This window comes from Acomys minous (assembly GCF_964271855.1).
Source record: "Acomys minous genome assembly, chromosome: 10".
Taxonomy (NCBI): Eukaryota; Metazoa; Chordata; class Mammalia; order Rodentia; family Muridae; genus Acomys; species Acomys minous.
Window position 1 is genome coordinate 692,064 of NC_140491.1, and position 144,179 is coordinate 836,242.

The 144,179-nt window shown below is 41.1% G+C and overlaps 2 protein-coding genes and 1 pseudogene across 3 annotated transcripts; 2 read left to right on the forward strand and 1 right to left on the reverse strand.

The window, feature by feature from the left end:
- Positions 1–11,818: 11,818 nt before the first annotated feature.
- On the reverse strand, positions 11,819–103,078 carry ATP10D (ATPase phospholipid transporting 10D (putative)). The gene is made up of 23 exons (XM_084800085.1): positions 102,820–103,078; positions 75,825–76,150; positions 73,915–74,109; positions 68,115–68,319; positions 65,949–66,034; positions 61,953–62,059; positions 61,542–61,673; positions 61,014–61,141; positions 60,649–60,901; positions 52,852–53,087; positions 47,095–47,283; positions 44,074–44,683; positions 43,403–43,509; positions 41,882–42,008; positions 39,376–39,560; positions 33,849–34,155; positions 32,643–32,719; positions 31,913–32,038; positions 27,953–28,153; positions 19,920–20,000; positions 18,704–18,808; positions 14,461–14,648; positions 11,819–13,463 (listed from the first exon to the last, which is right to left on the reverse strand). The coding sequence occupies exons 2-23, from the start codon at positions 76,112–76,114 to the stop codon at positions 13,136–13,138; spliced, it is 4,263 nt and encodes a 1,420-aa protein (XP_084656211.1). The 5' UTR covers positions 76,115–76,150; positions 102,820–103,078; the 3' UTR covers positions 11,819–13,135.
- Positions 103,079–122,615: 19,537 nt separating this feature from the next.
- Positions 122,616–125,704, forward strand: LOC311606495 (myosin light polypeptide 6-like; annotated as a pseudogene). The gene is made up of 2 exons: positions 122,616–122,771; positions 125,285–125,704. The product of its transcript is annotated as a myosin light polypeptide 6-like (transcript).
- Positions 125,705–128,409: 2,705 nt separating this feature from the next.
- On the forward strand, positions 128,410–139,006 carry COMMD8 (COMM domain containing 8). Its single transcript, XM_084797282.1, has 5 exons — positions 128,410–128,542; positions 131,006–131,161; positions 133,735–133,887; positions 135,777–135,932; positions 138,143–139,006. Exons 1-5 carry the CDS (start codon positions 128,477–128,479, stop codon positions 138,161–138,163), a joined length of 552 nt encoding a protein of 183 aa, XP_084653408.1. The 5' UTR covers positions 128,410–128,476; the 3' UTR covers positions 138,164–139,006.
- Positions 139,007–144,179: the final 5,173 nt, after the last annotated feature.

A 144,179-nucleotide genomic window follows, 5' to 3' on the forward strand; every position in this document is an offset into this window, starting at 1 on the left:
CCCACAGTGAGTAATGATCAAAGCTTCTAATTCCTTTCCAGGAAGCATGCATGGAAAGCTGTCATCCTGCACACATCCTTTAACTGTCATGTCACTAGTGTCTTGATTTCTACTTCAGCAGGCAGTCCAGAAGTTTGGCTGTATGTCTGCATTTCTGCCCATATAACCTAGCTTCCTTTCTCTCCCTACCCCCAACTTTTATAGTCCTGTATAGGTGCCTCACATCTGTTCTTTGATAAGACCTTCCAATGTTCTTATCCCTAGATCTTTCTGTCAGATATAGCAGGAAAACCTCCAAAGTGAAAAGTACATTTTAAATCATTTTCTTCATGTCTTAAGAACAGACAGGACATTACTCAAAAATAGACAGACATAGTAGGCTCCTGGAGGGATATGGGGTGATTCTAACTGAGACTCCTAGCAGGAAGGGACATGGGGACTGAAGTGTCCATCTCCTGACCAGGCAGGATTTCCAGTAGAGGGAGGAGGGGACATCAACCCACCCATAAAACCTTCCACCCAAAATTCACCCTGTCTTCAAGGTATGTAGGGATAAAGATGGAGCAGAGATTGATGGAATGGCCAATCAATGATTGGCCCAATCTGAGACCCACCCCATAGGAGAGAGCCAACCTCTGACACTATTAATGATGCTCTGCTTTGCTTCCAAACAGAAGCCTAGCATAACTGTCTTCTGAGAGGCTCCACCCAGCAGCAGATCAAAATAGATGCTCAGAACCACAAACAAACATTAGGCAGAGCTCAAGGGGTCTTGTGGAAGAGTTGGGGGAAGGATAGAAGGAACCAGAGGGGACAAGAACTCCACAAGAAGACACACAGAGTCAACTAACCTTGGCCCATGGGGGCTTACAGAGACTGAAGCACAACCAAAGAGCACGAATGGATTGGCCCTATGTTGACTACGTTTTTCTTAACAAATATATTTTATTACGAACTTATTATCCAACTGTACATCACTTATAACCTGACTAACCTAAATGATAGGAGCAGAGGATTAAAGAATAACAAAACTGTAAGGATAACAGTTCCAAGGAATGATTCTCCTGGCGTAATCAGCAGGATTTCTTCTGCTGGAACCTGTGAGTAACCAGAACCCGGAACCTCAGCAGGAGCCCAGAGCCCCGAAGCCTTCCCTTGAGTGGTTCTCTCTAGGAGCGTCTCCAAGTGAAGCGACGAACAGTCAAAACTATCCCAAGTCTCCAAAAGCGCACTCTCCAGTTTTGGGCTCATTTATATATCTCCTCCCAGAGTCTGTTCACAGGATCTTTTCAGCTGTCAACAATCAAGCTCCCGCACAAGGTGGTTTGTCTTCTAGTGGATTAACCTCACCTGATCTCACAAGACCTTCCAGTCCCACACATGGGATCATAACAAAAACAGATGTATCTCTCCTTCAGACCTAGGCCCCCTACACATATGTAACTGATGGGCAGCTTGGTTTTTCATGTGGGTTCCCTAGCAAGTGGAATGGGGGCTGTTTCTGACATGGACTCTGCTGCTCCTTTTAGATCACTTTTCTCTAGCAGGGCTGCCTTTTCTGGCTTCAGTGGAAGAGGACAACGTGCAACTGGACTTGTCAGGGTGGGTTGGTATGGGGTGGAGCTCCCCTTTTTTGAGAAGAAAGGAAGGGAGGAAAGGGAGAAAGAGTGGAAGGATAAGACCTGGAGGAGAGGAAGGAGGGGGCTGCATTTAGAATGTAAAGTGAACAAATAAATACATTTAATAAAAAAGAAAAATGATAGATAGATTGATAAGTTGATTGATAGATGGAAAGAAAGAAAGAAAGAAGCAAAGATTAATGCCATGTCTGACTTTCAAGATCAACCAAATCTTTAATAATCACTGAGAATCTTTCCATCTAAGTTGGGAAAGCTCCTTTTCTTATTTGTCCCAAAACAAATCACACCCTTAATGTCAACTTCCCTGATCTGACAGTTTTATAATTCACCCAGAAAGGGAGTTACTGAGGGCTCTGTGATATCCTTAAGGACTACTCCTTCATCTTGGTGCTTACAAACTAGGTCAATCATTCACACTTTATTTATCCATTTCATCTTCTGGCAGAACTTGATACATTCCCATCATTAGAAATGCTTACAAAAACAGACATTGTCAGCCTTGGACCCACACCTCCTCTGTGATACTATCCTCATCATTATCGAAGAGTAAGCAAATGTGATTTCAAAAACTCCCAGGTGACTGCCTCCATGCTCCCCACTGCTCTGCCTCTTCTGGAGATATTCTAATGTTCCCCTCACCCCACTACCAAAATGTTTATTATACAGATAATAGATGGCCCAACTTACCAACCAATCCTCATAGTTTCTAGAATTTCCAACACTAAATGCTCCCCTTCTGCTTTTAACTTTTGATTCAAAGAAAACTTTAGGCAAATTCAGTTTGGCAAAGCTAATCAGGAAAAGAATGGCTGTGAGTGGAAAGCCTTCAGAACCAGAAGAGACGGACTTACTACTTCTGGTGTCATTGCTTCCTATTCTGGTACGCCACACTGGAGGCAGAAAGGTTGAGCATTGTTGGAGAATATCATGTATCCAATTGCTAACTGCGCTCATGTCAAATGTATGATCATGAGCCTCAAATGAGCATCTAGCTAATGCAATGGACACCTGCATAGTAAAGTCAGCTTTTACCTGAAGAGACAGTTATTATTTGACAGCTTTTGCCTCAATAAATCTCCACTACCCTCTACAGATCTCGCCTCATATGTCATGAATGGTGGAGATGCTGTCATAGCAGTCATCTCATCTTAACCTCTCACTCCCAAAAGTTCCTTGTACCTCTGGTCACATTTTCTATTTTGCCTTTTGCTGTGGTGAAGGATGTGCCCCTTCTAACTGAGAACAGTCATGTCCCTTCATAGCTTCCAACAGACTTTACTTCTGACAACATCATTTCTTCTCTACATCAGTTTCTTCCTGGTTCATTCCTCTCACATCTGTGCTTTAACAACACTGACTTAAAACCCCCCTCTTTCCTTCACTTCCATCCTCAAGTATTGCTCCTTTTTGATCAATGCCCACTGGAAGACACCTAAAATGTCTGTTGTAGTGATCATCTCCATTTTTCCTACCTCAGTGCCTGTGATAGTTGTGTTATCAAGGCCAGCAAAAAACGATGCTTAATGGAGTAATGACTTCCATCTAGCCAAACCCAGCAGTGAGTTTTCAGTTTCAGCTAACTGGAATGTCCTTTGCCATTGTATCACTGTCTCTATTGAAGTAACGTTATCTATTTTTATTCAGGAACACTGAAAGATCTTACATTTTGTTTTCACTACCTACCATTTTCTTTTCTTTTTCTATCTTCACCTGTTTTGGGACCATTGAATGTTCCAGGGCCCACTGCCTGGCTTTCTTATGTGTCTTTAGTTACTGATCCAATTATATGCCTTATTTGAGAAAATAGGAGTGCTAAGTGTTACCATATTTAAATATCAAATATTGTTAGTAGATTTTAAGTTTGTATTTCCTGCCAATTTTACCTTTTCTCCCAATTACTATTACCATTGACTACGACGATGACGACAGTGACGACTACTACTCCTCACACACACACCCTTGACTGCTTAGAAAAGATGTCCATTGAAATGTGTAATAGACACCCCCACTTTACATGGCTATTGATTCTTCCTGTCCCTCAGTGATCAGATAGAGGGTCAGTAGTCTCTCATCAACTCTCCCCATGTTTGGAACTGTACATCAGTTCAGTACTGCAGTGTGTTAAGCACACACATATTAATCACCTAGAAGATGAGTTTTATGGATATTGGCTGCATGTCATTCTTGAATGGAGAAGTGGAAGCAGGGAGATGAAGTGCTTTGCTGGCCTCCAGTTATCATCTGTTAAGAAGACATGGGCTGTAACAGACAGCACACTCCCTCCTCCTTGTATGCAATTTCACTGAAGAGCCATTTCCTATATTTTTTCATTTGAAACGAACTCCTATTCTTTTTATAGCTAAGACTTTTGATAATTGCTGTAGCTTCCTGCCACTCTGTGACAGACTCCAATTTCACAGTATTTGGATCCATATGTAGTCACATTAACTGTTTAGATGATTCTTCCTTTCCCCTTCGCACTGTGTTCACTTGTGGTGGCAGAATACAGACACAGAATGCTACTATTTCTACTTAGCTGCAGAGCTTTGGGACTTTGTGGTGACTACATTATGATGTTGTCTTTTCCCTCCCTTCCCCTCCCTCCATCCCTCCCTCCTGTTATATCTTCTTTCTTCTTTTCTTCCCTTTTCACAACCCTCTCAAGTCTAACTGTGAAAGATCTAAGGGGTGTGTGTGTGTGTGTGTGTGTGTAGTTTGCTTAAGTCATTCTGTTAGTTTTTTGGAGTCTTAGCCTTACAGAGCTCTTCACTCTCTATAATCTGATCACTGGTGGCTCACCTCCATCAAACCTGGAAGATACACTCAACAAGACAGTATCGTCCTTTGTCATCTGCCATCGTACCATAATGATTTTCCAGTCACCTGACAAACTTTTCTTTCCTAGCACCTCAGTTGATATCTATGGATGCTATTCATTGCTTCAAAGTTGAATAGACAATGTGTGGTGTAGGTGTTCAAGGGACCAGCTTTCTGACCCCATTAGTTCCTATTACCATCTCTGTGACTTAAGTGACTTATCACTAAATAATCCTATACATCTCTCATAGCAGCTATGATGAGGACCACTTGCAATAATATGTAGAAACACTTCGAAAATTATAAAGCTCATACACAATTGGATAATTTAGACTAGGAATCTAATTTTCTTTTTAAACCCTCTATTTAACCTTTGGATCTGGATGTTTTGCATAAAACCTACTTCTTTGGTTTTTCTCATACAGCCAGGAGGTTAGATACCTTCAATATTCCATTTTAATAGGGCAGTGATTAGCTGGTGCCAAGAGGTGGAAGGCACTGAGCTAGACTTCATGGCTGCTACACTTTTTCCATAACTTAATTCTTGTTTTCACTGATATAAAACTCTGTGTGGGTGGGAGAGGGCACTATAGAGAGCAGACAAATAGATCTACTAACATCCAGTGCCACTGATATCAATAAAAACCATGAAAAGGACATTAAAGCAAAGAACAATAGAGAATGTAGAATAGCAAGATTGAGGAGTCACTTCTTAAGTGACTGTATTAGGAGATAGGAATGGGAGTAGCCATTGTCTATATACAAGAATACTTTTAAAAGCATGTGCAATGGAAGCAGATGGAGCTGAAGGTACTCTTGGACTGTTTTAGGAGAGAGGATGCTAACGTGTAGAAAGTGGTATTTGGCATAAACAACCTGGACCACCCGCTGGTCTTTGTGCAGACCTGCTTTGTGAAGACCATTGTGCTACATCCCCAGTACAGTCCAGTGGTTGTGGACTATGACATCAGCATAGTGGAGCTGAGCGATGATAATAATGAGACAAGCTATGTCAGACCTGTTTGCTTACCCAGCCCAGAGGAGTTTCTAGAACCAGACAAGTACTGCTACATCACAGGCTGGGGCCACATGGGCAACAAAAGTAAGCCAGGGTCATCTGTGATTGCTTATTGAGCTCATAGATGAAAAGCACTAGGGTTCCTTCTGGCCTTTGGCTATGGTTTCCTATTTCACTTGTAAAAACACAGCCACACAGGGTAAATACTTAGACTGTGCTATGCTCTCCCCTCTGAGCTGATTGCAAAACTGAGCAATCCATCATAGCACATAGACCTGTCCACCTGAGAGGCAAACACTAACACTCTTCCCACAGCTCTGACTCTTTCTCCAGGGAGTTATTACCAATCTTTTGGACCTTCCATGAAAGGTGAGACCTGCCAGGCATGCTGCTCTAGAGAGCAATGGCTTGGGCTCTCTCTTGGCAATATCTCAGAGACTGTATGGAATAATCAGGCAAGTCCATTTCTGCAGTCAAGATACATGATCATTTTCAATTCTGTAATTGTTTTGTTCTTATCTACATATGCAGCACATCCTTCTATTAAGAGGCACGATACACATCACATCTAATATTTAAATTAGGATTTGTAAAAAGTGACTTAAACACAAACCACATAGAAAAAAATGTTACCACTTACGATCGACCTCTCTAAAGGGCATTCGCTTGTAGTTTAACTTATTTAAGGTTTAGAATAAGAACTGAGTCAATAACTTGTTACAACAGCTGTAGGAGTAGGCCATGCTTCTCTGAATGGTGGTGAATATTAGCCTCCTAGCATCTTGGTAGCAGCTATAAGAACACAAATTTAAAGGAACTTGTTCCTTCTTGAAATTTAGTCTGATTTTTAAAGCTAAGTTTTTTTCTATATGCTTAAAAAAGTGATGGGTAGGAAATGTTTATATAGACATCAATGACTCGAAGATCTTCCTGTAATAATTTTGAAGGCAATGTTGCCTTATAATGCCACCATTCCTATACAAGTTGCTTTTAAAAACATGGTTAGTATTGTAACAAAATGAGTGGAATATACTTCATAATTTCTATTTGTGTTCTTTACAAAATATGTATATAAACTCATAGTAATAGGGTACCATGGAGCATATGTGGCAGTCAGTGGATACCATGAAGAGCAGACAAATGAATTCATTCTGGAAGCTCAGATTGACCTTAGCCATTTCAGTCTCCTGCCTTTCACAGAAAGAATGAGACGATCCCAGAACACACAAGATTGTCACACAGAGGAAACGCCCTGTGGCCCAGAAGATGCTGCTGGCATGAGCCTTGTCTACCCTCGTGTGCAGTACAGTGTTGACTGCTGTGCTCGCTTTCCGCCTTCTGGTTAAGCTTGCCCTGCATCACATTTATTTTTCCCAAACAATGATTATTATTAGCACTCCTTCCCCATCATTGCTTCAAAGAACAACCTGTATGATTTTTTTAGGATGTGCAAGTAAAACTTGTGAGGTTTTGCTTGAAGACAGCCACTATTATTCTTGAGAAACTTTAAGCAAGACAGGAACCACATCTTCCATCTATTGTAAGTAAGAAATAATATTGTCCTTTTCAAATCTTTCTGTCACAGCCTCTAGGATTAAATGTTCCACATCAGAACAAGGGTAGCAGAAGCGTGTGTGAGCTGGGCCCCTCCCTGTGAGGGTCAGCAAGTTTTCTGTAATTCTAGAGAGGGCAGATATGCTGAGCTAGAAGCCCTGCTTTGATGTCCCCCTTATAATTGTCATAGCTGATGTTTTTCCATTGCACATGACAAGGGGAAAATGCAAGCCAGTGGTTCTCAACCTTCCTAATGCTGTGACCCTTTAATACAGGTCTTCATCTTGTGGTGACTCCCCTAATAATACAATTATTTTTGTTGCTATTTCATAACTATAAATTTGCTGTTATGAATAACAATGTAAAAATCTAATATGCAGGATATCTGATATTCAATTTTATAAAGAGGTAAGGGGTCAGGACCCATGGTTGGAGAACTTATTTAAACAGTCTGCCTCACTAGAAATATAATTTCACTAGATTATTGCTATCAAAGTTCTAAGTAAAATATTTGGGTTCCAAACAAATCTTCCCCTTGAGATGATATGTAAGAGGAAAGATATGGTTTTCTAGGAGTTATGAAAATATTCTTGTAATAGTGTTCATTTTGTATTTTGCTGGCCACACCTTCAAGTCACTTTTAGGCTCTTGTACATCTTTCTTTCTTCATCTTTTTTAATGTAGTACTCTTTAAGCGGTAAGAGGGGGAAATCCATATTATTCCTCTGGAGCAATGCCAGTCCTATTTTGGTCATCACCAGTCGGATGGTATGTGCTCGCTATGAGTCTGGCATCATGGACTCACACATGGTAAGCTGCCTTCCAACTATGCAAGTGACCAGGATCCCCTTATGACTTTGGTGAGCTTCCATAGCTGACCACAAGTCATGCATAATCCTTGAGGAACACTGTGAAAATGGTTCACTGCCCAGAGGACAGTTGAGTCAGTCCATCTCCTTTGATCATTTTGGTGGCTAGGACAAGCCTAATTACCAGAGGCAAATGGAAACCACAGCTTTAAATCCACTGTCTTAAGCAGTAGAGGACACCAGAGGACATTGCTAGGTATAACTATGATGGCATTAGGACATACACTGGCACTTCAGCTTCCACAGTGTGTGAAAGAACTTCTGTCTTCAATGTGACCACCCTCACATTGCTTTATACTTACTCTCATTTGGTTACTAACCTGTCCAATGTCACTGGTTCCAGCCTCAGACAGAGTTTATGGCCATAGCAATATGCAAAACATGCCTCTTAAGCAGTGTAGAGATGGGCTTTTAGTTCTACTTAAACAATCCTCAGCTGTTGTGCTAAAGTATCTCTGGGGTTCAAATGGGCAAGTGCACAAAGCCGGCAAGAGAGGAGCAGGCAGTGGGTCTGCTACACTGCTTTTCTGCTGCTTTGGAGTGGTCAGACTCCTCAGATTTTGGTATGAAGCAGAGATAAACCATGTCTGTTATTAGCCTAACATAATTAAGTGGTATTTGTGATGGTCCATTTAGGAATATTTTGTACAAGTGATTACTGGAGGGATGTTTTAATTTTTCATTTTGGGTACTTCCTACTTTTATAAGATCAACCCAACTTAAAAAATAAAATTGTTGAGGTGATTAATTTTGATGCATAAAGGGCTTTAAAATAATTTGTGACATTCTGTTATATGCAGGAAGTCACTAAGACTCTTCTGATCTCATAACAAGACAGAACAAAAATCCCGTTACAAACTGTATCAGTCCCTTTAAAGCTCAGAATCCATCATGTTTATTGGAAAGTTCTCTTTGTACAGTGGAAACAGAAGCCCTCTCAGGCTTACCATGGAAAACTTTGCTGAAAATTTCCAACTCAGTTAAGCTGATTTGGGCTTTATTGCACCCTTATGATGGCAGCCTCACACTAGACCTCTGAAAGCCCATGACTAACAACAGTTGCTATTCCTTGCAGGGAGACAGTGGTGGGCCTCTGGTTTGCGAGTGACCCAGAGGACAGTGGACATTATTTGGTTTAACTTCGTGGGGTTCTATCTGCTTTTCCAAGGTTTTGGGGCCTGGAGTATACAGCAATGTGTCTTACTTTGTGGAATGGATTGAAAGACAGGTATGTCCAGACCTTTCTCCAAAAGGAATTCCAAGTGTAATCAGAGACTTTGCCAGAAACCTACACCAACAATGGCCCTCCTGACCATGGAGTCTGTCCTGTCAAGGGCTGTATGAACAAGTTTCTCATGGATAGAATGCTCAACGCACACTACACAATCTGTTTGTGTGAGAGAAGTTCCACTCAGCATTTAATTTTTTCAACTTTATCATTCATTAGTTTCATAAATTCTTTTAAAAACACAGAGCAAAGTGGGTTTTGTTCTTTTGCTAGGCTAACCTTGAGCACAGCTGGAGTTGTCAGCTCCATAGAGACAGCATTTGGAACTCTATGGTGACACGGTATAGGAAGTTCCTTTTTATTCTCTCTCTCTCTCTCTCTCTCTCTCTCTCTCTCTCTCTCTCTCTCTCTCTCTCTCTCAAACACACACACACACACACACACACACACACACACACCACAGAGATACACGCTGACAGATCACTTCCAATGTCTGCTCAAGCACAGTAGCACAGCAGGGAACATTTCAGAACTTACCCTGGAGACTGGCTTTTAATTTATAAAAAACCAAGATAGTGTACATGCTTATATATTATTTACCATACTCTTATAAATAATTTGAAGAAATTATGAAAAACAGAGAAAAGACTCACAGTATTGATCTAGATAGTTGAAGTTACAAGACATACAGAATGTAAAGTTCTCTGGCTAACAAAAGTGACATGCAGAAGTATAATTCTATCATTTCTGTATTCATATTAAGATTGTAATTTCACAGAAGATCTTCATAGGATCTTCCCTATTACTGAGGATTTTCAGTATATATCTAATGACTGAGATTTTAGCAACAAGGTCGATCCTTGTAGAAATAATTTGTTTGCCTATGTGAAAATGAGTAAAAACCTTTTCCATTTTGCAAAACAAGCAAGCTAAAATGAGAAAAAAATTAAATGGTATCCACCCTCAATTAAATCTGAAAATTAGTCTGCCTTTGTTTGCCCAAACAAGAAAAGTTAGAAGTATATTCCAAAGTGTAACAAAATGTTGCATGGAGAATAACATTTTGCAATTTTCTCCTCATGATGTCTAACATCGGGTGTTGCCATTTTGCCTCAATGATAATTAAAACTAAGTTTAAAGATGCTTTTAAGCACTGGGCCACTTTACGCAAATTGATTTCCAAATCAATTAGTGGTTAAAATATTTTTCCACTAAAAGGCTTCAAAAGACTCACCTTCATATATACCTAATTTAATTAACCAGAAACCAGCTATGTCACATTCAAATGTCTTTTTGAACAAGTAGGATGCACTACTTAACTTTATCAGCAACCAGACTGCCTCAGCATTCCAAACAGGGACTACCTGCAATTTTATGTGTGTATTTTGTACTCTTTTTTTATGTGTCAATATAGTTAAAGGGCAAAAAGTTGTTTGAACCCTTACTTTCCATGTTATTCACCTCTTGCCCTGGAACTTGTTACAAAGAGTGTGTAGCAAGTCATTGTACTGTAGTCATGGCTGTATGAAGGTTTAAGACCATTGGTCACTTTTGTTATAATTGTTGACACATGATTAATAAAACATTTTTTAGCCTTGGTGAACTTATATTCAGTAAAATGTCTATATTAGACTTAGTTTAAATAATTCTGAATTCAAATAAAATTGTATAATATTTTTTGGTTTTTCTTGAGGACTATGGATAGAATATGGAGACTGAATTCCAGGAAAATGGATATCCCTCTAGTAGCATTGTGGTACCTGGTTTCCTGTCAACTAGCATTTACACGTTGTATAACTCCCTCTCACAGGAATCTGCTCTTTTAGACTAGTAAGAACTTAATCATTAGTCTGATGAGCTGCTAAGAGTATCGTTCACAGAATACCCAGAGAACATCAACCCTGCCAAGAGAACAAGGGTAGTGCATTCTGCAAGTGTGTCTACTCTTTAAAAACCCTGTATAATAAAATCATATCCCAAACTCTTTATTATTTGTTTTCTTGGGTTCCTCAAAATTTGGTGAAATATCCTAATATGAAAATACAACACACCACATTTGCTAATCTTGCATAAAATTGTTATTCTCTTGTAAATTTGACCTTTTAAAAGCTTTACAGAAATCTGAAACCTCCTTAGCCTAATGGCCTGGTTTGTTTCAAATTTTTTTTAATTAAAGAAAAATAGTTAATCACCAAGTAACTAAATGTAGCAATACTTTTGAGCAAGATACCCAAATAATTGCATAAAGTATATAAATACTTTATATAGTTTCAGATTTATACATCACATTGAGTTTGGACTTAATGTATGAACAAAGTTGTGAGGATTTTGGATTTGTAGATATTAGACTGTAGGCCCATGACAGAAACATTCAGTGCTTCTATATTCTAATGTACAGATAATTCACATCTTGGAAATGGCCTTCTTCTTACTCCTTGTCATGCTCCTTTAATCTTTAGGTTAAAACCTTTTACGCACATGAGTATCTCTTTAATTGGGATGAATTACAGTTGTTATCGATATGATAGATGATCTGATATCAAGTGATTTCCCCCCTTAGACAAAGACGCCCAAACAGCATTCTGACAAAGGCATGCCTTGGCATTTCTCAGTACTGGCATCAATTACAGGAGGATTCAGAGAGTGATGACAGTTTTCAGTGAACATTATTTATTAAATAATTTATTTAAAAAAAAAAATCTCAGGGAAGTGGAAGGCAGCTTCTTTTAGCCATGTGATATTGTGATAGTTCCAGAAGTCTGTCTATATGAAAAGACCATTTAACAACGATACCAGGAAGGTACAGAAAGCGACTTGGGTAGTACACAGCAGGTAACAGTTGGACCCTGAGAATAAGTTTAGAAAACGTTGATGTAGATAGACATCAGCCTTTAGCACAAAGGATCATGAAGGGAGTTGTAGACGCCTGGTAAGTGACAGCTGTCAGATGAATGTGGACGTATTGAAAGACTTCAACAACAGCACATGACTTCACAATGGCAAATTGACTGACATGGAGTAAACTAGCTTCTAGGCACTAAGTGGGGCCAGCATCCATGATTTCTCACAGCAGAAAACCCTCAACAGACATTCCACACTTAATGTGTTACTTATTCAAAGAGTCTTGGGGATTCCCAGTCACCCCATATCTTGTTCTGTAGAGGACACAACATCCACAAGTTGTTGGGCATTGTTACACTCTGAATTCTCAAGGGGTTGTTGGAAGACTGTTTTGAGGATGATTGTCTCACACTGATGTGGGTGTGGTCAGTTTTAGCACTCAGAAGTTGCTCACGCTGTGTAGGCACAGCTGATTGTGTTTCATAATCGATTTCTTTGTTCCCTGGTTGATGACATCTGCACACAGGGAGCTCATGCATCTACTCCTAACAGTTAACAGAGCAGAAGGCAGCCTGGTGCTGTTGAGAATGTCAGCCCTCTTCTCTCCCTTCCCCTTCATCACAATGCTGAAATGACAAAGAGGGAAGCTAAACACTTTTAGTTGGAGACCAAAGAACTCTTCTCATGAGAAACAAAAGGCTCTTGGGAATTTGTCTTCAAATTAATGAGTTTTCCTAATGAATAAGTTTTAGAAGTACTTTTTTTTCTTAAAGAGAATTCAGGCTGGATCTCGCTTAAAGCGTTTTCCAAATATATGAGACTTACCTATAAAACAAATATATTTCAAATAAATCTCTTTGATAATGTTTGAATTTATAAGACAATTAGAATTCCCTTACAAAAAATCTAAAAAGTTTCATAAAAACAACCTATGACACCGAATCAAACATTCCACTTCCCTAACCACTGCTCACGTCAAACGTTATCCCTTGTTTACAAATGTGCACACAGGTATACAACTGTAGACATGGTGTAGGTTTTCCACACCAAGCAAAATGCTGATTATCCCTTGTATAACAACCCAACCCTCACTTTTGAGAGGCGCTTCTTCTATATCCTTCCAAACATGAAAGATTACCTGCAATTCTAAGCAGGGTGTCTTGCATTTTTAATGTGCTGAGGGTCCAGTCATCTTTGAGGCCCCAGGCTCAGAGTAGCCATGGTCTAGCACAGTCTCACATATAGGTAAACTTTCTTGTTCAACAGTACATGCTGTTGCTGACTTCATTGCCAAGACAGCAGAAGAGCCAGGCGTGGGTCTTCCTGACTTAGCAGCTGATTGGCTGGCACACTCTGATGTCACTTGATTGACCTTTGCAGTCCCTTTCCACTTCTTGAGAGCTTCTGCTCTCTCCTCTGGAGCAAGTCTGTCAATGTACTTGGCTCTCAGAATTGGAGATGGAAACACGGATCCTTGGAGAACTCGGTATACAAACCTAGGTTACAAAGAACATCACAGAATTATGTTCACTTCCATTGCATCATGGGATCCATGGAACATAGTGACCAGTTAAAATAAAAAGCAAAAGACACTTGGTTTCTGAGATACAGGAAAGTGAGTCAGCTATAAAATGGAGATTAAAATAATATAAAACTAGATATGGTGGTGAGCCTCTATAATTCGAACATATGAAAGGTTAAGTTAGAGAGATATCATGACTTCAAGGCCAGCATAAGTTTGACATTGAGTTCCAGGCCAGATTGGGCTATTGTGCAAGACCCTGACTTAAAAACTCAAAATACGATAATTAAAAAATTAAACAAATTAGAATTCTTGAAATAGTAAGAAATAGTAATTTGCTTTTAATTGACTGCCAAGTAAGCATAAAGGACCCCCTCTTCTCCTGTTACAGTGACAATAGATGTCAACATGAATTTTGTGGGGAAAATACCCAAAGCATAGAAGATTCTTCTGCATAAGTAAAGATGGCTCCCACAGCAGAGCCATACCCCTGGCCCACAGGAAACTTCCTTTCTTTTGTCATGAGACAGACATTGTACACTATGATATAATAGGAGAGCCTTTATGAATGACAAGGCTATGAGGGGTGTGCTCTCCTGCCTTTGCCTTGTGTGAATGCAGCATTAAGTTTCACCTTGAGATGAGCACCATCGAACCTGATAGTACCTTGATGTGTGACTTCCCAACCCTCAGAACTCTGAGCTAGTACATTTCTGTTCTTAAGTTACCTAGTTTGGGTATTCTGTTATAGCTGTAAGACACAGACTAAGGCAAAGGCTCAGGGAATGGCCGAGCAAACGTTAGGGCATGGTAGGCCCTCAGATAATCCCGTGAAGCAAAGTTTTTTTTTTCCCCTGTGAACTATCAATTAACTTGGATTTTTCCATGAGAGAGAAACAGATGTCTTCACATGCTCAATCTAGTCCTGATTCCATGTATTTACTCTCTTGAGGGGCAAACAAATTACGTACCTAGGAAGAAGAGCTATGCAGGTTGTAAGAAGACAAACCAAGTAGAACACTGGGTCCAGCATGTGCTCCTGCATAATCCAGTATGGGTTGGATGGTGGGTTGCAAGTTACACACAAGGCTCCAAAAGCCAAGGCAAAGAAAAAGTACGAAAAGATGCTCGAAACAATGACCAGCATGTGGATCCAAGTCTACAAGACAGGAAAAGAATGCTTACTGGTGGCGTATTGCAACCTGGCAAAACCTGCTCCACTAAAGAAACAGTACATCCGAGAACTTACCACACAAGACACAAGGGCATAAGCCAGATCATTCAATAGTGGCCCATGAGAGTGTTTAAATTCTTCACAGTTAAATCAGAAGTCAATGGCCGATTCTGTTGGCCACTCTACACTGTCCATGTGCCAGGAGGTGTTCAGATGTCCTTTGTCATTTTGTATGTAGTCACCCATTTTTTTTTTTACAGCAACTCATTTAATTGAGTAAGGTATCGTCTTACTTCAGTAATCTTCAAACTCCAGCCATTCACAAATATAGTAGATACTACATTTGCTCACCTGTACTCTAGTCTCTTCCCTTATCCAGCATTCAAGTGGCTTGCAGCTCTCCACTCCCTTTCAATGAAGCAAGGTTCAATGAACAGGAAGGGAGGTTTAGAATATTCAGGGCAGAAGCTTGTAAGAGCTGTTGTGCCTTCTCCTGTTACTCAGTGCAGTGCACATCACACCCAACAGTGGACATACTATTGGTGACATGGGTTCAGGCTTTCTTCCTGTATGAAACACTGTCTTTATAAATCTCTTTTCTTTTCTTTTTTTCTCTCTCAAATTTAGATTTTAATGGAATGGTAGAAATACACTGTGATCATTTAAAAACTTATCTAAGAGTTTCCTACAATATGTTTTAATGATATTCAGCCCCACAACTCTTCCAAGCCCTATCCCCAATCCCTACCTACCCAACTTTGTGTCTTGTTTTTGCTTGTTAAATCCTTCAAGACCAATTTATGTTGCCCAGTATTCTTGGATATGTGGTTTTCCACTGAAGAATGATCCACTTAGCAGGAGCTAACACTTGAGAGAAAACTGTCTCTCTTTATGGCAGAAGCTAATAGTTGCCAAACACTCCCTGGCTTGGCATGGGACTATGCGCCCAACTGCCCTCCCCTTGTCAGGATGTAGTCTGGCCTGGGATTTCACAGGTTTTGTACATGCTTGACCCAATGACCATGAGTTCAGAGGTAGGGCTTCTTCCAGGTTATTTCCATAAGACAGTATCTCCTTGGAGTCACCCACCCACGTCCTCTGGCTCTTACATTCTTTCCTCCCGACCTCTACGATGGTCCCTGAACCTTGGGAGGAGGTATAAATCTCTTTTCTAGCACTGTAATTTTCTTTTTTTTTTTTTTAATGTTGTGGAGGAGTTTATTAAATGAGCATGGGGGGGGGAGAAGGAAAAGGGGGAGGGGTAGCCCAGAGAAAGAGAGTAAGGGGGTGGGGAGAGAGTAAGGGAGTGGTAGAGGAGGTAGAGAGAGAGTGGGGGGTTAGAGGAGGTAGAGAGAGAAGAGGAAATAGAGAGAGAGAGAGAGAGACCTCATGGAGGGTCTGTCCTTTTATATGGCCCTGGGCAGGGCCATGCCCCTGTGGCAGGTAAGCAAGTAATTTTCAGTCAAGGTCTAATTAATTCTTATTTTGCTTCCAATTATGCAAAGCATTTCCCCAAAGTAGATATCATTGCAGAGGTCAGAAATATTGTTCATATCTTATAAAATGTAGAAGCCACTCAGAAAATGTTCGCTAACTCCTTGATTAGCAATGTCATGCCTCCAGGTTTTATTATTTATTTATTTATGCTTGTTTTCTTTATTCTTTCTTTCTTCATTTCCTCCCCCATTCCTCCTTTCTTTCCTTCTTTCTGTTCTTTTTGCTCAAATTCCCTCCATTATATTTGAGCACTATTCTAGAGTTTTGTTTTTCTCTTATTATATGCTTTTGCAAGTGAGATGATGACATCACAGCACACAATTGTAAATGAGTTGACATAAGAAAGTGAATGTGGAAAACACTGGGAAAAACGGCTCAGGAAGAGGGAGGTAGCCACAACACAGTGAGCAAGAGTGTGAATGACATATGACTTAAGAGCTCAAAGTGGCTGAGTCTCCTGCAAAAGGTACTGCAGAATCCATGAGGGCAGGAGGGACACTTCTCCAAGATGTAATGTGTATGGAGACATTACTGCATTTTTAGCTTTCTTTCTCCTTGGAAAGAACCCTCAGCACTGAGCTTAATGTCGGCAACCCACTCCTCTCAGGCTAAAGCCTGTAACTAAAGCCAGTGAAGCAGGATTGCGTCACCTGAACTAGGACCAGGGCACAGTAAGGCAAGAGCAGAAGAAAGCACATGCAGGCGGTTCAGACCCGCGTGTATCCTGACAAACATATCTATTAATTTCTGCTCTCTGGCCCTCTGCTGGCTCCTGGGGTTTTCATGTTTGTTGAACCATGGTCCCTCTGTAATTTTCAGAACATTTTTATTTGCTTAGATTATCCAGAATGTATTGTTGTTTCACTCAATCAGTGAACCCCAACGGGTATACAGGGTGGTTCCTTTGGAATACACAAACGTCACAGCTTGTGGCAGAACCAAAAGTATCTCTAACAATTGTTTAAAAGTTGAACAGATGTTCAAAGGAGACCAAATATTACAGCTTTCGATTTCCTTCCATCAACCTAGTAGTTGCCTATATGAATATTTTATCATATTCAGGGTTTATGTGATTTAGTTGTAGATCATTATGCATAAACAAAGCAAATGATGGCAAAAGTAGATAATTGTTCCTGCTTTATAACCTGTTAGAAACAATTTGATAATGTAGTATTATATGTTTTAAATCATAACCTCACTCAGTGGGTTCCTGTTTGAAATCCATTTATTTACCCGATGGTAAATATACTCCTCAAATGGTCAGGTATCTGCCTCCTCACTCACCAGCATTTTTCAAACACTCACACTGAGTAAGCCTTATCTCTGACACTGGTTTACATAGTGAACAAAACAGGCATGAGCCCTGACATCACAGCTATTATAATTTTATGAGGAAGAAAAACATGAATCAGATAATATCATAATTAAATAAATAACTATACATTATTTTAAGCTTATGACTAAAAGCAAGAAAAAATGAGATAGTGGATGATTAAGGAAAAATTCTAGGGGAAAAGGATACATAATGATCTAAAGTAATATTTTGAAGTTGGTAAAAGTCACAAATACAAGGTGTGGTGGTTTGAATAGGAACGGCCCCCACAGACCCATGTGTTTGAATGCTTGGCCACAGGGAGTGGCACTATTAGGAGGTATGGCCTTGTTGTTGGATGAAGTGTGTCATTATGGGGGTGGGTTTTGAGGTCTCATATATGCTCAAGTTATGCCCAGTGTGACACACAGTCCTCTCCCTTGAGCCTGCAGATCAAGGTGTAGAACTTTCAGCTTCTTCTGCAGCACATGTCTACCTGCAGGCTACATGCTCCTGCCATGATGGTAATAGGCTGAAACCCTGAAACTGTAAGGTGGCCCCAGTTAAGAGTTGCCGTGGTCATGGTGTCTCTTCACAGCAATAAAACCCTAACTGAGACACAAAGGGAAATCTGAAAGTATCTCTACTAATAGATATAGTAAGCAGCTAGGTTTTGATGTGACAGTGACCTCAATGCTCCTGAGAAGCTGGAAGAGGGTATGTGTGGTGCCAGCCCTTGAACAAGGAAATGAGTGTGGGAACAGCCTAAGAGTCACTACACAAGGTCTGATGAGCTGTATTAGGGGTTTCAAGTTCATTCCAAGTATAATAAGAAAATATAAAGAAGACATAAAAAATACTTTGTAATATCACAAGGGCATAAAGTCCTCATTTACTAAAGTCAACACAGTGGGGTTATAGCACAGAATGCTGCTGATCTTTAGGAAAAAGCCATCAGCTTGGTCTTAAAGCCTACTAAGCACAGGTGGTGATTTTTAGGTCCACTGACTCACACCTCTAAGAAATACCTTACTCGTGACAGAAACAAAGACACAAAGTTGTACTTTTCACTTTCCCTGTACTCAGCATCATGGCACCAAGTGACCATCAGTTTTTCCCTGAATGACCCTTTTCCTACAGGGCCTTGTCAGCACTGAGCTTCCAGTCATGGAGGGCTTGGCAGGACCACTGCTGAAGAAGATATGTCCCCAAGCAGGAGGAACAGGCTCACCAAACTCTTGCTTTCGATCACCAGATGGAGGAGAATGATGAACAAGGCTGCTGTGTTCAGAGGATTCCCGAATGCAAAGATGTCAATGTCAGAGCCGTGGTAGGTCTACAGGGAGAGAACAATGGGGTGAGCATGAGGAGGTGCACACATTTGGTGGCATATTGCCATTTTGTTTATAGCTCAAGTGTGGCTTGAGTATTCTCTAAAATAGTTCTATTAACTAACTGGTCACTTAGGAAGCATGAATGCTTCCAGAAACAAGACTGACTCGCCAAGATAGGCTATCAATCAATTTGAACTGCTAGGTGGACTTCCTCTTCATTCTAAACAATAATTGATCTGTTTGGAAGCTTTTGTTCCCAGACAGAGGCACACAAAGACATAAACTGTGGCCCACCTGATAAAACATTGACACACCAGTTACACCTACCCTAAGCTTATACTTCTGGGGACACATCCCCTCCCACCTCTGCATCTTGAAGTCCTCTGCCAGTCCTCAGATGATTCCAGTCTCTGTTCTCACAGTGTGCATTTCTGAATGCACTTCCAGCTGCTTTGTATAAATTCCTCTTGAAGAGTAACATGGCCAGAATATTTGAGCTAATTTGGGTAATTTAACTTGAACAAGGCACAGAAACTGTCAGCCTAGTGAACGTCATTGTCTTTACTACCACCGCTGTACTCTGTCAACACACTTCATGATCACATACATTTCTTTCTGGAACAAGGCTCAGACAGACAGCTTCACCATGTCCACTGTGCTCAGTGCTGGTCTAAACTTTTAAAATGAATTTTTACACAATCTTTGCTTAGCTCTGTTTCTTCCAAATTTATCTGTATAACATGTGATTTTTATTAAGTTTTGAAGATATTCCTTATGGGTACTTAAATTTAATACTCTGGGTATAAGCCTGATGGGATTAGCCCAGAACCCACCAATAGAAGCTCTTACATTTCTGACATTGGGCATGATTTTTGGTTAATTTGTTTATATGACTAAAATTTAAATCTTATTTAAGCCACTGACAAAAATCAAACAGTTTGGTGTTTACAAGAGACCCAAGGGAACTCAATTAGGTACTTAATTGAATCCAATACCTAGATATTATGAGGGTTAGAAGTCAGTCAACTATCAGTCAGCCAGAGACTGGAAGCAAAGTACTCGGAAGCATCATTGATTATTAATGACAAATATACTGAGCAAACAACGACTTACAAAGTAAGGCACGAAGAAGCAGACCAAGCTTTGGTAAAAGGCGTCCAACAAGGTGATCCAGAAGGTGAGGGGCAAGTATGCCTGGAAACAAAATACATACCAAAGAGGGAGTAAAATTAACAAGAGTCTGCACAAAATAATAATCTATTCCTTTATTCTGTACTTTATAATGCATGGTGGAAGAATGAAGGCAGCAAGCGAAGACATGCTCACTGTTGAATGTGGCAGGAAAAGTAACAAACGGTAAAGGAACTCTTATTCGACTTACTTGAGATATTTAAAATCTAACTTTATTTTTACCTTTTTTTTTTTTAAGGAGTTTTCCACACCCATTCCCAGGGTGGCTGGACCAGTTTACAATTCCGTAAACAGTGACTGAAGGTTCCTTTTTCCTTGAGTCCTCTCCAGCATTTGCTGTCAGCTGTTGTGTTGCTCTTAGCCATTCTGACTTAGATAAGATGTATAAACACACATACACACACACACTCATACACACACACACACACACACACACACACACACGTATATGTAATAACACCTGTATATGTAATAACAACTAAAGAACAAAAGGTCATGATTTTGAGAGGAGATGGGATGGAAAGAAAAAGAAGGAGAAATTAATAATATATATTTTAATTAAAAGTATTCTTTATCATGGACCAACATGTGTGTATTCATGCATGTGTGCATGTGTGTGTTTATGTGTATGTATGCACATATATGTGTATATGTGTATATATGTGCACATGTATATTGTATTTTTGTGTGTGCATATGTGATGTGTGTTTGTGTGCATGCATGTATATGCATGATGTGTGTGTGTGTGCGTGTGTGTGTGTGTGTGCGTGTGTGTGTGTGTGTGTGTGTGTGTTTTGCTTCTGCTTGGGACTTGTTCAACTATGGTCCACACATGTTAAGCATGTACTCTGTCACTGTGCTACATCCCTAAGGCCTTCTGGACCTATTAAATACCTGAAGCAGGGAAAGCTAGCTGTTGATCGGAAAGCACTAGTCACAAACTTACCCAAATCAATCACTTTTCTATGCTTACACTTTCCCCTCCATTACCATCAATTCTGCCTATGAACAACTGGATAGCCATCTTAATCACCCATATACTCCCCCTTTGTACCCTCAACACAATCTCTCATATGTTATAACATGAATATAAAATGCCCCCCAATTATCTTATGTCTTCCAAACTTGGGCCCAGCTGCTGGGACTATTTTGAGAGGTTTTGGAATGTAAGAGTGAGGTCTGGCTGGCAGAAGTAGGTCAGCCACATCTAGTTTTGTCTACTCAAGCACTGAGCCTGTGACTCACTCTGTACGGTACCCCTAATCCTCTCTCCTTCCTGTCCCTTCTAACATGACCAGCCACAAACAAAACAAAACAAAAAGGAAAGGGGAAAAACCTGTAAGGTAGAATAAATCCTTCCTCAGTTAATAAGTGATGTCAGGTGTTTGGCTACAACAATGAGAAAACTAAACAAACAAACAAACAAAAAACAATAACAAAACCAGAAATGAAATAACAAGAGCTACAGAACTAAGCAGGTTTTCAGAACAAGAAATAAAATGTCTAGTAAACATTTTGAGAACATTCAACATCCTTGGCTGTCAGGGTAGTGTAGATGAAAGCCATTTATAATTGTATTTCACATTAGTCAGGATGGCCATCATCAGGAACAGAAATGACAACAAATGGGGGTGTAGATGTGGGGAGAGGGACACCATTATACACTGTGGGCCGCATTAGTGCAGCCACTTTGAAACTCAATCTGAAGCTTTCTGAAAAAGTCCCCAAATAGAACAAGGTTATGATCCAGCTCTAGCACTCCTGGGCAAACCCCAAAGGACTTTACATCCTGCTTCAGGAACACCTGAAAGCCCATGTGCATCACCGCTGTACTCACAATAACTACAACATTGAACCAACCTAGATGTCCATCAACTGATGAGTGGATAATGAAAATGTGGTGCATGTCCACAGTGAGAGATTGCTCAGCTGCAAAGAAAAAGCAAATCATAGCAATTGCTGGTAAATGGAAGAACTTCAAAAAACTTATACTCAGTGAGGTTACCCAGGCTCAGAAAGACAAATGTCACACATTCTCACTCATGTGGATTCTAGAGTTGACTCTGATACTGTTTGTTTAATTTGGAATGCATGTGGAAGCTGGATAATGGCAGAAGGGACACTGGGTAGTGGACACATTAAAGAAAGGAAGATGGCAAAATAAAAATTCCTGACAGTGGAAAGATACAACATGGATGGGGGTAGGGAATGGGGAAATAAAAGGGTGAGAGGAGGCTCAAGCAAAATGAAGGGAGTATGAAAAAGCTATAGGGAAATCTAATCTCTTGTAACCCAAGTAAAAACAAGAATCAGGAGAGTGTAGTGCACAGTAGACAGGAAAGAACAGGGGTATGCTCAGTGCCAAAGAGTATATGTGGGGACGTGCACAGTGGTTAGGGGGCGATCTAGCTAAGGCTGAGGATGTATGGAGATGCCTTAAGGAAATCCTGTATTTTATAAGCAAATTTTAAAATATAATACATATTTTTTAAAATGTATTTGAACAAAAGTACCCTTCAGGTGCAGGCAGTGTGATCTCAGAAAGCATAGTTTACTAACTGAAAATGTCAGTGCAAGGCGTGGGATACTGTCCTGTGAGTTCTTAGTCATAAAGGTCCCAAAGGCACCAGAACAACAAAGGCTATCACCATTGGTCTTGGTTGTCACCATCGTTAGATGGTAAGACCCTATTGCTGAAGAGACCACTCACTTTGGAAACAGGACATAGGTAAACTGACCTCAACTGACCAGGAGACTACCTCTCTACTATATTCACCAGTGCAATAGTGTCATGGCAGTTTTGGGGGTAACCAGATTAGATATCTAGTCTGCTCCAGAGGAGATATGTCCTGCCTGGCACTGTAAACCTGGGGAGATGTTAGATAGTCATGCTAACAAACTGCATTGTAAACACTTATTTTCCACCTACAAAAGCATGCTACTCTCAGCTTGGTCAGAGATAGTGTTAAGAGCTAATGCCAAATAGGGGAGGGGAGTTAGGGGAAAGTGGGACAGAGGAGGGAATGGATGAATTATCTATACCAACCTCCCCTCACCCAAGGCTTAGGGAACATGTTTGACTGGGTAAAACGAAGGTAAGAACTGGTGAATGAGGAGGAGGAGGAGGGCTTATCGAGGCTGACTTCTGGATGACAGGCTGTGGCATGCATCACCTCACAGCAGCTGTAATTATATCCACAACATCAAGCCAATCAAAAATGCAAAACAGACAGGAGAGGGATCCCCAAGGCCCCACCCCTGGCAGAGGAGTCACCGACAGAAAATGCTTGCTCACAGGACTCTACTTTGGGGACAACAACAAAAAAAATGGAAAACATGAAGTTATATGGGAAACCAGGTGAGGACACTAGGGAAAGGTGAAGTGAAGAAACGATTGAAGGATATGATAAAAATACATTGTACACACAATTTTCAAACAATAAATATATATGAATATATGTATGTATGTATGCATGTATATGTATGTATATATTATACAATACCATTTACTATATTTTCTAAACATATGTCAGCTCATGGTTTCTTCCTAATTGCTCAAATCGCCTTCTTTTAGTCACTCCAATGATTCCTACTGCACTTTCAATATGAAGTTTCTTCCCATGACTCATCAAGTTCAAAATGTTCTTCCTGCTGGTTGTGCTTCCATTATCATTTCAGCACGGAAACAGCCAAATCTATTCATTTCTGCCAGGCTATCCTCCTTGTTGGGAGTTCTTTCTTAGGCTTCCCACATGACTAGACCGAGTTTTCTAACTCCTAAATCTTCTCATGGAGGCACATGAGCTAGCCTAATAGATCCCCACTTTGTCACTCACTAGCACTGCATCATGGAAAGTCTTTCCTATCAAAAAAACTGCTGAGGTGTTCTGGTCCTCAGAGCTGGTTGCAAGGCTCAGAGTGGAACCCTGGCTCTTTTATTCAAGCATTTAAAATAATGTTTCAGACAAAGCAGGTACTCAAGATGGATTTCTTATCTTAATTAGCTATTCTTTATTAATGTCCTTTTTTCTATCCAAAGCTTGTAGAAAGAGAAAGACCAGGAGAGACAGTAGCCAAACATTGAAAAGTGGGTTCTCACTCCAGCATCAACCCTGCCTGGATGGTGACATGGTGCTGATGGGTTCTGAGGATGCGCTCAGACCCTGTAGGAAGGAACACTATGGCTTATTTGACAAGTGTGCATGGACAAGAAAGCACCTTATTCCTGATATTGTCTTTTCTTAACATGTCCTTCTTAGGCTTCTTTTCCCAAATATAAACAAAGACAGAAATAGTCTTAGAACATCTTACTGTCCCCTAAAGAACAAAGCTTTATAAATATGAATCCCACATGAATTCTCTTATTTTTCAAAGGACCATACTTTGAAGCTTTATATAATATCACTGCCTTTTCATGTCTTTGTCTTCTAAAAAAAAAAAAAAGTGGTGAAGACTCATTGTTTCTAGTTTATAATTCTCTGAATCTTATTTTACTATTTCTTTATGGAAATGATGAGGCTGTTCTGTGTCTTTCTTCACCCAAGTACTCCTAGAAGCTCAGCAGTGGCATGGTACCACAGCAGGAAACAATGTTTCAGACACAAAGAGGCACCCAAAGGGTCACTGGACCAGAATTATTTGAAGTTAAGTTAAAACACAACTTCACACTTCTAGGATTGTCCATGAAATCCACACTGAGGCTACACGAAGAAGGGTAGGAAGGTTGAGGAGGAGATAAGTGAGAGGCTGAGGGCTAACACTCAGAACCTTGTGGGAAAATTCAGAAATAAGGACAAAGGCAGTAATGAAGGAAGACCATGTGGGTGAAGACTGGAGGGGAAGAGTGACTGTTTAGGGCACAGGAGTCCTCTGACTGTGGCCTTCCACATTCATATCCTTTGGGGAGTATGTTATCTTCCTTAATCCCACACCATTTCCAGAGTCAACAAACTGAAGCACAGGCAAGGTAAAAAACATAACAAGGCCACACAGCAGAGAATCAGAATGTAAACTCTTGCAAAATACTCTGGTACTCCTAACCCACGCTGATCTGTGCAGTGCCTTCAAGGCAGCCCGTGGGGATCAGCACACAGATTTCCGAGGCCTGACCGTACTCTGCTCTGCCCAGTGCCTCTGTAGGGAACCTTCCCGACCCCACCCTTGTGCTTCAGCTCTGTCCCTGGGAATGACACATGCCTCAGAACTGAGCAACAAGAAGACCATTCTAGCTTTGGTAGTAAGCACCAGAGAAGGCGTGTGACAAGCTCCGGACTAGAGCATCAAAGCTACACATATGTAATTGCTTGGCGGAAAATATGCTCACTGTCCCAGCTTTAGTAGCTGTGTGAGTTCATAGGTTTCTGTTTTTCATTCAGTTAGCCTGAGTTGTTATTTTCTTCTGTTTCATTTTGCTTTCTCTTCCTTCTTTATTCCTCCCATTCTTCCTTCTTTCCTTTTTATTACCTTGTCCATTAAAAATGTGAGAACTCTGACCATTATCATTTCCAATGCTGGATCACGTGACCATCGGGGGTTGCTGAGTTTTGCCCATACATAGGCAAAGTTTCCTTGCTTATCTCTCTTGGGAACCTCACAAGGCTCTTATAATAACATTTTCCATTCTGGCCTAAACATCAGTGGGAAACCCAAGAATGAAAGGGACCGTCAGAGCTCTTTCTGCAGCACAGCACGGAGGCCCAACGCCTGGACCTGGATATCAGGTTCCAACTGTGACACACTAGCTCAGCACCAAGAGCAGGTTACTAAAGCCAACTCCTTGTGCTTGTCTTGCGCTACCTAGGAAGTAGAGAGAATGGTAGCCCCTCACTTGCGGGATATTTGGGGGATTAGATTATGTCCCTTACAATAGTGTCTTCAATCATGTAAATTTCCTGTTACAACCATGGTGGCCATTATTAATCCTGTGAAAGATGAGTCAGAAACAAGAGTACTTAGACAGCCACCTTAGGTAATAGGCTAGTCTGCAGATTACCCACATCCTACAGGGTAGAGTTGACAGGCAGCAGGAAAAGAGCTGATGCAGAGTGGCTAGCAGCTAAGAATCAGTGGTGTGGAGATGAGAGCCACCGAGGGAACTCCTGTCCTGTATGGCACCAGAACATGCGGGACTTAACTTGGGTTTGAGCTGCTTTCCCATCCTGGCTTTATCAGTTAATAACTTGGCGAGTTTGTGGGAAAGTACTGAATATATTTGAAGTTCAGATCCTCATTTTGGAATGGGAAAAATGCTAGATTCTGTCTCTAAAAGTGTCATGTGAAGACAAATGAGGCAGGAATATTAGCAAAGCAGGCTGAGCAGCAGGACTTATCAAAGGCCAGCTGTCTGTCATTAGCCAGGTCGCAAACTCAGAATTCTTCTGATAAGTACATAAGAAATTTTTTCTTTCTTTTTTTTATTAATTTATTCATACTACATATTGATTTTTAGCCCTTCCCTTGTTTCCTCCTATTCCTCCCTCCCTCCCACTTCCCCCCTTCTCCCCTCCCCTATGTCTGTGATTGAGGGAGACCTCCTCCCCCTATATATGCTCTTAGAATATCGAGTCTCTTCTTGGTAATTTGCTATCCTTCCTCTGAGTGCCGCCAGGCCTCCCCATCCAGGGGACATGGTCAGAAAAGGGGCACCAGAGTTCGTGTGAGAGTCAGATCTCACTCTCCTCTCACCGGTGGAGAATATCCTGTTCGTCAGCTAGGTCTTGGTAGGGGTTTGAAGTTTACTGCCTATATTCTCCTTGGCTGTTGCCTTTGTTTGAGGAGGACCCCAGGACCCAGAACCGCCTGTCATAGAGTTCTTTTCGTAGGTTTCCAGGACCCTGTGGATCCTACTATTTCCCCATTCTTCCATGCTACTCTCACCTAAAGTCTCAATAGATGTCCTCTCCTCTGACCCATTTTTCTGGTAAGTAAAGTTTTTCATGGTACGTTTCCCTTGGACTAGTGTTTTGATATCAGTGAGTATATACCTTTTGTCTCTTTTTGCTTCTGGGTGAACTCACTCATTATGATAATTTCTAGATCAATCCATTTGTGCACAAATTTCGGGAATTCCTTGTTTTTAATAGCTGTGTATTATTCCATAGTGTAAATGTACCACAGTTTCTTAGTCCATTCTTCTACTGAGGGACACTTAGGCTGTTTCCATGTTCTGGCTATTATGTATAAAGCAGCTATGAATATGGTTGAGCATATGTCCCTGTTGTGTGGTAGGGCATTTTCTGGGTATATTCCAAGGAGTGGGATAGCTGGGTCTTGAGGAAGCCCTATTCCCATTTTTCTGAGGAAGTGCCAGATAGCTTTTCAAAGTGGTTGTACTAGTTTGCATTCCCACCAGCAATGAAGGAGTGTTCCTCTCTCTCTACATCCTCGCCAGAGAATTCTTAACAGAGGAATATCAAATGGCTGAGAAACACTTAAAGAAATGCTCGTCCTCGTTAGTTGTCAGAGAAATGCAAATCAAAATGACACTGAGATTCCACCTTACACCCATCAGAATAGCTAAGATCAAAAACTCAAATGACACCACATGTTGGTGAGGATGTAGAGAGAGAGGTACATAAGAAATTTTAAAGACTTACATTGATACCAGAGACTATTGACTTAACATCTGCAGCATGAGTGTTACAGCAGTGATTCTCAACCTATGGGTTGCATCTGATATCCTGTATATCAGATATTTACATTACAATTCATAATAGTAGCAAAATTACAGTTATAAAGTAGCCACAAAATAATTTTATGGATGGGGTCACTACAACATGAAGAACTGTATTAAAAGGTTAAGAAGCAATAGAAAGGTTGAGAACCACCAATGTAGAGCATTGAAAGCAACCTTCATGTTAAGTACTCCTGACTGTCCTATACCATCCAGGCCTGGTGGCCTGGAAACACTTCCATCATGATATAGTTCGCTACCATGTTTCTGCTTGAACACTCACCTCCGATTGCTGACCACTCTTGTAAAGTTCAGGCAGCTGCAGGAGGGTCTCTGCTGATAGATCTTTCTCCAAAACACCATAAACGATGGGGGGAACAGATGTGAAGAGGAGGTTGAAGAAGATCAGAACCCAATAGTCAGTCATAGATGTTCCTGAAAACCCACAGAAGAACTGGTACCAGAAAAGGAGATTCACATAGGCCTGGGGACACAAAGAAAGACGTTCAGATCTTTGAGACACCAGACACATTTGCACAGGCATGTGCCCTTCTGGGCCCTGTGCCTTGAGCCTCTCCACAGCTTTGCCAACCACAGATGAATGAACACAGCTTGTTGTGCAGTTCTTTAATTTTGTTTTGTTATTAATAAGTATCTTATTAAATTATATGCATACACACATCAGTACTACACGGTGCTGGCACTATTCTAAATCAGTTACAAAGAATTCATTTAGTCTTCATAACAATGTGGGAATTACTGTTGCTCCCATTTTACACATAATGAACTAAATATTTCTGAGCCCTCAAATTACATATGTGCAAATCTTAGTCTTCAGTGTGGTGGTGATAGGAGGGAGGGTCAGATGGTAAAGTTATGGTCATCATGGAAGAGCCCGTGTGAAAAGGATTAGCATTCCTATAAAATGAATCTCTACAGAGGAGGGATTTAGCCAGAAAGGCTCTTACCAAAGCTCACCCACATCCACTCCCAGATTCGAGACTTCTGGCTCCATTGTTATTATTGTGGTACTTCATTATTGCATGCTGAATAATATACGCCACTGAGACACAAAGAGAATAAGAAATCTGCACAAAGTTACCCAGCTACTTATCTGCCACACAGTGGCAGTGTTGTAGCTCTTTTCACTCTAGATAAATAGAACAAAGGAGACTGCCATGCTAGGAGAAGGCACACCACACATTTATTTTTCCATCATTTGCCCAGGTATTTCTTAGTACTTAAGTGGAATGGTGACAAAAGAATGGGCAATATCCAGTTATTCTGAGACTGAGAGGTTCTCAAAGCATGGGATTCTTGTGCTAAAATCGAATGGTACAGGGAAGGTGGCAGCTCTTTTTAAGAGGTCAGTCCTTCCCTCAGTACTATATTTTAAACTCAGCCAGTACAGCAAAAATTCTGTGCTTTCAAGAAGGGTAAAGGGGTGAATATGGGACTGAGATCCTGGAGGCTGCTTCTTATTTCAAGGGATATCTGTTGTTTGACTGTCATTTTCTGAAGCTCTGCAAACTTTGCTTTCATCCTGTGTACAATAAAAATTAACTAGCCTCAGAGCTAGCTTCCAGAAATAAGTTGGGAAGTATTCATAACCTCAAAAAAGTCTAACATGTATTAAGATATTGGGGGGCTGTTAATTAGTTTAACAGTCTGATGATGATGGTTATGATTATTACTATTACTATTATTGTTGTTATTATAAATTATTATTATTATTACAAGGTCTACAGCTCAGGCTGGCCTCAAATTCCCTATATAGCCAAAAGTGACCTTAAACTTATTTTACTTCTGTGCATACACACGAGTAGCCTCTTAGTCTCTTTCAAATTCATGGCCTCCTTTTCTTAATTAATAGGGGTGGTGTGTGTGTGCGTGCTGATATGTAGGTATAGTGTATGTACACACATTGTGTGTAAATGGAGAGCAGAGGAGGGCATGAGGATTCTGTTCTATCATATTTTACCTTACTCCTTGAGACAGGGTCTCTACTGGACCTGGAGCCAGGCTGGCAGTCAGTCAGCCTCAGTGATTGTATCTCAACAGTGCAGTAGTTATGGGAGCACATGAGTACTGGGGTTTAACTTGAGTTATCTCATCCATCTGGTGCTTACTGACTGACCCCTGTCCCTGCCCCCCAAGTCTGACCTCACTCCTTCCTGTCCCTCCATTCAGGGTGTGAAGACTGCAGGCAGTTTATGCAGTGATGAACTTTGTGCATACTATACAAGCATTCCTCCAACTGAGCTGTAACCTCAGACCACCAAATAGCAAGATATTGTTGTCACTAGCCCCATAGATTCACCACAAAACCTTAGCACTGGGCCATAAACTTAGAACAAACTTTCCTACTTAGTGTTCACAGACAGACATGGTCATTTCCTACAAATCTATCTAGTTAGAAGACATGCAGTTTGGGCATTACTCTGAGTCTGAAGCCATAGTATTCACTAGTATCTCATAAGTTGTCCAACATCACAGAAACATAGTCTTAGAAATTAAGCCACTTTAAAGACTTCTGGTTCTTGCCCAGTGCTCTGTGACTTGGGAGAGGGGTTCCTCTCTAAAAGCCACAGAGCACAATGTCTTGAAATTTTCCATGACAAGCAACAGATTTCTCTGAGTAGAGACATTTGATATTTCAATTTTTTTAAAGGTATCAGGGTATCCTGAAGCTTTGAATATGCTTGCTGCTTTGATTTAGAAAAGAACAGAGCTTCCTAGGAATTCACTGATGAACCCATCCCCACCCACGAACACATCTAGATTACACATTGGGGGCATATCCTAAAGAGGATAAATGCATTTGTCATAAAGATGGTATTTTAATAGCCGTGATCCAATATATTTCCACTAAGAACATGCTGTGCTTTTAAAGCCCAAGAATGAATGCAGTCTTAAGAGCAAAATGTGATTGCATAGTACACCTAGAAGAATCATGAGTATGTAAGAAATAAAACTGAACCGCAGCATGGTGCTCTGTGCTGTAATCCGAGCACTTAGGATACTGAAGCAGGAGGATTTCTACAAGTTGGAGGTGAGTCCGGTCTACATAGTGAATACCAGGCCATCCAGGGCTAAGCAGCAAGACATTGCATGAAGAAGTAAGTAAGGAATGAAAGAAAAGAAGAAAGAAAGGAAAGAGGGAGGGAGGGAGGGAAGGAAAGAAGAGACAGAGGGAGGGAGAGAGGGAGGGAGGGGAGGAGGGAAGGGAAAAGATAGGCATGTGTAATTTAAATGAAACACTTTAGATTAGACATCAGGATTTCCAAGAAGTTTCTGATTATTCCAATCAATTATCACACTAAAGCTCCACAATCACAAAATACCTACTAAGCATAAATAGACTTTTATGGGCTGGGTAGAAAATCCTTGCAGTTGGGTTTTCATCTCTATCCCTTCTTGATATACTATAGGGTCCATTATTTAGGCACAATAGATTTATTTATTTACTTATGAGCAGTAGCTTTATTTATATATTTCTTTCTTTCTTTGTTTACTTACTTGCCACCCCAGTACCACAGAAGCAAACTTTTTCATTTTCTCCTGACAACTTGAAACATTTCATAATCCCGCTTGTCACTGTCTTTTTAGAGATGGTCAAAAATTGAATTTTAAATGAACCAGTCAGGACATACACAAGGAGCAGAGCACGCCAGCAGACGATGGACAGAGAGCAGAGCGCGCCAGCAGACGACGGACAGAGAGCAGAGTGCGCCAGCAGACGACGGACAGAGAGCAGAGCGCGCCAGCAGACGATGGACAGAGAGCAGAGCGCGCCAGCAGACGACAGACAGAGAGCAGAGCGCACCAACAGACACACAGAGAGCAGAGCGCGCCAGCAGACAGACAGAGAGCAGAGCGCGCCAGCAGACGACGGACAGAGAGCAGAGCGCACCAACAGACAGACAGAGAGCAGAGCGCGCCAGCAGACGATGGACAGAGAGCAGAGCACGCCAGCAGACGACGGACAGAGAGCAGAGCGCGCCAGCAGACCGACAGAGAGCCGTGCATGCTGGCAGATGGGCAGGCCTAGCAGTTTGTTGCCAACAGTTCAAACACATGCATCTCCAGATTATCTCTGGAAAGACCTTAGCACAGCTTCCGGCTGTTCTCCAGATACTACAAACAGCCAGGTGGCATCATAGTCGTCCTCTCCATCTTTGAGGCAACCAGGAGTAGAAGGTTGGATTGCAGAGGGCATGGCAAGTTCTCAGCAGTTACGTACCACATTCTTGTAGAAAAAGTAGAGAATCATGTTGGAGAGCCGTGTGTAGCACCAGTGCCCATGCACGAGGAGGAGCTTGCTGAGATGTCTGAACTGAGAAATGGCAAAGTCACTGGCCATTACAGCCTGCAGAGGCAACAGGGAGAGAACAGCATCCTGAGCAATGGAACATTGGAACACACACAACCTAGCACATATAGCCTGACCATCAGTAAACCCAAATCAGCTAACTTACCTCCCAAGCAGATCCAGCAACAAAGACTATGCATGTACACATGCATACATGCAAACACACACACACACGCACACGCACACGCACACACACGAGACAGACAGACAGACAGACAGACAGACAGACAGAGTCACATCTTCCTCATTCTCATTCTATCATGTCTCCTTTCCTTTCCCTTCCCTAGAGTCCTCTATATTTTTTCATGCCATGTATTCAAATGGTAGAAGATTTTTTTCAGTGAGAATTTAACAACACTATAACATGCCTACAAAGTGAAATTTTATGATGTACAAAAGCTTTTAAAGAAGAGAAAACATGAACACAACAGAAACTAGCCAGAGCCACATAACTTTCACAAGTGACCAATAGTGGAATGGCTGAAGGTTCAGCGTCTTTCATTCCTCACTCATAGGCTCATTGTCCCACTGCAATGTTAGCTCGCAGGTTTCCCTCAGCAAGCAGATCATGGTCACAGCACTTGGGTGTGGATGTACTCACCTGCATGCCTTCTTGACCTGAGACACCGATCCCAATGTCAGCCACTTGAATCATGCTAACATCATTGGCACCATCACCTTCACGAAGGAGAAGGAAACATGAGACACATGCGAGGAGTAAATATGTAAACTGCAAACCAAGTGGCTATTCGGGGGAGCAAAGCAGTCCTTTGAGGTTGATCGCTATTTTTCAGAGTTTCTTGGAAACCAGTCCAGTAGAATTAAATGTCACTGCCTTCACAGACTGATCTTCCCCCTTCATGTTATCATATTACATTCAACTTTGCAGACACATCCTGTTCCTCCTGGCTACCACACAGCTCCTGTCTCTGCTTTTGTAACATCGCCCCCATCACTCCCACCTCACCGTGCTGAGTACCACTTACCCAGGCTTTTTTACACGCCATTCTCTCCTTAGAAAATCCTTCTCGGCTTCCCTTTAAGCCAGCCACTCATTTCTGAGGCTCTAGAGCTACCCTGTGTGTCCCCGGTCTTTACCACATGGTTTTACAGTGCTGTGCTCAGACACTGGTCGACTTCAGCACTAGAGCTCCTTCCAAATATTACACAAGAGAGGGATGGCTTCTCTGCCGTTTCTTTAATGTCTTTACTAACAGACAAGCCCAAGCCACCAGTACTGCTTGGGGAACTGAATTCAAAATGGCAAATCTTTTCCTGATTCTTTTTTCAGTAGTATTTGTTAAGTGATATTTTCCACATTTACATTTAGTTGTTCACTTATTTGTGCTAGATGTAAGCCCAATAAGAAAGTATCAGTTATAGATATTGCTTTATAGCTATTGTCTGGGGATAGGGAAAGCCTGGTACAAAAATACTCATAGAATGAATAAAATTTTTGTATTCTTAAATTCAACTTTTCCAAAGGTAAAACTCCAGAGGTTTTCACTTCCACAATCCAATATTTAACTCTGGGCAACTAAGTTGATTTGAGGGTCTAAGATATAACCCCCCAAATATTATCATATTATTTGTGCCTCTATCCCTAACACCAGGTTCAGAGAGGCAGGAAGTATAGTACAGACAGAAAATGAAGGGAGGAAAGAAGTACAGAATTGTAAGGTTAATTTATATATAAGTATATATAATATAGTATTATATGCAGAAGGAAGGACAGGCAAAGGATCAGACCCTGAGGTCATACAAAGAAAACAAAGGACAGGGTCCCCACCCTCCCATCTCCACTCACCAATGGCCAGGGTCATCACATGGAGATGGTTTCGAACCAATTTCACCACCTCACTCTTTTGAAGGGGGGTGGCTCGACAGCAGACCACAGCTTGGCACCATGCAGTCAGCTCCAGGAATTGCTTTTGCAGACTCTCCTGCAGGGCGAACTCCAGGGTCTTCCCAGTGATAACAAGCCCCGCACGTCTGCAGCACTGGGGGTTAGGAGGCCGAAGAAATGCCTTTCCTAGTGATGCCTGCTTGGGAGAGGCTTGAGTTCTCTTCTGAAGATCTTTCAAAATTGTACCCATCAGCATTTCACAGGCACCCTGAAACCAGGAGACAGAGACAGTTAACCTCGGGTCTCCACTGGAGAGCTGGCTCAATTTTTCATTCTCTTGCTCTAGCAATTGCTGGATCAAGGCTGCCTCGGGTGGTGAACCACAGGTTACTGTCAAAGAGCACACTTCATAACTTTTCAACTTTGCAGCTCTTCGTGGGCTTCTGTGTATGTGAGGCCAGGTAAGGAGGCAGAAGCACCTCAGACACAATTTTACAGCTAAAATGTCTACACTGGATGAAAAATTCCATTGTGTTAGCTGTGTCTCATCTCCAGAAGTGGATCTCAAGAGTCCTTAGGTCTCATGCCACCAACTAGTAGTTTTTTGGCATCAAGCTAACACATCATCTGCCTGAGCATCAACTGTCTCATCTGCAAGAGGCACATGTTACCTCCATCCTAACAGTGCTTCGAGGACCAACTGAGACATGCAGCCATTTAAGGCAAGTGAGCAACATTCTCATCTTCCTTTGATTTAACACAGTAATCCACTCATAAGCATTTGCTGAGAAAGTGTATGAGAAAACATACTGGGCTTGGGACACAGGTCCTCACGGAGCTCGTACTCTGGTGAGGATGATCTTAGTGGTGTATATCACATCGGGTTTTGCATGCTTCTGCACTCTACCTGAGAGAGGAAATGCATTAATGGTAGTTATCCCCTTCTAACCGATTTGGGTTTTGGTGTTACTGTTCCTGGATACTGAACCTTGGGCCTTTCACATGCAACGCATATGCTCCGTGCATGAGCCACACCCTCAATTAATTCCCTAACTCACTTTTGAATCTTTTGTAGTGAGAGGAAAAAAGGCACATCCAGGCTAGAGAGATGGCTCAGCAGTGCACAGCATCTCCTGCATGTACACTCATGCACACAAACACATGTACACACACATAGTCTTTACTGTGAATGGTCTCCAAGTTTGTGAGTTCAGATTCTTTCTATCATTTACTTTTAATCTAAACTCTCAGGCTTTTCAAATCATATACAGCCAAGAAAAGAGTCCTTTCAGAAGAAATTGAACAAATTAATACATTATTTATTTAATTGTTATGATTATTGTTGTTGTTGTTTTTCAAGACAGAATTTCTCTATCAGTTCTGGGTGTCCTGAAACTCACTTTGTAGACCAGGCTGGCCTTGAACTCACAGAGATCTGCCTGCCTCTGCCTCCCAAGTACTGGGATTCTGATTGGTGGTACTTTTTTTTTCCATCTTCCTCTTTTTTATTGGTGATTTCATTATTTGAAATGGCTCCTAATTACAGCATTGCTAGTATCCCTAAACACTCAACAGCTATGATATATGGTACAGAGAAGTTACTGTGTTCAGTACACTCTTTTCAGGCATGAATTAGTGTGAAGCTACCCACACAGTTAACTTGAATGAATTCAAAATAAATATTAAATTATCATGAGAGAGAAACACACATGAAGCAATGGCATGTGTTGACCAATTGACAACATATTGTGACCACAGGCCTACAGGAAGTGAACTGAATCTCCATTAGGTGGTGGAGTGAACAACTCCACCAATCGTTGGGAGGGGTTGTTTATGTATAATGTGTAAATCACAATATAATATAAAGTATCTTGAGTAAGAGAAACAAAGTTCAACACTTGTTGTTATTTCACACTTAATAAGAAATAACAATATTTTGGTGTCTCTGCCTATGAAATGAGTTGAGATGTACTTGTTACAGTTGTCAGATGAGATCAAGCCTGGAAAGCCTTTTAGAGCTTCTAATAAAGACTATAAATATTAAGTGATTATTCTTAGGAGAAGATACAACTTAAGTCCTGTATATCTGAGTGCAGTAAACAACATTGGGACTTGATAATGTGAACACAAAAGAAAAAAACCTTCCTATGGATGGAAATGATGAAGGCTTCTAAGTGGATGCAGTTTGGTTTTAGTTTTGCCAGAAGTAAAGTTCACAGAGATGCATAAAGCTACCACACAGACACGACTTCAGATATACAAGGACTCAATGGCTGCCAAGCAGCTCCAAGAATGTTACAAAAGCAATCCATCGCAGGACAGTTTGGCTTTGTGATCTCTGAGTCCTTTTTAGCTTTTAAGGACTCCTGAGGAATGAAGATTGGAGAAGGGACACATTTACAGACTAGTGACTGGACCTATACTCTCAAAGCGAAATTAAATTATGTCCATTGTTTTCTTTTGAGCTGTGTAGAAAATTCATAAATAGGCAGCTATTAGGAACTACTGTCAATTAGATGTGCACTAAATATGTCTTAGACTGGTAGCTTTAAATACCTTCCAACATAAATTGTGTATTTATAAACAAATTTTATAATCATGCTGATTTTTTCCAATTAATAAAGTACCTAAATCACTAGATTAAAAATACATAGTGTTTCTAAAATAACTAGAAGAAAGGATTTTACATGCTTTTATCATAAAGAAATGAGAAATTACTAAGGCAAATATGTTAAATTTAATTTAGACATTACAGAATCCATTCATAGATTGAAACATCACATAATACCCTGTAAGTAGGCATAATTTTTATTTTCAGGTATCAGCTAAGAATAAGTTTAGTTGAGCCGGGCGTGGTAGCGCATGCCTTTAATCCCAGCACTCGGGAGGCAGAGGCAGGCGGATCGCTGTGAGTTCGAGGCCAGCCTGGTCTACAAAGTGAGTCCAGGACAGCCAAGGCTACACAGAGAAACCCTGTCTCGAAAAACCAAAAAAAAAAAAAAAAAAAAAAGAATAAGTTTAGTTGGGTTGGAGAGACTGCTTAGTCAGCAAAGTGTTTGTAAGCCTAAGGACCTGAGTTCAAGGCCCAGAAGCCAGGTGAAAAGGCTGAGCATGGAAGTTCTGCTTATAAACTCAGCAATGGGGACAGATGAAAATGGGCAGATCCCTGGAGCTTGCTGGCAGACCAGTGCAGTCCAATTAGCAAGCCCCAAAGCAAGTGAGAGACCTCGTTCAAAACAAAAAATAATAAGAAAAAACCAAAAAGACAAACAAAGTATATAGGCCCTGAAGACCAACACTAGAAATTGACTTCTGGCCTTTACATGCACATGCACATTCTCTTTCACACACACACACACACACACACACACACACACACACACACACACACACGCATGCCATTAGAACACTGGTTGACTGACCCACTTTGAGTTATAGTCATTATTTCTTAGAAATAAGAAACAGTTTGCAGCAACTTTTTCACTCCTGGAAGAATTGATATTTGATATATTTAACTGATATATTTAAAAAAAATCTATGGTTGTGTGTGTGGCTGTTCTATGAGGTACAAGATGTTTGGCAGCATTGCTGGCCTCTGAGAACAACAAACCAGTAGCATCCATCCTACTCTAAAGAGTGCCAACCAAAATGTCTCCAGGTCTTGCCAAGTGTCCTCTGAGAAGCAAAGTCCCCTTTGGCTGCAAAGAGTGACTGACACACCTGACCTGAGTGATGCCATGCCCACTTCTCATGATGACACAGATCAGTGTCTGTTCTCACAACACTTTCCCTGACAAATGCAGGGAGCCCCAGGCCCAGGGGGCATGCAACGCTATGCTTGGTTTCCCATGTATGCAGACTTGGAGCTATCTGGAAGGATGCCTGAACTGTCAATAGGCTTTCTCTGGGGGATGATTTTACTATTTTATCTTTTCTAAAAGGCTTCCACACTGTTTGAATATTTAAAATGACCATGCATTGCAATCTTAAGATAAAAGTTTTTCATGTCTAAAAAGCTTTAAGTCAAATTAAGAACACCAGTAATTAATTACTCTTTTCCATTTGTTTATGCATTTGATGTGTGTCTATGTTTGTGTGTATGTGTGTATGTTGGCATACACATGCCATGGTGTACATTTGGTGGTCAGATAAAAACCTTCAAGAGTCAAATCACTATCTCCTGCTACCAAGTTGGTTCTAGAAATTAAACTCAGGTCCAGGTTTGTCAGCAGCATTTCATCAGCATTATTTACATTTTAAAAAATTTTATGCCTACCAAATCCCTTGATAGGCATTGACACAGTTGCTATGTTTTTAGGTACTGCTGGCATTGGCGGCCATTACAGGAGCAAGTCTTGAACTCTGCAGAAGCCCTACACAAAACTGATGCTCACAGGAGGATGCTCACGGGAGGCTCTTCCTCATTTCTGCTCATAACCACCTCATGACATGGGTGTTACTGTTCATGACAGCCACACTGGGCAAGAAACTCCCTAAGGGCATACACTTGGTCAGTAGTTGGTAAATATTTCACCAGCCACTCAAGGCACATCCATTTTGAGTCACTGAAATGATTCTGACCCTGGATGGTAGTGGGCACTGGCTGCTGCTTATGAGCATGGTCCTTGGGGCTGCTATAAAAGAGAATCCAGTCTATGTTGGATAATGACAACTCTCTTTCCTTAAAACATACCACAGAGCTGAGTCTCAATGGATGCTTAGCCATAAAACAAGACAGCCAGCCTGTGACATCGGCTCAGGACCTGACCCCACAAGCTGTCTACAGAAGGCGTCACAAAGTAAGGATACTGTGACAGAATGAAGGGAGGAGGCAAGCAGGAAGCACTTTCAAGCAAAGAAAACAGTATGCACACACCTGGGAGCACGTCACTCTCCTAGGAGCCTTCTATGAAATACCCATTTGACTAATTCAAATGTCCATCCTAGTGCTTAATGGTGGTGGTGGGGGCGGAATGGGCGGTTCAAAAGCTTTTCAAGTCGTTCTGCTCTAACAACTCTGTCCCCTTTATTTCTACAATTGTTGGTTGCTCTTAGGAGCACTACCTAAATTTACCACTAGAGGGTAGGATTACGCTGAGAGCCTAATTGTAGAATTTATCATAAAAATAATTTACTAACAGAAATTACTACTTCTCAGCAACTTAAAAAGGAAGTAGGGTCCAGTCTCAAGATCTCGCACATATTCTCATTTTTTTCTGTTTGGACCAGTCTTTGCATACAGTAGGGGAAGGGGAAGTTGCAAAATAAAAGCGGAAGTGTCTTCCAATGCTTCTATTCATCCATGATGCCTCTGAGGCAGGCCTTTTAGAACTGTCACATCTTCCCATATATGAGCAAGGTCATTCAGCAGCATAGCATCAAGAAGCTACAGACAACTGGGTTTTCTTTTTTCTTGAATACGTCAATCTCCAAACACCCTGTGGGCTTCCGCTTAAAAGCATATTTGGCTCAGCCCCCACATGCATACTTTACTCTGTGTATTGAGGATGAAGAGCTTGTCCTCCGGCTCCAGGAGCTTGCATGCATAAGCTATGTTGACAGCTGTCTCCTGCTTGTCCCCAGTCAGCATCCAGACCTTGATGCCAGCTTTGTGAAGAGCTTCTATAGACTCGGGGACTCCCTCCTGCAGACGATCTTCAATGCCAGTAGCACCTGAAAAGTAATTAAAACACAAAATGTTGCTTAGAAACCAGAGGCAGCTGGAACTCACTTGGCCATTAGCTGAATCCTATATCCATGGGCCATTCAGTCCCGAACTATAGAAAGTGCAGAACAGACATAAGATATAAAGATTCATGGCGTTCTCACACATTCTCCTTGTGGAGTTTACCAAACATGCGTTCTCCTGTCAGCTAGTATTCTTATCAACAAATTCAAAAGTCAGAATCACTTGTTCACATACGTAACATTGCCCTGAATTTTACAGTTCTATGAAACACCCAATGTTAAGGGCAGGCTCTAAAGAGCACACCTGGCCGTAAGATAGGTCTGCGAGGGTGACTCTTTCATAGTGTCAGCCTACAGTGTCCTTTTCTAGAATAACTGGATGGGGCCAGATTGCTTTGGAATTCATGTTTTCTCACCTGTAATGTGGTAATACATTGTCTATTTTGTAATACCTGTTAGTCACAGATGTTTATTCATACTTCAATAGAAAAACTTGTAGATTTTCATGCTGATGTGAGTTAATTTATATACTAATACTAAAAATAGTGTTACATCAAATTGGATTTGATGTTGCTGTCAAATGAGTTTTGGCACTAAGCCCACAGAGCTTAATTCATCTGGAACGCAGGTGAGGAAGCATCTAAGCAGGTGAAGAAGTGATTACTATTTGAGAGGGAGCACAACCATTCTACTTGACATATTAAATGAGACCCTTTTTCCTCTAAACAGAGGAATGGAGCTCAGAGGCAGCTCTTGTGGCGCGTTCATGCGTCAATCAGAACCCACATCTGCATGCTTCAAGGCAGCGCTTCTCAACTTGATGGCTCCCCCAAATCTCTCAGGAGGATTTTGGCATTCCAGTGTCATGATCAGCCACAGACCTACAGCCCTGGCATTCCTGGGGACTTGGTTCTGACGTAAGAACGGTTTTTAGTTCTTTGGGTGATTCCAAGTATGGGCCGACCTGATATAAGAGGCATTGTGTTTCTGAAATTTGGGTTGAAAGCAGCAAAGAGGAGAAGAAAAATAGACATCATTGGATCACTCAAAGGTGCAGAATAATGACATGGGCCCTATAGGTGGGTACACTGAAGTTTTTTGCTTTTCAGAAATGTCTAAGCCTCTTAGTGCGAACAAGCAACTGTACTGGTCTGTGCCCTATTTCTTCTAAATAAGATACATGTTTGTTATAAAGATTTAAGAAGACATCACGTATTTAAGATGTTATCCAATCCCTTGCAAAATCCTTGTCTGGGATCAGGATGTTTGCTTTGGTTTGGACTCTATGTTGGGTGTTCCAGTTTTACCTCTTACTAAGAATGCCCACCCTGTTCCCACCACAAATAAGCGTTCTAGTTCACTGAAGTGGGACCTGGGTCTGAATGCACTGGAGCATGGGAAGAGACCAGAATAGACAAGAGAGGGAGAACCACATATGCTTAATAAGTCAAAGTGGCTAGCTGGGTGGTGGTGTCACACAGGTTTAATCCCAGCACTTGGGAGGCAGCGGTAGGCAGATTTCCGTGAGTTCAAGGCCAACTAGTTCCAGGGACAGTCAAGACTACACAAAGAAACCCTGTCTGAAAAACCAAAATGTGGGAAGCCGCGCTCACATTCGCCATTACAAGATGGCGCTGACACCCTGTGTCCCATGCTGACAAACAACTAATCTGCGCATGTGCGAAGGGATTTTCCACTCGTTGTGCTCTGCCTCTCCCGTGGCATCATCTCGCCCGATGACCAACAGCCAATCAGGGACTGACACGTCCTAAGCGGAGGACAGTTTCCTATATAAGGGAGGGGTTTCTGCTGTTTGCTCTCTCTGTCTCCGTTTTTCGTGTTGTAAGCTTATGCTCTTCCTCTCAAGAGGCATTAAAGCTTTACTGCAGAAGGATCCTGTTTGTGTATGCAGCGTCGTTCTTGCTGACGAGACGGTAACGCTAGCCACATATGGTGCCGAAACCCGGGAAGACCACACCATCGTCAGCACCTTCGGAGAGCCCCTGACTACAAGGAGGATTCAGAACTGCAGGGTTGGTAAGTTCGGAGAGGTATGCATATTTCTGAAATTCTTGGGCTGATTCTAGCTGTAATGTTTACTGCTGTAATTGTCAAGAGGGCAATAGATGAAGGACAGGTCGTTCTTGCTGACGAGACGGTAACGCTAGCCACACCAAAATAAATAAATAAATAGAGTAAAATATAAAAATTGAAAATAAAAATAAAATAAATGAGTCAAAGTGGCTAAAAGAAGAATGGATTTAGAGACAAAACTCTCTGCTCAGGCAACACAGCACCATACCTACCAAGTAATGTGAGTTTGTTCTCCAGCCTCATGGCAGATTCAACTAGCAATTCTTCCCTGTTGTCAATGCTGGCTTCAGCTAGAAAGTGGCCTTTCAGCCACTCTGCATATTCAGTGTCACTCATGACCTAAAGAGGAAGAAAACAGGTGAGGAGGCAGAGCATTTAACCTTGAAACATCCTACCAGGACCTGACTCTGGGCAAAATCCATGCCAACAACTTTGTTCCTAAATCTCACCCTCTGCACACAGTTGTACCTGATCCATGCTCCTTGACCACATGGACACAGGCTCCCAAACTCCGATATATTACAGCTTAGCATCTCTGGAGAATTTTAAGCATTACGTTGGGTGAACGTGGGTTAACCTATTAAACCAGAACTTAAGAAGGTGGAATGGGACTCCTATTAGTGGTTAAACGTGGGAGAATTCTAATGATGCAGCTAAGAAAATGTCCTCAAGGTTGTCCATTGAGAGTTGCCACAGCCAACTGCACTTCAGATATCTCCTGAGAATTAACTCTTAAGCTTCAGGAGAGGTAATGAGAGGCACCCTATAGAAAAGGCAGAAGGCCTTGGTTCTAACACAACTTAGATGCATCCTGGAGCAGGAGCCAGTGTCTTCCTACCTTTAGTGGTCATTAAGGGATGAATCTGTATTTTACGTCTTAAAGCAGGGTTGAGTGGAGGGGGTTAAGCAAGTTTTCTCTTAGACAGTCATTTTCGGCTGCAAAATAATTCGATTTGAGAAAATACAACATCTACTGGAATACACTCAAGTGAGCAGGTAGAGTTGGTTTGATTTTCAACCTACCCACAGAACCAGTCTCACCTTGCCCAGGCCCTCACCCCCCTCTACTCACACCCCCTCCCCCATAACTAAGACCTAGAGTGAGAGGTTTTGGCAATAATGGCCCTCAAAGCACTTCTGGGGCTCTGCTTCTCTCTTGCTATTGAACTTTCCACTTAGAAAGGGCATGCCATGTCTAAAGACTGTTTTCCATAAGAGTAAGCAAAACTGGGATTTAAAAAACCTGGCAAGTTTACTTTGATTGAGAGATCAGTTTATAGGCACATAAGAAAACAAGCAAACCAAAACTACCAAGACTACAAGAGAAACATGAAGGTTGCTCTCTGGTCATTGTTTTTTTTTTTTGTTTTGTTTTGTTTGTTTTGTTTTCAAACCTCATTTGATGCGAACAAACAGGGAGGATGTTATAAACAAGGTTTTAGGGGGAAGATAATAAGCTGTTGGGATTTTTACTTCTAGAGAAACAGCTGTTTACATGCAGGGCCACTTGTACTGAGATGCATGAGAATATAACCCTGAGGCACCTGCAAGAATCCCTTGGGGACAGAATCCTAATCCAGTCATAGGCAGCATGGAGAGGCTATAAAAAAGGGACTCTAGTCTGGGGAACCTCCCTGGTACCTGGGTTGGGGTTAAGGTCTGCCACACACTCATTTTCAGTAATAGGTAAACCAGGAGAAGCAGCAAGACTGGGGTGCGTTTGGCAGCCTCACCTTCTTTGCTATACATAAAGTACGCAGCCCTCGTTTGGCATACTCATCCAGGTGGCTCTGAGTTTTCTCCCTTATTATCATCTGTTGTTTTTCCAGATTTGTTCCATCTGAAATCATGAACAGAAAATCATTATTCCTGCCAGCCTGCCCAGTTAGACTTTTTTTCCTTTGAAAAATGACAGTTTAATCCATAATAAACAAAACGTATTTTAGCTTTGAATCTTAAATTTGTGTCTAGGAAAGGAACACAGCTGCATAATTTTTCACTTTGATTCTTTCCCCTTGGGCTGAGGAGGCACTAGAGCTTTGCAGACGCTGCCATGATGGCCAGTCCTCCCTATCCGCTCATGCACTCCTCCCTCACTAGGCAACAGGCTCTTCCTGCATTTCACACAGGTGGGCATTAAGTCTCTCTGGAACCTATAAAAAGATATTATAATTCCCATTTTTCCAAAGACCAGATAGAGAACACCACAAGGACATAGCTGATGGCAGATTTCATATGTAAACAAACTGAGAGCCGTGTAGGTCCTGGGCCCCTCTGCCTTCCCACTCAACAACAGGCAGCATTTTTCCTTTTCAAGTATAACTTCAAAAGCGTTTACCAAAACACTGGGCATGGCCCGAGTCCTCAGCCCGGCTGATCACCACCATAACAACTGTAAACTTACCTGGGGAAGCCGCGGACAGCAGCTCCATGATTACAGAATCAGCGCCTTTGGTGTACACAACGACTTGTTTGTTAATAGGATGCCGGACCACGACCGACATCCTTTTCCTTACTGAGTCAAAGGGCAGGATGTGTAAGAGTTGGAATGTTAATGAGCCTAGAGCAGCAAAGTCCACCACGACCTGCTCTGGGGTCCGCGACTGTAAAGTGCAATGGTATGCCCTGGCGGCGTAAACCAAGGCGGCTTCATCTGGACTCTCCGCCTCATAGCACAGGTTGGACGCCAAGGGCAGTGGTCCATTTAAGGCTTCAGCTGAGCCAGTGGTGAGTCCTACTTCACTGTTTTGTGCCTCAGTTTCTGTACAGCAAGCTGAGTTACTGGCCAGGGGGCTTCCACCCATCTGGGAAGACTCATCCTCAATAGGAGGTGACAGTTTTGTTCGACTAAAGAAGGAGATTCTGCTCACAAAGGCGCAGGGAGTCCCAGAAGTTGGGTCCTTCCCACTGGCAAGGGACGGTGAACTTGATCTCCGGACAGATAATTTCTGGAAGATGTTTTTAATCTCTTCCAAGGACTTGATGGGCATTCCACTCAACGAGGAGAGCCCAATCTAGGAAAGACAATGGAAGAAAGTCTTAACAACAGGCTCAAAATTAGGTCCTCACAATTCTGAAGTCCAACTGGGGGAAAAGATGGAGTTACTACAATCTTAACTGTCAGTCTACTTTCTCCCTAGAAATCCCATAGCAAATAAGAAGATAAGTAAAAGGTACCAGGGGAGAGGATGTAACATGTGATGACATTATACATTTCTTTAACTATTTAGGAAGAAAGTAAGAAAGAATTCTATATGTATAAAATATATTACCTTTATTGGTACAGATTAACAATAACAATTATAAGCGAATTGCTCTTTGTTCTTGAAAGGCAGAGGCAAGAGGACTCCAAATTCAAAGCCAGGCTGGGTTACATATTGAAACCCTGTCTCAAAGAACCAATTATGAAACAATTATTCACCATTAAAATAAAGATTCACATTAATTAAAGATTCAATATCAAAGCAGAAATGTCTTCTTGATATAGATTTTAAAATGGAGTTTATAGAGCATGGATATATTATTAGAAAAGTTCAGAATGTGTGGAGCATTACAGAAAAAGTTCAGAAAACAGTAAGAGAAAACTAGAAGAACAAATAATTAAGCTCACACATCACCAAGACCACTGGAGGAAATTAAGCAAAAGGCTAACAGAATACAGTTTTCTTTTCTCTTTTCAGAATCTATAAAAGGTTGTTATCTTGACAGTTATAACAAAAGAGGCCAGTACATGACAGTCAGTTAAGAGGAACTTATCCCCATCATCACATGATTTTAACTCTTTATTAGTGTGCCATTTGTTCTTATTTGTTCCTTGTCTTCTTTTATACTTTTAATATCAGTGATTAAGCTTACAATTTCATGCCTATCATGAAATATCACCCAATAGATTCTAACATTCATGTAGAAGTACATGGAGAATTTAAACATTCTCTTCATAAACTGACTTTTTGACCATCGAAGGGCTCTTGCTGGTCAATCTTTGGCATTACCAGCAACTCAGACATAAAGCAAAGCGTGCACCTTATCATGGTGAAGTCTCTGCATCTTGCAGCATTCCCCCTTTCTCCCATTTCCCTAAGAATCTGGGAGATGCAGGGGCTCTTTATGCCTGTTGTTAAAATAGGAATTAATATGCCATGCAACATATCTGGTATAAAGTAGGTTTATTGTGAGAAGCAGGGGGAGAGGAGGGTGCCTATGACAGAAAGAGACAGAGAGAGAGAGAGAGAGGGAGTAAAACCAAGAGATCTTAAGACGCGGGGGGCGGTCCTTTTTATACAGCACATGCCTGGAGGGTGATGCTGTCAGAGGTTGCTAGGCCCCTGAAAGACAGACTTGTATGTTAACACCTACAAAGATTTTATTCTAAGCACTAAAGCATTACATCCTCTAGGAATAAATCAGGAATACTTTGTACAGAGAAAACACCAAAAATTACCAGCTTTTAGAACAAGTATAAACTATTGTGTAGTACAATTTTGTTTTTAAATCCTGGCATTTATTCTCTAATTGCATAATCACTTTTTCTAGAGTATCTTCTTAGGCAATACCTTGTAAAACATGGTATCTGATCAGGTGTGGCTTAATGGGAAATGAATTACTTTTATGTTAAAGTTCCCACCTCTGACGTTGCCAAGAGAAAATGATCTGTTGGAAAATGAAATTTTAATTGGGTTTTGCTGTAAATTGAATTTTAAGTGGGTGTGCGGGAAAGGAAAGATATGCCAGGAGCCTAGCATAGCACGATAGATCACCAGGCTCTACAGCGCTTTCTTTCTTAACTGGAAATGAATTTTCCATGAGCTCTAAGGTACAACTAGACTAAAGAACCGCTGAATTCTGGCACACCATACTCATTGTATTACAGACAGACTGTGTTAGAAGATATCCTGCTGGTACATGGAAAAAGTTTGTCAGAGCCACGATCTTTAATGCTTCCAACTTTTTTTAGTGTGGTGCATATGATGTCATGGTCTCAGAAGCCTCACAGACGACTTCAATTTGGTAAGGGAATGACAGCAAAGTGGGTGTTCTCATCTGCAGTACTCCCCTAGGCAAGTCACAGAGCAAGCTTGGATCCTACTTCCTAAGCTCAACTTCCACCCTCACCCCCACTGGACACACAGGTTTTGCAACCCTGGTGAAATCCTTCCAAGGCATCTTTACAATGGAAGAGCAGAGCAAGGGTGCCTATAGCTCTCTCTGTCTATCTCCAAGGGCTCTGAAAGGACTAAACCCAGCCCTGGTAAATCTCCTGGAGCATGGTACATGCAGAGCCAAGAACATGGCCTGTGTAAATGGTATGAGACGCGATTTTTGCTGCCATTCCTATTTAATATGATCACATAACAAAGCCAATACAGATGGTATAAACTCCATAGTGTCCCCTCCTGAGAATATCTTTGTTCGAATTGCATTTTACCTTTTGCCGAGGTTGGTTTGGAGCAGAAACCACCACTGTGTTGCAAATTGCCAGTGCGATAAAGAAGTCCATGATGTACAAAGTCTCCAGTGGTGGGTTCTGTGCGGTACCGTCCAGTGGGTTGAAGAGCTGAGGGGTAATCTGGCTAAATTTTTCCAGAAGTCTGGTATCTGGTACCACATCTGTTTCCTGAAGAGACAATATGACAATGTGTTGCCACTAACATAAGTAACTTCTGCAATAGGCATGTAAGTGAAGCATGAGATGGTAAGCTAAATTCTAATTTTTCTACATTTATTTATTTATCTGCATGTGTGTGAATGTGTAAGCATACTCATGAATGTATTATGGCACATATAAAGATCAGAAACCAAGTTAAGGAAGTTGGTTTTCTCCTTCTACCGTGTGGGTTTCAGAGGTAGAATTTAGGCTGTCAGGCCTGGCAGCAAGTGCCTTAACCCACTAGCCATCCCACCAGCCCAGTAAATTTAACTTTAAAAAGTTAAATGCATATTATATCTTGGGAAATAATAAAATGAAATACATATAAATAAATTTAAATGCATATTATATGTTATTAATGGAGAATATTTTGACTATTCAATTAAATAGAAGATAGAAACACCACCTGTGAAAAATCTAATTGAAAGATTATTTCTCATTTTGAAATACATAATACTAGGCATGTATTTCATTGAGTTTAGAATTCTACTATGGCTTGTATTTTACTCAACAACTGATGAACACCAATTATTTCAAAAGTGAGATTTAGTTTATATCAGAGTATTGAACAAAACATTTTTTTTGCTCAGTCCATTAATATAAAAATAACTTACTTTAAGAAAAATATTATAAACAGACTAGGAAACTGACATTTCACAGCCAGGGTAAGTACAATAGTTTTCTAATCACAAAATATATTTGGCATCTGTGCCCTCCTCCAAAGGATTCCTGGTAAGGATTTCCTCTAAGATGTTCTGTCACTAGAGTGGGGTGTGGGAGCCCCATTTCCTCTGGCACAGTGCATCTCAGATGCATCTTAGAGTACTAGTGTTAACAAATGTGTCGTTGTAGAAATCTGATTTTCACATTGGACTATTCACCCTACTCTAGAGAGTGCTGCTTAGGATCTTGGTCCTATGGAAGCACCACTGTGCTACAAGGAGTCTTGGATGCTGACAAGCAAAGGCCACTGACTGACAGCAGGGAAGCCAGGAGAGGTGACTGCCCAGACAAAGTGCCATAGGGACATGTGGCCTTGTATTCACACAACCATGTCATGGCTAAATTTCATTTCACCCTGACTGGATTTGGAATTACCTAAGGAAAACAAATCTGTGGGTGTGTCTCTGAGGGTGTTTCTGGAGAAGTTTAATTAAAGAGGGAAGATCAGCTACAGATGTGGGTGGCACCATCCCCAGAGACCCGTTCCTAGACAGAATAAAGAAGGACCATCAATCAGTGCTGCATCCTGACTGGGTGCAATGTGATCCACTGCCTCACGCTTCCTATGCTGTACCCTCCTTGTCATGGTGGCCTGAATCCTCTCAGACTCTAAGTTGCTCTTGTCAGGAATTCTACTTAAAAAGCAAGGGAAGAACTGAGGCAAATGTGGCTGGTGTTCCTGCTCTGGCCTTTTTAAGAGTGATCACAGGTTTAATGAGAGTCGCGCAATGCTGGTAATTACACACCCAAGGCTCATGTCTGAGCTCCACTCTGCAGACAGCCTAGGAACAGCTCCTTTGCCTGCCTGCCTTGCTTCTTTCCTTACTATCAAGTGACACACTCACCTTTCAGATTACCAGGGACACAGCGGGTTTAAAAGCTGTCACAACATATTCTTAAAACTCTATCTAGATTAAGCAAGTGGATGACTACAAGGCTGAAATACTGTTCTATGATCACAACAACAAAAGCAATACTACTAAAGCTAGTAAAAGTCTTGCACATGCATTCGCGGCCATGAAAGAGAAACTCCCGGTCAGCAAAACTCTGCAGATAAGAACTGTCGAACTGAAGCTGGGTCTATCACATACTTGGCACCGCAGAAGACACTGAAATCACCATAAAAGAATATAAAGAAAAGGAGAGCTTACAGGAAGGCGTAAGGAGGCATCCATATCAAAATGAAGCTCCAGAAGCAGAGTAATCTGCTGATTTTTGACAAAATAACTATATCCCTCAGGACTAAGATAGTTCTTGAGTTGAGGAGATGGTGCAAAATTGTCATGTGCAGCCTTTTATCTGAATGACTATATCTAGAATGATTTTCTGAGACCAGAACCATCTTCACCTTGTTATATAAGGTCAACATTCATCCCTTTGATGTGCCAGACAATTGCTGCCATCTTCCATGAAACCCTCCTCAGAATCTACAGGTCCCTTTAAGACAAGGACCTCATTCTCCTGATCTTTAAATCCCTAACCCTTGTTGGCCTTATTGTCTGTACAGGAAGGGTAGAGAACCAACAAGCTAGTCAGTACTCTTGGAAGATAAACACATGCTCTGACTGGGTCTCAACCAGGCATTTGGTCAAGATTCAGAGAACATTTCCACTCACAATTAGATCACAGAATACACAGCACAGCATGAGAAGGTTTTCAACTTTCCTAATGCTATGGCCCTTTGAGACAGTTTCTTGTGTTGTGGTGATCCCGAAATTTGTGGACAAATGGATTGAACTAGAAATGATCATAATGAGTGAGTTCACCCAGAAGCAGAAAGAGTCAAATGGTATATACTCCCTTATATCTAGACACTAGCCCAAGGGGCATGTCCCATGAAAGTCTTCACTTACCAGGAAAGTGGGTCAGAGGGGAGGACATCCTATTGGGACGTTAGGTGAGAGAAGCATGGGAGAATGGGGAAATAGAAGGATCCAGAGAGTTCTAGAAACCTACAAGAAGAACATTATGATGGGCAGATCTGGGCCCAGGGGTCCTGCTCAAACTATGGCACCAGCCAAGGACAATATGGGCAGTAAACTTCAAACCCCTACATAGATCTAGCTTATAGGACGTTCTCCACAGTTGAGTGGAGAGTGGGGACTGACTTTCACACGAACTCTGGTGCCCCATTTTTGACCATGTGCCCATTATGGTGAGGCCTGGTGGTATTGAGAGGAAGGATAGCAAGCTACCAAGAAGAGACTTGATACCCTATGAGCATATACAGGGGGAGGAGGTCCTCCTCAGTCACAGTCATAGAGGAGGGGAGTAAGGGTAAAATGGGAGGGGGGAAGAATGGAAGGAAACAAGGAATGGGCTAACAATTGAGATGTAAAATGAATAAATTAGTAAAATATTTTAAAAAATAATGGAAAAAGATACTCTCCCGAGGCGACAGAGCCGAGCAGTTGTAGGAGTGTTCCTCACTCCTCCAGCCCTCCTCTACTAAGCTTTTATTTCATTCCCTGCTACCACTGCAGTTCCAGGGGCTTGTCACTCTACTCACTTTACTTTGGTTTTTGTGGGACAAAAAGCCTTCTTTTGGTCTCCTCTGATTCCTAAATACCATACACCCGAAGGAAAAATACAAAGGCCACACAGTGATGACTTTTCCTGTATATGAACTCCTTGATCCAGCAGTTCTGCGGTTTTGTGTGCCCTGTGAGGATTTGTCTGCCTACTCCCTCCTATGGGTACTATTTTTCTAGTACCAAAAATCTAGGTACTTGGCACTCTTAACCAAGGCTTCATGAGTGGGCTTTTAGAACAAATGCAGAATAAATTTTACAGTGACTTTTCAGGTTATAGATTATACACATTTCTCAAAATATTAAGCTCAGCTTGTAAGACTTAAGACTCAAGAGTTAGTGTCATATTTCATGGGAGAACACAACCACATTATCCTATATATAGAGTGTGGGTGTGCAAGACTCCAAACAAAAACAACACCAGAACTTCCAAATAATGAACAGGACAGGTGACAGTGGAGTACAGGGCAAGTGGGAACAACCAACTGAATGGGGAAGACTGGGTCTGGTGATCAGATTCATTCTAAAACCTCCCAAAATACTGTTTTGAGAACGAATGTGGCAGGCACTGTGCTATGTGTTAGGATTCAAAGGTTTAACAAGTCAATGCTCTCAAGGTGCTAATGGCACAATGTCAGGTACAGACATAAGGCTAAAGTTCTGCAGACAAATGGACAATGGGAGAGTACACAGAAAACCTGGAGGTTGATGACAAAGAATTGGTATAGGTAATAGTGGCTACCCTTAATGTTTCATCAGATAGGATAGAGAGGAGAGACCAGATCTCAGAAAGGGGAGACGGCACAGGCAAAGACACAAAGGCTTCCAGAAGTACCTATTTTTTTCCCTTAAGCAGAGTGAAGTCTGTTCAGGAAGCTGATGGGGATGGGGGTTTGCAAGGCTGCCCCCACCTTGATGCCAGCTACCAACAACTAGATGTGAGTTAGCACATGTTTCCTTTCAAATGTGCAGAAAACGTACAAGTTGAGTGGGTGACTACATAAAGACAGTATCATAGGAAAAAGAGTATATACATACATATGTATTTCTTTTCTGGCATAAGCTTAAAATGACTATAGAAAAAAAGAACTATGCATACTATTTGCTAACTGCCTTTCAAAATTTGCAGAGTTAAAAATTAGGCCTAGGTGTTGCAGAGCAGTCTGCCATATAAAGAAGTAGTACTAGGGGTGTTACATCCTTAGTACTACAGAACCAAATTGGCATTGGCCACACCATTGCTGCAGGTGCACACTTCATGGCAAGTTTGCAAAGAGCCTAGAGATGCCCTGATGGCCTTCTCAAGTCAAGTGAGATGCCTGGGGTCTACTTATTTAATGTATCATGAAAATCTGGCAATGACCACAATGTAGCAACCCAAGAGGTCCCCACAGCTGCTCTCTTCCTGTCTGCCTGAGTTGTTACTGACATCTTGATGGAAATCTCCATCTTAGCTAAATATAGATGTTAATGTGCCAGGCGTGGTGGTGCACACTTTTAATCCCAGCACTCAGGAGGCAGACAGGTGGATCTCTGTGAGTTTGAGGCCAGCCTGGTCAACAACGAGGGTCCAGGACAGCTAGGGCTCTATTACACAAAGAAACCCTACCTTGAAGAAAGGAGGAAAAATGAATGAAATATGAAAGGCTAATAAGGCAGAGAACATTTTAAAGAGGTAATTTTAAATTCAGTAAAAGTGTTGATTTCTAATTCTTTTGCACAATCATCTTTTCTGTACCCCATTCTACATGATCTTCTATTTCTTCTGCAGTAAAATGGGTTTGTTAATGAGAATAACTAGTACTAGTCAGTCCCTAAGAGCTGCCACTGGGACACAAACCCCTTGTTGAGCTCTGGAACGAAAATGCTGGAAAGTGGCTTTTGTGGAGTTCAAGATGAGGAAGGAGGGCCAGTGTGGGTGGAGTGCAGGAAGATTACAGAGTGATAAAAAGATAGCAAAAGACTATTAATTAGACAACATTCCCGTCTCCAGGTTAGTTCTAGCTAAGTCTTGGTGGCTCTTAGAGTCAGCTTTATGTCAAGATAGCCTTCTTTAGCTTTGAACAGAAAATATTATATTTTTCAGAAATGGTATTCTACTTCTCAACACTGATTTATGCAACAAATATCAAATTTGTATTATTTTTAAAAATGTATGTGTCACCATCATGCTGAACTGTAACAATGTCATCTGTTTTGTGGACAGAGAAAATCAGGATGGTTTGGGCTATTGTAACAGGGGCTTGCTCTGTCCAGGGTGTGGGGATGTCTTCACACTTACGATGGGGCTACTGAATGCAGCCTGTCTGGAATGAGGCACTTCCCCGGGTCCTTCTTCATGTCCTATGGCAGGGGTGCTCCCAGAGAGACGAGTTGAGAGCTTTCCTAAAGGCCCACTGTGAACTGTCTTGCAGCCGTGGGCTCTGGGTTTCGCCATGTTGCTGAGGGAGCCACTGAGGGTGTCTGTGCATTCTTCCTCTTCAGAAATAGCTTCCTGATAGGATTCAAGCCTCTTGGCTGAAGGATAAAAGTCACACTGGGTCACCATCTGAGAAGAACTTGCAGGTTTAATATGGAAAATAGTTCTGGAGCTACTTACACCACCTCCTTCCTGTCCTGGCTTCAAAATTCTCCCCCATGAGAATCCACAATCAATAAATTTACCCCATGCTTATTGAAGAAAGAGGGGACACAATGGAGTAGGACATCCCTTCTTTTTCCATCTCTGTGTCTAACCTTGTCTTTACCCCTATCCATACTCCATCTGCTACCCTACTGTGATGATGCAGAACTCAGCCCTCCTTGAGATCTGGATCCTGCCCTCTGGGTCCTCACACACTTCTTCTTCACATTCAATTTCAGTACATCAGTCTCACCTCAACAAATTTTAGGACTTTCTGTCTTAACTCTCCACTTATCTCTTCTCAAGGTAACCTATAAGCTCCATCTTGCCAATAGATAATCTTGCCATAGATTATCTATCTATCTATCTATCTCTATCAATATATATATTCCTGTGTGTTTGTGTATGTGTGTGTAGAGAGAGATCTATATCTCTAATGTATATCTATAGATATATATGGAGAGATAGATGATAGATAGATAGATGATAAGTAGATAGATATAGATTTTTGATAGATATAGATTTGTCCTTATCTCATTTGAACCTTTAATAATAATCAACTCCTCCTGGAAATAACCCTTGAGAGCTTACCTGTTTTCTACATTGATGGCACTCACTGTTTAGTTTTCCTAATAGTCTTGCACACATGTTTAATGTGTGTTTGTGTTTGTATGTCCTCACACATATGAAGGTGCATAGAGATACATATGTATGTACATGCATGTGAAGCCCAGAGAACCTTGTATGTTGTTGCCTGGCCAGCAAGCTCCAGGATCTGCCTGTCTCCACCGCCTCTGTGGTGGGATTACAAGTGGACACCACCATGGCTAGTTTTTGTAATGTGCTTCTGGGGATTAAACTCAGGTCCTCATGTTTGCAAGGAAAAGGTTTTATAGACCAAGCTATCTTCCCAGCCTCCAGGTACAGTTCATTGTCTCTTTGTTGTGTTGGGTATTGAACTTAGAGCCTTGAGCATCTAACCAAGTGCACTACCACTATGTTATATCCAGTCTCCACTACATCTCTTCTTGTCCCTTGGTTATTGACAAGCTGCAAGGCTACCTGATCTTCTCCATCTCCACAGCTCTCCTTCGTGTTCTCATATGGTCTGATCTTTGATACAGAATGTTTTATTCACAACCCATATACCTATGTACTGGCTAGTTTTATGTCAACTTGACACAGGCTGGAGTCTTCAGAGAGAAGGAAACTTTAATTGAGAAAACACATCCTCCATATGAGAGGGCTGTAGGCAAGCCTGGAAGGCATTTTCTTGATTAGTGATTGTTAAGAGAGGGCCCAGCTAATTGTGCGTGGTGCCATCCCTGGGCTGGTGGTCCTGGGTTCTATACAAAAGCAGACTGAGCAAGTCAGTAAGCAGCATTCCTCCACGGCCTCTGCATTAGCTCCTGCCTTCAGGTGTCTGCTCTGACTGAGTTTTGTCCTGAGTTACTTTGATGATGAACCATAATGTGGAAGTGTAAGCTAAATAAACTCTTTCTTCCCAAGTTTCTTTAGTCATGATGTTTCATCACAGCAATAGTAACCCTAATTAACACAACCTGAATCTTCAACTCTGATCTTTCAATGGAATCAAGCAAGCCTCATCCATTGAACTCTCCACAAGACACCTGCAGCTGGCTAGCCAGAGGCTGCTCCAGAAGATGAGCAGTGGTATGGCTCACACCTTGTCCTCCATCAGGTCTGAGCTCCTTATCAAAGAATATTTCTCAACGAAAGCCCCATTTTTTCCATTGATCTTATCCTTGCCATTGCTACACACTATATACCTTTTAGTTTTTATTTTTATATTATCCCATAAAATATACACCTCAAAATGGTCAGAGATGGTCATTAATATGTTCTGAGTATTATGTAGAGTCCAATGTAATACGTACTTAAGGAATACTTGAGGAATAAGTAAATCACAGTAACCTTAAAGTTACTTAAAGTCCACATGGTTACAGCTGAGCTATTTTCTCTTACTTATCAGCCCTTTCTCTGGGTTCCTGGCCTTTGTACAACAACGCTGTACTGTGTGCATGGCTACAGAACACCTAAGCTCTTGTCCCTCACACCCAGAGGCACATGTGCCTTATACATCAGATATATCCTGTGCCCAGGCTTCCCCCTATTTCCCTTACATTAGTCAAGCTGCCACCTTTCACATGAACTAATGAAATGCCTCAACACTAGTCTCTTTGGCCCTCTGAGATCCATTCCTCAAATGGCAGCTAGAGTGAGCTTCCTAAAAGCTAAAGCAAATGAGATCACTTCCTGAAAAAAATTTCTGATGCCCTCAGGATCTGCTCAGAATAAACTCAGACTCTTTATCCTAGCTTACCCAACTCAATATGACTTATACCTCCCTCTTTATTCTACACCCTTAGCATAATTCAGACTCACTGGCCTTATTTATTCAGTTTGAAAATGTAAATGCTGTCTACAGCATGAGGGCCTGCAGAGTCATTGCTCCCTTGAACTGGAAACCCTTTGCTCCTGAACATCAAGATTTTGTCATTCAGATCTAGACTCAAATGTGCCATTTTAAAAGGCCATGGTTAGCCATATAGTCCAATGGAGCCATCCAATCCTCATAGGCTACATCACTTTTTCCTAATTCTGTGCCAAGTCTTGGTCACTATTTATGTATGTATTTGTGACGACTTTCTCCCATAGATGCCCTGTGAGAATAGCTGCCTTGATGTTTTTACTTATTAAAACCTGCATTTTAATAAGGAGGAACAATGTGAACATGCTTGTTGTGTTGGTGGCTATGTCTATTTAACCTAAGAGCCAATGAATAAGATATAGATTGTGGAAATTTGTTTTATAAAGGGTTTTCACATTTTATTTATTGAAATAACTTTATTTAAAGGAATGGAACAACTAAGAAGAAATATGGTAGTTTGTTCTTTCTTTCCTTGTTGTTTGTTTGTTCAGACAGAATCTCATAAAGCCCAAGATATTCAGCATGCAGGCAAGGATGGCCTTGAACTTCTCACTCTCCTATCTCCACTTCTTCATAGGCATAGTTTAAGTGGCTTACAACAAACATTCACTCTTTCTGAAGACCTCTAATGTAGATGAAACATCAGCTCTCATCCAGACTGCTCATTAGACACTTACACTTTGCTTCACTGAATCATTATGGCATTCCTCTGAGTGGGAAGTATTAATACCCACACTTTAAAAGTAAAGAAATCAATGTTTATTTATTTGTCATGTCACAAACAAACCAGATTAGTCTTAAGACCAGATTTGTTGGATAGCAGAGCCAGGATTCTGTGACCTAATGCTATAGTGTTCCTAAACATAGCCATATGCATGAGGGCGACCAATTTTAATACATGTAAATCTCTCCTATCAAATATCTATGAGCCCTTTTAAAAAAATTTTAAATAAGTATTTAGTAAGTGAGTAATGGATGACTAGGGACTTAAATTAAATATCTCTGGTATTAAAGGCAACGTTGTGGGCAACTAAGGTTTTTATTTTCATCAAGAGTTATACATTTGTTTACACATACACACACACACACACACACACACACACACAATTTCATCTTCATCTTCAAAATACTTTCACCTGGCAGGAACTATTGTTCTTCTTTGCAGCTGAGGAAACTAAACAGAGAGGCTAAAAGTTCTAATGACAGTTGAACAGCTGACTAGAGATGGAGCTGGGACTTAACTTTAATCTTCCTGCTTCTAAAGTCAATACTCTAAAGGCACTATCCCTACATCACAGCTCCTTAACTCTAAACAATTATAAGAGGTTTGATAATTAGGTTTTGTTTGTTTTTCTTTTTCTTTTTTCATACGAGAGAATAGGTTCCCTGTGGAATTTTTGGTAACAGCTACTGGCATTCAGTAGGCAGACATCAGGGATACTTGTCAACATATTCCTGTGTACTTGACTGTTCATCGCAATGAAGAGTAACCCAACCAATGAGAGAATAGCACTGAGACTGAGAAAACTTTGAAATTTACTGGTAATGAGATGTCATTTTTAAAACAACAAAAATGCCTCAAAACCCACATTGGTGGGTTCATGTAACTCCTCTGAGCCATCATTGGGGCGTTAGGATCACACAGTTGTGTAATTAGCATGACATCAAGTAGCTCAGCTATTTCTATAGGATGAACTTGCTCAATAAGTAGAACTTCCACAATGGAATATAACAGACAGAATGACTCAACCTTTACTCACATTGTAGAAAGTTCTATGAATATATAGGTCAAGAAAATTACAGTGTGATTCAGAAAACAGAGCCACTGTAGCTAACTTTGAGACCCAGAGAAAATCCTATCAAAGATGGGTGTGAAAAACCAAGGTTTATATCACATCAATACACAAAACAAACTGAAATGATGATAAAGAGTTTTGTTTTATTTTTGTTTTGTTTTGTTTTTTTGAGACAGGGTTTCTCTGTACAGCCTTGGCTGTCCCAGAATCACTTTGTAGACCAGGCTGGCCTTGAACTCACAGAGATCCACCTGCCTCTGCCTCCTGAGTGCTGGGATTAAAGGCGTGCACCACCACCGCCCTGCGATAAAGAGCTTTAATTCTTCTTATAGAGTAGCTTCGGCTTTAGCTCTATCATAGTCTCGGAATGGGCTGGGAACTCTGGTTTTCTGACTCATAGGAAACAGAGTCTGCTATTGTTCTCTGTGCCTAAAGGCAAATCCTGAGTTAAACAAATTATCTTTTTTATTTTTTCCTCATTTAGTCTCTAATGTCTTCTTTTGCCATTTCCTTCTCAAGTATTCCAAAACTTGCTTAGAGCCTACTACTTGCATTGATTTGATATCTGAAAGAAGTGGGTCTGGGACTATGGAAAAATTACCTATCATAATTTATAATGTGCTTTCCCCAGTGCTGACATAAGGCCAAACATAAGCCATTCAAAGAGCTTCCTTCCACACATCATCTGTACATCTTCCTTCAAACCACTCACAACAGACTAATCTCTCAAGCATCCCATCTTTCCCCTCCATGTAAACAGCACATTCAGCCTTCCTCCAATGACATCATCCACACATCAGGGTACCCAATCTCTGCTCTGGATTAGACGTCCAAACATTTCATGCATTCCAAGAATGTCTGATGTCCTTCCTTTAATATACCAAACTACATCAGTGCAAAATTCATCTCCAAAATTATCTGGCTCCCTGATAATCAAAACAAATTTAGAACAAGTATTTCCAAGTGTGTGTATGTATTTGTATGCACATATTCATGTAGGTGTGTGCATATGAATACAATGTATGTACACACACATGTGTATTCATTAGTGGAAGCTGCTATAGTTTTTGAGTATGTCACTGAACCTGATTGATTTGGATAGATTGGTTGGCCAATGGGCTCCAAGGGTCCATGGAAGTCCATCTTTGTCCCTCCAGGAGTGACTTTACAGATGAATGCCACCACAAGTTTTTTTTTCATGTGGGTTCTAGGGATTTGGACTCAGGTCCTTGTGTGTGCATTGCAGACACTTTACCAAACAGACCATTCCCCAGCCCTAGGAATATCAACAGTAATGTTACAATTAACATGCTACTTTATAACTACACATTTGTCTTGCACACTAGGTCATGAGAGACTTAAATGGCAGAACTGGTTCTTCTTTTTAGAGCAATAATTAAAAATAACAGCCACAGCAACTTATATAGAAGGGCTTCATCTGTGCCATGCTCTGTGGATCTTTGCAGATTATCCCAATGAAGCAAATACTATAATTTATCTGCTATACATTGTCTCTCCTTGAGGCTCAGAGAAATTATGCACCTTGCGGAAGCACACATCTTCAGCAGGTGGCAGGAATGGGATTCAGGCTTGAGAAGCTTGACTGCATGTTCCTTATTCTTGGACAGTGCTCCCAATGCCTCCATGGATGAACAAATTTACAAACTACGAGTCATAAAGGCACTTGCCAGACAACCCCAAATTAAGGGACAGTCCAAAATCGCAGAACTGTTAAAACTGGTAAATTCATCCAAAGAAGGAAAGTCTTGAGAAACTAGAAAGTACACAGAAACCTCCATGATGGTGGGTCCTGGCATTCCAAGTGTCAGCAAGAGACATAAAAGAAAACCCAGGATCCTCTCAGGACATGAATTTCAGGTGATGATGATGTACTGATACCAGTTCATCAATTACCAAAGGCATGCCATAATTCAGGTTAGCAGAAGAAGCAACATGAGGACACACTGAAGCCTCTGTAATGTCTTTGTAACTCTTCTGCAATCTTTAACTATCCTAATGTGGAAAGTTTATTTCCTACATGACATTTTTAATAGTCTCTTTGTTAGAGTAAGAATGACTTTTTTTTTTTTTAAAGAAGTGTTTTGTTTTTTTTTTGGCCAGGTGTCGTAGCACATGCTTTTAATCCCAGCACTGGAGAGGTAGAGGGAGGTGAACCTGTGAGTTCAAGGCCAGCCTGGTCTACAAAGTGAGCTCCAGGACAGCTAGGGGTATTACCCAGAAAAATCTTGTCTCAAAAACCAAAAACAAATAAACAAACAAACAACAACAAAAAACAAAACAGACAAGCAAAAAGTGGCTTTTAAATTTTGATATGCATGCTAATCCTCATGTGAGGATTCTGTTAAAATGACATTTTAATTGCAGCTCCAAAATTTCTAATAAATCCAGGTGTTGCCGGTGCGACTGATGATGCCAGGATAGGAATCACACTTCCAAGTTGGCAAGTTTTAAGGCACATAATAGTATTGTCAAATTTGTTTAAGGTATTTGTATGTGTGGAGAGATTATTTCCACACAGCAGTATTCTTTATAGAATTCTCTTTTAGGCAATTCTTTTGCTAGAAAATCCTGAAACACTAGCCATAGAAACCCAGATATTGTTAATAGCTTTCATTTCATTGAACATATTATGTCTCCAACTACATTCTAGGAAGTATCTGTACCAAATCCACTTTATCCCCCACACCTCTGTGTCTGTGTACACACCTGCACTGAGGAAGATAGTGTTAGCCAAAACAGATGCTGACCATCCATACACTGCACCACTTAGTATCCCTTCAGCATCTTGTGTTTGTATCACAGTGTCACTCAGCATTTACTAATTTCTAAAGCAGTGGTCCTCAGCCTTCCTAATGCTGCGACCATTTAACACAGTTCCTCATGTTATAGGTACCTCCAACCATTACATCATTTTCATTGCTACTTCATAACTGTAATTTTGCTACTGTTGTGAGTCATAATGTAAATACCAATGTTTTCTGATGGTCTTAGGTGACACTTGCGAAAAGGCCACTTGGCCCACAGCTTGAGAACCACTGTTCTAAAGGAATAAGAATACAGCATAAAGTCCATTGGGTTAAAGTTAATTATTCAATGCTTAGACCTGGAATTTTCTTGAAAGAATTATTAGGGATTTAAGTTCCTGGGGGGTTTTTTACAGATAGTTTTTGTAGAAATCCCACTCACCATTTTCTTCATGGCAGTAGTCAAATCCTGATACACTACACCTTCGAAAAACCATCTTATTCTCTGTGAGGGTTCCTGTCTTATCAGAAAAGAGGTACTGAATCTGCCCAAGATCCTCAGTGATGTTCAGAGCTCGGCACTGAATGGTAGAATCCATTTTCTCATTGTAGAAATCTACATCACTTTGAATAAAATAGATCTGTCCAAGCTTCACGATTTCAATGGACACATAGAGCGAGATGGGAATCAAGACCTAATAAAGTGCAAACAAATGTAAAATGTTCAAGTCACTGAAATAAGGAGACTACAGCTAGATACTGAGCAAAGAGAAAACTTCTCTGCAAAGCCTGGCAGAAATTAATTACCTGCAGCAAGATGACCATGGTCCAGAACACATAGAACCCTGTCAACACAGGTGAAATGACACGTCCATCTGGCTCAGGGATGTTAAAAAAGAGCATGTTTTCATACTTGCTCAGCCAAATCCCATGACCTTAAAAAAAAAAAAAAGGTACACACACGCCAAAAGGATGCTACAGTGAGAATATGCGAATAGAGAACTACACTCCTCAAGAGAAACAGATGAGAGTGTTTGCTTTGAATGTTCATGGTTTCTCCTTTAAAACAAGCTCAAATCCAAAGGGCTACTCAGCCCCTAGTCTTTGAGTCTCTCTCCCTCTAACCCTCTTCCCAGGTCCCTTCAGTACTGTGACAAAGTGTGAATGGATACACCCAACATCAGTGTTTGTCAAGCTAAAGGGTAAGAGAGGAAAGCATGTGGGGAAAACTACCAAATAAAAATCTCTTACCAAAACCAAACAGATATTATTTTGGGAAAAAACAGTGTAAGATGGTACTGACAATGTATTAATGGACAGTTAAATTGTACCCACCCAGTGCACCAGTTAAACACATTACAACCAGAAGCAGGACACACCAGAGCACATCTGTATTTGCTCTTCTTTCTAGTTTACTGCGCTTATACCGTGGTCCACTGTTGTTCAGCATTGCTTTGGTTTCATGACCTGCATAGAAAGCACAACATGTCTGAAAACGAACAAAGTAAAAGCAGGTGGCAAGCATCCCTATTAAAAATCTTCCTGGCTGACCATTTAACCAAACATGGCTGCATAGCATTTTGTCGGTACAATCTGTTCACGTTGTTTATTTAAGAAAACCAAGATCTGTGGTTAAGTTCACGAAGACATAATTTACCTCCTGTAGACTCCATGTGGAGTAAGTAAAAAACGTTAGCACTGAGGAAGCACACAGGAGACCATGGTAAAGGTAGGAACAGAACGAACCTGCATAGACCACAATGCCCACAACAGCCTCTGTGTTTCTAATGGTGCACCCTCGGAGCAATAAATTCTCTTTGCTGAGGCCCACTCGTTCTTTGTTGGAATGTTCCCTGTAAGAAAGGCAGCACAGAGATTTATTTTCAAATGGCAAAAATAAGAGTCTTGATCCATATTTAAAATAAGGGTCTGTGCTCTGTGTGGTAAGTTTGACAGCTCCTGGGAAAGGTTTCAAGTCTCTGGCCCCTTGGCTTTTGCTGTTGTAGTCACCTGCAGTGAGTAGGGGAAAGATGAGACAAATTGAAAATTCCCATTTCCTTCAGAAGTTATTGTTTGCCACATCCCACCACTACAAGAACTCAAAAACACTCTAACTAAAGATCCTGTGTTGTTAGACCACGCTGTACTTAGGGAACATAATAGTTGATGAGGGAGGTGGTGTTGATGTAGAAAAGTAGTATTTTTGATTTGGCTGAAATTAAGAATCTTGCTGGGCACGGACATTAAGCCATTATATGGAAGACTGACAGGAAACTGCATAACCAAAGGCCGTACCACCAATCTGATAATGGGACAGGGGCAGGCCTCCTAACTTAAGGGAAAAGAGGTGAGGGCCCCAGATTCCTTATCAAGGAATTGTAACCTGAAGTCTGTGATGCCTATAGAATCATAAGCAACTTTTTGTTTGTTTACATCTTGCTATTTTTAGAGGCAGAATCTGATTCATTCAACAGATTCTGAAAGTGCCTAGGGATAGCTGACAATTAAGAGAGCCAGAGAAACAAGATAAACCTCACTAGAAGGAGACACTTGACCAAAGTCAAATGTGGTGAGTGGGTCAAGCAAAGATGTCCTGGTTCACCCTAAGAAGAGTGTAGAGGAGCGAACAGAGAGGTTAAGGCTTCACACAGGGAAAAAGCAGTCCGCTCAAACTGGAATAGGGTAATTAACTCCATTTCTTGAGATAGAAAACTTAGAAGTTGATTTGCTACATGTAATGTGTAGAACTTACTTTGGTCCTGTTTTTAATGATACAATTGTCAGAAAACATTTTCTTTCTGCAGCTGGAGAGAGTTTTGGGTGACTGTTGAGGCAGCAAACTGTCTCTGTCATTTTTTCATTTTGGAAGCTGCTAACCTGCAATTCCAGTTCACTCAGGCAATTAAGTTTTATTCCTTCTCAAGTCTCTGACGTAGTTGAAGACCACATAGTTTAGTTTTACAATTAAGTTTACATGTTTTGGGGTTAAGATGTTTTGTGGTCTAGATAGATGTTTTAAGTTAATAATGATGAGATATGATAGATATCTCTTTTCATTCAGAATTTTAGACTCACCAAGATAGGAAAGATATTTTCTTCAAGGTTGCCAAATACAAATAGCCAAAATACTACGGATGTAACATTTCTATAATTCCTGATTGTTTCATGGTTCTTCTTGATGTATGTAGATTATTTTATTTATGTGTAATAATATAAATGTATATGTAAAAAAGAAACATAATTTTTTAAAAAAGAGAATAATAAAAAAAATCCTTTCTAAAGTTCTTTAGCTTTGGTCAGTTCTCCTCCCTAAAAGCCACACTTTCATCATTAGTTTGTGAGAAATGTTAATTTTTTCTTGTGTATTTTGGTATGTTTTAAATGACCAGGTAATGGGATAAGGATAATTTTGGTCTCTAAAAATGAAAGTTGGTGGGAAATTTTCTCTCCTTGTCTAATAATTATATCTAACTTTTTTTCTTTCTTGTAAAAATAAAGTTCATGAGTATCATTTGGCTCAGGGTCCTAAAATATCTAAATATCAGAGCCAAGTTTGAGATTGAGAAAGACCCCAAATTATAGGTATCTTTGCAAAAAGTTAAAGATGGTGCTCTTACGTGCTGAACACTGCTCTGGCTCCCCACACTTTAACACAAGCTTTCAAATCAGCGACTTTTCCAACCAGAATGCACCCTGACACTCTAATTGCCAGGACGGGAGCAGACCATCCTTGCATATCATTTATACCTGTACAAACACTTCCTTCCAAACTTCTACATCTACTGAGCTTAATGCGCAGCTCATGAGGGTGGGTGTGGCAAGGCATATCTGTCATCTCAAGAAACTGAGAAAGGAGAAAACAAATTCAAGGCAAGCCTGGACTGCACGGTAAATTCAAGGCCAGTCTAAGCTTTACAGTCCTGAAAGATATTCTTTCACCACAGGAAGTGATTCTAAGAATACTTTTAGATGGCTTTACTATTTAGATTATTTTGTTATACATGGAGATGAACATGTATTAAATTACTTAGGTATTTCAAATTACAGATGGCCTGTAGATGTGACCTTGATTCACATTGTATTAAGATGCCTCTTAATTGCATAGAGAGACCTCTATATTTGACTGTTAATTGTTAAACCAGAACTGAGCTAAACGCTAACAGATTCTGATGTTGTCGTTACTGTGACCTATTACCTGCCTCCTGTTTTATAAATCCTAAAGAGAAGGTCACACTGTCTCTGTTCCTAGACTGTTTAAGAATTGTATCTGATGTACCTCACTGCTGATTGGTTGTTATAAAAGACCTGGCAGACAATAGCTAGGGCAGGACGTGGAAGGCAGGACATCCAGGCGGAGAAAGGGACTCTTGGACGAAGCAGGAGGAGGACCTTTTCACTAGAGACATGAAAGGAGACAGAAAAGATGATGGACCTGGAAGGCCTGAGAGGTATAGCTAGCTGTGTGAAGGCATGGAGCTAGACGGTCGGGTTAATTCAGATGAGCTAGCTGAGAATCTGCTGAGCTAAGGCCTAAGCTTTAAATTATTAAAAGGTCTCAGTGTCTTTAAAAAAAAATTTTACATATACATTTATATTATTATACATATATGAAATAAACTACATAGAAGAAGAAAAACCACAAAACAATCAGGAACTATATTAATGTTACATTCATAGTGTTTTGGCTATTTGTATTTGGAAACCAGGAATAAAAACATTTTCCTATCTTGGTGAGTAAATAGGAAGTCCAGGTTAGCAGCTTCCTAATTGAAAAAAAATGACAGACGGTTTTCTGTCTGAACTCAAAACTCTTTTTGATGTTGGAGTATCATCTTCAGCCTTCTGGCCTAGTATATCTGACGGACATATTTGTGAGGCAGGAACTTTCTCTGTCTTGGCAGAGTTTGGCCGTCGACTTGAATCCAGAACGTATTCACTCTTGTAGTCTAGCCTGTGAGCTTGCTCCAGGATCTCCTGTCACTCCATCTCATGTTATGGGATTACACATGGGCCACTACGCCTGCCTGAATCTTTTTATTCACATAATATTTTTATTTATTTATTTGGATTTTTCTTTTTTTATTTAATTTAATTTTAAAAAATTAATTTATTCATATTAGATCTCAATTGTTATTAAGAACATTATGACGGATGGATCTGGGTCCAGGGGTTCTACTCAAACTACAGCACTAACCAAGGACAATACTTGCAGTAAACATTGAACCCCTACCCAGATCTAGCCAATGGACAGGACATTCTCCACAGTAGAGTGGAGAGTGGGGACTGACTTTCACACGAACTCTGGTGCCCCATATTTGACCACGTCCCCTTGATGGGAAGGTCCGGTGGTACTCAGAGGAAGGATAGCAGGTTACCAAGAAGAGACTTGATACCCTATGAGCATATACAGGGGGAGGAGGTCCTCCTCAGTCACAGTCATAGAGGAGGGGAGTAAGGGGAAAATGGGAGGGAGGGAGGAATGGGAGGATACAAAGGATGGGATAACAACTGAGATGTGATATGAATAAATTAATAAAATATATTAAAAAACAATTGAGGTGTACTATAAATAAATTAATTTTTTAATTTTTTTGATGGCTGTTGGGTCACCAGGATCTTACAACAGCCAAACTTGCAGCCACTAATGATTTACACTGGATATGAATACACAAAAACCAAAAACATTACTGAGCTAGCTACCATTTCTTTTATGTCCACAAAGGTAAGTTACATCTCACTCACAGGAAGCCTCGGAATCTGCTGAGGTCATTGTTTGGACTTTCACATTCTATCCTACTGGAAAACTTCTCAGGATCAACTTCAGAGTCCTAAAAAGAAAAAGAATTTAAGATTAAATCTTGGTATTTAAACATTGTATCATTTTGCTCAATTCTTAATACATACAGTAGCTAAGGCATATATTTTATTTGTTTGTTTGTTTGGTTGGTTGGTTCGTTGGTTGGTTTTGCCTCAGAGTGCATGTTGTGACTCTCCTAGGATGAAGAGCAGATCCATAACAGGGATCAGATTGCCCTTAGAGTGCTAATACGCCATCCACAGAAATAGAAAAGTGGTATTTTTGTTTTTGTTTTGTTTTTAGATTAATCACATGATGCAAGTTATGTGTTGAAATGCACTCAGGGCTCTGCACCAGTGCTGCCACTCAGGGAGCAAACATTAGTGTCAACAAGGCTCAGAAAATATTTTGTCATTGATGCCTATAACCTGATGGCTTGCTAGATCTCAAGCATGTGGAAATACTTTGGAGTACACAGCATTTGATCTCAAGCAAAGTTCATTAATAAAATCCCCAAAGATGTAGGGCCTCTGCACATCACAATGTTCTCTAGTGGAGCAAGCAGATGCCCCATATTTTACCACGTCCCCTTGATGGGAAGGCCCGGTGGCACTCTGTTCTGAAACCAATGGAGGTGAAGGCCAAACACCTTTCAAAACACTGTAAGAACAAGTTATCAGCTCAGGCACGGTGGCTCATGCCTGTAACTCCAGCACTTAGGAAGCTGAGGCAGGAGGATTGCTATAAGTTTAGCATCAGCTGGGGTTATGTAGTAAAAGTTCAGGTTAGCCTGGGCTACAGAATACCTTCTCAGAGAGGCATAAGGAGAAAGAGAGAGTTTGGGTATAGCTGTTTGAATAATATTTTTATATCACTGTAGCAAATATGGAAAACATGAATTCTATGATTTGATTTGTTACTAATTCCTACTAAATTCTTTTTAATGTACTACAACCTACATTATGTACTTGAACTATTTTACATAATTTCTTTTTCACAATCCGAAGAGTCTGGAGCTACAGTCCAGCCAAGGAATAGCTGGGGACACACAGAGGACCAAATAGTTTGTCCAAGTTCTCAAACCAAGATGCAAACTACAAAGAGAGTGATTGTGCTCATGTGACACTGAGCCCAAAGTGTGCCTGTTAGTCAGCTGACAGCAGCCTAACGTGCATTTAGTGCTGAAGTAGAATTCAATGTTGTGCAACACTTTGTCAAAATCACAGGAGTAAAGCTGCTTATAAAAGTGACAAAGTTATCGAGCTCAGAGGCAGCCTGCTGAGCCACGGGGCAATCTGCATGAAAATCCATAGATGGCAAAGGGTCTATGAAATGAAATGTGAGGAGGCGAATACAGTCTTATTCATGTCTATAAGATGTAGAAATCTCAACTTATTAGTACTTTGAGTTTTCAGATTTAAAAACATGACCATTACATTTAAAAAAATCTTTTATCTTAAGTGTTTCCAGACATAGAAAAAGGAGTGTGATATTTAGCCATGAGCATGGCTTTTCACATGAGTCAAACAACGATGCTAATAAAGAGATCATTTCCGTTTTAATATAAGGAAACTCAGGCATAATATATTTGAATAACTTCATAAGATCATTCTTTGTGAATAAGAGACACAAAGCAATTAGTGGCAGAGTAAAGATTTATTTACTCAAATTTCTGTCAGTCTAATTTCACTTATCACAGCAAGATGAACAGCCTAGAAGTTTGTGGCATCAGGAGCCCTAAAAATTTTTAAGAGCTTAAGAATATAGGTAATTAGACATTTTAGGAATGAAGGTGAAAACACAAAATATAAGACCCTAAGAGTAAGAAAATGAAATTAGCCAGTGATTATTTCTAACTCCTCCAGGTTCCTCTAACGCAGGGCCATACAATCTGATTGCAGGCCAGAGTGTGAGCTCCAAAGCAACATTTATCCTATTACCTATAAAACATAAAACACTAATATCTGAAAATGGATTAAGCCTTCTGCAATTCTATTTTGTCAGTGGTAAAAATGAAATTAAAACTCTCTTTATCCTGTGAAGAACAGCCTAGACATTTCCTGAGGGACAAGGACTTTCCATAACCCTCCAGCTAAGAAGACACTGTGTACCTGCTCTGCATAGCCACGCACCACCTGTCTCTGCTTTAAATTGCTCTCTCCATCAAGGCCAGACGTCTCAATGTGGCAGATTCCATCAGGGTCTGTGGAAAAGAGCAAGACCATGTCTGCAGGGATGATCTCATTGCAGGAGAGGCGGATGAAGTCTCCCACGGTGACATTTTTCCAGCAACAGTCAATGTACTTTTTTTCTTTCCTAAAATTGAATGGGGGTGTGGGGAGCAACACAAGAGGTAGAAAAAAAAGTGGTAAGAGGAAATATAGCTATATCTTAAAATCTCAGTGTGTAATTTGTGTATTAAATGCTAAAAGAGACACTACAGGATTGGTAAAACCAAAGTTTCTCAAAGGCTTCATTTGGAAAATTTAGTTATTAGGTCACTTAAACATATTCTTTCAGCTTTCTCCGGCACTATGAGACTTTGAGCCCTCACGCTGTTTGAGTGAAACTCTAGGACAGAATTACAATCAACGTTACATGAATATGTTCATGTGTAGAACAGTTCTTGTCCGTGATTCTGTGATTAGGTATCAAGGACATGAAGGTGTCGCGGGACATGTGGCCTGATGTCTGAGAGCCCTGTGACACACCTCTACTGGATAATTATGGAAAACCCAATAAAGTGCAATACCCACACACTACACTAAACCAAATTTTTTTTTCTACCACATTATTACCTCTAAGCCTCACTCAAAAGAAATACAAGCAGCCTTCTATATCCACAGGCTCTGTAACTGAAGATTCCAGCAACTGCAATTAGAAAATATTTGGGGAAAAAAGCATGCACGAAACATGTACAGACTTTTCTTCTGCTATCATTTCCTAAAGAAACACATTTAGTGACTTTTGCATTGCATTCCATGTTGTAAGTACTCTAAAGATTAGTTAAAGTGCACAGGAGAACACACATAAGATAAAGGAGCTGCTGGTGCTCCAACATGTCATATGAGGGACTTGGGCATCTCTGCGAGTCCCCTGTGCACCTCCACCCTCTTCCCAGCACTGGTAGGTGAGTTTACTGCTAACTCTTAAGTAGCTGGCCCTTGCATAAAGAACTGTAAATTTTATCTTGCTTAAAAATATCATTTCCCATTCTATACTTTTTCCAATATTGTATTATATTTTACATTTTTAGTTAGTGTTTGTATGCATGCACACTGAACACGGTAACAAACACTTGCAACCCCAACATTCAAGAGGCTATAGTCTCAAAAGTAAGTAAATAAATATGTTGCAAAGCTATTTATTTTCTATTGAATTTATGTATTTATGAAGACAGAATTTGTATCCTCTCTTACGAATCCTGGGAGTTACTTAAATTGCATGATCTATTGAAAGTCATTAATTTTTCAGAGTAAATAGAAATGCTGCCTGAGATTACTTGGATAACTTCTACCATACAAACTACAACAGCTACATAAAGAAAAGCTGAGTTTAAAGGGCTAAATAAGTGTAAATAAGTGTATACCTTTACAAGTGCCTAGTGGTAGCAGTTATACTTTGAAAGCTCAGTCCTATATGCCACACAAATCTAGGAAAGGGGAATTTATTCTATAGAAAAGGGAGTCACTAAAGCTTACAAAAAAAAGGTGTGTCCCTGCTCAATCCTGGAGCAGAGTAACTATTGAGTGGCAGCCTAGTTAGTGATTAGGACAGACAAGAGAACAATAGAAAGTTACTGAAATAATCAAAGGAGAGATGGGAAGGCTCAGAATTAAGACAGTAGCAGGAAAATTGAACGTAAGATTAGATGAAGACATATTTAAGTGCCAGAGAAAGCCACTTCCTGACTTGTTACATGTAAGCAGCCTCAAGGATGACAGAATGGTTCCTAATAATGGGGTGATATGTGATACCTTTCACCACGGCCCAGATTTTGGAAGAAATTAGTTACATCTGAGGCAAGAGAGGAAATTCATTTTAGGTTTTTATGTCACATGAATTGTGTAGTTGAGGTGTAAAGCAAGCTTAGATTCTTATTCAGATGTTGTGAATGAAGACAAGGGTGTGGAAGCCCTTGGTACATAAAGGGCAACTGGCAGCAGCAAAGAAGGATGCAGGAGTCCTTAGGGGAAACAGGTTTTAAGAAGACAGGGAAGTGAATGGAAATCTAAAAAGAAATTATGTCGTAAAACCAAAGGAGAAGAAAATTTCAAGGAGGGAGTAATACCAGTCCAAATCCACAAAGGAACCCTGTTTAATAAGGACCAAGATACCTATGGAATTTGCTCATCAGGAAATCTGATGGCATTCGAGAAGGGTGATAACACTAAATCTGCACATGACCTCTGTGGACATGCACTGTATGCACTATTAGTTTAAACCTTCCTGTTGTGTGAGTAAATGGTCCTCCCAAAGCCCAGGGGTTGAAGGACTGCTCCCCAGATCATGGTTCTATTAGGAGCTGACTTAATACTTAAAAGCTGGGTCCTTATAGAAAGAAGGTAGGTCATTTGGGGTGTGCACTTGAAAGGGTTAATGGGACTCTGACCCATTGTCTCTCTCTCTCTTTTTTTAAACTCCTAACTGATGTAAGATGAGCAATTTTCTCTGCCACGTGAACCTGGCATGACAAACTGCATCACCAAAAGCAATGAGGAGAGCAGAACATGAACAGACACTTCCCAAATTGTAAGTCAAAAGCACTCTCCATCTTTTAAAGAAGATTCTATTAGGCATTTTATTATAGTAACACAAACCTCACCAATGTCTAAGTAGATCATGTCAATCACATAGAAAATACCTGTTTGCTTAATAGTTGGGTGTTACCCATGCATGGACTACACCTAAGCCCCCTACACAAACATAGCCAATGAGCAGCTCAGGCTTCATGTAGGTCCCCTAGTAAGGGGAAGAGGAGCTGTCTCTGACATGGACTGTGTTGCTTGCTTTTTGATCACTTTCCCCTGGCAGGGCTGCCTGGCCAGGCCACAGAGGATGATCTGGGTGGGTTGGTGGGGGGAAGGGGCTCCCTTTGTCTGAGTAATAGGGGAGAGGGGATGGAGTAAGAGGGAGGGAGAGTGGGACTGGAAGAAAGGAGGGAGGGGCCTATAATCAAGATGTAAAGTGAATAAGTAAATTAATTAAAAATATTGGTGTCTCTAGTGTCATACAAACTTTATGCACAGCTCCTGTCTTTTTTTTTTTTTTTTTTTTGGTTTTTTGAGACAAGGTTTCTCTGTGTAGTCTTGGCTGTCCTGGACTCATTCTGTAGACCAGGCTGGCCTCGAACTCACAGTGATCCACCTGCCTCTGCCTCCTGAGTGCTGGGATTAAAGGCATGCACCACCACACCCGGCTCCACAGCTCCTGTCTTAAAGACAATTGAAAAAAGTCATGTCTTCTGTATTAGTTCATTCTAACTTAATTGGGGTATTATGGAGTTTAAATGTCCAATTTCTACAGTGCCCTTTGTTATTTTTATATGATATTTGCCCATAGAAACTAACTACTTTGTGAAAAGCCAAATATTATAAATATGAAACAAATTTTCTGCATGGAAATGCGAACACTCGCCTTCTATACATTTGCTCCATTTAATAGCCCTATGTTTTCATCCTAAATTTTCTGAGAAATATTTTTCTTCCATAATCTTTTTATTATTCCATGGGCATTTAAATTAGCATATGTAAATCAACACTGTATGGCTTCATAGCCTATTTTTATTTCTTTTTATCTTTATTGTTCCAAATATAATAAACATTATTTCTTCCATAGTTCTGAGCAAAAATAAATTGCCTGGAATATAGATAAAAAGATATCAAGTTACCCAGTCTCTTACGAAATGCAGTCATGAGGTGATAAAATATGTATTACATTTCATCACTAAATGCATATACAGGACACGTAAAAGGACCCCAGAGAAAAGGCTCTACCAGGTCTCCCATTGGGCAATTAATATCCAGGAAACAGGGCAGTGCTATTACAAAGTCTCACATGCTAATTAAATGGCTAGCCCATGTGCCAAGAAACCCCTTAGTGCGTGCCATTGACCTGCCATCATAATGCTGGTGGCTAACCTTTACTTGGCTCTTAAAATACACTCATTGTAGTGTTTGCTGTTTTATCATTATAGTAACGGTGAAGTAAATTGGACATTAGCTAGCTTATGTAGTCTTCCCAAGGCTACAGAGCTAGTACGTGGGGGAACTCAAGATTACAGCTTTAAAAAAAAATACAGAAATCAAAGACACGGTATGGACTGTAAATTAGTTGTAAATGTCAACAAGTATTTACATTTAAAAGAATCTGTATGCAAAATGCATATACACACATATATTACACACAAATACACATATATATTGTTCTTCCCTTCTGCTGAGTTTGGCATTACCTGGGAAATCTCAAAACTGTCAAAGTCTGTATTTTGCCACTATGTGATTGCTGTGATATTTCATTTCTCCCAGCTAACGCCCAAGGATCAGTATGCTCTGTGTGCCACCTCTCTATCCCTGAGTACTCAAGGGTGCCTCATGGAATTGGGGCCCACATGATCTGTGTTTTTCAACTGCAAATCAGAGACTTTTACTCTAAAATTATTTTAGTATTTAGTAGCATGTATCAGGATTTGTTTTGATGGGCTGGGAAGGTCCTTCATAAATAGCATGAAAATTAAAACTAATTTTTTCACTGTTCAAGTTAATCTTATACCATCTTACAATTGTGAAAAATAATTTTGCTTGTTTTCCCCATAGATCTCTAAACAAATGCTGTGAAAACTACTGAGAAAGTCTAATTATGAACAGAATTCACAACCCTGCATGCTTTAGCTTGAATGCCACATCTTCAAACAAGCTTCCCCTGAACGTTTTTTCTATGACTCTCCTAAGATTGTGGACAAGTTGTCCTGAGCCATGCTGTTTTCTAAATATCAACTTACATCTAGAAAGAAGCACCCAGGAGCTGAATCTTGTGAACATCCCAGTTCAAAACTCGCCTTCCTGGAGTTGGCTCTTGGATACACGGACTTTCTCTTTATATACAGCAAATAAAAGTATGCAACGGAGCAGACAGGTTCCTGAATGAACCTCTCCTGCAGATGCCTCGAGTATTGCTGCAATAGGATATCTCTGGCTTTATGCACAAAACAATTCTATTGTTTTCATAACCTTTTTCTCCATAGACAATTCCTGACTTCTCATATTCCACCCAACTTTTTGGGTCTATTCAAGTTGTTTTTCCTCCCTTGATCCTCATCCGTTCTCATCCCCGGGCTGACAACTGTCTTGCTGACATTCACTATAAGGATACAACATCGGACCTAGCTCTCAACCTAATTCAAATCCTTTCAGTTCCCTTATGAGTGAGTTGGAAGTTTGTTTTTTTGTTTTGTTTTGTTTAGTTTTTGTCAAGTTTTTGATTGATAGTGGCTTTTGGTTCTCCTCTATGACTTCTATTAAATTCATTGAGGATTTTTTTATTATTATTAATTTATTCTTGTTACATCTCAATGGTTATCCCATCTCTTGTATCCTCTCATTCCTCCCTCTCTCCCATTTTCCCCTTACTCCCCTCCCCTATGAGGATTTTTTTAAAGTTAATTAAAACCAGTAATAACAACTTGGGATATAGCTCAGTTGTACAATACTTGACTAATATGTAAAAGATTATGAAATCCAAAATTCAATCCCTGGTACCAGGAGAGGAAAAAAACAAAACAGAAACAAACAAACAAACAAACAAAAAAACAACTGCAGCACAAAATGGTCCTGATCATACCTAAGGGAAGAAAGAGGAACATGCTTATAAATGATACAGTAGTCTCCTTAGGGACACACCCACTCCACTTACCTACTGTAAACTTTGGTTATTAAATTGTTGATCTGCTTGTCGATCTTGTATTTCCGGTAGTCTTCCAAGCCATCTTTGATTGCGATAATGGTGAGGACTACCACCAGAGGCATCATGGTGATTTCCTTTTGGAAGGCTTCTACCAAAGGCACCCAGTTCAGGACCACGAGGAACAGGAAATATAAATTGGCAGCCCTGCAAGCCAAGCACACACAGGGAGGTTTTCACAGAACATGAGAGGGCTGAAGTAAAAGAGGCAAGACACCTTTGCTTTTGCTTTCTGATAAGTCAGAATTAGCTGATTTTACATGTCAAAGAACAGGGAGTTAGCAAAAATCTAACAAGTATGAAGTATTGATATCTATCAGGGACATTTGACTTGGATCATATTTGATTAAATATAAGATTTTTTTCATTAAGTATGTAATAATGAACAAGTGAATGGGCTGGTCTTGAGTTATGTAGGACATGGTAAAAAAAAAAGGCAGTACCATTTTCTCTTTAAAAGTTAAAGACATTCTGAATCAAAGCATTAGATTCAAACAAGGCTCAAACAAACAGGGCCACCTGGGATTTTCTCTCTTTGAGGCTTTCCATTTCTTTTCATACTATTCAGTGTATGGTGCTCAGGAAATTCTTCCATCCCCAAAACTTCCCTATTTTATACATTCAAATTAAAAAAGCACAAACAGGAAACTTCAGTTCTGCATAAGAACTGAACAGCCCAGTTGCTTTTTTGGTCATGGATTCCCTTTTCCTGGGAAGTTTTCTAGTCATCAAATCAACATGTTCATCTAATGCTCTTCTCTTCCAGTTCTCTTCCCAAAGCTAGTCTGTACCATCTGTAATTGGCTATCTTTCCCTTCATTCCCACACTGTCATGAGCATGCGTCTCCCTGGTGACTAACCAGGAGATATGCAGCAGCTTCCTAAATGTTCGCTTTTTCTTCAGTTAGTTTCTAAGTGCTTCCTTCTGCCCCCATGCAAACTCAAACATGTTTTTTTCTCCCCTTCAGAGCCATGACTGTTGTACTGAGTCACAATTCTCTCTTCTGGTGGGTTAGACCCATCTGCCCAACATTATTTCCCCTTGTTCCCCAACATAGACACTAGCTATCATCAGAGAAGAAACTTCTCAGGCTTCAAGTGAGTCTTCTGTGCTGAAGGCTTTGTGCTTTCACTAAAACCCTCTCTTCCCCATGAAATATCCTGAGGATACCTCACCCTCCATAATTAAATTGAGTGTCACATCCCCTTCTACTGTCGCCTCTAATAGTATGGTTTCTCTGGGAGGCTTCCACTCTGATCCCACTTTGTAAGAACTGTAAAGCCATGTGCCTCTCCTAGTTTATATACATACCTGGATAACCCACAGAATCCATGGAGACAGTAGCAAGTTATACACTTGCAAGTTATACACTATCAAAGATCTCAAGCAAGCTTCAATAAATGCCCACCAATCTGGATTACATCATCATTTCACTCAATAACATCTTATACATTTGCTTAAGAGTCTTTTTCTTTTTCCTATTATCAAGTAAGAAAAATCTGCAATTAAAATGCAACATGGTTTAATAGAAAGGACATTGAAGGAAGAGGGAGAAGGCTCAAGGCCATGGCATCCATTCTGCTTATTACTGGTGTGGCATTGGCTGAGCCATTATCCTATCTGATGATTATACAAGGATAACAACAGAAGACATCCTTCCAACTGTAAAGAGCTGTGTGACTCTACGGCACCCTCACTACAGCCTTGACTTGAATCTAAATTGTCTTGGATGATTATATGCATTAAGCATATGTAGCACATGGGACTATGAAAATGGAGGGTGTGGGTGGTCAGCGGGAGTATCAAGTAGAAGAAAGAAGAACATTCTGAGATTTTACTTTCTCTAAAAGTAGTACAGTACCTGTGAAACTGTTCAAACAAGTTTCTTGGCACAAAATTCAGCAGTGTGTACTTGGTTGTCCGAATTCGGTTATTCACGTAGGTTCCAGAAAACCTTTCATACTCATCTTTGAAGCACTGAAGGTGAGGAATAACAACACGGTGCTTTCCTGCCGGTTTGGGGCTCTGGGAAGACTTGCCCCCACAGGCAAGCAGTGAAGAATAGTTGTATGGCCTCTCATCTTCATCCTGGGCTCTCCCATTGATCAGTCGATGCCAGTGATGTCTGGCCCACTGAAGAAGCTCAGTCATGTCCAAGACACAGGGAGACCTTGTGGTGCAGGTGGTCTAGCAAACAAAAACACACTTCCTGTGAGCTGCTGCAATCTTGTAAAAGAGAGCACAGTTTTCTTCTTTTTCTATAATAGACCAATATGTGGCCTAGTGTTTCTACATGTAACTGGGAATGTACAACTCATCACTATTATTCCTTTTAAGCCAAACCCTTTTTAAAGCATGCATCTTTTTCTTCAGGAGTCAATCATCTGATTATCTAAGAAACAAAAGACAGTGCCTACAAGGCCTTTCCATAACTAGGAGCAACCATTTTGACTTTAATGCATGTAGGACTCTTTGCTTCCTTGGTCATCAGCTTTTTCCTTTTTTGAAACCAGACTATGCACATGCGTCAGGAAGTTGTCATAACACTTAAATGAGGAACATGCAAATGTTTCAGCCTCAGGCCAGGGATACAGAAAGAAGTCTGTTGGATCACAAGCATGGCTACAAGTTCTTCTCACCTCTGGTCAGTAACAGAATTATTTCTTTGTCTAATGAGTACCTTTCTCTACTGTGGCCACATGACTCACTCTGGCTAAAGAAACACTAGAAAACAAGACACTAACACAGATTTGAAAACTGTTCTTTAACTGGGTGTGGTGGCTTTTAATCCCAGCACTCAGGAGGCAGAAGCAAGTGGATCTCAATGAGTTCATGGCCATCCTGGTATACAAAGTCTAGAACAGCCAGGGCTACACAGAGAAACCCTGTCTCAATGCCCCCAAACTGTTCTTTAACCTCCCTTAACCTCCCTGCTCCCCACAACCCTTTCACCACCAGGATGAGCACCCACAGCAGGATAAGCACAGTTGTTACCAATGGTGTACAGGTGTGGTTGAGGCCTCTGGCTGCCAGCTGACCACTAACTCGTTAGTGCACTCATAAGACAAACTAGAACAAAAAAGAGCAGGAATGCCCCCAGATGAACTGAATTGGAAATAGCCACCTACCAAACTGAGTCAATCAAGGTCATGTGCTGAACCCTAACTGATGCAAATGCCCCCCCTTTTTTTTACTTTTAAGTGTTCTTTATTTTCCCAGAAATTTATTTTTGAAGAGAAAAGGCCTAGCACTTATTAAGAGTTTACTATATTCCAAAAACACTTCAAAACCCTCTACATACATTATCTTAATATTATATCAGGGCTGGAGAGATAGCTCAGCAGGAAGACCATTTGCTCATCTCTCAGAGGCCAGCGTTCAGCCCATGGTAGGTGGCTCACAACCACCTTTAACTCTAGTTTCTGGAGACCTGATGCCATCTTCTAGCCTCTGTGGGCACCCACATACATGTATGCATATATACACACAAACATATACATAAAAATAAAATAAATCTGTTTCTTAATTACATCAATCCTGTAACATGAGGAGACACAGCTGATTGAAATCACATCTTTGTGAAACAAGGGTCCACTGCTATTGTACCTCTGTGTAGTTAGAGGACCTGATACTTATAAAATGTCCCCCCAAATTCATACTCTAGGTAATGAGCATGCCATTGAATATGCTGCTGGGGGCAAGGGAGTGCGAAGGCCTTGAGGCCTTGATTTATCAATGTTATTATTTACATATATACAGCTGGTGTCAACTGCCTAAGTTTCTCATTTAGGACATCTGTAATGTGTCGTCCTAGTCATCTGAATTGACAAAATTCTCAAATAAACTCTGATATAGCTGGTATGGAGAAAACCCGGGTTATGTGCTGATACTGCACTAGGCTAAAAACAGACACAACAAAGCCCTCGACCACATTCTCCAAGAGTTGTGGGTCAAAATGACCTGCTAGGCATGCCATATCCAAATGTAATCTTGGTGTGAAGTCATAATTATGGTACTATTGTCATTAAGAGGATTATTTTGTTGGATGTGATGGCATAAGCCTTTAGTCCCAGCACTCGGGAGGCAGAAGCAGGTGAGTTTGAGGCCAGCCTGGTCTACAGAGTGAGTTCCAAGACAGCCAGAGCTATACAGAGAAGCCCTGCCTCAAAAAAAAAAAATTGGTTATTTTTACACATAAGTCTATGTCTATGTGTGGGTTATATGCACATGTATAAGGTCCCTATGGAGATCAAAAGCACTGCATTGCCCTGGAGCTAAGTTTACAGATGGTTACAGGTTATAAGCTGTCCAATATGAATGCTGGAAATTGGACTTGATTCTTGAAGAGCAATAGGGACTCTACACCACCGAGCTGTCACCCCAGCTGTACTTTTCACAACTGAACCTAAACATCTTTTTTCAGCTGGGAGACTTATTTATTTATTGCTCCGTGATCCTGAACATTTTTTCCCAGCTGGGAGACTGACTGATTGATTGATTGATTTCCTGACTCTCATTCCTTGTCATGTCTATGTAAGTTGCCTATCTCATCTTGTTTTGACCTTTTAAATTATATATTTGAGATATGCATTCATTTCTTTCAGATTTTTCCAATTAGGTGGAATATGTCTTTAGTTTATGACCTAAAAAGTTTTTTTCTGAATTTCTTATTGTCTATTGAAACACACACCTTCTTCCTTTTAATTCTCTTAATCTGTCTCCTTTCTCTCTTCATTAGTTTGCTTCATTGATTCCTAATATTATTTTTTTCATTTCCACTTCATTAATTGATACCCTGGCCTTAATCATGTTTTCCTATCTAGCTTTTCTTGTTTTTCAAGACCTTGAGGTATATTGTCAAACTAGCTGTCTGTTGTATATGTACTTATGAGTGTGTAGGGGTGTGTGTGTGTGTGTGTGTGTGTGTGTGTGAGAGAGAGAGAGAGAGAGAGAGAGAGAGAGAGAGAGAGAGAGAGAGAGAGAACTAAAGCACATGTAAGTAGAAGTGATAGAACATACAGTCAATGGCAACCAATATTATTTTTAAAAAGGTGATAGCTTGGCGCGGTGGCACATGCCTTTACTCCCAGCACTCAGGGAGGCAGAGGCAGGCAGATTGCTGTGAGTTCACGGCCAGGATAGACAAGGCTACACAGAGAAACCATGTCTCAAAAAACAAAAAATCATTTAAAAAATTATAATTGGATCTGAGAACTTAAACTTGATAGAAAGAAGCTGTGCTTTCAGGGAAATGAGGAAAAGAACTAAAAGTTTGGGAGGTAATTAACAGACTGGTAGGAATGTTTTGAATTTCCAGTTTAAAACTGAAGTCCTCTTACACTGCACAGCTTTGTAGTTTGAATGGAAAATGTCTCCAATATATTTTGAGCACTTATCTCCAATTGGTGGTGCCATTTTGGGGTATTATGGAGCCTTTAAATCAGGTCGCTCTTCCAGAGACGGTGCTTAGAGGCACTCAGAATGGTCTAGCGTTTGACATACCATCGCAGGCTCTCCTACAACCAGCCTCTAACAAAACTAGGCTGTCTGAACCCCTGGCAACAGGATTATTTACCTTATGAGATTGTCTAAGACAGAGAAGCATGTCATCTGGGCCTTCTGTGGCTCCAAGTGTCCATGACAGGATCAAGGGGCTCCTTATTGAAGAGCAAAAAATTGTTGTGAAATGTTGGAGGCACAAGCAAAGGCAGTAAGCAAAATAAATATGCAGCTTTTTAAAGTAATAAAAGTCAAGGCTTGATCAAAAGAAAAGAAAAAAGAGGTTGGGTCACTAGAAGTGGCTGTGGCAGTTACCATCCTGGCCCCAGTTCCCTCTGCCTCAGGTCAGTGGCCGTGTGAGATGCTCTTGTGGTACACTGCTATCATGAGTTAGGATGTTCTTCTCCTTCCAAGATGGACTAAGACTGTTTAAGACCTAGGAATTACTCTTCCCTCCTGTAGGCTGTTTCTGTCAGGTGTTTTTGGCCACAGTGATGTGAAAGTAACTGGTCAAAACAGAATGACCAGGAATCTATTGAGTTTATCCTGGCTCAGTAGCATTCAAAATGTATTCCCTACGAACTTTAGAAAATAGATTCTCTGAGGTATAACCAAACTTATATGCACATGTAGCTGCAAACAAAGGCTCGAGAAACAGTTCGCACCCTTGCTACTGACTCTGCAGCTGTACATTTCCTCTTCTTTCTCCCTCTTTCATCATAATAGTATTGATTTCAGTGTTCACTTCCAATGCTGGAAGTCACTAGCTTTACACTGAACTGAATGTTATCTATGGGCGTCGACAGATACACACTCCCAGTCTGAGAGATGCACACACTGGATTCTTACTGTAGAAGCATGCTAAAAATGACAGCAGGACAGGAGGGCACGTGTGCAAACAGCACTTTCTCACAATAGCCAGGACAGAGCCTTTTAAACTTTCTAATTCAGCCAAGTATGTCACTGTTTAGAAAAAGAGTCTCATATTGGTGTTGGTTGTCGGTTTGTGTTTTTCGAGACAGAGTTTCTCTGTGTAGCCATGGCTGTTCTGGAACTCACGCATATTGGTATTGTACGTATAAACATTTGTGAAAGTCCCATTAAGGCATGCCACATCAAGGATCATCAAGGCTCGTGATGTTTTAATGTCTAGATTCTGGAGGTCACTTAATCCCAGGCAGGCCTTCTTAAACTTCCCATGCGTGAACCTTTCTCCCTCAAGAAACTTTTAATGAGACTCCAGGTGCACAGTACATAAAACAGGTATGAGTTAGACATTTGTGGAAAATAGATGCTAAGAAATTAATTTTAAAGAAGCCAATTAGCATACTAACAAGATAAATGTGCTCGCTCATTTTTATGTAAGGAATTAAATTTTGGCTGAATATTTGATACTTCAGGGTAAAGAACATCTCTGATATTTTGCAGTTGTATCTCATAATTGTCAATGTGAAGGACACTACTTTTCATAAGTGCATAATACAAAATACCATTAAGAACACTTTGGGCATTACTGGAAATTAATTTTTAAAAAGATCATGATTTTGAAAGAGAGCAAGGAGGGAGATATTTGAGTGTTTGGAGAAAAATGAAGGGGGAAGTGATGCAATTATATTATAATCTTGAAAATAAAGGAAATGATTAAGAAAAATAAACTGTTATAAATTCTTTCCTTTCTAAACAAGGGAGCAGGGGATATATCTGATGACTTTGCCTGCTTTTGGGACCCTTACCTGACTGGGTTTCCTCATCCAGCCTTAATATGAGGAGAGGCACCTAATCTTACTGCAACCTGGTACGCCATGTTTGGTTGGTAGCCCTGGGAGGCCTGCCCTTCTCTGAAGTAAGTGAAGAAGGAGCGGGAGGGGAGGGGGGTGAGGGGGGTGAGGGGGGGTGATGGGGGTGATGGGGGGTGATGGGGGTGAGGGGGGTGATGGGGGTGATGGGGGTGAGGGGGGTGATGGGGGTGATGGGGGTGATGGGGGTGATGGGGTGATGGGGGGTGAGGGGGGTGATGGGGGTGATGGGGGGTGAGGGGGGTGAGGGGGGTGATGGGGGTGATGGGGGTGATGGGGTGATGGGGGGTGAGGGGGGTGAGGGGGGTGATGGGGGTGATGGGGGTGATGGGGGTGAGGGAGGTGAGGGGGGTGATGGGGGGTAAGGGGGGTGAGGGGGGTGAGGGGGGTGAGGGGGGGTGAGGGGGGTGATGGGGTGATGGGGGTGATGGGGGGTGAGGGGGGTGAGGGGGGTGAGGGGGGTGAGGGGGGTGAGGGGGGTGAGGGAGGTGATGGGGGGTGAGGGGGGTGAGGGGGGTGAGGGGGGTGATGGGGGTGAGGGGGGTGAGGGGGGTGATGGGGGTGAGGGGGGTGAGGGGGGTGAGGGGGGTGAGGGGGGTGATGGGGGTGAGGGGGGTGAGGGGGGTGAGGGGGGTGATGGGGGTGATGGGGGTGAGGGGGGTGAGGGGGGTGAGGGGGGTGATGGGGGTGATGGGGGGTGAGGGGGGTGAGGGGGGTGAGGGGGGTGAGGGGGGTGATGGGGGTGATGGGGGGTGATGTGCACAGGGAGGGGGGTGATGGGGGGTGAGGGGGGGTGATGGGGGGTGAGGGGGGTGAGGGGGGTGATGGGGGTGAGGGGGGTGAGGGGGGTGAGGGGGGTGATGGGGGTGATGGGGGGTGATGGGGGGTGATGTGCACAGGGAGGGGGGTGATGGGGGGTGAGGGGGGGTGATGGGGGGTGAGGGGGGTGAGGGGGGTGATGGGGAGTGATGGGGGGTGATGTGCACAGGGAGGGGGGTGATGGGGGGTGAGGGGGGTGAGGGGGGGTGAGGGGGGTGATGGGGGTGACTGCACAGGGAGGGAGGGAAACTGCAGTAGGGATGTATCACAAGAGAGTAAATTAACAAACATTAAATATTATCCACAAAAAAGAAACTCTGTCTTAATCCAATGCAGAATCTATTCAAGAATTTTTTTTTTGAAACACAACTCACAACTTCAAACAGCAAGTATTAAAGTCAAATATTCGATTGCAAAGATGTACTAATTTGATGCTTGCTAGGAAATAATGATAGGAAAACATTACAAACATTTGTTTTCTATAACTAAGCTTATGTTTCTATTCAAGCAGAAATTCCTCATTTAAGTACTAAATAAAGACACTAGCTAACATACAGTAGGCCCAAATCTGAACCCAGGTGTTTCGGGTGGCACCCACTGGCCCTATCTGGCACAAGAGCATGCTCTGGGCACAGTGTACCTGTTGTGTGTTGAGAGCCAAGGCTTGCAGTGAAACTGAGGCACAAAATACAGGCAAGCACTGTGGATAACCTCAGGTTTATTTCACATTTGATTTAATTTTCAATCATTCATCACAAATACTTTATCATTACCAATCTGATGTTTGCAACCACATATTCATTTGCACAGCCATCCCAGGAGTTGCAAACCATGGTTTGGTTAACTAGGTGTGAACTAGAAGCCACAAGCCACTGAGCAACTTTCTACTCAGAGATGTGCTCTGCATCAGGGTGCTAGCAACCACATTGTTTTAGCTTCTTTAAGAACACAGAGAATCAGCATTTTAAAATAGAGATAAGGCATTAATAATTACCTTTTCCTAAAAGGAAGAGCAACGCAACAGCGTACCAGACACACATTTTCCTCAGTTTCTGCATCATGGCCCCTTGACCCCAGCACTTTATTTCACAGTTCACCCAATTTAACTGAAGGTGTAATAAGCACTTTGCTCACCATTGCTTTGTTTGTTTGGTTGGTTTTTTGAGACAGGGTTTCTCTGTGTAGCCTTGGCTGTCCTGGATCTCTCTTCATAGACCAGGCTGGCCTGAATTCACAAAGATCTGTCTGACTCTGCCTCCCAAGTGCTGGGATTAAAGGCATGTGCCACCACCACTCTCTTGCTCACCATTTAAAATAATTTTTACTTTAATTGACATATAATGGTCATACATATTTACAGATATGATATTTTAATATATGTGACATCATATGAGGATTAAGTCAGGCTAATTAACATAGCTAGCACCTTAGGCACTTAGCATTTCTTTGTGATTAGAACACGCAAAAATTCTTCCTTTTCCCTATTTTGAAGCATTCAATATAATAGTAACCATATTTACCTCACTATAAAATAGAACATCAGAACTTATTTCTCCTAACTTTTCACTCTGCATCTCACCAACCTCTCCCCATTTCTTCCTTTTCCCCCTGCCCTCTGCCCCCTGACAGCCTTCTACTCTATACTTTTATGAAACCAGTTTTATGTTTCACAAGCTTGCTCATCCTTACCATGTTTTTACACATCAAAATCCTCCTGCTGTGCTGTAGGCTCTCATGTTACCTACAGTGTTCCTCAGCTGCTTGCCCTCACAAATAAATCTCTCAACCTCAGCGTGTTGAAAAGAAAGTGGATGCCATTTAGATCATGGGACTCACTATAGATGAAAACTATTCCTTCTCGCCCTTACTTTCATCGTCGGGTATCTCTCTGGACACCCCCAAGCAAAGGTTGGTGTGTTGAGCTGAGGTGCAAACTTGAAGTGCATTGCCTAGAGTGTAGTTTAAATGCTCGAGTCTAAGCAAACACTCTGTTTAATGTACCAGTAATACCTAGGAAGTAACCAACACTGAATATTCACACCAACATCATAGCCAACCTGTATGACAAGAAAGTACCTCTAAATACAACCCAAACACATCCCCACACATTGCCTCCCAAGCTCATTCTAACCATGTTTGTGAACTGACTGCATTCTATTTGTTCTGTTTCCCAAGCTCCCAAGGTAAGAATGCTCCAGTGCCTGGTGAATCAGGCTTCTAGGCCTCCTCCCAGGAGATTCTCATGCTGGGGACCTACAGAAGAGTCCACACATTTGTAATTTTATTAGCACCCTGTTGACTTATCAATAGGTTGAGAGCCAAGAATAACCTCTTGTAATTCTGCAAATGTTGTTCTCACTTACAAAGATGGCCAACCAAAATACCCACTCACCACACTAGCCCCTTCTGAAACTGCTGGCCTGTTTTTAGTTTGACTGTGGAAAGAGAGATTAGGAAAAGTTCACAAGGCAGCAGGGCAGGGCATCCCCTATTCTGCTCCCAATACAACCCAATGCATGGCAGTGTGTCACAAGTGGCTTCCTTTTTCTGTAGGAAACTTAGACAACTGCTCTCTCTGTGTCAGTTCAGGATTTGGCCAAAGCTAGATGATCAATAAATATCTGTTGATCACTGTACTCTTAGAGAAAAGTAGTAATATTGAAACAGTAAACACAAATTCAACTCCACTGTCTTTCTCTTAGAAGCAGGGATGAAGGATCTATGCTTGAGAAAGCATGGGTCATCAATTTAGGCTTATGATTGCATCATTCCACCACTGATAGAAGGGACCCACTCCTCCAGGTCTGAGAAACTCAGAAAAGCACAGTTTTCTCTGCTATTGGGTCTATAAGCTCAGTAAACAGTGTAGCAGTGGTTAAGAGCAGATACGGAGTCCAGGGACCAGTTACCTTCACTCAAGGGGTTGTTGTGAACATCAAATGAATAGTCCAATTCCTCAGATTGATGTGTAACCCTTTACAAATGGTAATTAAGGTTAATTATTGCTGTGTTCACTGAGAGTTTGTATGAACAGATGACAATAACAACATGCCCCAGATACTCATCTGTAGTGGGAGTTTTGGTGTCTTTAAAAACTCAGTTATGTTATGTAAACTTTTTTTGTTTGAATCCCAGGTGTGGGTATGAGGCTGCTTCAGATTGTCCACAGCAGCAGACTATTTGCCTCGTGCAGGCTCTGAGGGGGTTATGATCTTTGCCAGCTGCAGATAGTTGAATTCTGAGAACTCTGGAGAGAGAATAAATTCCCGAGCCCAGAGAGGCACTAGAGGCGATTGAAAGAAGAAGCCGGCTGCTGCTTCTTGCTGCTCCTGGTTGCTGTTGTGGTTTGATAAGAAGTTGGAGAGATCCTGACCATGAAGACTGAACTTGCCTCAAGGAAGCCAAGGACCCAGCTAAGCAGGGAGCAGTCAAAAGAGAACTATGCCTGCTCTCCCCACTAACCTTCTTTGGGTGGAGAAGGGAGGTAAAGGCATTAAGAATCCAAATAAAATTGATTTAAAAAACACACCAACACTCACTTATTTTTAATTTTTTTAAGCTGTAATTTGTGCTAAGTCACTGGTCACATTCATTTTTTAGTAACTTTGCTCCTCGGTTAACAAGAACGCTTGTTAACTAACTAGCTGGGGATAGCAACACCCTCCTCATCTTGTCCCTCAGTTGTTCCCAGGGGCAGGTCTGGTGCCTGGGAGACAGAGGCTCCAAAGAACAACTTAATGTGATACATTTATAAGATATTTTTCAAGACCATCATTCCTAATTGCAAGATTTAGCCATATTCCCCAATAGGTGATTTATCATTGTTTTCTGCTAACAACCCAAAGTTCCCCTGGTATAATTGGCCTGATTTTCTGCCACTGATAGGCACTCTGACTTGAAGATTAAGAAATACATATTTTTAAACCAATCAAAGAAGTGGGCACTTAGAGTCCAAAGAAGATCAACCAGAACCAAAGAACATTTAAGATTTAGATCCTCTCCTGTTCTGCGCTGACTTCCTTGAGGCATGGTTTTTTTTTTTCTCTAAAAAATTAAAAAGAAAAATAATACCAAAGTATACCTACATTTAGTGCTTATTAAACACGTACTATACACAAATCACTTAAAAACACACTAAATTCTCAAAACTCCGTTTCCCTTGATGAATGCTTAATTTGGCATGTTGGAAGCAGCAAAGATTACCAAAGGTAAATACAGGATAATGAATTCTCTCGGGCCCAGTTAGCACTTAAAAGTTTCTGGAGGTCATCACCAGCCAACAAACAACTCCAAATACACACATGAGGTCATCCGTTTAAAAGGCATACACAGATTTATACATAGTCATTTCCGGATTGTCTTTCTCATGGATGCACTTGAGTCTCTTGAACCTTGACCCTTCTTTGGTTTCTGACCCAGCAGGTCTGGGATGGAGCTCAAACTCAAGCATGTCTAACAAGTTAGCAGATAGTTCTGAACACGTTGTTAGGCAGCCCATTTCATTTTAACATAAATTCCAAGGCAATAAAGAGCTTAACAGTTGATACAAACAGAACGTCATGGACAGAGGCTGAAATGAACCAAAAATATAGAAAGGTCAAGTTTACAAACACACACCACCACCACCACTAGGTTAATAGGTTTTAAGGATTAATTCTTTCTATGGACTTTATCCTATTGCTATTAACTTCAACCACCATTCCCAAAACTTGACAAGGAAGAATGATGGATCTTCATCTTGACAGAATTATAGCCTTCTTTAGTCCAGTCCTCATCAGAGAGGCTTCATCCAGCAGCTGTGGGAACAGACGCAGAGACTTGAAGCAAAACATTAGGCAGAGCCTAATGGACATGGAGAGGAAAGACTTGAAGAGTCAGAGGGGTCAGGACACCATGAGAACACAGCCTATATTATCGAGCCTGGGCTTAGACGGCTAACAGACCTTGTATTAGTCTGAGCTAAGTCCTCTGCATATATGTTATGGTTGTGTAGCTTAGTTTGTGGGGGGGGGTGGGGGGGAGAGCGATTCCTAACAATGGGAGTGGAGTGTATGACTCTTTTGCCTGCTCTTAAGACCCTTTTCCTCTTACAAGGTTGCCTCATTCAGGCTTGAGATAAATGTTTGTGTTTAATCTTATTGTAACTTTTTTAAAAAGTTTTTATTTATTTTATGTATATGTATTTTATGTATATGTTTATCTATTTGCATGTACACCTGGATGCCAGAAGAGAGCATCAGATCACATTACAGATGGTTATGAGACACCATGTGGTTGCTGGGAATTGAACTCAGGACCTCTGGAAGAGCAGACAGTGCTCTTAACCACTGAGCCATCTCTTCGGCCCTTACTGTAACTTGTTATTCCATGTTCAATTAATATCCCTAGGAGGCCTCTCTCTTTTTTTAAGGGAGATAGAGGAAAGGGTCTAGAGGCGATGGAGAATGAGACTGGGATGGTTGGAGAGAGGGGAAACTTCATTCAGGATATACCATATAAGGGAAGAATAAAGAATGAGAGGGGGAAGGGGAGAGAGAGAGAGAGAGAGAGAGAGAGAGAGAGAGAGAGAGAGAGGAGAATAAGAGAGAAATTCATTTTTCCAGAACATTTTTAAAGTAAGCAAGTCATCAAAATGGCAGAATATAGCCAGTTTGATGTTAGGGACTCAACATTCTATCAAAGAACAAAGTTTTTAAAATGAACAAACAAACAAACAACAGTCCTGGGGCTGCTAAGATGACTCAAGGCTTAAGAGACGGGAGTTCCTGTAGCCAGCACCCACATCAGATAGTTCATAACCACCTGTAACTCCAGCTCTAGAGGGTCTCATGCCCTGACCTTCTCAGGGCTCTGCACTCATATGCACATACCCATACACATAATTTTAAAATGATAAAAATAATTTTCAATTTAGCTTTAAAAAAGAAATAAAACACTAATGAAATATGAAGTTTTTCTGTGCTCTAAATCTTGTTAAGTATTGAGAAATGTACAGCAAACAGTTTCTGAATATGAGACAGGAATTCTTTCATAGCATAGTCATCTCAGAAATATCTCATTGGCTGTACAACTGAGATGGCCATGCCCAGAGCACAGGGCATCCTGGGAAGGCTTGAGCTTGCTCCAATCTATGTCATCTATGACCCAATTTTCTTTCTTTCTTTCTTTTTCTTTAAAGATTTATTTATTTATTTTGTATACATTGTTTTGCCTGTATGTATGCCTGTGTGTCAGAAGAGAGGACCAGATCTCACCATAGACAGTTGTGAGCCACCATGTGGTTGCTGGGAATTGAACTCAGGACCTCTGGAAGAGCAACCAGTGCTCTTAACCTCTGAGCCATCTCTCCAGCCTCTGACCCAATTTTCTAATACTCTACAAGAGGCTTATCCCTTGAAGAGACAGATTCTTTATCTTGCATGCCATGAGAATGACTATGAGATCATGTGATATCTTTGTGGGTTTCTTTGCTACATCAGCTACCATGGTGCTATGGTGGCATGGCTCTCTTAGCTGTGATTATCTTCTTACCTATAAAAGCAGAGTTTCTTTCCTTCATCTCAGATGTTCTTTAGGAAAGAAGATAAGCATGAAAATGTACCTACTGTTGGGTTTGTAATGACAAGAGCCAGCTTATTTCACTAGAAAGCTATGGCTCTTGAATTGTGAAGCTATATTATACATTTTCTGCATCGGGTGAGTGAGTCAGATCTCTTGAATGAAATAACCTTGGACTTTTGAATGCTATATGATATTTTTCTGTATTGAACTTTTTGAACTAAATCCCATATAGGTATGCATATCCAAAATTTTAGGTATATACATGAGGACAGGCCAGGATACTGCCTCACTCAAAACATTGCCATATATTAATTATTTTTTATTACAGGTGATCATTATCATGGAAGGATGTGTTAGGAAAGGTTCTAAAAAGCTAAGTCACATTTTCACTGTACCTCTAAGAGAGAAATGTTTATGATTAGTTTGGTCATTTTTTTAAAGGGCCTAACTAGGAAAAGGTCAATTCAAATCACGTAAATGACTTTGTATCTTGTTAGAAATGAGTGCTTCGAACTGAGCTCATTCCACTCCCAAGTCATTTGTCAGGCACGTCCTGAAAGCCCACCACATACCTCGGGTGATGCTTCGAAAGAGACAGAAAAGACTGGTTCTCCATCACTGAAGCAGGCGCTCACCTAGGCCGAAAGAAGCTCCCATCCCCACCCCCAGCATACACTCACATGGACAATGTCATAGAAGTCAGTCCCATATTTATATATCCTTCCTGACGAAGGGTCAAATTAAGCTTTTCAAATACAACATGTTTATTTTGAAAAAGGGCAGAGGAATAATATATAACTGAAGTATCTATGAATATAATTGTTTTACACTAGAAAAAGTATTGATTTTTATTGTTTTCAAACACATTAAATAGAAAGTTCCTTCAATTCTCTAATGTGAATTAGAATATATATTTATACACATAAATATATATAAATATATAATATATAAGTATATGTTTATTTATAGATATGATATACATACAGAATATATGCTTATGTGCATATTTATTACACATGTATACATATCTACATATGTTTATGCCACATTTACACATGTAAATATATGTAAATGCACATATATCATAAATGCATACACATTTTATCTATGTATGTGAGGGTGCTGAATTTTAAAATAGCCACAGCCTTACACATGCTGGACAAATATTCTACCACTGAGCTATATCCATGTCAGTATTTCATGTATAGATATTTCTCTCTCTCTCTCTCTCTTTAAAAAGACAGGGTTTCTCTGTGTAGCCCTGGCTGTCCTAGATCTCACTCTGTAGACAAGGCTAGCCACAGCTAGTTTAAAATGTTGTAAGTCAAATATAATATGCCCAGCTACTGAGAATCTTGGCTTAGCTCATTTTTAATGTGCTCAGAACACTCACATTAGCCTAAAGTTGGGCAAAATCATCTAACACATCTATTTCTCAACCTAGTGTGGACTAACTCTGTAGTCTACTGAAAATCTGCATGCACAGAGCACTGGCAATATGACAGTATCTTGTGAAAGACCAGTCCTTCATCAATGTGATTGTGTGGCTGACCTGGAACAGCTGCTCACTGCTGTTGCCCAGCATCTCAAGAGAGAATCCCACCATGCATGTGTCAAAATCTGAAGCACATTACAGTTTCTATCAAATCTATATTGTTTTGGCATAAACTCACAGACAAAAAAGTTGCAGTTGGCCCACCATTTGTTGGCCACCATCAGCACATATTAACAGATACATTTATTAGCGAGATGGGTTGATGGATGGACAAAGATGAATGAATGGACGGATGAATGGATTTAGATGGTCCATTCAGACACAGAAAGCTTCCAAGATTCTCTTCTTCAATAAGTCTCTGACTTTCTTGAAGAGATCACATCTCTCAAAGAGTCTACTACAGTGGATACTAAGGAACAGTTAATTTGAAGAAAAGCAGACAAATATTAGAGACATATAAGTATATCCTTGTGCTGTTTGCAATCTCATCCATACTTATAACTGACTTAGTTACCTTTATCAATTTGGAAAACTGAATAAATATATATTGAAACATGAAGAGTAGCTATTTTAAAATATATTTTATTAATTTATTCATATTACATCTAAATTGTTATCCCATCCCTTGTATCCTCCCATTCCTCCCTCCCTCCCATTTCCCCTTACTCCCCTCCCCTATGACTGTGACTGAGGGGGGCCTCCTCCCCCTGTATATGCTCATAGGGTATCAAGTCTCTTCTTGGTAGCCTGCTACCCTTCCTCTGAGTGCCACCAGGCCTGACCCATTTGGATGTGGTCAAATATGGGGCAGAGAATTCTCAACAGATGAATATTGAATGCCTGAGAAACACTTAAAGAAATGCTCAACCTCCTTAGTCATCAGGGCAATGCAAATCAAAACAGCTCTGAGAGTAGCTATTTTTAATACTATGTTTTGCTTTTGATAATCCTAGCTACCTCTATAAAACAATGCTGTGAAAATAACAGAATAGTATATTTTTGAGATTTGTCTTTTCAGAATTACTAAGATATTAATATATGACATATTATAGAATAAGATACTAATATATAATATATTAATAGTATAGACATAATATCATATCGATGTTCAATTCTTGTCATAATCAGTGCTGGAATATTTATTTAAACATTTGTATTTGCTAATTTCAGGAACATTAGATGTGGTCAGTAGAAGATTTTTCACAAGTACTTGAAATAAGATCCAACAAATGTAAATACAGTTTATATTTAAATAAATGTTACTTAAGACTCCAATTCTTAGTGAACCATGCGCCATACCTTTCCACTGCCATCGTTCTCACACTGTTTAACTTTATGTTTAACTTTTATGACCAGCACCTACCCATCTCTTGAATATTCTTTACACCTGATAACACTTTTCTCACTTCCTTCTTGGAAAAAATCCATGTTCTGCTTTTATTAAAGGCCGTTACAGCAAGGCTTACATACATTCTGCCTCAGTTATCATAAAAGAACTTGGGAGAAACACACTCACCCAGATTAGTCACTCGAAATTCACAGGCACAAGCCACAAGTCAGCACAGGCTGCAATCAGTCACTCCAGTCTGCGAATTCATACCTCCATGCATGTTTCAGATATTTTTCTTCCTTCTCTGATAGCTAATATCTCCCATCCCCCAATATTCTTTCTGTTCCTGATCCTACTTCTTCTTTTATTAGGGAAAGCAAAGTCATCATCAAGAGGTTCCACAAGGTCCCCAGCTAACTTCCTCAAGCGTACACTCCTCCTAGAACACGAACTCATACACTGAGCTGCCACAGAGACAGGCAGCCCATCCCCAGACAGACACATGACAGATTAAGTTAGTTAACCATACTATGTTCACACCAGCTTCCACCACAGATCACTTTTGTCAGTCGGCGGCTGCCCCACCCTTCTGGATGCTCAGATCCAGAGCCTTTGTGCTCATGCTCTCTTTGAGAACTCCTCCCCCCGTTATAGCTCATACTCACTCAATCAGCCAATTCTGTTAGCTGTTGCTTGAAAAATGACCTGAGACTGTCTTCACACTTCACAGTCTCCAGCAGTGTCCCCCCCCCCCCCCCAGGCCATCTCCAACACCCTGGTTCTGTTACAGCCAGAATTAGATCTGTGTTTTTCCTCAGTGGAAAACTGTTATGGTTCCTTTGTTAACGAATGCCCGCACATAAGTGAAATGGCACCCCCGTAGATGCATGGAGCTACAGTCCCCTTGAGCGGTCTTGGTTCCACTGGCTCTAGACTAGAGTCATCAGTATCAGCTTATCCTGGTATCCCCCGACAGCTTTTATTCTGGATCCCACCGTCATAGGAGTTTGCATTTAAATCTACAGCATGTAACCGTGAAGTAGACGTCAATCATGTAACACAACAGGAAGGCACGCCAAATAAAAGGAATAGAACCAAGTTTTAAAAGAGCTGACGTATTTAAGCTTCATTGTTCTACAGCTCTCAGAGAGGACACTCTTCTGAGAAGCCTATATTTTCAGACCACTTAAAGCATTACAGAAAGTAAAAATTAATTCCATCTGGAATAGAAACCATCACACAATATGTACTCGATGTGCCTGGATTTCACAAGGCGGTTGGTGCATTTTCTTCTCCAGGAGTTTAGCACCGGGGTTCTGAGAGTTAAGGCACCTGGTGTTATGTCTCTGAACTGTGTCTGAGTCTTTTTGTTCTCATCACCGCTATGAATGTACACACATGTGTTTATAAGCTTCACCGCCCCCCCCAAAGAGCTGCTGTTAGAAAGAGGAAATTCTTTTAACTCCAAAACAGAGGTTAATAAACATAAGTAAATTATGACTTCCATGATCTTCAAGAAGACCAAAACTAACAATAATGCTTAATGCATTCATCTCTGCTGCTCAGAGACCTCCTGACCTTCTAGCCATTTAATAAATAGACACTGAAAAATTCCCATGGCTGGCCAGGTTCTGTTCCAGGCACTGAAGTGAATGTCCTGCACCAACTCCACATGGCTCTTGGCCTGCAGCAGTGCACAGTATAACAAAGGGATCAGTCCTGAGTCCCATGAGGCCCCCTCACTAGTCCAAACCTCAGAGAGTAGCTGCCATGAGACAAACAGCAGCCAGGCAGGTTCCAGAGCAGATCAGAGCATTAAAATGCCAACCAAGCAATGAATAAGCAAGGTCTGAAGGGAAGAACACAGAGAAGGGTTCACTTTGAAAGCTAGAACCAAAGGACTGGGCTAAACAGGAAGATTAAATCTCCTGCTGGGCTATCTTTACTCATGCACACTGAGGGCAAACTCATGTTTTATGTGACAACTGTGTGTGTGTGTGTGTGTGTGTGTGTGTGTATAGTGTGAGCATAAACTATGGTAAACACCCTGGGCTATGGCTGTGAAGAAAGTATTAAAATTATTATTAGGAAGATAAAGATCAATATGCTAACACTATTTGTTTAATATCAACATCCCCTATATAGCCATCATTCATTGTTCTAACAGTAACCTAACAACGCCTGGCACAGAGCAGGCACCTGAGGACTATTCTAAAATATATTAACTACTGTCTGTCGGGTTCTAGGAGTCATATTATGCATCTTTGAAATAATTTTCTTCATTTATCTTCATTCTATTAAAGCAATGAAGGCTAATCGATTATGACAAGTATTCAACAAATGAGCAGGTCTTTTGCCTGAGATCTGTTTAGTCAATTTCATCTTGATCCTTAAGTGACCTAAAGCCATCTCACCTTCGCAGGCAGTTCTTTTCAGCTTTAGACTACAGATTACATAAATGGGGCCAGTTAGGCAACATGTGGAGGCATTTTTTTTGTCATGGATGCCACAGGCAAGGGAGGCTGTTAAGTGCCCTACAGTACATAAAATGGTCCTTCACAAAAGAGAAATACCTAGCTACCAAATCAAGAATACTGCTGCTGGCAGACTCAGGATCAAAGCAAGTCATCCTTTTGTTTAGGAGACCTAGTGAGTGACAGGGTGGAAAGAATGGACTCTTTTCTTAATCAGTTACAGCTGAATAACTGTTCAAATTCATACTTTTTGTTTTGTTTTGTTTTGTTTTTTTGAGACAGGGTTTCTCTGTGTAGCCTTGACTGTCCTGGACTCGCTTTGTAGACCAGGCTGGCCTCGAACTCAGTGATCCACCTGCCTCTGCCTCCCAAGTGCTGGGATTAAAGGCCAAATTCATACTCTTATCACTCAGCCACAGCAGGAGTTCTTATAACCTTCAGTTTCTCCATAAAAGATAAGTGGCAGTAATACTACCTACCTATCCATAGGGTTGCTATTAGGCATTCATAAAAATGTACGTAAGTTATCTGAATATAAAAGACCAATAATTAGTAGGTAGTACTATAGCAAGAATGCTTATTACTTGTTAGAGACTGGCATGCCTGCCATTCAGGAAAAGCATTTTGAAGTCAGTAAGGCTTAGGGTTGGAGGGATGGCTCAGTGGTTAAGAGCACTTACTGTTCTTGCAGAGAACCTGGGTTTGGTTCCAGTGCTGCCACCCTCACGGGTGTAACTCCAGCCCCAGGAATGCAGTTCCAGGCTTCTCCATGGGAGTATGCATGCACATGAGGCACATAAACTCATGCACGCACACACACACACACACACACACACACAGAGAGAGAGAGAGAGAGAGAGAAATCTAAATCTTTTCTTTTTTAAGATGGCAAGGCTTAGAAACTCAAAAACTCAATACTTAAAGGTGAAAATAGTCTTAAATATCCAACAAAACATTTCATTTTAAAGCCAAGGAAAATGAGTTCCGAGAGGCTGACCTTACTCAACATTACAGAGCAAGAAAGTGGCCGCTCACACCAGGAGCAGCCTCATATCCAAGTGAACACTTATCATTCTTATTTATGAATATGCATCAAATTACTTAAGTCAATTTTAATAAGTGATTTACTATGGCTGCTGAAATCTCATGTGAATATTGCACTACAAAACAAGTTGTGTTTAGATATGGCTCATTTGTGGGATCCACCTCACTGTCTCCATGTCAACCTAAAGTGTTCTATTATCATCACACTAGTCTGCTTTAAAACTCATCTCACAAAAGTCTATATCGTAAATTATTCATTTATGTTTTAAATGTTTACATGAGGAAGATATTTTGGAAGAGCCTGAGAAAAACACACAGAAGTTGATAGCTTTATGCAATGTATAATAAAATATTTTTAAATCCTTAGCACTGGTTAACTTTAAGGTACTATAATCTAGTTTTATTTTTAAGTGTCTTTCTTATGATGGCCTCTATTTTTACCATGTTTATTCCAGAATCGGGAAATAGACTACCATTTTTATCTTTAAAGACTAAAATTAACTCAAATCATAAGTATATTACTTTTTGTAATTTTGAAATCTACTTATAATGGAGCACTGAATAACCAGAAGTTAATGAAATTCTTCTACATTTAAATTATGGGGTGGGGGATAGATGGGTTTCTGGGGGGTTGTTGTTGTGGTTGTTGTTGGTTTTTTTGTTGTTATTGTTTTGTTTTTTTGTTTTGGTTTGAGACAGGATTTCTTGAGGTGTTTTTAGACAGGGACAGCACTGGCTGTCCTGGAATTCTCTCTATTGAGCAGGTTGAACTCACAGATCTAGCTGCTTTTGACTCCCAAGTGCTGGGATTAAAGGTGTGCACCACCACCACCCAGCTAAGTTTTTGTTTTCCTTTTTCTTTTTAAAGTGTATGACAACACTTTAAACTAACATTCACACCCAGGCCCCCAAATAGTGCATCTATGTCAATGCTTAGCATTATATCAGATTAATATTAAAGAAGTTTATACACTAATTTCTACACAGTAGGATGTCCTATTGTCAAGCCCAACAACATTTAGCTTGCTTCTGTCTTAACAGGAATCCACTGTCAGGAAAAAAAAATGGCGTAAAACTAGCCAACAGGGTCTTTAAGAATTAGACATTGAGCTCTGACTGCTTTATAAATTCTGGGGTTTTAGATGAGTGGAGTTTTCTTTCTTTTCTTCTGTTTCTTTTTTTCTTTTTGGTTTTTCGAGACAGAGTTTCTCTGTGTATTCTTGGCTGTCCTAGACTCACTTTGTAGAGCAGGCTGACCTCGAACTCACAGTGATCCACCTGCCTCGGTCTCCCAAGTGCTAGGATTAAAAGGCGTGTGCCACCACCGCCCGGCTTATGAGTGGAGTTTTCAATCAGCTCAATGGAAACACAAAGCCATTATTATTAGTATTGCAACCTGCAAGACTTAGCATCTTGGCCTGTCTAGGGGAAGTGAGCAAATGAGGAAAGGATAAACATACATATAGAAAAGCAGGAGTCAGGTGGGTTCTGTGCACTCTGATGGTGTGGCACCAACTGCATAGCCAACAGGACCCTTGACACGTTTATTATGCACAGCCCAGTCAAAGGAGTTAGTAGCAGGCCTCTATAGGCCAGCAGGCTCAGGCTGTAAACATCCAATAGGAAGAAGGGGCAGCTGCTAGTTTTTGCACACACTGAGTTTGTAAATACTCTTACTTACACTGTCAACTTTCACATTTGAACCAGGGGAAGCCTTGGCCAACTCCAAGCCTGACCAGTAAGCAGAATGTTTTCCCATCCCCATGAGTCTGAGGCACTGGTCCTTGAATCCACATTCATTCCAGTCTTCTTCGCCCCCCACCCCCGCCTCCACACAGTAAATGTGCCACAGTAAAATGGGTGGAATTGCCTCTCTTAGGGTCCTTTTTAGAGAAGGTCAGTGAAGAAGCTGCCCTGCTTACCTGAGGACCTTCCCTAAGCCTAGTTCTCAGAAATATCCCCAAAGAGAATCTCAGGGTGAGCTTAGTAAACACAGGCTGAGTCTCTCTCCTTGTGAGGCACAGGCTGTCCTGTTTCCTACCCAGGGAGTCTGCAGCAACGGCTAAGAAAACATTGATACCAATGCCCCAGGTGGAGGGACCACACTGAAAGCTATAATTTGGCAATTCAAATCTATTGTAGGAAAGTCTTACTTTTAATGTATATCTTCCTCACAGCTTATTATCCAGTGTTGTTTTTCTTCAGCTAGTCATTTCCATCTCTGTATATATTATTCTTAAGATAACTAGTCAAAATATTTCCATATATGTCATTAATATTGATTATTTTGTATGATAAACATAACAATACTTAAAGCAAAGGAAAATAATTTGAGGAATGATGAAAGAAAAATGGAGTAAGAAAGATAAGTTGTTTTTGTAACTAAAAAGAAAATTATTAAACCTCTAAAAACTACATTTGAAAAATTAGATGTCATAAGAATATATGATACCAAATGTTTTTTAAAGGCCTTCACAGATTAATACACAAATGCATGCACACACACATATTTATTACATAGGAATTAAATAAGCACATCGAGCTTAAATTTTGCCTTAAAGGCAAAGAGAATTCCATGGATAATCACTGTCTCTCAGTCACTAGAAATGACTTGGTTACTTGACGTAATGTTGTTGAAGACTGGATTATATATGCTGATTATTTAAGTTGTCTCAGTATACATATTCAAGTGTCTCTGAGGCCTGAAAGCTAAGTATGACAAGTGAGGCATGTAATAATAATAACAGGCAGATCTAATTGTGAACGATATGAAAAAGAAGAAAACAAACGCTCCAGGCTCGTCCCCAGGTCATAATGACAGGGCTACAGCCACCAAGAAGTCTAGAATCATTGGTAAATATACAACCTGCTGCAGTGCCTCCTGAAAAGAAAAATTAAGAAAATCGAAACTGGGCAGCAGGCCAAGTGTAGTTACTTCTATTATCACGAGATCAAAACAGAAGCATCTGGTACTGCCTCCAACATGAAAGTGATGAGTAGTAGGCCTGATCCCATCTTTGCTATCACAGTCAAGTCTGCCACCAGGAAAGCAAAGAAATGGGAAAACCAGTAGAAGTCCTACCACCCCTAGTCTACAATAAATGGGTCAATTTATGACCACGAACAAAAAGGAAGTCAACAAGGGCAATAGATTTGATGGTGTAGAGCTAGACATATCAAAGGCCTTCTTCAGTGATCAAATAAAGTCATGTGTCCAGCTGTGATTTATCTTACACCCCCACCTCAATATTTTATGCATGTGCTATGTACGTCTATTATTTATTTCAGAATCTGAATGCTTCTGTTTTCCTCATTTCATTACAAATACTAGAGAGGCTGGAATGTTAAGATCTGATGTGCAATTTTTAAAAAGTTCACTCTAAGGTGAGACTCTGAAAAAAGAAAGTTGCATTGGGTAGCTAAAATGTTTTAAGAAGAAAAGGTCAGTCGTCTTCGTGGAATTATAAAACGGAGTCCTGAGGGTCAACACATTGACCTTGAATCAATACTGATGTTGTAATCAACTATGCTCAAACAACATCAATGCATTTGCAAGAAAGAACACAAGCTCTGCCAACAGATTCACAACTGGCCACTTATTACAAGCACTAACTTTTCTGAACCTTGGTTTTCAAGTCTGACAAATAAAATACTTATCTATCCCCAAAGTTTTCTAAGGATGACTAAATAGCCCACTATGTCTAGCCCACTGACATGAATTCATTCATTAAAGTTACCTTTTCTTTTGCTCTCACTATAAGCTGGAAATCAGGCCACAAAACAGACAAAAACCTCCCTTTACCTTCTCTGGTTCATTGAGTTGACCTTGTCTTAGGCACCACATTGGTGGTGAATCAAAGAACCACAGAATCAGATGAAAATACCCAGTTCAATTTCTAAAGATCAAATTAAAGCAATCACACAATGTGTGAATTTAGAAAAATAAAAAGTCCCATGGGGGAAAAATATCACTGTCTGAGGTCTAAGGATAGAAAGAGAAAAGAAAGGCTTCCCAGAAAAGTGTTTTAAGCAAGCCTGGACAGATGCTTAGAGACCACATGAGGGGAGCTATAGATTTTGAAAAAGCAATGTTATAAAAGGAGAGAGGTTGGAACACTTTGGTAACTCTGAGCAGGCCCACACGGCTAGAGCCCCCAGTGCAAACTAGAGGAGTGATGAGACATGAAAACAGTGACACATGTGAGGCCCAGAGTGATACCTTAAGTGTGGAAGTGAAGAGTTATGCTTAGTTTAGAGGACACGGGACACCATGAAAGATATTTGAAAAGAGTGTGATATGGTACAAAAATCTAGATTTTCTCATAAGAAGTGTGAGAGCAACACCGGAACAAGATGGAGGAATGAGCCTCAGAATAGTTTTCCTTTGATAACCTAGAAAAGGCACCACTTCCAGAGGCATCTCTGAGGACACCTTTGTGACAAGAGCAGCACATGTGTCTGGCAAGAACTGAATCTTAACTCAATGTGAGCCATTTCCCCCTGTTCCCTGAATGGCCCTGTGTGGGAACCCATGCCAAATTCTGCCAGGTCAGAAATCCTGTGCTTAGGCTGAATGCTGTGACCTTCGAGTTGCTGACCTTTACCTCACCACGAGGTCTTGTGTTCTAGGCTTTCCTTGGACTATTTACCTTTGAAAGAAGTAGAGAAGTCTCAACTTGGAACTGCCCAGAGGATCTAGGAAGTTCTTACAAGGAACTACTCAGAGAACTAGGAAGTTCTACAGGGAGCGATTTAGGCTATTGTATTCTTACCCCGGGGGCTAGGGTGAGTGAGATAAGAATAGATCCTATTGACCTTGCCCTATTTATGCTCCTGCTAGTCGGCAATAAAGTGAATCTTGATCAGAAATTTCCTAACTTGATTCGTTATTTCTTGCGTCTCTGTATCCTACTTTCAATCCCCACTCCCTCTTTCAGGTGAACCCTGATTCAATTTTTCCCGCGGGCTGGGACCCGAGAGCCCTGTGAGTTCTGCACTGTCTGTTCATCTGTCTGTTACCTATTACCATTACTATATCCTTACAATGCCAAACCCCATCCCACACCCCTGTCCTCAGCCCTTCATACTGACCATGACCAAATGAAGCAGAACAACTGGGCATTGGGACCACCATGCTCCCTCACAGCCTGGCTCAAGAGAAACAAGTCCCGTTTTATCTATCCGCACCATGATCTCAGACCGCCCAGCTTTTTGAACTTTAAGAAGTGAATCACTGTTTTTCTTTAAACAAGCTATCCAGTTCATACTCATTTGTGATAGCAACCTAAAAGACTAAGGTAGGTAAAGATAAATTCTAAATCCGATTAAAAATGATCCTCGGTGAGAAGTAGCCTGGAAAATTAGCTCAGAGCACTTGTGGCTCTGCAGTGGGCCAGAGCTCAATCCCCAGTGCCCACATCGTGGCTCACAGTGGTACTCATCTGCTTTCCCAGGGACTCTGAGGCCTCTTCTGGCACTACACAAGCACATGACGCACATGCATACATACATGCAGGAAAAACACTCACTCACACGAAATAATAAAATAAATACATATGAAGGAGGTTGATGGAAAAATTGGAATGTCTAAATTTGGAGATGTGTATAAACTTCAAAGAATTTCAGCATAGTAGTAAATCCCCACATTTGCACACAAACTGGGGAAAACAAGTCAAAACATGTAAGGATATCAGGAAGACTATCCAGTGATAAGGAAGGATGTCCTTGGCAGGAAAAGTATAAACAAAAGTTGCAAAATGGTATCTTACTTCTAGATTTAAAAAATCCTATACAAAAAAATAATTTACTGGTGAGAAATAAACCAAACATCAGTGGTTCTTCTATTAGAGAGGTCTAATAGAAGATTAGGTGATAAAGCCACAGACTTCATTTTGTGGCAGACTTCATTTTGTGGCATTAAATTTATAGTTTCTATATGAGTAAATATAGTTTAGTTGTCAGGAAAAAATACACTTGCTTTCTTAATAAAAATAATTTGTCTGAGAAGGTAGAAGGCATAGGTGGCATCACCCCAGCCCTCTTGCTGAGTTCCCATAATCTTCTGTATTATATACTGTACATGCTCAATGTCATTGTTTCTCAGCTAGGCTGGGTGGTGAATGCGTGGGGACCCAGGGAAGCTGAATCAATTAACCATGTGTGGATCGCACCCAGCACATTGTTCCCGGAGTCATAAACCCTCCTTGCTTAAGCACTGATGACCTGTTACATGTATCCTCATTGATGAATTTTTCAGGGACCAACAATGATATTGCTTGTGCTTTAAAAAAAAAAAAAGCACAGAGGAACAGATATTTCCTCATTAATCAGACAGTAAATCAAACATAGAATGAAGGCTTTAATATGTAGACATTTTTAAAAATCTTTAAAATTTCATTTTAAAATATGTGGCTGTTCAATAGACAAGTCACCAATCCTATAATAAATTATAGCCAAATCCTAAGCAGCTTCCCTCCATTTACTGAAAATAAATAACATCCTATCAGTTATTTGGTCACTAAGTATGAAAACTGCTCAGTTTGAACTCACAGAGATATTCCTCCCTCTGCATCTGCAAGTGCTGGGATTACAGGCATGTGCCACCGGGCCCTGCAGAGAACTACTCAGTTTTTGTTACAGGAAGGTCAAAATTTCTGGACATCCTGTTTCAGATTGCTGAACTTTCCACTCCACCCCCACCACACACACAAAGAATGTTAGGTTAAATAAACTGATGGTTGTAAACGTCTTTCAACAGTTTGATCTCATTTTGATACATACAATTAGGAGAGTGATTTATAAATTACATCTGAATGAAAATAAAAAAATCTGTAAGAACCCCTTGTTATCTTTGGGGCCTCTGCAGGACCCTGAATTAACGATTCTGCTAAGAAGTTCAAGTGCTCTTAAGAAAGCAGGAGGTCTTTTTAAAAATTAATTAATTAATTAATTTACTTAGTGCACTTTCCATAGCAGCTGGCCTAGTGCAACTTAAACATGGATACAGTAACACTGACCAGGAGCCCCAATTCTCCTTGGGGCATCTTTCAAGGTGGTCTTAAAGGCTTGCTCTGTGCCCACAGAATTGTCTTCTTCTGTGTGAACAGCTGCAACAGCTGTCTCCCAACAAGGCCAGAAGGAATTTTAGTAGTCTTATCCTAAATAGCCGAGTGAGAGTACTTTGAGCATATTCCTTCTAAAGACACATGGTCTAGACTCGGCCTTCTGATTTCCAGACTGGAGGGATTCATTGACTGACCTGCATCCTTCTCTACTGACATGGTGAAATAAAACAAGTTCTATGATGTAAGATGAAGCTGCCCCAAATAACAACCTAGTTCTTCAAAGTTAGAGTATGAAGGAAAGAATGCGGATGTCTTTGTGCTTATTTAATTATTTTTAGCATTCCTTTCAAAACAGTTTCACAAGTTCCAAAACAAACACAAAAATACGTTTTTCCTCCCTAGGGATCAACCCCGCGGTTTATTCGCTGGGAGAAACTACCAAAGCTCTTCATTACCAGCGGGAGGGGTGCAGACAGTCAAAGCTACCTTCAACTACTGGATTTCGAAATGGAATGCAAGCGTGTGTGTGCCTGTGTGAAGGCACAAATGTGTGCACAATCCATCTTTTACAGAAACCAGCTTTCAAAAAAGGTAATGTCCGGTAGAAATCAAATAACTGAGAATGGTGGGATCGCTTCTCCATTTTCAAGTCTTGTCCCGGAACAGAAGTGGCAGAAAGGCAGTTATTAGCCCCGAAGCAGCGCTGGGCTGATAGTGAGCAAGGGCGGGGGCGGGGGTTGGGGGTGGTAGTGCGGCTAGCCGCGACTCTCTTACCTGTCCCTCCCCGGGTGCTCATCACAGCATGGTCACTATGGATCCCAAGGTGCCAGAAGAGAACCGAGCAAGGATCCAAAGGGCGAGGTAAGTTATGTTTCAGTCATTTGTCTTTGAGAAACTGAACAAACCCTACTTCTCAGCTCCCCTTGCTCCTCTTGCTCAGCTTGCGGAGCGCGGGCGCCTGAACCGGGCGGGGCAGGCGACTCTCCTCCCTCCTCCAGGCCTCCAGGGCTCCCGGCCTACAGAGCTTCCGCGGAAAGCCAATCTCCCGCTGCCCGGCCCCGTGACGTAAGGGGCGGGGCCTGGCAGCTGCGGGGCTCAGGCCTCCAGCTGTTAGACCAGCCAGAGGCCCCGCCCTGATGTCCCAGTGAGCCAGGGCCTCGCTGTTCCCTCTCTGATGGTCACCCACTGCAGTTTGCAGACCGTCTAGCATGTTCTTACTTTACTATCATTTTGTTGAGCAATGCACTCATTTACCTAGGCTTGAAACATCTAGTGGTTATGCTTAGGAGGGTAAAGACATTAATTCTAAAAATGCAATGTTAAAGTTCCTTTAACTAGCAATCATTTTATAAAAAAGATCACAGTTCTGATTTGGGCTTCCCTCTTGTTCTTCCTTTCGGATAACGCAGCTTTATTCACATATCTGCCAGTCTGCTTACTTAAGCTCAGTTTCTTCTTTCTTTTTTTTTCTATGCTTTTCTTTTTGTTTCTTCAGTTTTATTCCTAAGATAAAAATAAATCAGTCTGTCTGACTTATAAAAAAATTTGCCCAATTACTTCAAGCAGGTACCTTGATCATATTTCAGGACAGGTTCCACTCCAAGAATAATAGGAGGGCACAAACCAGACTCAAAGAGAAAAGAAAACTTAAAGTTGGGTTACTAGGGAAGTGAGAGTGAAAAGATTGGATTTGGGAGGAGTTGGGGAAGGCAGGGTGTAGAACCAAAATACATCATATGAAATTCTCAAAGAATTAAGGGATAAAATTAAGAATAATAAGGAAGCCAGGACTACACAGGGAAACGGGAGGTGGGAAGTGGGGGTGGGTGGGCGATAAAAAGGTCATTTAAAGAACCAGAACACTCAAAATAACTCAGAACAAAACCCTGCTCAGCTTCCGGTTATTCCACTGAAACAAACACAAGAAGCGGTCAAGAACTCTGCAGTTTTGTGCCTATGGCTTCAGGGCTCTCAAGCAAGGGCTTCTCAAACGCGAATCAAGTGTGAGGACACTAACTGATCATCCCAGTGCCTCGCAGTGATGTGATCTCTAGGACACACCAAGGGAGCTGGCTGGGAGGGCTGACAGCCAGCCCCAAGGAGTTTTTTACACGGGTCTAGGAGGTGGGGCTGTTAGGCCAGGAAGGAGAACATCTGGGTGTGGCTTCCTGTGATGTGGCCTTCTGCAGGCAAAGGCAGATCTCTTGGGCTTAGTCAACTCCTGGCCCTAGGAACACTTTTGCAGTCATATCACTCATTATCTCTGAGATGATGGCAGGATTTTTGCTATTGTTGTTTTTAATTCTTGTTAGTTAATCGGCCGGTCACATTAAAACTTCAGATTTGCCTCCCTGTCTTTCTGCCAGAGGCGGGGATGTAGCCTTGGCACAGAGGCCAGTTTTGGGAAGGTGCATACCAGGACAGCTTAGGCATACCGCTGGCATTTGCAGCCTGTTTGGATTGCTTAAATCAGTGGTTCTAACTAGCTACACACTAGCGTTGGAGAGCGAGATGGACGCTGAGGCCCCCACTCAGGCTAACTGAAGCAGAATCCCTGCGGGTGGGGTCCTTGCAGTTCTCTCAGTCTGACTTTTGTCAGATGAACATGACAGAGCTCTTCTGGCACCCTAATTCACATCAAAGATTGAGAATCACCCCTATGATTTGAAATAATGTCTTAGAGGAAAATCCACATTACATTCATAAATTCAAAGATGCAGTTGTTGAATAATGGGAAACTGTAATAGAACTTATTCTTATATATTCTACATAGTGTTTGCATATTTCAATATAAGTATGGAAAATACACTACAAACTACAAGTCAGAGTTGCTGACTCACGGAAAGAGAGAGGAGTGACATGAGAATACTAGCTTTCCATTGTGTCTGTATCACGTGATCAATCAGAAGGAATTGGTTTCCCTTCTGTAGTTTAAATAAGTGTAACTAAGCATATACAATTAATACTTAGAAATAAAGGCTGTTGTAACTGGCCACTGTCAATGTGGGAGTTCAGTTGTTTGATAGGTTGTGCTGTGTTTCATTATTAGGGTTAAAGGGGGATTGGTTGTTGTTATTATTTTATTATTTCCTAAATGATTTTCTGAGCATTTGTATCATTTCACCTAATGATTTTTATTTTTAAAGAAATATATAAAATTCTTAATATGATTTATTAATTATTACTGAAAGAGTGTTTACTTACGGTTTCAATAACATACTACATTTCAGTGTGTTTCTCATGAAGACTTGAAAAACTAGTGTTCATAGTACAGATATAAGAAAGTTCCATCTTTCCCAGAAAGGAAATTATTTAAACTCTCAATACTAGTAGCTTGATAGTGAATTGTTGGTGGGAAATATATGGCATGAGAGTTCATTACCTATGCCTGACTTAAATGTAAATCTTAGTTATGAAAAGCCCTCACCCTATGAGCGCTGTGCATCATCATCTAATAGATTCAGTAAGTGTTGTTATGATCATATGAAGTCAGGCAGCTGGAGTGCTTATCACTAAGTAAAGACATAAGAGGTGCTTCTGCTTTAAAATGGCAGCTATCAAGCCACTGGTTCTACTTTCTCCCATTTCCTTGGACGTACTCAAGCACTGATATAGTAGCAGCAGATTAAGAATTATCAGGAAACGTTTTTATCCAACTATAAATATATTTCTTCTCATGGTTATAAGATGTGTCTTGTCCATGTTTGTGTGAAAAAGAAGTGGGCTTTTGTTTTGTTTTTTCTATCACTTTCAGATAAATACGTTTTTATTTCCTTTAAAATATTTCACACATGCTAAAGTAGCACAGGGCTGATTTTCCACATTCGTGATGAGGCTTGTCTTTTTCTCTGTACTTGTTGAGAGAGCATGACTCATGCACAGATCAGAGCCATCTCCAATTACAGGTCTAGGTAACTTGGGAGCAGGGGAGGATGAGCTCTGGTGCAATAAGCCATAAATAAGGCTTATTTATTAATATGCTAATTATATTTCCTACTTGTATTTAATAAGCCACAGCAGGGTTGTTTCTTTCTTCATTTTCCACCACTGCTATTTTCCGGGTGCTCTTGGGCCACTCTCCAGTGTTCGGCCCAGTTCTCAGCAGTCACTGTCTATCACTTCATTTAACATTCTTTGCAGTCCTGTGAGGGCATTCCTCACTCAGAGCTGAGAGATCCAAGGCAGGACCCTCAGCAAAGTGCACAACACAGTGAGCAGGAGCCATTAAGTGGCGTCCTTCTCCCTTATGTTTTCAGCGTGTAGGTGAACTCTCAGGCCTGAGCTGAAGCGCCTTGGCTGTCTGGCAGGGCATCTCCATTGAGCAGAACCCAAAGAAGGAGAGTGGAGCCTCTCAGAATTTGATCAGAACTAACTGGTGCCATGAGAACCATTGTGAGATACTACCTCACCCTGGTCAGAATGGCCATCACCAAGAAATCTGAAAACAAAAGTAAAAGAGGAAGCAGAGAGAAAGGAACACTTGATCATTGTTGGTGGGAACACAAATTTACAGCTGTTGTGAAAATCGGCTTGGAGATTTCTCAAGAATTTTAAAATAGGACTATCACATGACCCAGCCATTTCACTCCTGAATATACACACAGATGAGCCCATACTCTATAACAGAGATATTTTCACCCCCCAGGCTTATTGCTGCACTATTTATTATGGCAATGACTATCTCGACAGGACTGAGTGATGTACCAAAAGTGATGTTCAATAGACACATCCAAACTGACTCTTTTTATGTGGTATGTGTTTTATACAAATCAGTCCTCCTTACCAACATGCTAGGAACATACGTAAGATATCAATAATTCAATTCCCAGGCCAGTTGCATGGGGCCTGTGTATCTGGAGTATATCATGGAAAATTACCCCTTGGTGCTAATAAAGAGGAGTCTGGGTCTCCTGTTCTCAGGTATCCCAGCAAGTAGCATCTATAGGGAATGTTGTTTAGGACTGGGAGGGAGATCTGGCCCCACTTTTCTATTTTTCATACACTGGGGATATCTAGCTTTACTTGTAGCTGATGTGGTCTTTCAAAGAAATCCTAGCCAACTGTGGGGAATTCTGTTTAGCATAAACATGCTGCAGATTAGAGCTTTGCATGAAAATTTGAACTGGATTAAAAATCCACTCACATTAAATTTTTACTGTCTTAATTAAAACCATTGTTACATACAATATATTTTGATCATGTTCTTCCCACTCCCCCAACTTTTCTCAGAACCCCTGAACCTTGCTACTTATCCAATAAGACAAAAAGCACTCACCCCTTCCCCAAAGAAACCCACCAAAGATGTACCCAGTGACACTGCATTGAAGAAAATGTAGTTTCCCTTTTCCAGTAGATATCAATTGTAAATAGCTTCTTGGCTAGGGATGGGGTTTATGTCCACTTCCTCTTCTTAGTGCTGGGATTTTGTCTGTTTTGAACCTGTGCAGGTCTTGTGCATGCCACCACAGCTGAAATGGACACCATCATTCAAGGAAAACAGTAGCCTACGGATTGGCAAAAGACCAATTATACATTTAATAGAAGGTTAATATATAGAATATACAAATAACTACAAAAAAAAAGCTAAACGTGAGGGAAAAAATAACCTTGTTGAAAAAGTTCTCCAAAGATGAAAAACAAATTGTCTGAGAAATATTTTTAATTTAATTTTAATTTTAGTAATTTATTCAGATTACAACTCAATTGTATCCTCCCATTCCTCCCTCCCTCCCACTTTCACCCTATTCCCCTCCTCTAGGTCTATGACTGAGGGGGACCTCCTCCCCCACTATATGGCCATAGGCTATCAAGTCTCATCTAGGTAGCCTGCTTTTTCTTTCTTTGAGTGCCACCAGGCCTCCCTACCAAGAGGAGGTGGTCAAATACAGAGCACCAGAGTTCATGTCAAAGTCAGTTCCCACTCTCCACATAACTGTAGAGAATGTCCTGTCCATTGGGTAGATCAGAGTAGGGGTTCGACTTTTGCTATTGTATTGTCCTTGGTTAGTGCAATAGTTTGAGCAGACACCACTGGGCCCCAATCCACCCATCACGATGTTCTTCTTGTAGGTTACTAGGACCCTCTGCATCCTTCTATTTCCCCAGCTCCTTCCTATATTTCTCTTACCTAGAGTTTCAGTAGGATGTCTTGTTAATGCCCGGCTGGTGTTCTGGAGAGGGTCCAGGGTAGTTTCTTTCTTGGGTTGGATTGCGGATGCCCTCTTACCAGAGCTGATGGCTCAGGCAACCGATCAGGATTGAAAGAAGCAAAAGGAAGGAAAGGGAAAAAGAGCCCAAGGTTTCTTCTCTAGGGACTGGCTGTACCGCGACTGAGGAGAATTTAAACTGACCACCTTTTTTCCTATGGCTGAGGCTGTAAAAGCGGCTTTTGGCTAGAAACTGCATGGGGTCGTAAAAGGAGGCTCTTTGATCTGTAGATCTCCAATAAGTTGGTGTAAACTTAGGCTTATTAGCTGTAGAAGGCTGATGGCCCTGAGTCTGCTAACTTATTTGCTAATCTATAGAGAAATAAGAAGTAAGAGAGAGATAGAAAATAAACCACTCACACACATACATTCAAGAGAAGAGGATCAGGAGAAAAGGTGGATGAAGTCAGGCATCTTAACTTCAACTGAAGTTGAGCTGCTCCATTTTTTTCCTCCAACTTTTTTCTCCCTCTCTCCCTCTCTCACGTTTATTGTAGAAGACCATACTTATACTTCTGAGAACAGGGAATTACCTCATAGTCAAAACAGTACAATTAATCACAAAACAGATGCATTCTAAAAATACAACAGGTTACATGTTTTAAATCTAAACATTTCTTAGCTATGTATCCATTACATAAGTTCATGGCAAGTTCAGAATGACAAAGATTGACAGGGTCTAAGGTTAATAGGGTCAGAAACTTACAAGAGTATACAACTTATCAGTTAGGACGGACCTGACTATACATTATCCAGCTATCTCTTAGTTTGTTATGAGCTCAGGACAATAATTTTGTCTGTCTTTCATTCTAAGAAACAGAGTAAATTCAGACATCTCTAGGTAACTTCATTCCACATAGGTTCACATGGAGTTTAAATAAAGTTGGCTATATTTATGGTGAAATACCAGGATTCATGGTGCCATCTGCGGTGGAGGCTTATCTGAAGCCACAAATCTGCTGGTAGGCTATCCTAGTGAGGCATCTGGAGGTCCACAAAGGTATTTATTGCACCCATAAACTAACTTTAACTTTTAAAACTATTTGAGCCAAATCAGGAATTCCATAATCAGGGATTAATTCATCTGGATAACTAAAAGTACATCTTCAATAAGATCCTCTAGGAAGTTTGTTCAATCAGATCTGGCCAGTACCCAGAAAATAACAGTTCACACCAATGCCAGATGTATTTATTTTTGGTTTTTGGAGACAGGGTTTCTCTGTGTAATCTTGGCTATCCTGGACTCGCTTTGTAGACCGGGCTGGCCATGAATGTAGTCTTGGCTGTCCTGGACTCAATTTGTAGACCAAGCTGGCCTTAGACTCACAGTGATTCACCTGCCTCTGCCTCCCTGGGTGCTGGGATTAAAGGCATGCGCCACCATGCCGGCTCTAATGCCAGATTTCAGAGAGATGCAGCAGTGCACAATTGACAGGGTAGTCAGAGGCTGGAAGCAGTTTCGGGGTACATCATGGTATAAGACCTTGCAAACATCAGATCACCTCCTAGACAGCCCACATGCCTAGTGAGCCCCCTCAACAGGGTGGCTCTTGGCAATGTCTTCACATCTATCCCAATCTCCTGGTAAGTGAAGACTTTTGTGGGATGTGCCTTTTGGGTTAGTGCCCAGTTGTAAGTGAGTATATACCATGTGAGTCTTTCTGCTTCTGGGTTAATTCTCTCAGTATGATCATTTCTACTCCCATCCATTTGTTCGCAAATTTTGGGATTTCCTTGTTTTTTTAATGGCTGAGTAGTATTCCATAGTGTAAATGTACCACAGTTTCTTTATCCATTCTTCTACTGAGGAACATTTAAGTTGTTTCCAGGTTCTGCCTATTATGAATAAGGCTGCTATGAACATGGTTGAGCATATGTCCTTGTTGTGTAGTGGAGCATTTTTCTGTGTATATTCCATGGAGTAGAATAGCTAGGTCTTGAGGAAGCTCTATTCCCAGTTTTCTTAGAAAGCAGCAGATAGATTTCCAAAGTGGTTGTACAAGTTTCCATTCCCACCAGGAAGGAGTGTTCTTCTTTCTCCACATCCTCTTCAGCATGTGGTGTCACTTGAGTTTTTTATCTTAGCCATTCTAGTAGGTGTAAGATGGAATATCAGAGTCATTTTGATTTGCATTTCTCTGATGATGGCTGAGAAATATTTTTAATGATGTTCAACATCCTTTATCATCAGGGAAATGCAAAACAAAACTAGCCTGAGATTTCAACTTATCCCAATCAAAATGGTCACAATAGATAAAACAAATCATAGTACACACTGGTGAGGATGCAGACAAAAGTGAACACTTATTCAAATTGGTTGATACAGCCACTATCAAAATCGGCGTGGCAGTTCCTCAAGTCAATGAAAATGGGTATCCCTCAAGATCCAACTACATCATTCTTGTTTATACACCCAGGGGGCTTGACATCTTAATATGGAGATAGTTGCTTATCCATATCCATTACTACTCTATTCATAATGCCAGAAAAAAGCCTAGATGTCAGTCACTGATGAATGGATTATAAATATATGATACATTTACACAGTGGGATATTATTCTACTGTTAAGATAAATGAAATTATGAAATTTGCAGATAAACTGATGGAAGTAGAACCATCTTAAATGTGGTGACCTAACCCCCAAAGTGACAAATAGTGCATGTTTTCTCTTACATTTGGATGCTAGCTTTTAACACAGGTTTGCTTCAATCACAAAAATAGCAGAGGTTAAGTAACTATAAGGAACCAAAATGGGGGTGAGGAGGAAGGGAAAATAGAACATAGTTTTGGAGAGAGATAAAGGGGAAAATGGGATTAAGTGAGGAGAGTACTATAAGAAGGCAGGGAAAAGAAAGGACTATGGGAGAGTAACAACTAATAGTAAAGGTCTTTTAAAAAGTCACGTGCAAAAAAAAGTCATGTGGAAACCTACTACTGAAGCTTCCTAAAATATATACATATGTGATAGGAACTTAAATGAAGTTTCCATATCATAGGGGAGAGAATGCTCCAACAAGACATCTCATGTCACCAAGTAAAACCTCAGTTCTAGGACTGGGTTACATCTTGTGGAACCATTGGTCAAAGGGATCTCAGAGACCCTCTCCCAGCCACAGACTACAGCCAAGGATACTGGTTACCCTCCACAAACTGTAAGACCCTATTGCTGAAGACACCACTTTCTTCAGTCATTGAACATGGACAAATTGAGCTGGTGTCCAACTAGAAGCTTCATTTCTATGATGAATGTTCATGTTGCTGAAAGGTACTTTGCACACTACTGGAGGAGTAAAGTAATAGTCAGTGTCACCCAGATACAATCCTGTAACCTACAACAGAGACCTGTTTGCAAGATATGCTGATTAATAGTGACAGAAATGTTATGGGAGTAAAGCAACAACTTTATTGTTGTTGTTGGATTTGAGGCTCACTCTGTGAGATAGAACCCATACCTGATGCTGCTAAAATGGCAGTATTGTTTTAAATGATGCTGAACAACCTGAAACTCCCTGGGCAACTACAAAACTTGTTTTGGTATTAAAAAAAATCACAAATTTATGAGATTCAGCCAATAAAAGGAAGGACCATTATGGTCTTTATAATATCAACCATTGTGAAAAAAAATCACAAGTTTGTAAAAAAAAAAAAGTCAATCATAAAGTTTTGTCTTAAATTTGAGTGATCAAAATGTCTCATTGATGATAATCATTAGAGATTTGGAGAAATGTTCAGTAGTTATCCAAACCTGTATGTAGCCATTTCAAGCATATAATAGTGTTCACAAGTAGAAATGAAACAAAAAAGTTTTCATACTGTGTGATTTTCTTTCCCAAATGCCTTAGAGTGTGTATACTCACAAACATAGAAATAGAATGATTGCCAGGCAGCACAGGGAAGGGGAAAGGCAAGTGATTGCTAGTTGGTACAAAGTATCTTAATTGTTTGATGAAAATATTTTGAAATTAAACCACTTCAAAGAGAATGTACTTGAAAGGGGGTGAAATCTATTATACATAGATAATATCTCAGTAATAATAATGAGTAGTAGTAGTAGTAGCAGTAGTAGTGTAAGAAAAATGTTCACCAATGGAAATGAAAAACTCTCAATAAAAGATGTAAAGTATTTTTATAAGGAGGTTTTATATATGTTCAAAATCTAGTAATATAAACTTTAACAATCATCATAATCTGTTGTACAAAGAAGACACAATGAATTTTGCACGAAGTCCCACATGGATGGGCCTATCCATCTTGGTAAGTTGTAAAAACACTAATTCTGGGGAATGTTAACATACTGCAAGTGTTGGAAACTTCCATGTCACAGTATCCTGTACTCCATAGTAAGTTTAAGATGTGCTAGCCCCATTAACTGGCCTTGAGGGAACTACGAAGGAACATCTATGCCTAAGGGAGGTAGTTAGAGAAAAGACGGCAAATTCAGAGACAGTGTGACCACTTGGGGCTAGAAACTGGGGGCGCTATGGAGCTCAGACCTTTTGGGGACTCTCACAAACAAGGAGTTCTTAGTGTTTTATTTGAATTTAAGGTGGTGTGGTCTGTTTAAATGTATGTTTTGAGGATAGAGATAATTGAATTGTTATATGAGTTGTTTTGTTTTTCTGAGACAGGGTTTCTCTGTGTAACCTTGTCTGTCATGGACTCACTTTGTAGACCAGGCTATCCTCAAACTCACAGAGATCCGCCTGCCTTTGCCTCTCCAAGTGCTGGGATTAAAGAGGCTTGTCACTGTGCCTGGCTTGTTATGTGAATTTTTAGTGATAGTGAGGTCAAGAATAATTATAATTGGGCCTGAACATTATTTAATCAACTTGGTTATTGCCTATCTCAGAATGATTGGTCCCTAGTTGCTGCTGCTGCTAGATCTGACCTTGATGGGGAAGGAAGTAAATATGCAAAGTCGATGTGCTGAGGCCTTTGTTTTGTTTTCATAAGTGCTTGGCAATTGATTTCCTGGAACTAAAATATACACAAAGTACAATTTTCCTTTAAGGACAAGCAAACCAAGACACTATTAACCCCTAATCAGATTGCTGCAGACTTCTATAACACAGGCTACACTTTCTTTTTCTTAACCATCTCCCATCTAGACACTTTAGTAAACACATTCCAAGGACTTCCTCTTCTTCAATTTAGCTGAATTTTGTATAAATAAATAAATAAATAAATAAATAAATAAATAAATAAATAAAAGCAGGAAGTAATGATTTCAGAGTTGAAAGTTCACAGAACCCCATATTTTGCTGTCTGACTTGCCTCAGCCTGTTCATGTTGGAAATGGAAAGACCCAAATTCCAGAACACTGAGAATCATGGTCTGTCATCCTCATATGCTTCAGTAGGAATCTATGATTGACCTTTTGAATCCATATGAGCCCAAAGTTCAAGGCCACATTCAAAGAACATGGATGGGTGAGGAGAAATTATAGACATTAATTATCTAGAGAGAATGTTCTTAACTTAAATGCTCAAAAATAGAACAAAAGAGCATTTGCTGACAAATACTTATATGCTCTAATATCAGGAGGGAAAAAGAAAGAAAGAAATAGAATGGCTCATAAGAGGATTATCTGACTTTTAGAAGATTAAAATACTCCAATTCAGCTATTCATGTTGTTTTCTGATAAGGCTAAAAAGGCTAGAAGGGATTTCCTGTTTTTGTTTTGTTTTGTTTTTCGAGACAGGGTTTTTCTGTGTAGCCTTGGCTGTCCTGGACTCACTTTGTAGACCAGGCTGGCCTTGAATCACAGAGATCCACCTGCCTTTGCCTGCCTGAGTGCTGGGATTACAGGTTGGAGTCACCATGTCCTGCTTTGTTTGTTTGCTTGTTTTATCGGTTGTCTTCTTCTCCTCTTCCTCCTCCTTTCAAGCTCTTGCATTGGTCACCAAAAGAAATAACATATTATCAGTAGCAAAACTGACATTAATGCCTCGTTAAGCCTATTGCTCAGGAAGAGATCTCTTTTTATGGTGTTGAGGAGTAATTGTGATGACAAGGACTAATAAACCAAAGAATGTCTAAAACACTTGATCCATTTTTTGTTAACAGATGTGTGTGTGTGTTTCTGGGGACTGAACTCAGGGCTTTGGGCTTTCCTAGACAAGTATTCTACCAACACACCCCAACTCTACGATTTTGACATTTTTTATTTCAAACATGCTTGTTTGAACCTCTGGTGTTTCTAAATCACCATGTCATCTACCCTTAGATATGACCTTCAAAGGCGATTAGGCTAAGACTTTATTGGCTTCTTCATATATGGATGGGATAATAATCACACAATGTATGTCACCATCTTGTACAACTTAGAAATGATCTTGCAGATACTTGGGGTTCAGATCCTAACCTCCTAAGGTCTTCTAAACCAGTGGCGAGGACAGCCTATTGTCTCCAGAAAAGCTAATAATGCCAACTGTGTTATTTCAAAAACTGCTACCCTGTGGTTAAATTCAAATTTATAGATATTATTAGATTTCCTTTTAGTATGGTGGTTGGGTGATCTTACTCTTTCCTGTGAGATGCTTGTAAAAAATTAAATTACAGCTGGGCATTATGGCCCACACCTTTAATCCCAGCACTCAGGAGGCAGAAGCAGGTGGATCACTGTGTGTTTGTGGCCAACCTGGTCTACAAAGCAAGCCCAGGACAGCCAAGGCTACACAGAGAAACCCTGTTTCAAAAAGCCAAAACTACCCAACCACCCACCCAACCAACCAACCAAACAAAGACATATATCTGGTCTTTTTAAGTTTTGCATTTGAAAGAACCCCAGGATTTGCCTGGGTGTCCTGGAGTGTGGAGTGATGTTATTATTATGCATTATTTCAATGGCATCAACTGGGAAGTTACTTTGAGGAATAGCTATCTTGATGACTCAAAAGTGTGGGCTTTATGTTGATTAGTATTTCTGCCACTTGCGTGGAAGCATGTTTTTACACAACTACAGATGTTGGCAGTCCATCCTTTCCTTCCATTGTTTGATCCTAGGATCCAAGACAGCTTTGAAGGAGAAAATCTTTGCTCATTGATTCATCTCCTGGGCTCTAAACCTCATAATTCATGTTCATGTGTCCCTAGTTTAGAACATCTCCCTTTATGGGTTCTGTGGACATATCATCAATCTTTCTCATTCTTGTAAAAAGGTGTGCAGAGAATTCATATATTTATCCTGTACGCATAGACTTATAGGTTGCTACAAGGCTGGCTGCTAGCCATGAAATATGACCCAAGTCCTTGATATGTAATCTGTGTTCCAGATTTGGAGAAGAGCAATGACTGCACATCTGGAAGGCAGTGTGTGAAACTCTCACAAAGTGTGGAAGGTAAAGTATGATGGAAGTAGCCTGGCTAAGGGTAAACAAGGAAACCTTCTGGATCCAGAGGGATATCAAAGCTGATTCTGAAGGATGTATGTGGCACTAGTTAGTGTAGAGGTCTTTTCAGATATTGGAACCTTTAGTTTGACAGAGACGTCTTCGCTTTGGCTGGTCTGCATTGCTGACTAGCAGTTTTGGCTCTCTATCCTACCTGATCTTGGATTCCTAATGTCTCCTTCCCTACTGTTAAATCTTAAACACTAGGACAAATGGCTAATTGATGTGTCTATGTAATATATCAAAGTGAACCTGGCTACCAGATTTTCCCAGCTTCTCTCAGTCCCTCCAACTTATGGCTGGCATATTTTGCTCCCTACCCACCCATTCCCAACTCTCTAGCCCACGGTTTGGGCTGCCTTTCCCCTCGAGGCTCTTCTCTATGTAATCCAGCCATTTTGGTTACTCCCACCCCCACCCCCACCCCCACATCCCCCCCTTTTTTTTACCTTTTGCCCTCTTGGCTGCTGCACCTGATTAGACACCCCCCACCCCCACTCCCCGGTGTCTCTGCCTCTGGCTATGCTCTCCCTTTTATCCACAATAAACTTTCTCATGCACCATACCCAGGAGTAGTCATACCCTTCCTTTTTACTCCTTTTTTTTTCATTCACCTATTTGATGTCTATATTACTAATTAGTCATCAGCCAAGGTGCTTCCTCCCATTGCATTGCCTGGCCTTGTTGCAGGAGTGGGTGATGGGAGCACTTCCTGAAAATGGTTGTTTCCCCTAGAAAGTTCAGTTATCTTGGTGGATTGTACACTCTTGATGAGGAATATTTCTGTTCAAACAAACATGAAGGACCAAGTACCTACCAGGTGTCTGGCCCCTGCTGTCTACACTCGGCCTCACCAGCCTCACTTTCTACAGTTGATTATGGGGTCCAGCCACCTGCCATGGAACTTCCATTACTTCTCCCCTCTCGACAGTCTGCATTTATATGGAAGGTGTCCCCTCTTCTTTAGAGAAAGCAGTTCCGTTTCTCTATGAAGCTAATGTTCTAGTCCAACCCTTGCCTCACTGGGGCTTTATGCCTCTCCCATTATTGTTTCTCTTCCAATCATTTCTCTGTCAGGAAATCTCTATAGTTATGAATACTTAAGATCTTAAATGTGTATTTTTTATATAATGTTTTAAAGTAGAAGGAAAAAAAGAGAAAAGATAGAAAGGTAAGGGTAAGAAGGAAGGAAGTAGAAAATTAAAAAACTTGAGCTTGAGAGATCCAGGGGATGGATAGAGGTCAAACAGAGCATCGTAGTCTTTAGGGTCAAGCAAGGGGTGGCCTCCTCTCTCTCATTACCACACGCCCTAGATTTAGCCAGAACATCTTAAGCACGCCAGTTCCTTAATCTCTGCAACTTGGTTTCAATCCCACTTTTGCTTTGCAACTGTCTCTTGATAGGCCTTTGTCTAGTGATACTTTCGTTATCACGATTGGCTTTGATGGCTACTCCCTGCACTCCCTTGAGGAGTTGTTGGGCTTTTCCTTGGCATTTGTTCCTGATTTTAAAAAGGTTATGGGCTGGGGATTTCTTTTACATTTAAAAAAAAAAGAAAGAAAGAAAAAAGCAGGTTTGGGGAGATGGCATAGTAGCTAAAGTGCTTACCCCACAACTTTGAGGACAAGAGTTCAGATTCCCAGAACTTCTGTAAATGTGAGGTGCGTGTGTTTGCTCACCTGTGATTCCCATACTCAGACGGCAGAGATAGGAAATCCGAGGAGCAGGCTGGGTAGCCAGACTAGCCAGATTGGCAAACTCTGGGTTCAAGTGAAAGACCTTGCCTCAATGAATAAGGTGGGGAGTGATGGAAAATGACTTCTGACCTTGTACAGACACTGATGCACACCTGTCTATACCCACACATGTAAACACACACATCTGTATATATACACACTCACAGACACACATAAATGATGAATAAATAAACAGATGAATGAATGTTCATCATAATTTTTCCCTCAGACTTACATGATTTTCCAAGGTCTTCTGTGCTCATTTTCATTAATTTAGTTAAGTCTATCTATAGCCTGGGAATTCCACACATTTTTCCTTACAATGTGCTTTCAATCATTTTCATCTCACCTTCCTTTTAAATGCAACATTGCCCTAGTACCTCTCCTGCAGAGTGCCCTTCTCCTCTGTCTTCACATTTCCCTTTCAGGCCTTGCTGAGCCCACAGGGGGGCTCCACTGCTGCCTAAGTGGGCCCAGAAAATGGGTGGGACTGCAGAAGCTAATAGTTCATGCGTTTTGACCCATGCGAAGGCATGGCTGCCATGAGTTTGGAGCCAGAAGAGCTACATACTGGTTTTAGGCATAGAGTGGGATACAGAGGAAGATACTAACCAAAAATAAAACCATTCGAAAGTGAAAGGAAGATTCCACATGGGACTGATGGGCCTACCAACATTACAGCCTCCTTCCCTATCTGCAAGCATGCTCTCTCTCTCTCTCTCTCTCTCTCTCTCTCTCTCTCTCTCTCTCTCTCTCTCTCTCTCTCTCACACACACACACACACACACACACACACACAAAGGGCAAGATGATTCCATACATGGTTCAGCGGTAGTCTTTTAAAAGAGTACTTCACCCTCTTTGCTAAAATACATACCCAGCACTGAGTTGTGAGGTGCTAATTGAACACTGTTTAGGATTGACACAGGAATCAATATCATGGGAATGTAGGAGGAAAGGGTGAATTCTGCCACAGGAAAGTAGAAGTAGGGACGTCAAACATTTAGTAAAGGATTTAGTATAGGATTTAAATGGTGCTTAAAACAGGAATAGGAATACTCTGCTATGCTTGCAGACAAGAGTCAGGCAGTTGTCCTCTGAGAGGCTCTCCACCCATCAGTGCCTCAAAACAGATGCTAGGATTAACAGTTAAACATTGGGCAGAGCAGCTGGGCATGGTGGTGCCTTTAATTCCAGCACTCATGGAGGCAGAGGCAGGTGGATCTCTATGAGTTCGAGGTCAGCTTGGTCTACAAAGCAAGTCCAGGATAGCTAAGGCTACAGAGAGAAACCTTGTCTCGAACCCCCTCCAAAACTAAAACAAAAACTAGAAAAAACCACATTGGGCAGAGCAAAGGGAATCTTGTGGAAAAGGGGGCGGGGGGCTAGATGGATCTCAAGGAGACAAGAGCTCCACAAGAAGACCAACAGAGCAAACTACCCAGGGGCCAGAGGGGCTGTGGAGTCTGAAGCACCAACCAAGGACCATGAATGGACTGGAACTAGGCCCCTTACACAGATATAGCAGATGGGCAGTGCAAGCTTTGTGTGGGTCTCCTAGTAAGGGGAGCAGGGGCTGTCTCAGACATGGCTCTGTTGCCTGCTCTTTGATCACTTCCCTCTGGCGGAGCTGCCTTACCAGGCAACAGAGGAAGAGGATGTGCTCAGTCCTAGTGCAACTCAGTGTGCTGAGGAGTAAATGAGCGGGTGTAGGGGGAAGAGTGAGGGAGGGTGGGATAAGGGTTAGAGGAAGGAGGTGGCTGCAATCGGGATGCTTCCCTTCTTAGGTCTGAAAATGCTGGTGTTGCAGTCAGTGCTCTGGTAACATTAATATCTGAAGACCTTAGTTTCTTTAGGAGATACTGGACCAGACGACTTATAAAAAATATCCAATTGCTTGTGGTTATCTGACCCAGTTCTTGTTTTTTCCAGTTCTGCTCTATAATTTGCAACAATGTGTGCAAGGGCTGTCTTAATAGAATGTTTCATCTGTATCTAAGATGCACCATAATCCTATAAAGAGAAGAAGTTTCTTCATTCTTGCCCTCAACTTTTGACTTAAAATTTTACTTGCAGTAGTGTTTATACTGTGTTTTGGGTTTGGAGTATTTCTTCCACTTAACTCAATGTTCATCTCTTTCTGTTCACATGTACTGTGGCCACTTAACCTATTTCCAAATCCTGTCTTTCCTTGACCCATCAAACACCCTTGTCTCTGAGGAGGTATGACATTATGTGACAATTGCTTTTATTTTCATTACTGGAACATAGCTAGTCTAAAAAAAAGTATGAGAGACACAAAACAAAGTTCTTTCTCTCACTGTTTTGAATGACTTACAATGACTGTTTTGGGTTACATGCCTCCAAATATTTTGTTTCTTTGCTGAACTATTACAGCATAAAATGAAGCCATATGCCCATATGTAACTTACAGATCATTAAAAAATAGTCATGTATATATGTCTCCTTATTTTGTCTTGTATTTGAAATAATGTGCCTGGCTGTTATGTGGTCTGAAAATATCTTATATTTTACTAACTGATAGTAACATCTATTCTATTATAATTGATATCGAATAAGTTTATATTGGTTAAGAGCACAGAACATTCCATTCCACAACCCTGTGTTACTTCAATTAAAATGTCATTATTGATATGCTGTCACAATATGCATGTATACTGTATGCTGTAGTACTTGGCTTATAAGAAAAATATTTCTACTACCACAGTATAAATTTTGGTGCCCCGTATTTGACCATGTGCCCTGGATGGGGAGACCTGGTGGCACTCAGAGGAAGGATAGCAGGCTACCAAGAAGAGACTTGATACCCTATAAGCATGTACAGGGGGAAGAAGTCCCCCTCAGTCACAGTCATAGGAGAGAGGAGTAAGGGGGAAATCGGAGGGAGGGAGGAACGGGAGGATACAAGGTAAGGGATGACAATTGAGATGTAATATGAATGAATTAATAAAATATATTTTAAAAATTTTGGTTTTGGAGATATTTTATAATAATCTTTGTCAGGATGTAACATAAATGTTATATAATAGCCACAATGATGAGATGTCTTCACATTCCAATGGAAAAACGATAAGTTAGCAGAAACCAGAAAGTATAAACTGGATGTCATCAGCCTGAAAATGGACCTGGGGCTCCATTTCAATGAATGATAAGGGAATACAGAAGGAAGTTCCCTTTCTCATTTCTTCCTATATGCCAGGGCAACAGGGAAAACTCTGTTCTTCCTTTTCCAGTTGTTTTGAGGACCTAACCTTCACTGCTGAAAGCGCATCATTGTCGCATTTCGCTGGTAGCCCTTTACAAATACCTATTCATCTGACTTTTGATAGTTTCCTTAACCGTCTCTGGCCTCACTTCCTCTTTGCCTTTAGGCCTCAATTTCATTTTTGTACAGCATCTTCACCAAACATGAAATTATATTTTCCAAGCCCCTTAGAGAAGCAAACTTTTTAAAAAGTCTCTCATCAGTTTTATAAGTTAGAAATAACTTCCCAGACATCTCTGAAGTTTAAACACAAAAGGAGATAGCAGCCCTGTGAACCTAATTTTGTTACTGAAGTGCCTCTTGTCACAATGGCATGAGAAAGCCTGCTTTTCTTTGTGGTGAAGTCGGTCAGCAAACATGAATGATGCCTGTTTTCCTAACTCCAGCACAGAACTCCCGTGGCCTTCATTTCAGTGGAATTGAGTTTTCACTGGGCTCCAGCCTCCCTTTGATATTGCATGGTCTTGAATAGGCTGCTTTGTTTATTTAATCTTGTCCAGTGAAAACTTTTCAATGCTTTCGATTTTCTGCCCAAAATAACATTCTTGTTTCATAATCATTCCTCAAATGAGATATCAGAAAGAAGTAAGTCAACTGAATCAATAATTTAGTGTGTGTGTGTGTGTGTGTGTGTGTGTGTGTGTGTGTGTGTATGTGTGTGTACACCTAGCATGAGCGTGGAGGTAGAGGACAACTTGTAGGAGTTAATTCTGTCCTTCCACTATATGGATTTTGGGGAGAGAACTCAGATTGCCGGGGGTGGGGGGGGCAGGGGGGGGGGTGGGGGGGTTGGGGGCTGGGAGCAGGCATCTTTACCCACTGAGCCCTCTTGCTGGTCCTTATACTCATTCTTGAGTGGCCTAGTGCCTTGATATATTTTTTAATAAGTTGTTAATTCACTTGGATTCTGAGATATTTTCAAGCAAATTCAACTCATATAACTAACAATTTCACACAACCTGGAGGAATATCAATGAGATAGTCAAGCCATCTTTTAAGACTGTATTCTTAATTTCAACCACTCACTAAAAATCAAGTGGAGAATGTAAAAACTGCCAGGTTCCTTTCACAGGACCGTGATTTCATTGGTCTAGAGATGAAATAGTCATAAGAATTTTGCAATTCCTTGCTTGATTCTAATTTGCAGTCAAGTTTATAAATTATTGCTTAAGATTCTCAGAGTTGTTTGTTTGTTTTGTTTGTTAACAAAATTAATTCTTCTATTTCTGGATTCAGCAAGCACTTTTTGGGAGACCACTTCTTTCCAGACATTATCTTACCATTAAAATGAATGTGGCATGGTCTCTTCGTGTAAGTAGATCTCAAAACAAGGGCAAGCAGAATATACATGCCGTAATGCAAATAAAATATAGATAACAATAGAAATTCAAACTGTGTCAGACACCCAGGTGAGACAGCAATTAAAATTCTATAGGAATTATGTCTGACTCCGTTCGGCTGATGTATGAGCAGAGAATGGCATCAGACCATGGAGAGAGGGTTCTGGGTAAAATAAATAATAGGAACAAATTCCATAGATCAGAAAACCACTAGTGCTGGATGTCCTCAAGGCTTCTGATGGTGGTGCTGCCTCCACCACCACTGTAACCTCATTGGTCTAGGATGACCAGACTTTTCAGTAAGGACTCACATTTATTGTTCACATTTTCTTTTTTTTTTTCTTGGAAGTTGTGTCCAACTCAATGCATAGAAATACTGATTTGCATGGAAACAACAACGGATGTTTTGTAGTAACAGCAAAGTTGTTATTTTGTTTTTTTGTTTGTTTTGTTTTTTTAAGACAGGGTTTCTTAGCCTTGGCTGTCCTAGACTCACTTAGTAGACCAGGCTGGCCTCGAACTTACATTGATCCTCCTGCCTCTATCTTCCAGAGTGCTGGGATTACAGGTGTGTGTCACCATCGTGCCTGGCACAGCAAAGTAGTTTGTATGGCTGGTCTGGAGAATGGGATCTTGCCACTGTTCCTAATTTTGCAACAAGACCTCCAGCAGATGAAACTGGTCCTCCTGACTCCACTTCCAAAGTTCTGGGAGTCCAGGGGTGCGTGGTTATGTCCAACTCACCCTGAAAGCCCTTCAAAACAGGTAAGGACACAACAACACCATTTAACTGAATTTTTTTTGTTGAGTTATTGTATACATTTACTCAGCCTCACCAAAAACTATTTTAGAAATGATAGGTTACATGGCACATAAATTTTAAAGCTTCTTAAAAACAAAAACAAAATGTATCAGATTGAATGTGAGGAATCAATCACTCAAAAAGTCCCTACTTGGCTTTTGTGCTTCCTTGATTAAGGAGTTCTGGCTGGAATCCTAACAGCTTACAGATGTGCAAGCCTTCAGCCTAGTGATCACAAGGGGTGACAACAGAGGAGGGTGGTCTCACATCCACAGAACCTTTGCAGAAAGACTAGTTGAACCCTTGACATGTGGTCTACAAGGACAACCCCTGAGGATGTGATGCATGCTCCCTCCTAAGCCTAAAGTGACAGCTCTCTCAAGTGTTTCATTTGAACATTTTAGATCTTTTAGAATTCCTTTCTTTAGCACTGTGCTGAAATAACTGATGTGTGCTATCTCTAGAGGACTTTTAAAAATCAAAGTATCTATTCAAAGATCTCTTTAAGGCAAGATTTCAGGCCTCAAGCTATAGGAATATTTTAAAACAAAAACTAGTGAAATAGGAAGTGTTAATATTCCTTAATTGCATATCAATTCCCAAAACAAAGACAGAGACTTTAAGTTTACCAAGCTCATTCACTGGGATGGAATGATGTATATATCTAGTTGATTTCTGGGAAACTGTTTTAGCAGAAGCCGAATCTGTCTATGTTTATATAGACAAGATAAAACCCAGTGTCATCCTCATTTTTGCAAATTGGCCATAAATAACTTCTCTCAATGCACTAGAGACAATCTCAATGTAACATAATCTCTCATGTCATTACGAGATAGTAACTAAATGCCTTTGAACCTTAGGCCCTTTTACTTTCAATAGTTTGTGAATGGGAAATGTTTTATTTAGACTACAACAAATTCTATATATGTGTTACAACACACCTAATTAGGGTGTTGTTCAAGCCACAGCAGAACCTGAAAGGCAGGTTTGAATGAAGAATATAGATATAAAAGCTCACAGACAGTTTTTTTTAATTAAAAAGAATGATTAAAAACAAATAAAGGCACTCAGGAGACAGAGGCAGGTGGATTGCTGTGAGTTCGAGGCCAGCCTGGTCTACAAAGTGACTCCAGGACAAACAAGGCTACCCAGAGAAACCTTGTATCAAAACAAACAAACAAACAAACAAACAAAACCAAATAAAAAATAACTATCTTTCCTTTGTTCCTAGTACTTTTGCCAGAAACTCTACAGCGCTAATATCAGGCCACAGATAGTAAAATCATGAAGCCACAGAATTTGGGGAAGTCCAAAAGCTTTCTTCTGATGCCAGTGAAATTCAACTTCCATTGATGAGCAATTGTAACACACAGACTAACCTTCTGGAGCAGGAAACTCTAGCTGTTTCCTAAAGCTTGGCCAGGAGTTTCTCTAGTGCAATTACATAGGCAGCTGTAGCATCTAGTTAAAGAAACTAACCTTCTTACGTAACCCTGAGGAAAGTCTGCTTGGCTCTTTATCCGTGGAGTGGCATCAGCTGTCATATAATCACAATTTAAAGCAAGTCCTCATAGGCACTATTCTGTTTTATTTCATTCAGTTTTAGGTTCATTGAGCACCATTCAGACCTACACTTCAGCTCACTAAAAGAGCTTGTTGATCAAGGAGTGTCCCAGGGAGAAGCGTTCCAATCTTGTACTGCCCTGGTTTCTCAACCAGCTTATGGTTGGCTTGTAATGAGTCAGTCTCTTCTGGATTAAATAATAAAATTAAGACTGGAGGACCCCAAAGATCTGTGGATCTGCCCTTTCTCATAATAGATGGGAATTAGCACACTCTAGAGGCTGACCTAAATAGTCCCACCTCCTTAGATACAACTTTAAGAATTATAGTATCTATCCATCCATCCATCCATCCATCTATCTATCTATCTATCTATCTATCTATCTATCTATCTATCTATCTACCTATCCATTTGAGACAGTGTCTCTCCACATAGCCTTGGATGTCCTGGAACTCATTATATAGGTCCCTGAACTCAGGGACTCAGGGATTAAAGGAATGTGCCACCATGCCTGGCTAGAATTACATTTTTTTTTCAAGACAGGGTTTCTCTGTGTAGCCCTGGATGTCCTAGAATTCCCTCTGTATACCATGCTGGCCTCAAACTCACAAAATCCATCTGCTTCTGCCTCCCAAGTACTGGGATTAAAGGCTGTCTGACTATCCAGCTAAAATTACAATTTTTAACTTAATCTGATTGTGATGATATGGTGAAAAGGGCTTGACTGGATTGCTCACCTCTCATCCTTCCCCCCATGAGTCTGAATCTGTAGACATGGATAGCAGGTACACATTGTTATTTGGAGTCCAGGGTTACATTTGGCTGATAGCTGCTAACCGTGTTGATAAATCCTCAATTAGAAATAATAAATTTAGGGAAAAGTTTCCTGGCCAAGATTTGTGACTTCACCAGGCACCAGAATTCAAGGATGCCTTCCAGCTGTTTGACCAAAGAAGTAATGATAAAATCCTGCACAGCCAATGTGGGGACGTGATAAGGGCCCTGGGCCAAAACCCTATCAACATTAAGGGGCTCACGGTCCTGGGGAACCCCAAGAGTGAGGAGATGAATGTGAAGGTGCGGGCCTCTGAGTACTTCCTGCACATGCTCAGACTGTGGCCAAGTACGAGGACCAAGGAACTTATGAGCAGTATGTTTAAGGCCTTTGTGTGCTGACAAGAAAGAGAATGGGACTGTCATGGGTGCTAAAATTCATCATGTCATCATGTCCTTGTCACAGGGTGAGAAGATGACAGAGGAAGAAGTAGAGATGCTGGTGGCAGGGCATGAGGCAGCAATGGTTGTATCAACTATAAAGAGCTTGTGGAGTAATATTCCATCGTGTATATGTACCACAGTTTCTTTATCCATTCTTCTACTGAGGGGCACTTAGGCTGTTTCCATGTTCTGGCGATTATGAATAAGGCTGCTATGAACATGGTTGAGCAAATTTTCTTGTTGTGTGCTGGAGCATCTTCTGGGTATACTCATAGAAGTGGAATAGCTGGGTCTTGAGGAAGCCCTATTCCCATTTTTTCTGAGATAGCACCAGATAGATTTCCAAAGTGGCTGTACTAGTTTGCATTCCCACCAGCAATGAAGGAGTGTTCCTCTCTCTCCACATCCTCGCCAGCATGTGTTGTCACTTGAATGTTTGATTTTAGCCATTCTGATGGGTGTAAGATGGAATCTCAGATCTAGCCAAGGGACAGAATATTCTCCACAGCTAAGTGGAGACTGGGGACTGACTTTCACAGGATCTCTGGTGCCCCATATTTGGCCATGTCCCTTTGTGGGGGAGGCCCAATGGCACTCAGAAGAAGGATAGAGGACTACCAAGAAAAGACTTGATACCCTAGCACCATATTCAGGGGGAGGAGGTCCCCCACAGCCACAGTCATAGGGAAGGGGGATTGGGGTGAAAGTGGGAGGGAGGGAGGAATGGGAGGATGCATGGGATGGGATAGAAAATGAGATGTAATAGGAATTATTTTTAATTTTCAATAAAAATGTGTTATTATAAGATAAAAAAAAAAGAGCTTGTGGAGGTGATGCTGAGTGGCCGAGTGCATTCCCATATCTGAAGTCTGTGCCTTGCCCAGTGTGAGATCTCTGTGTGGTCCCACACGCTTCCCAGGCTTCCTTCCCACAGCACCTTGCCCATCTGGTCTCTTTTGGATAATGCTTACTTTCACCAAATAAATTTTCTCTCTTCTTCCCCCACAAAACAAAACTAAAACCAACCCAGGCACACATATATTCAAAATCAACTCGTGTTCTTTTTCTTCCTAGAAGCACAGTTAGATTCCTTCTTCAGAATCCATGATAGTTGAGTAGTTGCATGGAAATGGATTCTGCTGATGTAGGAGAGGTGTGTGCAGCATTCCTCAGTCGGCTGAAAAGTAGAAAAAATATGCCTTAGATTACATACATGAGGATAAGCTGTTACTAATAAAATGGCAACTATTAAGGGCTCTTCCCTCTCAATTTATATACTATTTTAAAATCAATAACTGCCGGAAGTTCAGTTTTGTTACAGTCACATCCCAATGGATGACTTCTTAGTGTCCAGTGTTTCCTGAAAGAGAAGTCTGGATTTAATTTTTATTACCTTTTATGTCCTGGCGGATGTGTCAATTTTGCTCTATTAACTTAGATGGCCACAAGGAAATCATCCATTCTGAATACCTTTACACAAGTAAAGCATTAATTATCTATTCAAACTCTGCAGCTATTATACATGTGACTTTGGACAAGGCATATATTCCTCTGCCAAATCTGAATTCTAATCTTTAATATGGACAAAATGCTGACCACAGCAGGCTCTAGTGAAAATGAGAATGACAAAATACATCATTTATTACATGATTGACAAACATTTGCCTTATCTGTGTAAAATTCAGCTCCCTTAAGTGATAGTACCCAGCAGTAGATTTAGTGGCATACTTGAGCAGGGTTCCAGCAGGTGCTCATCTTAGCAGTGTTTGGGGACTCCTTGTTCACCGCGCTTTAAGACAATTACCTTTCAGCAGGAACAATGTGAGTTGTGAATATCGCTGTATTATAGTAAAGCTTGGAAATAGTAAATGTTTTAAATGAGAGACAGCTAAAGCCCCAAGACCATCCACTACCAAAGGCCAGGGCACAGACTGGAGAAAGGAATTTGAGGTTGACCTTGGAAGTGCTCCTGGGCAGTTTTCCCCAGAGCAGTTTGGAACAGTTTGGGCAGTTCCTTTTTCCTCTATGGTGTGTCTCAGCGCTTCCTGATACTGTTAACCCTAGCTCTACAAATCGGGTGCAATTGCCCACTCTGTCTAATCGTTCTGGAACCTTTGCTTGACGGGGTGCATTCTATCATGGACTTTCTGGATGGAAATTACATTGGACAGAATTTGGGGAATAACAGAAAGGCTTCGTGGGTTTCAGGCTTAGTCCCACGGTATATGTACGGGGTATAGACGTGTGTTTTATTTAACATGAGGTTGGTTTTGTTTCTTAGCTTTGGTAATGACTATTTGGATTGTCTGATAAAATACAGTTGATGCAGTTAAGTAAGACTTTTAGATAAAAATAATGAGCTTTTAGCTTAAGCATATGCTATGCAGTTGTTATACTGAAATTTCATATTTAATTTGCTTCGCCTTTTTATGAGCTCCATCATGGATCACGTTTGTTGTTTGCAAGTGAGGGATAAACTAATATCTTCTTAGGATAACAAATCTAACTTTAGTTTGCCTTTAAGGTAAAAATCCTTTAGTAGGGGACTCTCAGATCTCTGGGGCGAAAGTTGTGGCACCCTTTACTAGATGTTTTTTTCGCAGTGATGAAAGTTCATGAGATTGGTCTCTGAACACAGCCGCAACCGAGCTGAGGTGTGTAAATCTTCCTCCAAATGGTAAGTGGACAAGTAAGAGACTATTCCTTAAGGAGCAAAGATTTGCTTGCTTCCACTTGTCTACAGGGAAAACCAACGGCTGGGGCCCTGCGCACGCACGCACAAGGCTTTTGGGCCGGCCCACCGGCCCCGCCCTCCTGGACGTCACGCAGGCACGTCGTAGCGTAAACCAAGGCCTGTCACGTGACTGGTATCTTTGCTTCTCCCAGATGGAGCCGGAAGAGGGGACGCCGCTTTGGCGGCTGCAGAAGCTGCCTCCGGAGCAGGGCGCCCGGGTGAGGGGTTGCGGGGAAGCAAAGAACGGGAGGGCTGGGTCGGGGCGATTATTCCCGGGCTCCTGGAGACGGAATGGCGGCTCAAGGACTTTGCACATCCTAGGAGTGCTTCAGGCCTCGGTGTGTGTGGGGTCTCCTTGCTCGGGTGGTGGAGCCTGAGATCTGCCGCGTACGCGAGTAGGTAATTTATCTTCTTTGAGCTCAGACCTCCCGAAGGTCGCCTGCGCATCTTTCAGTATGAAGTTCAGCTGGTGCGGTGAGGACTCGAACCTATGGAGGGTGGCAGGAACCAACTCCTAACCAGAAGAGAACCGGCCACTAACTTAAGCGTGCAAGATCGCAGCCGCTGAAAACAACCCACCCACAAAGCCAGGCTTGTGGGTACCAAGCTTTTTCTGCAGCACACCCTGGGTCCAGACCCCTGTGAAAATGATTTGATGGTGGCACAAGCTTTCATGTGGTTTTCCTTCCCCAAATCGGCTCCAGTTGTAGGTGAAAGAAACGTAACTTCACTCCTTCCATTGTCTAGAAAAATGCATCTTAAACATTTTCTCTGATTTTACAAATAGGGATAGTGAGATGTCAGCCACAGGTTTGAGTAATTTGCAAGAGATTTCCAGCTAACCAGGGCCAAAGTTGAAACCTATGCTCCGATTTCTGCCTGGAGATTCCGAACTTTCACAGCTGCTTTCCTCTCTTATATGGCCAAAATTTTACTGCCGTAGATGCCTGTGACTCCTAAATCTCAGGGTGGAGCCAGCAATCTTCTCCCCCAGCCTCTGCCTTCTGCCACAGCTGTGGAGAATCCCTTGTTTGGAGCTCAGCTCCTTTGTTCTCTACGTCCGTTCGTCCCTCGCTAGTTTTGTGAATCTGAGTCTCTTCACCCTTGGTCTCCCCTTCAATCTTCCTTTACCTATTTAATGGCTCTGCCTCTGTTGACCCTGTGATCTCTTAGTCTCACGCTTTCACCTCTCCCAATACATTCGCAAAGTTTGAGAATAATGAAATAATTACTTGAATGGAAGTTGAGCCCTTTCTCTTTTTTCTTGTATTCAGGCCCTTCCAAGATTTGGACCCTGCTCATCCTTTAAAAAGTCCTCTGCCCTTTCACCCGTCCCTACCTCTCTACCGTCACAGTTCCTAAACCTGCAGTGTGGTTTTGGTTTCAATCCTGTGTGTCCTCATCGCTGTGCCTGGGGATGCCTGCCAGCTAACTCTTCCTTTTAATACAGCCCTCTCCTTGCTCCTTTGTGTCGGCTATGACACTCTCCTCTAATCACATCCATTTATTATATATGTACTTTTTTGGGTAGCAGATTGGAACTACATTGTGGTAGAGCATTGCTTATCCTTAATTTCCTCATTTGTAAAATGAGAACAGTCAGTGCTTACCTCAGAGGGTTGTAGGGCGTACGTACCAGGATAGTGCTTGGTATCTAGGCAGGGGTTCATTGAAAATAGCAGCCATTACAGGTGCTTTTGTGTTGATTTCCATTTTATAATAACAGACGAACACACTATACATAATTTCTAGTGAATAAATGACATTATGTGGGCAGATGGCATTTTTCTCTTACACTTGAACTGCAGAAAATTTAAATAAAACTAGGAGTTAGTAGAACTGAGGCATAGTAGCTGGCTCTGTCCCAAATCCAGTCTTTGGATTTTTGTTAAGTTGTCAGGATTTCTGTTGCGGGTAGTGCAGAGTAAAGGGAATGTACAAGAGGGGAAAATGCCCAGGGCCTGCTTTCTCAAAAGTGAATTGGGATATTGTGAGAGGGTCTCACAGCAGAATCAAGTCAGTAGAGCTCCAATAAAAAGCTTTGCGGTGAACATTTGGTTATTATAGAAATGATGCCTTAGAATGATGGAGGAAAGCCTCTCCCCTCCCAACAGGGTTTCTCCATGTAGCCCTGGCTGCTCTGGAACTCACTCTAGACCAGGCTGGCCCTGAACTCACAGGTCCACCTGACTCTGTCTCCCTAGTGCTAAGAGTAAAGGTGTGAGCTACTAACACCCAGGAAAACTTTTAAACGTCCATTTTACATTCAGGAACTATAGAACAACAGCAGTATACCTTTAACATTATTTTACTTTCTAAAGGCAGACATCTTAATGGAAAGTCTGGGATTTAGCTGGGTTTGGGAGCTCATACCTGCAACCCCAGCATTTGGGAGACTAAGGCAGGAATGCCACAAGTTTGAGGCCAGCCTGGACTACAGAAGTGAGATCCTGTCTCTAAAACAAAACAAAATAAAACAAAACAAAACAAAACAAAACAAAACAACAACAAAACAATAAATCAAATGCAAAAAAAAAAAAAACCCAAACAATAAATCTTTGAAATAGTTGCCTTTCTGTCTTAGCTGGTTTTATAAAAGGGATGTCTGCCAACATTTGTGTTCTGCAGAAAAGACAGTTTTTATTTACTTTAAAGTACTTTTATTTCCTTTTTCTCCCCAGCTTCTTCACAAAATAATTGATGGTGTCTGTGGCCGAGCTTACCCTGTCCAGCAGGATTATCACAGTGTTTGGAACTCAGCGGAGTGGAAGCATGTTCTAGAAGATATTGCCACGTTTTTCAAAACTGTAGTTGGAAAAAATTTTTCTGATGAAGAGGTAACTTCGCTCCTGATCTCTTAACCTGATAGTAAACACCGCTCAGAGTTTCTAGCCTTGTTTCCAGGGTTCAACCCATGTGTTCAGTAAGTTCCGAATATGTGATACAGCAGCCGAAATGTCTAATGTGAGTGAGTGGAACACCATGTTGGAATTTCCAGTTTGCAGCTTTGTTGTTGTTCTTGTTGTTGTTGTTTTTTTTTTCTCCCCCTGTACAGATGAAAGGAAGATGCTAAAGACTCAGCCTGTGTGTTCTGGTTACAGTGACTAGCCGATTAGCATCGTACCTCATGGGGCATGGGTTTTACATCTTTGTCAAGAATTACTTGCACATATTTCTATGAGTTGTTCAACAGATGATGTTTTATGTATTTGCCATGTTGATTTAGATGATATTCTGGATCTGCATTTCTTTGAATATATATATACGGAATCTCTTACGCCCCTTGCCTTTTCATGCTCTTAATGGGGTTTTTGGTGAACAGAAGTTCTGAGGTTAATGAAATCCAGTGCATTTTTCTGCAGACATATCTTATCTCAGATAATGTTGTGAATTAATATTTTTGTGGGGACAGAGCCTGTTGCAGTTTCTCTGCGCAGTATCCCATTGACTTGCTACCATTTGGATGGCAGTCTACTGAATGGCTGTCCTTGCCTCAGAGCTATTACGAAGCCATGGTAATAAATCAAGTGACCATGTGTGGGGCCTGACTCTGGACTCTTACTGGATTCCATTAGTCACTGCATCTATTTTTGGTGCTTCTATACTGTTTAAATTTCCACAGCATTAGAGATACAGCTAAGTCAGTTCTTGATATCAGGTGGTAGTTCAACCTCACAAGAAGACCTTCAAGGTTGCTTTGGCTTCCCATGATCCTTTCTGTTGTCATATTACATATTCTGTGAATTACATGGAATTTCCAGATTACTTGGGAGAGAATTGGCAGCAGTATTTAGCTTCCTAGCCTATGAACATGGGCTAGGTCTCTTTATTTAGGGTGGCTTCTGTTTCTCTCTAATGTTTTATAAGTTTTAATGTAGAAGTCTTGCAAATATTTGGTTAGATTTTTAAAACATGGTGGTTTTAGTACTCTTTAATTTTATTTTTCAGTTGTTTAATGTTAGGACATAGAAATGGTTAACTTTTATCTCCTTCTCCATATCTAATATTTTTCATATATATATATATATATATATATGTGTGTGTGTGTGTGTGTGTGTGTGTGTGTGTGTGTGCATATATATTAAATAAAAAAAGTGATAGTAGACCTATCCTCCCTCACACTCCTATTTTATCTTCTAGGCGTTAGTTCCATGATTTTATAGGTATTAATTACAGAAGACGTTTATTACATTTCCAACTTGCTTTTTTTTTTAACGATGACATCTGCATTGCACTTGTAATTATCCTAAATTTTCACACTTGTGTTGTGCTTCTAAAAGCACTAAACACTGAAAGTCCTGCAAAGCGGTGTTGCCAGCTAGCCACTGGAGATCAACTTTTAAAAAGTCATCAGTGGCTATTGCATTGTATCTACATTTTCTGAATTATTTTTCTTTATTGTGTTAATGTAGTGATTATTTTTGGATGGTAAACTAAGCTTGCAATGTCACAATAAATCTAGCTTGGTCACGATGTGTATTATTCATGTGTGGATTGGTTGGGTGACCCAGGATTTTGCTTAGAGGTTTTGGATCTCTATTTCAGTGACACTGGCCATGAATTCTTTCCTGTGATACCCTTGCCGAGATCTTAGGTTTTGTTCTGGGTTTGTAGAGTGACTTTGGGAAGGTTTTTGTTTTTTCTCTTTTCCTGTCCTTTGGAAGAATTTGTACACCATTGATTTTGTTTATTTGCTTGTTTGTTTTGTTTAATTGGTATTGCATTACTTAGTTTTTAAACTGGGAAAATGTCTCTCATTAGCTTTTCTTTAATGGCAGTTGTCAATTCAGTGATTTCTGTTTCAATGGTTCAGCGTGTGCTTTACTGTCTACGTTTGGGACTGCTGTGTGTTTGGCAGTTGTTGGGTGTGGTGTTGTATACACCATGCCATTTGATTAGGTGTAAGTTAATATTCTTACATTCTGAAACTTCACTAACACTTTCTGTGAGTTTCTGGCAATAACTAAAAATTGTGATAATAACTCTGTCACTATGCGCTTTACCCATTCCCCTCATTTGGACTGTAGAATTCTGCTGCGGTGTATGCTTTAGCCTTTCTCTTGAGTTTCGCTTATTGCTTGTGAAAGTCCTTGTTATAAGGGCTGTGGTGCTCTTTGTGTGTGTGTGTGTGTGTGTGTGTGTGTGTGTGTGTGTGTGTGTGTGTGTGTGTGTGACTCTCTAGGGCTAACTAGTCAGTTAGTCCATTTCTTTACCTTTTGGTTTGCAGGAACGTGTTAAGACCTGTCCGGGTTACTCATTCTCAGCTTATGCTTTTCCTAGTTATTGAATATTTCTTTTCATCATACTGCTGCTTTTTAGGAAGTATATGGAAATAGGATGGGCACTTTTTTTTTTTAATGTTTGAAGCAGCAGGTCCCTTTCACTCACCTCTGGCCCTTTGTTTTCACAGATACTCCAGCAGTTGGACCAACTGAATTCATGTCATCAAGAAACTGTTATGAAATGTTTAAAGAGTAGGAAAAATGAGATCCAGCAGGCCCTGTTAGGAGAAATAGTTGATATTTCTTGTGGGCAGCTACAGGATTTTGATTGGCAGCTAAAGGTAAGAATTGAGTTAATTATATGTTTCTATGTTAATTCTATTAAATTAATATTCTATTAAATATTACTATTTAAATATATTTATTCTCTTAAAGTTTCTGAAATTCATTATTTTGAGACTGCATTGTTCCAAGGTACTTGCAGAGCTCATGTAAATTACTGGCTTCGTATTAACTTGGAGACAAGTGCACTCTGGGCAGTCAGACAAGGCCTGCTGCATTGTACTGATAATGAACTTTCCTAGGCCTACCAGTCAGAAATGGAGAGGTATGTATTTAGTGTATAGCCCTCACAAGAATTTTCTGGATGCTATAGTTTTCTCAAAATTGATAAATATGATTTTACTTTTAGGAGGAAAGTATATGTTATAAAGCAACAGTTTTTGCTTTTTTAAACATTGTGAAAAGAGGGCCAAGCTGAGTAGAGCTGAGAAAGAACATTTTCAGAACAGCTTCTGTTTGTTTGAGAAAGGATTTCTCTGTGTAGCCCTGGCTATACTAGAACACACTGTGTAGACCAGGCTGACCTTGAACTCATAGAGATCTGCCTGCCTCTGCCTCCTGAGTGCTGGGATTGAAGATGTGTGCCACCATACCTGGCCGCAGCTTTCTTTTCTTTAAGGTACCAAACTAGTAACAAACACATTCTGTTTCTTGATTTTAGCATGGTCTCAGGTTCAGAAAGTGCCTGATGTTGTTTTGGTGGTTTAAGAGGACACAGGTTGGGAAGGTGGGACAGTTAGGTAAGCTCATAACCGGAAAAATGACCACTGTGCACAGTTGTCTTCACTGAGGAAATGGGTTCTGTGGTTCTAGTTGTGGCTCAGCTGTGTTTAAGAATTTTTTTTGTTATTAATTATTATCATTAATAATTAATTGTTATCATATTGATGCAAAACTAGAATTATATTTAGTATGCAATTCAACCAAAGTTTGACAAAATTTTATACCTGTTGGGACAAATGATAAAAAGCAAGCTAGTCAGTGATAAATTATAAAAGATTTTCACTTAAATAAACGTTTATCATTTAAGTAAGTATGGATGCTAGGGGAGAGGTGCTAATAGTAGCATGCATGAAGGCTGTTTAGTTGTTTTTGCTTATCAAATTGTGTCTTAGTGGATACGGCTTCAGCCTTACATTTTGTTCTGAGACATGTAGTGGTTTCCGATGGGAGAAGGTTCCTGGGATACCACTTTCAACTGTGCATTCTTGTGTTAGTTTAATAATCCCTTTAGTTTTGGCTTCCAGACTTATATTTAAACAAATAGGACCCTCTACCTGAAAAGAATGACCTGGAGTTTAAAATCATGGTTTGGGACATTTCTTTGAAATGCTGGAGACCATGTACTTGGGAACAGTGAGGCTGGTTGCTGATGCTGTAGTTATGTTCAGAAGACTAGATGTCCTTTGGGTGGTACCTGATATTATATTCATCAACAGCTTTGATAGCCAGTCATGAGCTAAGTTGCTTAATTTCCAAGAAATTCTGAGTGTTTTTAGTCTGTTTTATACATGAGATGTCATCTTAGAATCTTATCTTTAACAATTCTGGTTCTTGCTGTATAGGGCACATTGAGCACTTTTCTATAATAAATTTCTATAATAAAACATGGTTTTGATCCTGAAGAAAGAATGTTTTTTTTAGCCAGACAAACTGATCCAGATACTGGCTTTTGGACAAACTCCTTTCTTCCTGCCCACTTTCTATACTTGTTCTGTCTTCTTCTTTTTCCTCCTGGTCTTTGAACGTGTGTTGTTTTGTCACAGGTCTAATTTGTTTCTCCTGTTTTCCAGAATTTGTGAGCAGACATGTGATGTGCTCTCACCCAGTTCTGATGTTTGCTGTGTATTGTCAGCTTACCATGTACCATTCACCTCACTTTCAACAGCTCGCGCTCTCTAGTGACAAGATTGCCACATTACAGATGCCCCTTTTAAACCTGCATCTGGATGTGAAGGAAAACGATGCTGTCAAACCGTACTCTGTTGAAATGACGAGGGAGGAGCTGCAGAGTCTAATCAGCTCCTTGGAGGCAGCTAATAAGGTGTGTGCTCAAATTGGGTCATACAGTCTACATGCTTAAGCATCATTCGACCTTGGAGGAGGAAGAGCAGAGCTGTGGCCGAGTTTTAGTGTGTCTCACTTCACTTTATGTCAAGCACAGGAAGCATGTGTGTTCTCCTGCGGAGGCTTGACTATTTTAGCTTCTGTCATCTTCTCTGAGCTGTGTTTTGAGTTAATATTTCTGACCTCTAAATGTTGAATTAATTATAACTTACAACATTAAATTACCAAGTTCTGAATTTAATTATATAGTAGTTACTTCTGAAACAAAAGCAGTACTATTCTAACTGTAGATTTTGTTTTTTTTCGTATTCATTAAGCTTAAAAATAAATTTTTTTACCAGCCAGGGGCAACAGCGCACACCTCTCTAATTCCAGCACTTGGGGAGGCAGAGGCAGGTGGATCTATATGAGTTCAAGGCCAGCCTGGTCTACAAAGAGAATCTGGGACAGCCAAGACCACACAGAGAAACCATGTCTCGAAAAAGAACCAAAAATACAAAACTAAACAGAAAATGAGAAAATTTTTACCTTGAGACAATGAAATTAGTTGCTTCTGAAGTCTCTCTAATTAAAAAAATTCTTTATGATTTTAAAAAAGAACTATCTTATTTGGATGAACAAATGTTGGACAGTTGCTTTTAAAATGTTCTGAGTGTGGGAGATAAATTATAACTGTAGTTATGACAAAATCAGGGTTTTCATATTTGCACAGTTGAGGCTGAACACCAGCAGCCAGTCCCAGTGTTTAGTATACAGAAATAGTGATTAGACAGCAGAAGTTTGCTGAGAGGAAGATGAAAATGTGATTTTCCCCAACAGTGTTTGCTTGTTATTAGGCAGCATTTCTTACAGGTCCACTCTCAGGGATTGGCTCCCAGTTGCTCCTGGGCAGCTCCTTAGCCTCTGTCACTCTTCTAGATCCTCTTGCCTTGACCTACTCTTTTATTTGGTTACATACTTACTGTTTTTCATTATGGTGCTAGGGATTAAGCCCATATTTTAACATTTTTAACCTAATATTCATATCAAAGTAAGTGCATGTGCCTCAGAATTCAAGTGCTACCTCAAACACCTTCATGTGAACAGCCTTCTTCCTGACTCCCAGCAGCATATGGAACCACTTACAAGTTTATGAATGGAGCCTTCCCATTCATGTTCAGAAACTTACATCAGGGTTATAGGAAAAGAGCATGTATTCCAGGAGGGGCGTCTGTATAAAGCACGTTTTTCCTCTTCCCCATTCTTGTCTGTGCTCTCATGCTGTGATGCAGCAAAAGACCCTCGCCAGATGTGGCCCTATCATCTCAGGCTTCCCAGCCTCCAGAACCATCAGAGGAATGAACTTCTATTGCTTATAAACACTTGGGCTATGATATTTTGTTACAGATATAGAAAATGGGCTAAGGCAAGATTATCAAAACTCCTTCAGGTCACTGCTAAGCTACCTTGCCATTGGAATAAAACGTCCCAGTTTCTGTTCATTAACTCAGCTCAGCCACCTAGCCACTTACCACCTCAGCCTTCTTATCTCTTAAAAAAAAGGGTTAGGAATTATCCTTCTGTCTCAAAACCTTTTGTGGTTAAATGAAAACAATTTCCGTAATGTGCTTTTCCCAACAGTCAGCACATACTTTTCATTACACAAATAATTTATAAATTACACATTTGGAGAGTGCTCAGTGGATATAAAATTTGGCAATTGTGTTAATAAGAAGCCATCAGTAGGACAGAAGTGTCCAACGGGTTGTTGTAACCTGGTGTTTTTGGTTCAATAATGGTGTCAGAGGATGGAGCTAGAGAGAAATACCTGATTATTCATAAGGACTGTAGGTTGTTACACCATTAAAAAGAAAAGCCCAGAGGCTCACCAGTGCCTCTTAAACCTCCTGCCCTTTTAAGCTCTATAAACATGACCTTCCTCCTATTCTGCACGGTAGCTCACAGTTTAATTTTGTCTTCATGATTAACCTTCATGTCCAGTAACAGTGCTTGGAGTGGAAGCCTGGTGACCTTCGGAGAAGCGGGTTTGGTGGAACCTGGTCTGAGTTCAGTGTGACCGAGCACAGATCTTGGCAGGCAGGAGCCATATGCCATTAGCTGCTGCTCTTATATCCTGCTTCAGAGTTCATGGAGCAGATAGAAGCATCACTCTGCCCTGACATTGCTTTTCCCTGTTTGTGTTTTAAGGTGGTCCTGCAGTTAAAATAACTTGAAGTGCTGAATATCAACACTCGTAGAGTTTAAGGCTGCACTGTGGCAGAGTGGACGCTCTCTTCAGAGGGTGCATGTTACAGCAGGCTGAGCCGGAAGCATGCTGAGATAACAAAGCTGAAAATCTTTCTGCAACCGTAAAGAAGAGGAAATTGTATGGCTGATAGGAAATGCGTAGAATGAAAGATAAAAAGCTGACGTCACAGCTTGTGATTTCACAACGATTGTTTTGTTTCATTAAATATTTGAGAAGTCTTTGTAGATAGGATTTTATCAAAAGATAAAAATACATGCTGAAGTAATATAAACACACAAAGCACAGACATACTGGACTGTTGCTTAAATATGAATAGCAAGACATGCACTATGAATATATAATTTGTGATATTTGAAAATAATGTTTTAAAGCATATATAAGGTGCATATGCAAATTAGGAGGTTCCATGTATTTTTCATGTTTCAAAGAAAAGAATGTAAGTTGTAAAGTTGAGGTGAAAATTCCGTTATCTGACGTGAACAAACAAACATTGAAAATGTGTGTAAATAATTAGGGAATAATTTGAATACTTTATAAAAGTTCATAAGAATTTGATAATTCTTTGTTATTCTGTACATCCTCACTTCCTTGGGAGACTAAGGTCTGAGAAAACAAGAAAGCTGTCACCAATGCTGTGGTGTGCATATTGTCACTCACATACTGGTTTGGTTTTTGTACATTCCTAATCTGAAATTTGAGCTTCTGGATAGTAACAAATTAATTGTAATGCAAACCACTTTTCACCTCAGCTAACTTTAAAAATAAGCATTTTGAGCAAATAAAAGTATCTGGTCTTATCTTTATGTGATGCTTGATTTCAGTGACTTCCCACATAGCTCGGCAGTTGGTATGTAATTAGCTGGTCCCTGCTGTTTGCAGTCCTGTGGCTCCATAAGGCACCAGTCTGGACATCCAGAGCAATGATGATCACTGTTTTCTTTGTACGGCTGCGGCCAGGCTCAACAAGACTGTGGATTGAGTGATGCCCTATGGTCTGTGGCAGAGCGTTCATTAGGAAGGGAGCTTAGGCCGGAATGTTCCCCAACGGACTTCTTTTTTCATCAAGAAATTTTGGGTATGGAAAGTGTATCTAGGCAGTATGCTCAGTGTGGTGGTTGATTTCCTTTTAGGCCGGTTCCTCAAGTCAGGATGGGCCATTGACAGCCTGAACAGCAGTGTCTCTGGAGGCCTGGTCCAGGTCTCTATTGCATCCTTCCTTTCAGTGCAGCCCGTTACAAAGGGATACCTCCACCCCCAACATGGTTCCACCAGCCTGTTTAACAGCTTCTTTGAAGTGTGATTGACACACTGTCTAATGCCTTTCTTTATGGTGCCAGTTTAGTGCATTTTGACTGACGGATACTCATGAAAGCAGCACTGTGGTCAAGATAGTGAATACAGCCCCTCCTGCAAGCTTCTTGACCTTAGCAGTCTTTCAGCACTGCTGGCTTCTAGTTGACACAGATTAGTGAAGATGGGATCATATGGTATTTATTTTCTTTACTGTTGGCAGTGGGACGCAGGGTAGTGTGCATTACCACCGAGCTCAGTCTGTCTCTAGAACAAACAACAGCAAGCCAAGTTAAGCCTGGCTTTTCCTAGTATCTCTTGCTTGTTTGGGACTCAGCCATACTCTATTGCTGGGGCTGGCCTGGAGCTCAACTCTGTAGACCAGGCTGGGTCTTGAACTCATGACTGTCATCCTGCCTCAGCTCTTCCAAGTGCTAGGTTACTGGTATGAACCAGCATGCCTGATGTTAGCATTGTTTTGAGTTTTATTCCAATTGCTCATATCAGTTCTCCATACCTTTTTATGGTCGAAGCAGCATGTTGTATAATGGTCACAATTTGTTTGTCCGTGGTAGCCTTTCGGTGACTTCAACATTTACCCGTTACAGTACAGAGGATACTATGAGCATTTAGATGCATTTCTTATTGACACAGCCAGGTCATGTGACAGGCTTATACTTATCTTTTAAAGACATCATCATAGTTTTCCAGAGGGATTATTACTCATTTTCCATTCCCACCAGTTTAGTAACATTCTGATCCACTTTACCAATACTTGTGGCAGATCTTCCTGATTTCAGCTACCTTGGTGTGTGTGGTGGGATCTCACTGTGCTTTTAACAGTCACTAATTACCAACTACATCCATCATCTCTTAACATGCTTTTGCTGTCTGCACACCTCATTGCACTCTGTCCAGATCTATTACCCCCACCCCCCACGAGACAGGGTTTCTTTGCGTATCTCTGGCTATCCTGGACTTGCTTTGTAAACCAGGCTAGCCTCAAGCTCACAACTCACAAAAGCCTGTCTCTGCCTCTCATGTGCTGGGATTAAAGGCGTGTGCCACTACCTCCTGGCTATTGTCCATTTTTAAGGTAGATTCCTACTTTTGTTTCTTAGTATTGTGTTTTGACAATTCCCTTCCAAAATGTAGGCCTTCATATACTTTCTTCCATACTGCATGATCTTTTTCTTTTTCCTGTAAATACATGGTATTGATTTCAGAGATCAGCCTTAGGCTTACAGAAGGATTAAAATGAGTGGCAGAGAATTTCCATATCGTCAGCAGTTTCTCCTCTTAACTGATTACATTGGTATAGGGCACTTGTAATCGATGAACTAAAACATTACTGTTAGCTAACTTTTATAGGTTATTCAGATTTTCTAAAATTTTATCTGCTCTCCCTCATACTGTTAGTTCACCTGAAATAATGTAATATGCCGTTTTTAGGTCCTCTTTGTTGCTGTTCCCCAGACTTCTTTTGTTTCTGATGACCTTGATTCTATGGAGAAATGTGTGTGACTCTTACAGGAACTTAGCGGTGTTTTTCTCATAGTTAGATTGGAGTTACCTGTTTGGGGAGAGAAAATTGCAAAGCCAAAGTGTCATTTTTGTCACATGATTTGTGACCTGATGCTGACTCTAACCACCTGGTAATACCAGTTAGATTCCCTCACCATGAGGTGACTTTTCTTTCTCATTCTAGGCTCTTCTCTTTCGGTGGACTAGAGCAGGGTGGGAGGGGAGAGATAGGGGGTAGGGGTGGGGCAATATGGGAAGGGGAGGGTGGGATGGGACAGTGGGGGTAGGGGGTGCGGGATGTGGGGAGGGTAGGGGGTGCGGGATGTGGGGAGGGTGGGGGGAGGTGGGGTGGGGAGGGTGGGGTGGGAGAGTGGGGGTAGGGGGTGCGGGATGTGGGGAGGGTAGGGGGAGGTGGGGTGGGGAGGGTGGGGTGGGAGAGTGGGGGTAGGGGGTGCGGGATGTGGGGAGGGTAGGGGGTAGGGGATGTGGGGAGGGTGGGGGAGGTGGGGTGGGGAGGGTGGGGGGGGAGAGTGGGGGTAGGGGGTGCGGGATGTGGGGAGGGTAGGGGGTGCGGGATGTGGGGAGGGTAGGGGGAGGTGGGGTGGGGAGGGTGGGGTGGGAGAGTGGGGGTAGGGGGTGCGGGATGTGGGGAGGGTAGGGGGTAGGGGATGTGGGGAGGGTGGGGGAGGTGGGGTGGGGAGGGTGGGGTGGGAGAGTGGGGGTAGGGGGTGCGGGATGTGGGGAGGGTAGGGGGTGCGGGATGTGGGGAGGGTGGGGGGAGGTGGGGTGGGGAGGGTGGGGTGGGAGAGTGGGGGTAGGGGGTGCGGGATGTGGGGAGGGTAGGGGGAGGTGGGGTGGGGAGGGTGGGGTGGGAGAGTGGGGGTAGGGGGTGCGGGATGTGGGGAGGGTAGGGGGTAGGGGATGTGGGGAGGGTGGGGGAGGTGGGGTGGGGAGGGTGGGGGGGGGAGAGTGGGGGTAGGGGGTGCGGGATGTGGGGAGGGTAGGGGGTGCGGGATGTGGGGAGGGTAGGGGGAGGTGGGGTGGGGAGGGTGGGGTGGGAGAGTGGGGGTAGGGGGTGCGGGATGTGGGGAGGGTAGGGGGTAGGGGATGTGGGGAGGGTGGGGGGAGGTGGGGTGGGGAGGGTGGGGTGGGGAGGGGGGGTAGGGGGTGGGTTTGGTGAGGAGGTGGTGGGATGGGGAGGGGGTGGTGGGAGAGTAGGGGGAGGTGCGTTGGGGAGGAAGCTATGCTCCTCTGTACCCAGCTGAAGGGTCTGTAGAAATTATGTGGCATTTACAATTTTTTCTTTTCTCTCATGAAAGGCTCTTGTGGTTGGTTCCTGTGTGCCTTTGACACATTTGTGTCAGTGGGGTGGGATTTATTTTTTGATGGGCAAGCATTTTTTTTTCTTTGTTTCGAAAGGCATCACTCTACTTTCTGGAAGCGTACAGGTATTCTAAGCTCCTCTTTGCACAACATTTCTTTATAATAAAAGATGTATTTATTTTTATTTTCTGTGTATGTTTTACCTGCATGAATCAGGAGCATACTTGGTACCTGCAGAGGCCAGAAGAGGGTGTCAGATCCCTTGGAATTAGAGCTATTGACAGTTGTGAGCCACCACCTGGGTACTTGGAGTTAACTAGCTTCTCTGGAAGAGGAGCTTGTGTTCTTTACCTCTGAGCTGTCTCTCCAGCCCCTGTGTAATATTTCTTGCCTAGTCTTAGAATCTCCAAGAAGTCCAGGATCATTTGATTGAACACAGATATTAGAAATGAAGTGAGGTATGCTGAGCTCGTTGCTCTAGGGGGATGCATATCTTAGGCTTTCACAGTATAGACAGAAGAAAGGAAGTATGTGTGTGAATCCTACCTTGTGTACATATACACAATATAAGTTTTTCTGTATATAGTCGTGTGTCTACAGTAAGCTAAATGACTTCATATTGATGTCCAGCTCCATTGTTGTACAAGTCATTTGGCCTCTTACCCTTATCTATACATTTCTACTCCATAAAAACACTGCCTCTTAGCAGGTACCATCCAGTCATTTAATTGTGTAATTCCACTGCACATATGTGGAATACTAGAATCATTCATCTGTAGGCCTGTTGGTCCTTGTGTGCATACTTTCACCTTTAATTTTACAGATTTATTTCCAAAGTTATGTAGGTCAGCACCTTTTTCAGCCTCATCCACCTGCTTCAGTGGAGTTGTGCCATGCATTTGTAGTACAGCTAGACTTGTTTTTTGTTTTTGCCAATCTTACTACCATAACGTTCCCTGGGACCCTTCTACTTGCTAGATAATTTTTTTAAAAACTTGCATACATTTGTGTAAAATAGTTAGATCAGTTGTGGCTAATGGATCATGCACGTATCTATCATACAGTTCAACACCATGTTAGGCCAGCCTTCTCCTTTGGTCCTTCTACCATCCTGAGAGCTTCTGACTACCATGGAGTTTTCTAAATCTCTAATGTGTTTCCTTTTTCAGAGTGTCATGTAGCATTATGTAGCATGCTGCCTTGTCAGAGTAGCTGCTTTCACATAGCAACAGGTGTCTAAGTTTCCACTCTTCTGTTCATGGCTTCATCATTTCCCTTTTTTTCTTTGATAATTCACTATACTTTTTTTTTTTAACCTGTCACAACTGTGACTAAAGCTATTGTAAACATCCTTAGATAGCATAATTGGGTAATATATAGATGCACAGCTACTAGATTACATAGTAAGACTATGTTTGCCAAAGAAAAAGCCAGGGTGTGTGTGTGTGTGTGTGTGTGTGTGTGTGTGTGTGTGTGTGTGTGTGTGTGTGTGAGAGAGAGAGAGAGAGAGAGAAAATAGGGTTATTGAATTCTACTATCATGTTGATGTTTCTCCTGTTAGCTGTCAGGATTTGATTTTTATATTATGTGCTCCTACACTTAGTACATATGTCTATATCATCAACATATGTTTCTGAGGGGTTGAACTTTTTTCATTCTATAAAATCTTTTTTGCAAATTCTCAGTTAGAGGGATTTGTGGCTTTGTCAGGTGCTCAAATTCTGGTTCCCTCTGGTGTCTGACTTTGGTACTGCAGTTTCCCTGAGGCTGCTGCCAGCTACCTAGCTAGCTAGCCTTCTAGTTTCCATCCTATTCTGGATCTTGTCTGTGCTCTCAAAG

Coding starts and splice junctions, on each gene's coding strand:
- ATP10D (XM_084800085.1), bottom strand. CDS start 76,114: ATGACTGAGCTTCTTCAGTGGGCCAGACATCACTGGCATCGACTGATC. Junction 28,154..31,912: donor ACTTTTTCTACAAGAATGTG/GTACGTAACTGC, acceptor TTGTGTCCCCAG/GCCTATGTGAATCTCCTTTT. Junction 20,001..27,952: donor AGAGTGGTCAGCAATCGGAG/GTGAGTGTTCAA, acceptor TTTTGTTTCCAG/GCATACTTGCCCCTCACCTT.
- COMMD8 (XM_084797282.1), top strand. CDS start 128,477: ATGGAGCCGGAAGAGGGGACGCCGCTTTGGCGGCTGCAGAAGCTGCCT. Junction 133,888..135,776: donor ATTTTGATTGGCAGCTAAAG/GTAAGAATTGAG, acceptor CACTTTCAACAG/CTCGCGCTCTCTAGTGACAA. Junction 135,933..138,142: donor CCTTGGAGGCAGCTAATAAG/GTGTGTGCTCAA, acceptor TTGTGTTTTAAG/GTGGTCCTGCAGTTAAAATA.